The sequence below is a fragment of the Crocodylus siamensis genome, chromosome 7, assembly GCF_052110815.1.
Source record: "Crocodylus siamensis isolate JL-2025a chromosome 7, ASM5211081v1, whole genome shotgun sequence".
In the NCBI taxonomy this organism is placed as follows: Eukaryota; Metazoa; Chordata; order Crocodylia; family Crocodylidae; genus Crocodylus; species Crocodylus siamensis.
The window spans coordinates 39877716-40004724 of NC_143401.1; the positions used below are offsets into that span (position 1 = coordinate 39877716).

The 127009-nt window shown below is 44.7% G+C and overlaps 3 protein-coding genes across 3 annotated transcripts; all 3 read left to right on the forward strand.

Annotated features, from left to right (window-relative positions):
* The first annotated feature begins 37223 nt into the window (after nt 1-37223).
* On the forward strand, nt 37224-39044 carry SLC18A3 (solute carrier family 18 member A3). The gene has a single exon (XM_090057384.1). It carries the CDS (start codon nt 37370-37372, stop codon nt 38900-38902), a length of 1533 nt encoding a protein of 510 aa, XP_089913510.1. The 5' UTR covers nt 37224-37369; the 3' UTR covers nt 38903-39044.
* Nucleotides 39045-41245: 2201 nt separating this feature from the next.
* CHAT (choline O-acetyltransferase) lies at nt 41246-105113 on the forward strand. The gene is made up of 15 exons (XM_090058358.1): nt 41246-41336; nt 46252-46397; nt 52609-52800; nt 54538-54656; nt 58395-58448; nt 63078-63258; nt 64053-64230; nt 71382-71551; nt 73797-73897; nt 74570-74698; nt 80035-80157; nt 82304-82445; nt 91147-91209; nt 96913-97050; nt 100287-105113. Exons 2-15 carry the CDS (start codon nt 46335-46337, stop codon nt 100554-100556), a joined length of 1923 nt encoding a protein of 640 aa, XP_089914484.1. The 5' UTR covers nt 41246-41336; nt 46252-46334; the 3' UTR covers nt 100557-105113.
* A 497-nt stretch (nt 105114-105610) lies between these two features.
* On the forward strand, nt 105611-110423 carry C7H10orf53 (chromosome 7 C10orf53 homolog). The gene is made up of 3 exons (XM_090057803.1): nt 105611-106086; nt 107962-108081; nt 110070-110423. The coding sequence occupies exons 1-3, from the start codon at nt 105993-105995 to the stop codon at nt 110132-110134; spliced, it is 279 nt and encodes a 92-aa protein (XP_089913929.1). The 5' UTR covers nt 105611-105992; the 3' UTR covers nt 110135-110423.
* The last annotated feature ends 16586 nt before the right edge of the window (nt 110424-127009 follow it).

Sequence of the window (127009 nt, forward strand, 5' to 3'; positions counted from 1 at the left end):
CTCCAAAGCGCCTTCCAGGGAAGGAGATCTGGCTTTTGGAGAAATTGAAGGGGAGTGGAGCACAAACTCAGATTCCTCCTTGATCCCCAGAATTTCTTTTGTTAGGGTGCTCAGGTCCCCTGCTTCCAAATCCAGCTCCTCCTCTGGCACTGGAAGGCTCAGGCTGGGAGCTGAAATGGGGTGGAGGAGACTGTCATAATGCTGGTGCTGCTTGTTATACTGGTGGTACTGGGCATTGTTATTAAGGCTGGTATTATAGTGGGGGGTGCAGATGCAGGCACTGGTCCCACCTCCTTGATGCTACCAACACCAAAAGCCTCATGCCTGCTAGTGCTAGGGAAGAGGCTACATCTAAGTTTGGGGGTGGGCAGAGGGGGACTTATAGCTCTACCTCTGCCCCCTCTCCCTCCCTGGCCAGAAGACTTGTCCCTGCCTTTTCAGCACACTTCATATTTCACGTGCTGGAAAAAAATCTGTGTCTGTGTCTGTGTCTGTGTCTGTGTCTGTGTCTGTGTGAGTGTGTGTGTAATAAATGTATGTGTGTGTACTGAATGTTTTCCAGGCAAAGTACTGCTTTCTTTTTGTTTGGAGGGAGGGAAATAAAAAGAACAAATAACAGGATTTAGGGGGAAGGTGAGGCATGGATAAATAGGAAAGGGTTAATGGCAAATGGCTACAACTTGGTAGCAAAGCACTACAAAGCTGCAAGCCAAGATTACAGATGCTTCTGTCTGCTGCTGCTCCAGACACTCACAGATGCAGCTGCAAAATAGCATACAGCAGTTCACAAACAGCATTTTTATAGTGCTTATCTATCCCTCCCCCAGAGCACTGGAACTGGAAGGCACCTCAGGGACAGATCATTGTCACTGGCCAGCTACAGATGTCAATATCAAAGCAGTCCTTCCCCCCCCCCCCCCCCGACCACCACTCCTCCCTTTCCCTCTTTTCCTGCAAGCCCACCTGTGAAACAGCTTGAAACAGTTCAGAAACATGTGAAACTTTCTGGAACCATCTGAATCATTTTGAAAATTTTCTGAAATGTTTCAGATAGCCTGTTTTGTTTCAGAACTGTTTCAGAGCCCTGAATTTCATTTCGGATCTGGTGTTTTGACTGTCGAAACGTCTGAATCCAAAATGAAACAAATGGCCACTGAAATTTTGCACAGCCCTAAAAACTAGCATGTAGCTTGATACTGCATGTTGAAAGAAAACACAGAGACCTGGCTAAAAAAAATACGCAAAACTTTCTTTTGGAAACACCCATACAAACTGGCCATAGTCAGTGGTCTTCCCAGGAAATATAGCTCAGATTCTCTAAATATTTCAACTAAATCAAGTCATCCAGGTTTGGGGCTCAAGTATTTAAATTAATGTAAACACATGGGAAAAAGCATGATATTTATTTGGAAAAAAAACCCATTTTCTACACCTTTTATAAGCTGTCAAGTATTCTATAATTTTTTAATTTTATCAAATGGAGCTTGCATCCAAATATTCACATTTGGAAAATACTGGAAACCCTCACTATTATCGAACTCCAGGTTCATGGATTCAAATATTCACAGGGGAGGGCAGAGCCAGGAGGCAGGCAGAGACCAAGCACCGGGGACATGGAGGGAGGCAGCAGTGGCAGCGGCATCTTCTCCCCCAGAGGCAGCCATGGTGGCACTCAAGAGGGAAGGGGTCAGTCCCCAGGCACTGCAGAGGAGCAGGAGGTGGCTGTGGGGCCTGATGGGGTGCCCCATCAGTCTGACAGGGAGTCCATCAGTATTTGCAGATTTTGCCATTTACAGGGATCTCCAGAACATATCCCCCGTGAATGGCAAGGGTCTCCTGTACAGATCTGCTGTCCATAGGGGTTCATAATGGATAGTGAGGGTGTTAGCTTCTTTTGGCAGAGCCAGCCCATGCACAGCAAAGACCTGCATCATTGTATGTGTGGGCAGATTTGCAATTTTGAAAAGGGGGTGATAGCACATCATCACATCTAACACAACACATTTTTCTCCAGTTAAAGAGAAAATACAAGTTTTACTAATATGCTAGGTGGTTAGGATTATATTATCCAGTTTAAGATCAAAGAAAAAACAAATACAACTGTTTTCATGTCCACTAACTTGCTAGATTATATATTAAATTAAAAAAAACACAAGCAGCTAGGCAAAATATAGTCAAAAGATATTTTGTTATTAGTTCTGTAGTGATTATAGTTAAATGTGTCTTATTCAGATTCACAAAATCTAGCTTTCTTGGGCACATGCCATGTTTCAAAGCAAAAAATTGTTCCCTGTGCTGCATATTTGCAGTGTGGGCTCAAAATTTGATACCTGGATATCCAGGCATCAAAAAATAACCCACAAAAAAAAAAGTGGGGCAGGGAGGCAACTGGAAGCTTGGGTCCTCCAAAGAGATGCTCTGGTAGCCAGCCAGAGTGTCTTTATGCCTACCCCTTGCCGTAATGCTGCAGCACACTGCATAGTTTCATAGTAGGTAGGGTCGGAACAGACCTAAGCAGATCATCAAGTCCAACCCCCTGCTATGGGCAAGAAGGGATGCTGGGGTCAAACGACCCCAGCTAGGTGATTATCTAGCCTCCTTTTGAAGACCCCCAGGGCAGGATCGAACACCACTTCCCTTAGAAGTTGGTTCCAGATCCTAGCCTCCCTGACTGTGAAGTAGTACCTGATCTAGCCTGAATCTACTCTCAGTCAATTTATGGCCGTTATTCCCCACTACTCCCGGTTGTGCTCAGGGAAACAGGGACTCTCCCATAGCCTTCTGGTCCCCCTTGGCCAGTTTGTAGATGGCCACCAAATCCCCTCTCAGACTTCTCTTGTGGAGGCTGAACAGGTTCAGGTCCCTTAGCCTCCACTCATAGGGCCTGCCTTGAGGCCCCCTGATCATGCACGTGGCCCTCCTCTGGACCCCCTCAATGCTGTACACATCCCTCCTGAAATGCGGTGCCCAGAACTGGACGCACTATTCCAACTGCGGCCTGACCAGTGTCACATAGAGAGAAAGGATCACCTCCTTGGACCTGCTTGTGATGCATCTGTGGATGCATGACAAGGTGAGGTTAGCCTTCCTGACCACATCCCCACATTGGCGGCCCATGTTCATTTTGGAATCAATGCCATTGTGAGGTTTGGGGCTTCATGTGTCCTGCGGCCTGTCAGGTGAGTAGCCCTGCCCCTCGACTCACCTGCCACAACTTTGATGTTGATTAATAGAGAGAAGGGGGTTCAGTGTAGATCTTCCTGGGGCCTTCCAACAACAACAGTACTCACGTTTTTTCTGTGCGATGTTCCACGGGACTCCGCCTCCCCTACTCCCCATCCACTCGCCAACTGGCTGTGGTATCTGTCAGGTAAGGATTCCAGCCACCACGGGGTGGCCTGCAGATTGCCTCAGGTGGGGCCCCCCACCGGCACGGGTGTCAATGACTCTCCCCCCTCTGACTGCTCTGTACCGGCTGTCTTCTCTGGGGCTCTTGTGATTCCCCTTTTCTCTTTTTTTTTTTTTTCAAAAGAAATATTCCCCTGGGGAGAAGCGAGCTGTGGGGCTGCCTCCATGACCCCTGCTTCCTCCAGGGGGCTTGAATGCCTCCTCTGTCCTGCTCCCTCTAGGGACCTCAAGGGCTTCCCTTGACTTAGTTGCTATGGAGAGATGGGGGCTCAAAGGTTTCCCCTATATGGGAGGCAGGAGCCATACCAGCTGTGCCGTGCCTCTCCCACACTGGAGCCTCAGCAGTCCTGGTGTGCTGCGCGCCAGCGTCTCCTCCCTCCAGCTCCCCCTCTGTCCTGGTTCCAGCGGGGCTTTTCAACTTTCCCATGGCAGCCAGCACGGCTGCCCTGATTGGCCCAGCTGATTAAACAGCTGGCATAATGCCAGCTCGCGCAGCCGTGGCTGTGGTCCTGGCTTCTACTCCGGCTCTTGGTGGAGGGTAAGTTACCCCCACCGGGGGTCTGTTCCTGGAGTTTGGGGCCCACGGGGTTTCCCCTCTCCCCTTCAGGAGCCAGTGGCAGCATCTCACTGCCACAGACACCAAGATCATTTTCTGTCTCTGTGCTGTTGAGAAGGGAGGTCCCCAGCCTGTAGGTACACTGCTGGTTCTTCCTCCCCAGGTGCAGTACTTTGCACTTGTCAGTATTGAATCCCATCCTGTTCTCATCTGCCCACCCTTGTAACTGCAGCACATGTGGGGCAAGGAGAGATGGAAACTGCAGCAACCTGGACTCTGAGGGGTCTTGAGGGGGGAGGGAGGCGTAGTTTGGGAAGGGTGGGTCACCTGCCTGCCCCCCATAGGACTAACAGCCCCCCCACATGGCCCCAGACCCCACCCCCACACAGCCCACACCTCACTGGAGGCAGCAGCAGCTGTCAAGGTGCTCAGGTCCTCCTGGCATAGCCCCACCATGTAGTGCAGGGCAGTGTGGCTCAGCCCCGGCCATCTGGCACCCGGCACTGCCTGTACCATATTGTGTGGGCCCAGCCAGGTGTGGCACGGCACCATGCACTTCTGGGCAGCTCCAGGCCACTTGAGCTGTCACCCAGGGCTCATGCTGCTTGCAGGGACTGCCTGTCATTCTAGGCCAGGCCCTGCATGCACTGAAGCAGCCCAAGCTCAACAGTGCACAGGACCCATGCATGCAGGACCCAGGCCATCATGACAGACAGTCCCCATGAGTGGTGTGGGGCTCCAGGTGACAGCCCAAGCAGCCTGGAGCTGCCCAAAGGTGCATAGCACTGCACCAATCCAGGCCAGGCCCACACAATATGGCACAGGCAGCACAGCCAGGGCTGAGCCATGCTGCCCCATGCCAGGAGGCCCCGAGCACCCTGATGGCAGATACTGCTGCTCCTGGCATGACATGCAGTTCCTGCAAGCTGGGCTGGGCCCCGGGTGACACCCTGAGCAGCCCCAGTGCTGCCTGAAGCCACATGGCCCCACACCATGCAGCACCAAGTCGAGCCAGTCCCACAATGAGCAGCACAGTTGGCACCAGCTCTGAGTCTGGGGGCTCTGGCTGCAGAAAGCCCTGAGTGCCCCACAGCCACTGCTGCTGCAGGGAATGAGCTGTGGACTCTGTGTGGGGGCTGGGGTCCTGTGGAGGTACATGAGGGCCATGTGGGGGCACATGTGTGCATTGCATGGGGGGTACCCTGTGTAGGGGCTGTGGGGGGAACCTGTGAGCCCTGCAGTGGGGGTCAGTCCATGTACTGTCCGGGGGGGTGCACCCTGTGGGGAGCAGAGGACCCACCCCTCCTGAGCAGCACCTCCACACAGTCCCTCCACAATTCACCAACACCCACATCCCCAAGCCACCCCCACAAACCCCAAGTCCCTGAACAAACCTCATACCCTCCCAAACCTCACCCCAACAAACCCTACATCCACTCACAAAGTCCTCCAACCTTTCTCCCTCCAAATTGCTTTACACTTGTAAATATATCAATAAAACATTGCCCAACTGATGTCTCTATATATAGTGGCATTTCATTTTAACAGTGAAAAAAAACTATTTTGGGTGTTTTAATGACAGAATTTGGGTTTCTTATCAGAGTATTTGCAATTTGTAAACAGGGAACCCCAGGGTCTCTGCTGGCGTGACAAGTGGTGATATTCATGCAGACGAGCCTGACCAGGGCCAGCTGGAGGACAGATGACATGGCTGACCTCTTGGCCATCTGGGGCCAAGAGGACATGCTTTGACAGTTCAAAGCGGACCACCAAAAGGAGCACATCTTCTGGGAAATAGCCGCCCAGATGGCAGAGTGGGAGCACCCAATCCTGTTCTGGCAGGGGTATAGCCATGGGGCTGAAGGTCCAAAGAGGCAGATGCTGTCACAGGTTGCAGCAGGTCACACAGCCAGGCAGCATCCCCCACTGCCAGACTGCTGCAGTGGGTAGAGGGTGCAGAGGCTACTCCAGGTTAGGGCTGCTTCAGCAGTCCATCTGGCACAGGAAAAAAAACTGGGAGGGCTATGCTTTGAGAATGTGGGGAGGGGGAACACACAAACAAGGCTTGGGGATGGCTTACTCAGCCTCACAACAAACACCAGGGCAAGGGGAGTGGACCACAGGACTTAACACAAAAGGGCAAGAACACAAAGGAAGACTGCTGAGGCAGATGTAAAAGATGGCTGGAGCAGTGGAAGGGCTTTGTTTGTTGGAGATCTGTCTAGAAGCCCCTCAGGTCTCCAGCCAGGCACTCAGCAGCAGAGCAGTAGGCAGGAAGACAAAGCAGGATCAGATGCAAGGAGGTAGCTGTGGGGGAGGGCAGGAGCAGTCAGTCCACTTGGAAGTAATCCAGTACAAGTGTGGTATCAAATGGTGCAAGGAGGTACAGCAGGGAATCTCCCTCTCTCCTGAGAGGGAGCGACAGCAGAACAATGGCAGCATCAGCAGCAACAGCAATAGCAACAGCAACAGTGGTGGTAGTAGCCATCCAGTGCAGCCACTCAGGGTGTGCTTCAGGTGAAAGTGGAGGTGAAGGCAGGGGGTGGCCTGCCAAGGCAGCTGGGACAGACAAGGCAACTTTAGGTTCCAAAAGTGATAGAGAGGGAGAGGCTCACAGGCAGCGCAGGCTGCCTCCCCAGGTTGCCGCCCAACTGCAACGGCAGGCTGGGCAGCAGGCTGCAACAGGAACATAGAAGCTGGGGTGCGGTGCAGTATAGTGGGCCCCTCCCCAAGGGAGGGCAGCAGTGTGCAGCAGAGGACTCCCCCGGGGGGGGGCAGCAGCAGCAGCCCAAGGCAGGAAAGGGTGTGGCCAACTTACTCCCAGAAGCTCTGAGACCAAGCCAACACCTAGCAGTAACCAGAGGCAGGAAAGGGCCTGGCCATCTTCTCCCCAGAAGCTCCTGAGACCAAGCTTGCAGCAACCAGCAGCAGCAGCAGCAGCCTAGAACAGGACTTCCTCCCAGAGACTCCTCCCCAGAAGTTCCAGAGAGTGATTAGCCGTGAGCTAATCACCAAGGCAGGTTTTTACACTGCTGGGGCCAGCACAGGTGCTATCCCCAGGCTCTAGCTCTCCCTGGCTACAGATCCAGGAGGAGCTGGGCAGGGTTATTTTGCCCCAAGTGGCACACTTTGGCCCACACCAAAGTGCATGTCCAGGCATGTGAGCTGGGGCAGAAATCCCTGGCTCAAGTAGGTACCGCTCCTATTTGAGCTGCTGCAAACGCATGTGCCTGCATGTGTGGACGCACCCCTTAAGTGTTTTGACAGTGCCTCCAATACTTCGCTATCAGTCAGGTGTGACCTAATATTAACTCAGGTGTGATAATATTAACTACACCTGAGTTAATATTATCACACCTGAGTTAAGGTTATTAGCTAGAGCTAAAAACAGGCTGCAGGGCTGTGAAATAGAAGAGAGACAGAAGAGGAATGCTTATAAGAGACAGCAAAATGGCAGAATAAAGGATCATTTGAATTGTGGAACATCAAGACCATTAAAAAGGATAGAGGGCCATTAACACCATGGAGCAGAGAAAGATTAGCAGGAATCAAGAAGTTGATAGTGAGCCATGACATCATTTGATTCTCTTTGCACTGCTTGAATAGAAATGCTGCTGCTCCCCCAAGGCAGCTGGTTTTAATGTCTAAGTGGAGCAGGAATCAAAGGGGGAGTGCAACTGCACTGCTGCACCCCACTGTATGTGCCCCTGAGTATACACTATCTCATAAGCATTCACCACATTATCACAGACTCAGAATAACACTTAGCATTATACAGCACTGGTATAAAACTGGAAGACACAAACCAAAAGCATGAAACATACACCTACTGCAATTTACATCTGTTCTGTACATTGACATGAATTGCTCTGGAATCAGGATGAGAGAGACCTACAGCTTTCTGTGACAGCTCATACAGAAATCATCTATTACAGTGCCTCATCACAAGCCTGCAGGAAGGTAGGTAATAGCCTGTTTTCCATTAGCAAATAGCTAGTCCATGATGGAAATGGACAGACTAAACCTGCACTAATGTAACTCACATTGAGCATGTCTACACAAGATATTTACCGTGGAGCTACCTAATTAGCACAGTAAAGTCTCAGCATCTACGCCTGCAGTACTATTAGGAAGAAGTAAACTAATTACCTCCACCTAGGGTGGTACTTATAAAGTACTTTTAAAAATGGGCCTTTGTCGAACCCTACAAAATGGAAGCAACTTCAATTTTTTTAATTCACGACAACATATTCACACAAATGTAATGGGACACTTGAAGTTATCACACTGATGAAAACCCAGAACTGCAGTATTGCCAACTTTCATGATTTCTGGCATTGTTCTTAAAGTCTACACTTCAGAACAACACCAAAAATCTTGAGATTTAGCAACATTGCAACTGTAAATAAAAAAGTGGAGTTATTGCATATCAGCTCTATTATAAATGACAGCAGAAGTTTCCTCATTCACTAAAACTATATACAAAAAGCTCATTCTGGTGTGTACTTTGACGGAGCAGAAATATTTATATTTTTTACACTTTTTAAGAAACAATATGAAAAACACAAGTTGTTTTTCAGGATACTGCTAAACAAAACAATGAGGACCAAATGGTGCAAATGACATGCATGTTTATGAGGACACCAAGCAAGCAAACATTTTCAGTGCACTACTCTACAGAAGCCCACACACACTGAGCATGTACATGCAGCTATGGGGAATAATATTTAAAATACCATCCTATTGTTCCTAAGGGTACAGGGACAGAGAGATTTCCAAGAGCTTTATTCCCAAACTCTAGGAGGTAAAGCCTTTTACTACCCCATAGTTAAACTTATGGCAGAGAAAGGTTTTAACAGGCTGTGTGAAATGCCAAGTCTTCTTCAAGCAAAAAGGTGGTGGCAGTTAAGGCAGAAAATATTTTCAAGGTCTAAGACAATCTGATTGAGACAAAGAGGAACCCCTTGAGGAAAAGCGTATTTCATCAGGTACTGAGCAAGCCAATTATTATTCCAGCTTATTTTATAACCCAAGCTGGTGCACTTGATGTACGCTACATTACATAAGGGAAATTGTGGGTCAAAAGTTCAATGCCTATAGCTCTATCCTAAAGGTACCACATGAACAGAAGCATCTGCACTAAATAACCAGAACACTTAAAATTATTCAAAACCAAAGCATTGACTGGCCTTTATAATAGCCATATGCTTGCTAGGGTTTTCCAGCTGATGTGGATTACATTAAAGCATGCCAGAACACTCAGTTAAAATTCTCACTTCTGTCTGCAGAATATGCCCATGGTTCATTCCTTATTGACTTAATAGCTCATTGTTCTTGTGTTGGCAGTTAGCACATTAAAAAAGAGGCACAAAGCAGATCTTAAAACCTCATATAAAGGAAAAAAAGCCACAGTGCTCATTCTGACCTAGTAATCTCCCCCTCCACAAGCACATGCATTCCAACTACCTACAACAGCACACCACAGGAGAATGTAATATTGTGAATTACAGCAAATTCATCATTGCTTATGCTCTGATTTCTACATGCCTTTCCACAGTTTATTTCCTTGCACCAAGAGGGGATATCCTCCGCTCAAGTGTCTCTTGAACACATATTTTTAAAATGCAACACACACAAAGTTAACTGGTAACATCAGTCAATAATAATCCTGGTCAAGTGGTATTTTAATGCCATTTAAAATGGGGTCTATTAATGATGGCCTTTAACTCTGATGCTAAATATCTAATTGTATTTATGCTGAAATTTTTACTGATCTGTCTAGTGATTGTAGGAAAGGTCAAGAATTCAGGGCTCCACTCTACTTATGATGGTACAACCTTGAGCAAACCACAGAAAATAAAAGAACATTAAAGAATATTACTATTCATAAATGATTACTCAGTGGTCCAGTTTTCCTTTACAGATTATTTGTTGGTTTGTCCTTTTTAGTTTGTCCCTCACATGATGTTCACACTGTTCAGGAGTATCCGACCTGCTTTTGGCACTCGGGGCTCTAAATTGAGGCCTTAAGAATGAAAGAAAATGGATATTTGCTTGTGGATTAATCACGTTTTTGGAGTTGAGCCTTGTAATATTTAAACAGAAGAGTTCATACCAACCCTCCTGCAGAGGACGAAATAGTGAACACAATCACCTTTTCTCCCTTCTCCTGTAAATCTATTAGCAGCGTCTGTGAGAACTAGAAAATTTCCCAGGACCACTTACACCAACTCAGGGAATGTAGGACAAAGAAGAATTGACTGCTCTATCGCCTGTATTCCTGTTAGACTGTGGGAACAGAAGAGGATAGGGGCTCAATTGGATTTGCGTATGACTAGGAAGGCCTTAGTGGCATATTGGTCCCCCTGACTCTTGCATCTTTCTAGGGCAGTCCAGGAGAAGCATGAAAGAACAGAGAGCAACCACCAGGTGTGAATCTCTGACTCTTTGCTTTCTAATACAAAGTCTTCCAAATGCAGAAAGATATCCATAAGCTGCAGCTCTATTATATGACTAGGTTTAGGAAAACCATTAACAACCAAATAAACAACATTATAAGTCAATGTCCTTGTGTCAGTGATTAAGAAAAACTGTCTACCTGGAAAATATCAAATTATGAATGTACTACAGACCTATCACCTCTGCTCTGATTTGATTAGAAAGGAATATACGGTATTGTTTATTAAACAAATAGATCTGCAAACAAAAGCACACAGAGAAGCTCTATAGCAATAAAAATTAATAGCAAAAATAATTAAACCTTTGAAAGCCTTGAGTATTTTGGAAGACCCATGGTCCCACTGTCAGATCATTTTGAAAATAGAGCAGTTTCCACAGGAGAGAGATTTAGTTTTGTTCCCTGCTAGGATTGGCTGCCACAGCCATATAAGTGCACCTATCACAACAGTGACCAATAGCTCATACCATTGTGTTGACCTGCACTCCTCTGAGTTAATTATTTTAATTGTCCGCACATCTTTTCCCATTATGCTGATTTAATTTGTTTAAATATACATGGATTGATTTATGACAGAATTTTGGATGCTAATCAAATGCCTGGTTTCCAATTAATGCACTCTTTGTAAGAGATTCAAGACAAAAGTCTCTTACAGAAGGGTACAAAACTCTGATACTGAAAACAAAGGGAGAGCCCTATGGACACAGGAGAACACCAAAATTATGCAGGCCTAGACCAGAATTTTGCCATTGCAATGCATGCTAGAAAGATAGGATAGTCAACTCCTCTTAACTCTTAAGTTTCATCTTCAGACAGCACTGAAGATGTCTTTAAATATGGCTACAATCAGGATAAAAGAAAGGACTCATTAAGATCTTGCTCCTAGGGAGTGATGAAAAACCTATTGGATCCCATTAAAATCCTTCATCTCATCAAGCCTATCCATTAGTACATACATCCATTTGTCTTTGTTTAACAGGACAAATCCTTTACCCCATACATTCAGCATCAGTATTAAGCTCCCTGCAATATATTCAGTGCAATTCTCTTCTCTTCACTAAAGTGATGAGCACAATATAAAAACCTATATTTTAAAAGAGTCTTTCCTTCTTACATGTAATTATATCAAGGACAGAATAGAGGTATTAGGCTTCAGATCACTCAATACAGAAATACCATATTTACTCAAATAGATGACCCTGATTATAAGATAACACCCCCCCCCCCGCTCACAATAGTTAGATTCCATATATGGAAAAGTAATACATTTCTTTAAATTTTCTAGGTATAGAATCTAATGATTGGCAGTTTCCTTGAATTTGTTCCCCTCCCACTATTACAGCAGGGAAAATAAATCTGGGGGATGAGATAACTCTTTGCTCTCTGCTTCTCCCCAGTGTTTTCCCCTGACAGTCCTTTCCACCCTCCCCTTACTGTCAGATCCTGGTCTCCATGAGCACATGCAGGTGAGGAGTAAATATGAAAACAATAACTTTGAAACTAAACATGGCTGTAGTAATTTACCTACAGTACCCATAGACTCAGTTCATCCAGAATTGATGCATGTTATCGTTTTTTGAAACAGTAGCAAGTTTTAGCACAGGTGTTTCATAAACACACTTGAGCCGCAATTTGGCACCTACTTATATCTAGTAGAAACCTATACATATACTTATATATATATTCTATGATTATTTATAAATGTGTGTGTGTGTGTATAATCATAGAATCATAGAAAATTAGAGTTGGAAGGGACCTCAGGAGGTCATCTAGTCCAACCCCCTGCTCAAAGCAGGACCAGCCCTATCTAGATCATTCCAGCCAGGGGTTTGTCTATGCAGGTCTTAAAAACCACCATAGATGGAGATTCCACCACCTCTCCAGGTAACCCATTCCAGTGCTTCACCACCCTCCTAGTGAGAACGTTTTCCCTAATATCCGACCTAAACCTCCCTTGCTGCAAGTTCAGGTTATTGGTCCTTGTTCTGTAATCCACCATCACTGAGAACAGTCTAGTTCCATCCTATTTGGAACCTTTCAGGTAGTTAAAGGCTGCAGTCAAATTCCCCAGCAATCTTCTCTTCTCCAGACTAAATAAGCACAGTTTCCTCAGCCTTTTCTTATAAGTCATGTGCCCCAGCCCACAAACCATTTTGCTTGCCCTCCACTGGACTCTCTCCAACTTGTCCACATTCTTTCTATAGTGGTAGGCCCAAAACTGAACACAGTACTCCAGATGTAGCCTCACTAGTGCAGAATAGAGGAGAATAATTACTTCCCTCAATCTGCTACTAATGCAGCCCAGTATGCTGTTAGCCTTCTTGGAAACTAGAACACACTGTTGATTAATATCCAGCTTATTGTTCACTGTAACCCCCAGGTCTTTCTCTGCAATCCTGTTGCTTAGCCAGTTAGTCCCAGGCATGGGATTCCTATTATAAGTGCAGGACTTTGCACTTGTCCTTGTTGAACCTCATGATATTTCTTTTGGCACATTCCTCCAATTTGTCTAGGTCACTCTGAATCTTACCCCTGCCCTCCAGCCTATCTGTTACACCCCCAAGCTTGATGTCATCTGCAAAATTGCTGAGGGTGCACTCCATTCCATCTTCCAAAAAATGGTTGGAGAATTATGTTCCAAAAGTTATGTATGTCGAGAAGATAAGCAATAAATACAGTATATGGATGGGATCATGGAGATCTCAAGTGGTAATAATGGCAGATGAGAGGAGTCCTGGCAAGATAATGCACTTACTGTCAGTAGTAATCCAAGTAGAGCCACACAGAGGGTTTACAATGTATTTTGGACAGCTTAAACTCTGTAGCAAGTGTGGGCAAGAACAACACTTGGCCACATACTGCTGGTATATAATATGCTACAGATAAGGAGTGGAGAAGTACAATGGCAGTGATGGCTGATAACCAGGAGGTGGAAAGAGAAATGAAGAGCAGAAATGAAGGTCTGGAGACAGAGGGAGAGTAGATAAAGGTGAAAAAGTAGAAAGAAAAGAAGACAGGAAACATGAAGGCAAGAGCAACCACAGACACAGCAACAGAGGCAGTGGCCAAGAAAACAGCAGGGAGAGAGATGAGGCCAAAAGAACAATGGGAGCAGAGGAGAGTAAGAGACAGAGCTGAAGAAGGAGCACTGGGAGTGTGACAAGAAGATCAGTGGGAGCACGATGAAAGGTCAGCCCACCAGGAGTGGTACGGCAGAAAGATAGGGAGGAGACACCATGAGATGCCAGTCCAGAATGGGGATTATGGATAAAAGCAACACAGGGAGCAACATTAACCAGCAATAGGGTGCAGAAGGGATCAACAGTAAACAGATACAATTTTGTGTTCAAGATGTTGGAAACTTCCACCTCACCAACATGATTGCTTTCTCCAACTAAAAGATACAGCAACTGACTTATTGAAACAAAGAAAGATATGACAAATTTTGGGAGAAATCTAAAGAAGGGGAGAGGGAAGAATTAAAAGGGTTAAAGTTGTAGCAGCAGAACAGTCACGGGAAAGAGTGATTATTGTCTGAATCTATACAGATATATTAGAGGCAGAAGACATAGAAGGTGTCTAGAAAAATATGTGCAAAGAGTTCTGTGGGTAGAGAAAGTAAGAGACAAATACGGTACTTGAGCAGTGTTAAACCCAAAGGAGTGGAGTCCAGATGAGGTGTAGCACCTCCTGTTAGTGGTCCAGACAGGTCAGACTGTGGTTTTACAATATACCATGGGCAACTAAAGCAATGTAGCAGATGTGAGAAGGAAGGGCACTTGGCTGCACACTGTTCCCTCATAGTGTGTTACAGGTGTGAAGGGATGGGTCACACAGCAGCAGAGTGCCAGTTCATAAAATACAGTTGTGGGGGGGACACTTGTACCAGAGGTGCCCAATAGCTTTTTCAACCAAGGTCAGGAACCACAAGAATCAGAAAGGAACAGTAAGGAAGAAGAGTGGGGAGAGACTGAGATAGAAATAATACAAGAGACTTCTAGGGGAGAAATGGAAATGGACTGAAGCAGAATCTCTGTAAGAGAGGCTGCACAAGACAGAACTGGACACAAAATGGAAGTGAAGGAGGGAACAGCAAACAAAGAATCAAAAGGCATAAAGGGGGGGAGGAGGAAGAAGGAAGTAACCCAGAAGTTAACAGAAGTAGAGATGGAGCAAGGAAAACAGCCATAAAGCAAGCAGAAAAAAGGAAAAAAGAACAGGAACAGAAAGTCAGGAAAAAGAATCATGATAAAGAGGGAGGTGAGTCAGTTAGAGCCAGAGAGCAGCTTCCTGCCATTACCTCTCATGGGCTTTAGCCCAGAGTGGAAAGCAGAGAGCAAAACAGCAGGGAAGGGATAAAAGAAAGCTTTCCTAGCTACAAAAGCAATCAGGCAGCTTGCAAGAACAACGGGCATGCAAAGGGGAATGTGAGGGGGGAGATGACCAAGAGGAGCAGCAGCAAAGATGATCAGTGCCTTAAAGGGATGAGCAGCAGTGCCTTAAAAGGACAGGCTCACTCAGTTTAGCACAAGCTAAACTGCGCTGATTACAGCTTCAGTTCACATCAGAAGTGTCTTCCCATCAGAAAAAGATGGGATCAGGTCGAACCAATGTTAAATCAGGTAAAGGCAGACATAATCTGTCTACAAAATTATGGTATACCAGGGGAGAGGGATTATAAACATTTTTAGTAGAGGTGAAGATGGGAATTGTCTTCGTGGTCAGGGACAAGTGATAACAAAGTGGATGAAATAACAATACTGTTCAAGAATCCAGAGGTGAAAGCACAGTAGATGAAAGACACCATCAGTGACAGAGTGCAGGGAATGGGTATATCAGTCAGAGGAGCAGAATTAGAAGTTTTCAACATATATGCACCACCAGAGTGGGAGGGGAGAAAGGCTCTACTTAGAAAGCTAGCAGTTTATATGGTCAGAGGGAGGCTGCGGATAATACTGCAGGGCTTCAACTGCATAATAGAAGCAGGTGACAGAAAAGGAGGAGGAGATGGAACTTTAGACAGCTCGTCCAGATTATTAACAAATATAATTAAAGAAGGGTCACAAAGAGATGTGTGCAGAGGAAAAAGTTTTCATTTGAACTGACACCAGTGGAAAGAAACAATCAAGAATTTACTTTGTCTTTGTATCAAAAGAAGGATAAGAAAGAAAGAAAGCATATGTGTAGCATTTAGTGATCACCGGATGCTGAAGGCGGAACTGAGTCTTGATAAGAGCTCCATAGGGCACATCTACACATGAAAGCACATGTGCTTGTAGCAGCTCAGATAGAAGCAGTGCAAATTTGAACCGGGGCTTTTTGCCTTAGTGCACATGCCTGGACATGCACTTCATTGTGGAGCAAATTGTGACACTTGGGGCAAAATAACCCTGCCTGGCTCCTCCCAGATCTGCAGCTCCAGGGAGCTAGAGCCCAGGCCCAGCACCTGTGCTGGCCCCAGAAGTATAAAAAACCTGCCCTGGCCAGCAGGTCAGGGATACTTGCCATCAGGAACTTCTGGGGACCCTGGCACACATGACCTTCAAGTGTTCCTGGCTGCAGCCCCTCCAGCTCCACCTCCAAAACCTCCTCCTGAGGTTCTGGTTGAATTTTACCCCCCACCTTTTTGTTTTTGGTCACCCTATCTGCAGCCTCACCAAGTCCCAGGACCTCCTGGTCAACCTCATCCTGGCCTTGGCCAAGTGGGCCCTGTACTTGACCAGGAAGGAGGCACTGGCCGGAAAGTGCCCAGAGACTTCAGGACCACTTTCTTCTTACTTGTTCATACATGTTTCTGGGCATCCAGGGTCGGCCTACTGGCATTTCAATGCCAGTCTGCTGGAGGATGTGGGATTCAAGAAGGCCTTCCAGGAGTTGTGGCTGGCCTGGTAGGAGCAACAGACAGCTTTCCCCTTGGATCGGAGATGATGGGATATGGGGAAGGTGTGCATCCGGCTTTTCTGCTGAAGCTACACTCAGGGCATACCCAACGGAAGGACGTAGTCCAGGAGCAGCTCAAGCAGGAAGTGCTGGAGCTGGAAAGGCGCCTGGACACTGGCCAAACCAACCCGTCACTCTGTGGAGTGTTTCGGGAGAGGTGGGAAGACCTTCATGTTCTGGACAACCACTGCGCCTGTGGTGCATTTGTCCACTTGTGTCTCCAGCTCCTCTGAGAGATGGACCATGGGTCCTACTTCTGTGCCCTGAAGAGGAGGCAGAGGGCCAAGAAGTACATCACCTGCCTTCTGGTGGGTGACAGCACCTCCCTCATGGATCCAGGTGAGATGCGCTGGTGTGCGCGGGCCTTCTATGAAGAGCTCTTCTCTCTGGATCTAACCGATGCTGGAACCTGTCCCTGTAGGAGGGACTCCTGCAAGTCAGTGTGGGTGACCAGAACAAGCTGGAGGCTCCTCTCAACCTGGCTGAGTTTTCAGCTGCCCTCTACCTGATGCCTGGCAACAAGGCGCTAGGCATCGATGGGATGACCGCATAGTTCTACTGGGCCTTCTGGGATGTCCTCAGCCCAGACTTTGCCATGGTCTGGGCCAAATCTGAGGGAAGTGGGGAACTCCCCTGTCATGCCAGAGGGCCATGCTTACCCTCCTACCAAAGAAGGGGCATCCCCACAACCTGAGGAACTGGCATCCCATGTCCCTCCTGTGCATAGACTACAAGGTGGCAATGAAGGCCATCTTGCTGCACCTGCGGTCCGTGCTAATAGACATGATCCAACCTGACCAGACGTACATGGTGCCCAGATGTTCCATCTTCAACAACCTGTACCTGGTTTGGGACCTCCTGAAGCTAGCACGCTGGGAGGGCCTGTCTTTTGCCCTCCTGTTCCTGGACCGGGAGAAGGTGTTTGATAACGTGGATCATGGGTACCTCACAGGCACACTGAAGGCCCTTGGCTTCAGGTCCCGCTTCATGCAGGCTCTCCAGGTGCTGTACAGTTCTGCAGAGTGTTTGGTCAAGCTCAACTGCACCCCAATGGAGCCCATCCCATTCAGGAGAGGGGTGCACAAGGCTGCCTGCTGTCAGGCCAGTTGTACACCCTGGCCCTGGAGCCTTTCCTCATTCTCCTGCGGAGGCGGGTGGTGAGGTTGATGCCCCGGGAGCTGGCAGTGCGCCTAGTCCTGTCAGCATATGCTGACAATGTAGTCCCCATGGTCCAGAACTCAGGAGACCTGGCGCAGGTGGAGGCTGCCAGGCATTGTGTTCAGCAGCCTCCTCTGCCCAGGTCAACTGGGTCAAGAGCTTTGACCTAGTGACAGGTGGCAGGTGGACTCACTCCTACCAGCTCTCCATGGGATCTGCTGTAGTGTGGGCTTGCTGGTGTACTTGGGGGTCTACTTGTCCCCCACAGAGCTCTTCCCAGTGAAGAACTCTCATCAGTTGGAGGCAAGGGTGATGGAGTGGCTCTGGACATGGTCAGGGCTCCTGAGTTGTCCCTTCCTGTGTGGGAGAGTCCTGTTTCTGAACCAGCAGGTCCTGTCCATGCTCTGGCACCGCTTACACACCCTGCCTGTGCCCCATGAAGTCCTGGCAGGGCTCCAGAGATGGGCCCTGGAGTTTTTCTGGCTAGGACAACACTGGGTCACTGCAGAGGTCCTGAGCTTCCCCTTGCGAGAGGGCAGCCAGGGCCTAGTTTGCACAGCCAGATCCTGACGTTCTCCCTTCAGGCCCTGCAGCGACTGCTATATGGTGTTGGTAGCCACATGGCATGGGGCCACCTGGGGTGTGCCTTCCCCCACCATTTCTGGGGTCTCCAATATGACTGGCAGCTCCACAGCCTGTGGGTCTTCTCCCTGCAGGACCTGTGAGGGCTGCTGGAGTTCTACCAAGACCCCCTTCAGGCCTGGAGGCTGGTCTCCACCTCTAGGTCCCCTGCAACACTCAGCCAAGGTGCTGACCTGTTTGTTGAGCCCCTCCTCTGGAACTCCCAGCTCAAGGTGCTGGCAGCAGAGGTGCCCTGGTTGCAACAAAGCTTGATCCTGACTGGTGTCACCTGTATTGGATACCTCCTGGACTACGATAGGCAGGAGTGGATGGACCCCGCTGCACTGGTCCAACACATGGATCTCCCCACAACACGTTCAACCTGCCATCTGGTCCAGTAGGTGAAAACTGCCCTACCTCCCTATGCCCTTTCCCCTGTTGACAAGGTCCTGCATGGAGGTGGTTCCCACCCCCCACCCCCATATCCTCCAGCCCACCAGAGTTCATCATGGGGCCAGCACCTCGCCCAGCCTCACAGCGCTCCCTACTCCACCACCTAAGCCAGCTGCAGGACACCAGACCAGTCCACTTTTCCACTGTCCATTGCCACCACCTCTACACATTCATGTGGCACATAATTTATCATGCCACCCTCACGTCCCACCCAGACACCAAGTGGTGGGACCTGCTCGGTGAGGGCATGGCTGGGGCATCCCAGTGGCTAAGTCTGTACTCCACACTCATCCCACAAGCCACTGTGGACCTCAGCTGATGGCTCCTCCATGGAGCCATTGCCACAGGCATGTATGTGGTGAGCTTCATGAACACCCTGGTCTCCTTCCCCTTCTGCAGACAGAGGGAAACCCTGGCACACATGAACCTTGAGTCCACCAGGCTGCAGCTCCTCCACCTCTACCTCCAGAACCTCCTCCTGAGGTTCTGGTTGAATTTCACCCTCCACCTTTTTGCTTTTGGTCACCCCATCCACAGCCCCACCAAGTCCGGGGGACCTCCTAGTCAATCTCCTGGCCCTGGTCAAGTGGGCCCTGTACTTGACCAGGAAGGAGGCTCTGGCCAGGAAGGTGCCCAGAGACTGAGGAGCCACTTTCCTCTCCTTTGTCCGTGCATGCTTCCAGGCAGAGCACCAGTGGGCAGTGTCCACTAGCTCCTTGGATGCCTTTGAGGACCAGTGGGTGTGGCCGGGGGGGGGGGGGGGGCTCTGCTCAGTGTCCACCCCTCAAAGAATTTATTTTCAGATTTTGAACCTTTGACCCCCACATCACTCCTATCATGTTTTTGCTTTAGTTGTCCCAAGGAATTAGTTGTGCTATTCATTCAATGGCCCCACACCATAGGGGCCACTAATTAGTTGGGTGGGCCTTAGACCCATGGCATTTGATTAACACAAATAGACAGGAGCTTCTGAAACCCAGCCACTTGGTATCTGGGGATACTAGCCCTTTGTGTCAGCTAGACTGCTGAACCAGCACCCCAAAATCACTTTTTAAAATACCTCAAAATCCACATTCTTCCACAATTAAAACAAAAGAGAGCGAGAGGGATTGATCAGATGGACAATGTTTTATTTCTATATTTACAATGTTAAAGCAATTTGCAAGCCTACCAGTGTCTCTAGCACAGGGGCAGGCAATTATTTCGTGTGGAGGGTCGCTTACTGAGTTTTGGCAAGCCATTGAGGGTCACGTAACAGGCAGCCAGGGGCAGATAAATATTAATTTTCTTAATTTTGTAGGGGCCCTGCAGGCTGGATAGAATGGCTTGGTGGGCCACATCTGGCCCCTGAGCCGCATTTTGCCCAGCACTGCTCTACCATCATAATAAAATACATCCTAAATATCTATATGTTTTAATGTTTGCTTTTGGTTTCCTTATCTCATGGTGGGTGTATGATGGGGGGATGTGGGGTTTACAGGAAGGGGGTGGGAAACAGGATGGGGGGATGTGTGTGGGTGGGTTTGAAGGGATGTGGGAGGATGCAGATCAGTGTGTGGGTAGGTGTGGGGGGACTGTGGGTGTGGGAGCTGCTTAGGAGGGGTGGGTCTCCTGCCCCCCACAGGGCAGAGGCCCCACATACAGCATATAGACTACCCTGCCTGCAGGTTCCTAGCCCGCCTCCCCATGTGCTACAGCTCCCCGCCAGACTGCTGGTCTCCAGAGGCTGGAAATGAGCAGCAGAATGAGCAGGAAGCTGGAGACAGCAGGGGAAGTGTCCAGTTTATCTCCAGGGCTTGTCTCAAGGCTCCTGCTCCTTCCCCTGCTCATCTCCAGCCCCCTGCTCATTCCCCTGCTCTAGCCCCACACCCCGCTACTTACCTGGAATGGTCCAGGTCCCTGAAGCTTGCACCGCTGCCTGCCCCACACAGGCAGGCAGCATGCTTCAGCACCAGGGAAAGGGCCAACCACAGAGATGCTCTGGCAGGCTACCAGAGCATTTCTGTGGAGGACCAAGCCTCCAGTTGCATCAGGGCATCATCCAGGACCATGCTTTTCCCCACTTTTTTTCCTTGGGGTATTTCCAAATTTGCAGTATGGGGAAATTTTTTTGTTCCTGCACATGCCTCTTGTAGCATCTGAAAGGGCTTTAACATGCTGCAAGAGGCATATGCATGCTCATCTGGACACACCCATAAAGGGAAGGGGAGTGTGGAAGTTAAATGTGCAACTGTTACAAGATGAGGAGATAACATCAGGCATACATGAGACAGTATGAGGAGTGGAGAACATTGAAGAAATATTTTAAGAGTACCAGAGAATGGTGGATGAAGAGGATGGGAGAATTCTTCAGGAAGTAAGGCCAAAGAATCCTGGGGAAAAGAATAAAACTGCTGAGAGAGCAATAAAGAAAATGCAGGAGCTGCTAAGGGAAGCTGCAGAAGGAAGACAGGTATGAAAGGAACTAGAAGAAACAAGGCAAGAAAGATGAGAGAGAAAATATTTTGAACACAAGCACCCTAGGTGGGACAAAACAGAGAATGGTCCCAGTACTTTTTGGATAGAAAGATGATGGTAAAAGGAGAATTAAAATTAGTGCAGGAAGAAGGTAGTACGAATGGGGGAAAGCAGGACGAGGTATTGGAGGCAAAGAGAAGTTTTAATGAAGAGCCATATCAAAAGAAGGAAATAGAGAGAAAGAAGATGAAGAATTTGCTGGAAGAGACTGAAGAGAAAATAGAGGAGGGGAAACAAAAAAGATGGAAGAAGAGAAGAGCTTAAAGGAAGTGGAGGAGTGTTTAAAAGCCTTTCAAAGAGGGAAATCATCAGGAGCAGACAGACTGTATATGGAATTTTACGAGAAGTTTTGGGGGTGGGTAGGGAGGGATATAGTGGATGTTTTCGTGAAAATAGCAGAAATAGGGGAGGCAGGGAAATATTTTACAAGAGGCATTGTGATCTAACTCTTCAAGAAAGGGGAGAGGGAACTCCTGAAAAACTGGAGAGCAAGTATATTCCTTAATATGGACTATAAGTAATGGCCAAGACACTGGCTTTGAGGATAAGGAAAAACCTCCAGAAAACAATGCATGAATACTAAGTATGTGCATCACCAGGTAAAAGGATCTCCAAAGCAATCAGAGTGATCAGAGATACACTGTCCCACACCCAAGAGAGGAAAACACAGTTACAGCAAATCTTGATTTAGAAAAAACATATGACAGAGTGGATCATGATTATGCATTCAAGGTGCAAGGAAAAATGGGGTTCCCAGACAAATGTATATGTTGGATAAGGTTATTGTATAGCAAAGCAGAAAGTCAAGTCCAAATTAATAGGCATCTAAGCAGGGACTTTAAAATTCATACAGGAGTGAGGCAAGGTGTGCAGCATGAAACTGTTAGCACAAAGAATAAGAAAAGACAAAGAGATAAACAAAATAAAGATACCAGGAGGGGGAGAGGTAAAATGCATATTATATATGGATGATATAAATGTAGTAGTTAAAGACAGACTTTCAAAGGAATGGATGCTAAAGCATATATCAGACTATGATGAAGCAACAGGAGATAAACCAAATTCTATATATGGAAAGTGTATTCCCACTGACTTGGCGACAGATAACAGGAGTATGGAGGGAAATAAGTGAGTTCTTATGGAATGCCAAAAGAGAAATGTTGATTGGATCTAAACTGTACAAAGCAAGAGAGATGGGGGCTGCCAGACTTGGTTTTGTTTGTCTGTGTAAAATACAAAAGCACAGTTTGCAAGGCAGTAATGGAGTGAGAGAGGAAACCAGCACGTATCATCCAGTTTCACACAGCTGCAATTTTGAGGAAATAGGGAGTATACCAGACCTCTCTGAAGAGTCCATAGGTGTGGCAACCACCACTTCATTATATCAGGATAGAAAGTTTCATGCAGAGGTATAAAATAGGTCTGGAGGTCTTTAAGGATCATAAGAAACTGATGGAAGTGGTAAAGCAGAGAGATAGAAAGGCACCAGTGGGAAACTTCACAGAAGAACAAGTGAAGAAGGTGTGGGGAGCAGGCAGGTAAACAACTAAAAGGAGAACACACTAACCTAGCATGGATGGTTGTAAGAAATATCTTGCTGGTGAGAGCAGTGTAACACAGATGGGGCTTGACGAGTGCATCTGGCTTCCCAAGGGTGCAGGGAAGAAGATACAGTGGGACATGTGTTTTGGAAGTGTACATATTCCAGTAGAATTTAGTTTAGAGAATAGCAGCCTTCAACTACCTGAAGGGTGGTTCCAAAGATGATGGAGCTAGATCAGGGGTTTCAACCTTTTCTGTCTAAATACCCCCAGTGGCTGGACACCAAGTGGGGGAGAAGGGGCAGGGGGGTTGCACGTGGCCGAATGCTGAGTGGGGCGGGGGGGTTAGCACGCAACTGAACGCCGAGCGGGGGAGGGGGAGAGGTGGCACGCGGCCAGAAACAGAGCAGGGAAACTAGGACAGCACGCATGCAGGGAAGGACAGAGCACCGCTGCCTCCCAGGAGCAGGGCTGGAGTAGGGTGGAGAAGCTCACCAGGCTGGTGTGGGGTGGTGGCAGCAGCCACATGGAAGCTTCCCCACCCCACAGAGGGGCACCACTACCCTCCCCCCACCCCAGCCCAGCCCTGCTCCTGGGAGGTGGCAGTGCTCCATCCCCACCCACCCGCATGTCCCCCCGGTTAACAACCCCTGAGCTAGACTGTTCTCATTGGTAGCAGATGATGGAACAAGGAGCATGGTCTCAAGTTGCAGCAAGGGAAGTTTAGGTTAGATATTAGGAAATTTTTTCTCATTAGAAGGGTAGTAAAACACTGGAACAGATTACCCAAAGAAGTTGTGGAATCTCCATCTTTGGAGGTTTTTAAGATCTGGCTAGACAAAGCCTTGGTTGAGATGATCTAGTTGAGGATGCTCCTACTTGGGCAGGGGGTTAGACTAGATGACCTCCTGTGGTCCCTTCCAACCCTAATTTTCCATGATTCTGTGATATGTAAAGGGGGTATGGGAAAGGATCTGCCACTTTCTGAGTGTCACCAAAATAAACCTGTTGTTAGCATGGAAGATGGTACTGTATGGACTCATACCAAAGGGGCCAGAAGAAATGTTATTAAGGATTTTATTAGCATGTTTTAAAACTAGCTTATGGACAGTAAGAAAGGGTCAGCTTTTTAAGGGGTTAGCTTTCACAGAACTGAAATTCTACATCAATCAGGACAAGGAAGAGATCAGAAAAGAAGAGGCAGAGAAGATGTGGAGGAAAAAAGACTGGACATATTTGTTTCACTAAACCAACCAGGGCCGGCCCATCCTATCCTGTGAAACCTGCAGCCACAGGAGGCCCCACAGCCAAGGGGCCCCCTGCATCCATGAACCATAGGCGGCAGAAGTGGGGGGGCTAACAGGGCTCAGCCACCCCAAACGGAGGGCAACAGCAGGAATAGCTTTAGGGCAGCCCAGACAGGAAAGCTATAGTGGGGGGGAGGAGCACACACACTCGGATACCCTGCAGTCATAGCCAGCACCACAGCTAGCAGGTAAGTTTCTTTTAATCTTTCTCTATCACCCTGGGCTTCAGGGGTGGGGTCAAACTGAGACCTCCACAGTGCAGGAGAGAGTGGGGTACGGGCAGAGTGAATCATTCACCCCTGCCCACTCCCTGCTGCACTATGGGGATTGTCCCATGACCCGGCCTGGCCCCCATTCACCATGAATGGGGCCCCAGCCAGGCCGGGTCGTGGTACAATTGGAGCCCAGTGGCTAGTCCAGGGAGTGGGTGAGTGGGTCCTGCCACTGCGCGCACCACAGGGAGCCAAAGGGGTGGGAGAGGAAGAGTAGGAATTCCACTCAGCTCCCCCTTGCCGCACCCCTGGACAAGCCGCCAGGCTCTAATTGCCCCATGACCTGGCCCAACTGGGGGCCCATTCACAGTGAATTGAGCCCCGGCTGGGCTGAGCCGTGGGACAATTGGAGCCTGGTGGCTCCTCCAGACATGCAGCACTGGGCAGCCAAGGAGGAGGGGGATGGGGAGCATGTGACCCCCCCTCCAATCTTTGAATGGAGCAAAAGTGGGCCATAGCTGCAAGCTGTGCTCTGCTCCTTGCCTCTGCACCTCACTGCCACTCCTTCAAAAGTGGCGCAGCACAGTGCTATGTACTTCACTGCCCAGCCCGCCCATCAGCAGGACACACATTGTGGTGCCCACCACTTTTGAAGCAGCAGCAGCAGGGAAGCACGGAGGCAAGGAGCCCTCTAGCCCAGCAGCACAGCTGAGGCTGAGCCCTGCTCCAGCCCCTGGGCCAGGGTGGGGAGGCAGGGCAGCCGAGGCCAGGGCTAGTGCAGCCCCGCGGGGCCAGGAGGTAGCCAGGGTTGGTGCGGCAGCTGGGGCCGGAAGATGGCTCGGTCTGGTGGGGCCAGGAGGTGGCCAGGGATGGCAGGGCTGGAGCTGGGACCGGTGTGGCAACCAGGCCTGGTGCAGCTGGGGCCAGGAGGCAGCCGGGGCTGGTGCAATGCAGTGCAGTGCTGGGCAAAGCCACTCCCCACCATGACCCTTTCCCTTCCCCCCTGCAGACTTTCCCATGAGAGGGCATGTGCACACGCATGCTCAGCCCCCCCAATTTTTTTTCTTCCTTTGCCTATGCTGAACACTCCAGTGCCACCACTTCATGCTATTGCTGCCAACAGCTTCTGCAGCCACTTGTCACCCCCTGCCCCAAACAGCTTCTTCACATCAGGCCAGAGGCCCCAAAACTATATCTTGCAGTGGGTCCCAAAAAATGGTGGGCCAGCCCTGAAACCAACACAGAGGACTGATGGGAGGGGCAGAGAGTTTCAGGTGGTTACTGAAGTGCTAGTTTTTTCATGGCTTTCTGTATGAAGGAAAAGTGTTCTATATGGGGTTCTTTTGTGGGAAGTTGAGGTATGTTGTTTAAGGGTTTAATATATGTAGGTGTATGTTTTTGGATATTTAGTTGTTCTGTAATATGAAGTTTTCATAAAACAAGGATGCTCAATATGTGTAATTTTGTAAGTATAGGGTGATAAATGTATTTTAATACATTTTATTTTTTAAAAAAAGGTTCCCATCAGCATGTTTGCTCAATGTGGGCCATGTGTTTTATAGTCATGGTCAGTGTTGACTGCATTAAATCAACTTCATAGTTGATTTCCACTGCTGGGCACATACTGGTTTTGGCAGAAGTTTAATGATAGGCAATGTATTTAGTGAGATTTCCTTGTATGTAATTATAAGACAAGGGGCTTTTTGGAAAAAAACCTCATCTTAGAATCAAGTAAATATTGTACTATAATATAGCATGGCATAAGTATTAATAGAGATGTGACAGTCTCTTATAACATTGTTTTGTTAGAAAAAAATAAGATAACTTATATATGAAACCTATTTCTTATGCCTTATTTCAATAATTTTAATATATTCAAACTGTTTCTCCCAGCTCTTCCCATAAGCCCCAGTGACAATGTTGCATTATTCATCTAGGAGAGAGTAATATTTAGCTGCCATATTCCCATTGGCTAGCTAACATCCTTAGTCTAATTTTAAAAAAGCACTCATTGTACAGCTCAAAGTTATGCCACTCCAGGACAGCATTATCTCTTGATTTGCCTAACCCAGCTCCTGTTCCATTAAGGTATAGTTGCTCCCCATGTATATGCCACTCAGGTTGAAGGTGTGACTGCAAGCTAGCACCAAGCCAATCAACATTTGTGCAGCCCACAGTGTAACATGTAACAAGATCCAAGCACTCAGATTACGTAGCTGTCACGATGTTCACTTCAGTGTCATTCTGCTGCAGCTGGACAGTTCACATGCCTGGTATGCTGGCTGGAGACCTCAAGCAACTGCCCCATTGTCCATACCCTTCCAGTATGTAAAAACATATCTACTAACTTAAGAGCAGATAATGTTGCATGAAATAGGGGTGAAGAACAGGGGTGAAACGGATTGCTTCTCAGCTTTCAGAGAAAGCAGAACTACAGTTTACCCAGTGACATTCAAGGATAGCCCCTTGTAGAAGAGGAGGAGCACTCCATCAACAGTGTGGAAGCTGCTTTAGAAACACAAGTCATGCATTAGACACATCCAGCATTAGACACATCCAGCAGTTATAAAGTTATAATAAAAGAGGAGTCAAGAAGGAAAACTTGCACGTCACTACAATCAGATGGAAAATGGCACCTCAGGTTTCTGATGTGCGATGACAAGCCTAGTCAAGAATTCAAGAGTCTGCAAATTGCTAAGTTATGCGTGCTCAGTAAAATCAGCCTATTACTTCCTCCATTTCTACTACAATTCCCTCTTGTCTGGTTTTTGGTTCAGTCACCTTGTTGTCATCCAGCCCACTATGTAAAGCAGGCACTGAGAAAATAAAGACATTGCACTATCTGGGTCTGATGAAAACGAGTTAACGTGAAATGTTATCAGCATACTGATAACCACACTGTCCTTCCAAGCAGCTTTAGCTTCAGACACATGGGATAACATAAATGACAGAGCAGGACCCTGGGTCATCAGGGGATCCACCAATGGACAGTTGTGCAATCTCTACAAAATGTAGTTTGGGAAAAACAATGGAGCTAGTTCAGCATAACTCCACAGTCTCTATCAGACTCTGTCTACAGGTCAAAAAGCCCCATGTAGTTTTACCTAATAGTAAAATTGGACAATCATCTCAACACATAGTTCCAGGGGAAAAAAATTATTCAAATTAAAAAAAATTAATTAACTTTGGATGTTTTCATACCTTGTTTATGTTCAGTTTCTTGAACTATTCTAGCCTGCAAGTTCAGGATTCATCACTGAAACAACAGATTTTAAAAGATTTTAATATTAGAGAATATTTTGTAAAAGTGCTTTTTTTTTGTTTGTTTGTTTTACTTCCTAAATACCAGTCAGAAATCTGATTCTAGAATACTTCTCTTTCAGTCAGGGAACAGAAACAATAGGAGATGGACATCTAATTAAAACTGGCCAATGCAGCTCATATTTCAAAACTCAGATATTAATTATTTGTAGCAAATTAGTTGTTAACAATCTACAGGATGAAAATGCTTCACAACATTTTCAAATAATGAACATATTAGACAATTTAAATGTATTTTCAGATAATTCATGAACAGGGAAAAATAACATATTCATCTAATGTATTATTAATTCTGAATTATTCATTTAGCTCTATTCAACAATATCAAAGGCTGCTTTGATAGATCTAAAAGAACCAGTATGAATACTTGACCTTTCACTAGAAGGACTCATCAGCCAATAAGAACTGCACATTCTCTGTACCATATGCCAGGCTAAAGTTAGGTTGACAGAAAAGATTTAACCAAGACAATAAGAATTACGAAGTGAATATGGATCATCTTACTTTTTGTACATCAGTGAATGGTATGAGGAACTGGGAATTATTCAAGCAAACTGAAAGGAAGTTAATTAAGAACAAAGAGAAGGAAATAATTTTCCCACTCCACACTCAGGTTTTTCTGTCATAGGAGGTCATGGAGTCAAGCACCATAGCTGAATCTTTAAAAAAAAATAAAAAAAGAAAACTAACAACAGTTTTTCTGTGCAAGCTAAACTGAGAGACAACCAATCTCATGTTGTCAAGATGAAAGATGACCTAAATGGTCAAGAAAGAAAAAATTCCTCTTTGCATTGTAATCCATCTGCCCCATGGGCTGGACACTGTAGAGTCCTCACCTTCCTGCTCAGTGCATGGGAAACAGCTGGTGGAAAATGAGTGCTTGGATCATAGTCTCATCACTTGCTGATTCCATTCAGCTTTGTGTCTATCTTACTGGACAGAAACACTATGGGCATGTCCAGACATGCATGCACAAGTGGATCAAAAAGTTTTGAGGCACCGCAAATCTCACGCAGCCTGCATGCAAACATTTGCTGTGCTGCAAATTTTCAGTACAGCACCTAAATTTGACACCAGGAACTGCTGGTATCAAAAAAAAAAAAACCTGCTGCAAAAAAAAGCAGCATGGTGCATACTCCTTCAGCAGTTGGAAGTTGGGTCTTCTAGGGAGATGCTCTGGCTGCCCATTGTTTTAGGTGTGCCCTGGCTCCTCCAGCATGCCAGAGCCAGAAGGAGTGGGGAAATGACAGTTTCCCCAAACTGAGGCATTTTGCCCCACAACAAGCCCCACGCACAGGGGCATGCACAGCAGCAAAAAGCAGTGGCACAAATTAATTCCACAGCAAATGCATACCTCTGCATATCTCTGCATACCTCTGTATGTGGGGGAACTCCATATGACTTACCATCATACCTTGTGTCAGGCCAAGACTGCAGCTTAAAAGAGAATTAGCTAGTTAAAGCTTAACCTAGATAAGACAGAAGTAATATCAACTGGATGGGAAAAGCAAGTGAAGCAAAATGGTGAATGTCACTTCTTCCCAGTAGACATGGGAGTTTTTCCTGTCTTTGTCATTCTTGACCATTAATCTTACCAATCCAAATGAATTCTTAAACTCTTAAGCAGTTTAGATAGTAACAGTAACCAAGTATGCTATTCACCAGTTACACCTAGTTACAATTTTGTTACCATTCTCTGGATACTAACTTCCCATAGTTACCTATGCTTTACTGACCCCAAATAGGGTGGGAAAAGTGTTTTTTGGTGTAGTGTTTGAAAATCACTCCCAAACTCCAACATAAGTGCAGCTGTCACATTCAGTTAGAGAACAGAACATACTACATTTGTGTTCCATAAACTAAGATAGATTTCAGATTGTTTCCTGATGAAATTTAATATGATAGCTTAAATCTATAAAGCCTTCTGTGAGTTTGGGTTTAATGTGGCCTCTCTCATGGTTATCTTACACTTGAGCTCAGCTGTTGCACTCATACCACTGCACTTATACAACTGTAAATGTTAAATGTTTGATAATGTGTTTTCAATAATGGGAAAACCATTCTAAGATTCACTCACCTTTTTGGTCGAACAGAGGCTGTGTTTGTTGATTGATCTTCAGGCTCTTGTTTCAAAAGGCTTGCAAAATTTGGAGAATGGGGATAATTGTGTAAATTACTAATAAACATTTAGCTGTCAAAGAGAAGGGCTTGCTGTTACAACATAAGCAGCTACTGGCTGTTCAACAGGCACATTTAATACATAAGAAAAAGAAGTGAGTTGCAATTATTTGATCCACCTTTTAATGGCTAGATGATGCACTAAACTATAATGAGGGTTTACACCAGATAAAGCTGGTCCCAGCTATTTTGCTAGACTGCCTTCACAAATTTCTACAATGCCAATCCTAGCCTAAGACCACCAAACCCCTCCCTAACTGAAAGCTTCATATCCTTGAAGTGGCCCCCAATAGTTATCCAATCAAGTTTACTAAACCAAGCAATAATATGTGCTCAGATATAGTTATGCAGACATGTAACTGCTGGTTTGGGCACTTACATACTGTTTGCAGACCCATTTCACATGCAGTAAGGATGTGCAAATATACACATGGCTACCAAGCATGCTCAGCAGGCTGTGTTCTGACTGGGCAGGTGCACAGACCTAAATGCTCCCAAGTCCTGAAATCCTAGCTGGGCAAAAAGCATGACTAGACCCCAAAGGAAGATGAGGACACATCTTTTAGCCCAGTAGCCTAGTCATTTGGGTATTTGTCCAGGGAGGGGGAAACCCATGGGGGCCGACTCACCCACAGGAGGGGAAGGGGGCGGTGAACCTAGATCCCCTTGACTTCCCTGCATAGGGCTTTAACTATAAGGCTATTGGTAAGGCATTATTTGTGCTTCTCCCCAGCCCTTCACTTGATACTGAGCCACTAGACCTTGAATTAAATATTAACTGCCTAAAATTAATGGAGAACACTGAGGAAGTTTCTGCCCCACTGAGGGGATCCAGGCTAGAACCTAGGGGCCCCATGTCCTGCAGGACAGCAGCCACCTCACAGAGCCATGCACCCTCTCACTTGTCCTCTTACACCAAACCCCACACATCTCACTCTTGTCTGCCCAGGAAATGAGCTGGAGTGGAGACTGGATAATGCCTAACCCATTTTCTTGCCTGGCTACAATTTTGTGACTTACCTGCACCCAGCATATGTGATTAGAGCCATGTACCTTTCCTGCCAGACTACTAGCACTTGTAAACACTTGTGTGTCAACACTACATATGGTTTAGGATCTCAAACTATGCCTAAGTGCCAAAAATGGAAGCTATGTGGCTACATAACTGCCATTGGGCATGTAAAGTGAAATGTAATTCTGCCCTCAGTGTCCCCAGCCTCCATCCTACTGCTACCCACAAAACCTTCTCAATGTTCACATTAGTCCATGCAAACTGACTAATACTATATTTGGTCTAATGCTAGATTCCACTCTGATCTTAGACTAGGCCTACACTCGGACCTCAATTTTAAAATGACCCCAGACCTCCATCTAATCCAAAACCGCTAACTCCTAGTCCTTATGGGAGCCCATCAAATGCCACTGGTTTTATGCATAAAATATAAAATTTCCTCTACCACTCTGAAACATTTTATCTCAATTTTTTAATGCACAAAATAATAATTTGCAAACACAGAGATGAAAAATTTCAGCCCAAAGGTGAACATCTCAGAATTACAAATTAGCATGAAAAGGAGATATAAAAAATGAGTAGACAAAATTCAGTTTCTTCCACAGCTTTAGCTATACACAGGATACACACATACATTTCATATGTCTAAAGAAAATGAGAGGGGATTGCTTCAATTATTTCTTGACTATTTCAGTGTTCCTTGTGTTTTCTGACCTTTGAAGAGTTAGAAAAGGAAGCAGTTTCATGGCTTCCTAGGATGCAAGACCAGATTATATTGTTTATCCCACAGACACCTCTGCCCATCTGTTTGTAGTTTATCCATAATTATCTGTTTTATTGGAATTTTGTATCAGGCCAATACAAAAGCATTATGTATATGAGGCTTCTTAGCAAAAAAGGAGCATCCCTTCAATGGCATGAACAGGAACTGATTGATTGGTGACTCCACCAAACTAGAATACACTGCCTACAGTATATTCTACAAGCATTTTGTTCCTTTCCATTCCAGGAGACCTGCCTTTCATTTTGAAAAGGCAGAAATTCCATATCAGATTTCTTCTTCATTAAGCATTTTTTCTCATTTCATGATTATTTAGATAGCTTTTTGACAGCTTACTCAGCTTTTCTAATGTAGAATTACTTTCTAATGAGAATACCCAGCATGTTGAAAATCTAACATTCAGCCAGCAGCCAATCTGACTGTCAATGTGCTAAACAAAAATTTTAAGACAACAGAGAACACTGCTGGGCATGTGCATTGGTGTGTATGTGTAAAAAATGCCCTTCGATGTTTCTTATATTTGACAAGCCAAGTGAACTCATAAAAGCACAGAGTGAGGAAGAAAGTCCTACTGAAAAAAAATAGATGAGATAAAGAAAGGTGCAGAGATAAACAGTAATTAGTAGAGGTAAGGGTTAGGAAAAGTGCTTCCAAAACATCTGCACTCTCCCTGTTCGTTCGTTCTTAATAGTTTCTTCCTGAGGATGCATAGAACAAGAATAGATTCTGTGATTTTAGTATTGGAAGGCTGAAAAAGCTGTCTCAGTGAGATTGTTAATTTTAGATCTCTTTAATAGGCTTTTCTGTTAAAGTGCAGTGAAACTGGATAAGACATGGATAGTATTAGGGTTCAAATATAAAGGTAAGGATGAGTAAGATGAAGAGTTTACTGATTCCATGTCCAGTTCAAGGAAAGATGTGTCAGTGGGGCAAAAAACATAGTTTGTGCTTGCCAGAGCAAATATGTGATGGGTATAAATATACAAGAAGCTGAAAAGTGTGGTTTTGGTGGTACACAGAAGCAGAACTATGACCACTGAGATAAAACTGAGAAAAGAAAATTTAAGTTTGAATATTAATAGACCACTCAAGCAGTCAGCCTTATTCTTCCAAAGGAAACAGTAAAAGCTCCATGTCTTGAGCTGTTCAAAACTACAATGAACAAAACATTTCAGAATATATTTGAGGAGATAACCCTATGTTTGTAGATGGGTGAACAATATAAACCAGTACCTCTCCTTTCAACTAGATTTCTGTGATTCAATTATACACAAGGACCAACAGGATCATCAACCATCACTAAAAGCTAACACACACTCAGATATAAAGTTAATACACCTGCAGCCTTTGAATTACTTGCCTTCTCCTTCTCTTTGTCATCTATTTTTCTGGTTCTCTCAAAATGGTATTTGCAGAAGATTCAAGCAGCATGATAACAGTTTTCAAACTGTATGGCATATGCAATATAAATAAATTGATCATACTAGTGTGAACAATTAAGTAATGACAATCATTTTAGAAACTATACAAGTCAAACATGTTTGTGTGTGTGTGTAAATAGTAAATATGCCACAGCATAGAGTCCAAATCTCTAACAATCTATGTAATGCGTTTGATGTTTTAACAAAAAAATTAAGGTAGACAATTCCATAATGCATTCCAAAATGGCTGGATTGATATTGGCCCTATTGAAGCCAATGGCAAACCTACAATGAAACTGAATGAGATCACTAAGGCTATCTTAAACACAGCTGCCAATGATGCAAACAAATATATATATATATATATCTCAATAGATGAGGCAAAATATTTTCATTCAACCTTTAAAATCTGCACCCAAATGTAATATAAGAATCATACATAGTTCTATTTTTGGTATCATTTTTTGCCATTTGATACCACTTCAAAATTAAGTGAAAATGAACTTTATATTCTATTTTCTCCCTTTTATCTCTGTAAGAGATTATAGCAGTGCATTATCTACATAGGTAAATCCTTTCCATATAAATTTTTTCTTTTGTGCAAGAAAGATTCCTAAGAACCCTCTAATTATCTCGAATCCTTTCTTGACAGCAGAGCCATAGCAAGCCTGACTTCTTTCTGTCTATAAAATTACATTCATAGTACCTTTAAAGTAGCATTTTATCCAATGACTTGCCACTGAGTTACAAGTCAGTTTTTACAAAGAGAGGTGAAAGCAACTTGCACAAAGTCATTGTTTTTGTTTTGCAGCTGGGAAATTCTAGTACATTTCTCATTTTCATACAATTCTAATTTGAGGCTTTTAAAATTAAAATGTTGCAAACCTATGACTTACATTAGGAATCATTCTTCCCGTATTCTAATCCAATGTGTTTATTAATCCTAGCTTTTACATGATTATATAAATGTATTAAGTCTGTTTTCTCTCAAAATCTAATGATCCTGGACATCATTTCTACTAATGGTATTTGACACAAAATAAAATAAAATCTTTCCTTACAGGTCTAGGATTGGACTTCCCCAAAAGTGTACCAATGGTACTGATGTAATTTTTCAATTATGAATATCTAAAGGGAAACTGAAGAGCCCGCTAGGCCTGGGGGCTACTAGGGCAAGGAACCTCATTTGAGCTAAAGCACATACATGATGAAGTCAGTCTTTCCCAGCCTCATGCTACTGCTAGAACTGCTCATGATGCATATAATCACATGAAGATGAATATCCTGATTCTGCAAGCAAAAAGAGGGAGATTTTCTTCACTCCTTCAAAGGCAATCTGCCACTAACCTCCCAAAAAAAGACAGGATCCTCACTTGTATTCATCTACAAGCTTGAGAACAAAGGAGAAGGCAGCTAACCTACTCCAGTCAATGTTAATCAGTTTACAAATTTAACATTTTCTCACCATCCTTAATATGATGGGCATATTCCAAACTGTTAATACCCTGCAATGAGAAACAAAAGGACAGCAGAAGGACATCAGTTCCTTAGCATTTTTCCTTCAGACCAAAGTGGATGCAACCTCTAATAGTTTCTGGGCTTTAGGAGAATAGAACGGAAATAACAAAGTTCTTTTGCATCACCTCACTCTAAAATCCTATCTTAGTTTTCATTATGCATTTCTGAGCCAAAGTTGTTGGGTTGATTTTTAGCTGTGACTTGCTGTAGCTCTATTCATTTTGACCATGTTTGAAGGTACATTTTCTTCCCATTAACTCTGTCTACTCAAAGGATTTCACGTAGCAATGACGCATCTGTCGTCGATAAATGAATCAGCTGATTTGATTTACTAAGAAAGCTAAATTTATTATGCAACATTTTACAAGTATAATTCAGCTTCCCCTTGATGGTAATAAATTAGATATTGGCTCCCCTGAGATGAGAAAACTGCTCCCTGTATATTCCAGACGTGACCCCTAGCCAGATTCCATTTTAGAGACAGGAAATGGCCATATCTCTGATTAAAACAGAAACTTTAATCAAATAAAGTGCCTCATCAAACAAGAGCCAAGATTCCAATACTCTTGACTACAGCTCAGCAATAATCCAAAGTCATTTCTCCCCCCAACCTATTACCACTTAGTGAAAACGTGACTTCCATCCTAAACAGAGAAAATGTCCTTCACCATTCTGATCCTGAGATTCTTTTCTCCCTCCAGTTATATTCTCTATATACTCACAAAATGTTTTTCAACATGGTCCCTTTAGATGTATCTCCAGAAACTCCTACTTATTTGTCCATAAGACAGTGAGTTTAATTCCAATCAGAACAACAGAAATGAGCTGTGCATCCTGAAATAACTACAATGTCCTTTTAATTTAGATCCCAGCTAGTTTTCCATCCCCCTGGAAGTTTTCTTTCCATGCTGTGAGAAATAGTTCTTTGGGTCATTTGGAACAGGGTCTTTGTTAGGCTTTCACCTTGGAATTACTGTCTCCAGTGTTAGTAATATACTTCTATATTTAGTTCATGGAAAAAGAAGAGGACAGAGGGTATTATTCTATATGTCTTTTAATCCTCCACCTAAGTATATGCATAATCACATCTGTATGCCACTCAAGGGGGACACTTATCTTAAGAGACTTTCTAGTCATCTCGATAGTTTCATTTGAACAGTGAACGAAACAGCTCCTGACAAAATAAATGACTTTCCCTTAGGCCTCAAAAGTCCAGCAAAATGCTATGCAAGCAAAGTCCTGAATTTCACATCAATAAAGAAATCATTGCTCATTCAGTTGAGAGGTCTAATTATTTCATACAGCATTTTCAGAAATATTTTCTTAGTTGACATGTAATTCTGCTATACAGTATTATTATTTGCTATCAGTTGCGTGTCTCTAAGTCCCTGAGACATAATCAAGCAAGGTCCCTACCACCATGATCTTACACTTGAGGTAGCCATTGTGATAATATTTGTTTTAAAAACCTGCATATGAAATGTTGTTTCCATAGCTTTAACCGTTTCCCCAATATTTGTCAAATTGGTAATTACCATTCAAAAAATGATAGCATTCAAAAAATACTTAGCTGTATTAAAAATGAAAAGAATCATTTAAAAACATATTCTGTATCTATTCTGTTTATTAAGATTTGGCATTTCTTTCCTTTCAAGCAAGGAAAACAGGCCAGCCTGGTTTAATTCCAAGTTCTCTTTAAGCTAAAACAGTATTGCAGGGTTTCTGGGTGGCAAAGGTTTCAGATCCAAACGAAATCAGGGTATTTTGAAATGTTGATGAAAACATGTCCCTTGGTAGGAGTTTTCAGAAACCATCCTGTTCACAAAACTGAAACTTCTGGACTTGCCCTGCCTGTACCCCTTGAGGAGCTGGCTCCCAGAGCTGTGCAGAGTAAGCATGGGTTTTTTTCCTAGTCTTGCATGATCCATGTCAGCCTGCCTGACCCCTGAAGCAGGTTTGCGTTGCATTGGTTCACCCCTCAGTTTGTTTTTTTGCAATGCAATAGCTTAGTCGTGAGAGTTGTATCTGCACATAAACTATTTCTAGGATGTCAGTGCTGCTTGAGGGGCAGGAGAGGACATGCACAAAAGGGGCGGGGAGCAGGGTGCCAGAACCGTCCCTCTGATGATCACAGCAGGAACGGGATCGGTTCATACACCAGCACCCGCCGCTTCTGTAGGGAAACGGTTTTCTCTAAAGGGCTGGCGGCGCAAGTCCCCCAGGAGCCTCATTCGCTCCGGGGGCATCGGGACGGCTCCCACAGCCGGGCCCCGCGCGGGACGGGCGCTCACCGCGCCCGCACCCAGGCGGCAGCGACGACAGGCTGAGCCGCGGCCCCTCTGGGAGCTGCCGGCAAAACAGCGCTGGCGAGGCGCCCCGCCCAGGGTTCCCGCTCCCGCGCCGGTAATTGGCTGAGGCGCCGCCATGTGTCAAATTAGCATAGACACACGCAGCCTGCAGAGGAGCCACTCGGGGGCAGGGGCGAGCGGCGCGTCACGACCCGGCGCGGAGGGGCGGGCGCCGGGCTGCAGCAGCGGGACCGGCAGCCGGCAGCGGGCTCCGCGCCAAGGGCAACAAAAGCCGGCGGCGCCGCACGGGGCTGAGCGCAGAGCGCGCCGGGCCATGCAGCTCAGCACCGGCGGCCGCCAGCGCTCCCGGCCCCGCTGAGTGACGCGGAGCTGAGGGGCCGGCTCCCCCCGCGCCGGAGATGCGCGCTGCAGGCGGGGACTGAGCCCGAGGCCAGGCAGTCCGTGCAGCCGTTGCCCGCCCCGTCCGAAGCCGCCGGGGATGTGAGGAGCGGAAGCCGGACAAGCAGCAGCCAGGCGGGACCCGACGCAGCGGCGGCGGCGGCGCATCCCGCAGGGGACAGGACGGGACGGGACGGGACGGGACGGGCAGAGTTGGCGGGGAGCCCCCGCGCGCCGCCGGCCCCATGCGCTGGGAGTGAAGCCGCGGCCGGGCGGGCGGGATGGCGAGCGACGGCAGCGCGGGGCTGGCCAGGACGGCCGCGGAGAAGCTGTCGGACGCCGTGGGCGAGAAGACCAAGCAGCTGGGCGCGGCCATGCAGGGCGCGCGGCGGCAGCGGCGGCTGCTGCTGGTGATCGTGTGCGTGGCGCTGTTCCTGGACAACATGCTTTACATGGTGATCGTGCCCATCATCCCCGAATACATGAAGCGCTGGCGCCAAACCGCCGCCCCGCCCAACGAGTCCGACAGCGGCAGAGGCAACGCCAGCCGGCAGGCGCTGTGGCTCAGCTACCCGACCGAGAACGAGGACATCAAGGTGGGCGTGCTTTTCGCCTCCAAGGCCATCCTGCAGCTGCTGGTCAACCCGCTCAGCGGCACCTTCATCGACCGCGTGGGCTACGACCTGCCGCTGCTCATCGGCCTCACCGTTATGTTCCTCTCCACCGTCATCTTCGCCTTCGCCGAGAACTACGCCACGCTCTTCGTGGCGCGCAGCCTGCAGGGCCTGGGCTCGGCCTTCGCCGACACGTCGGGCATCGCCATGATCGCCGACAAGTACACGGAGGAGCCGGAGCGCAGCCGCGCGCTGGGCGTCGCCCTGGCCTTCATCTCCTTCGGCAGCCTGGTGGCGCCACCCTTCGGCGGCATCCTCTACCAGTTCGCGGGCCAGAGCGTGCCCTTCCTGGTGCTGGCCGGCGTGTCGCTGCTGGACGGGCTGCTGCTGCTCGCCGCCCTGCGGCCCCTGGGCGACCGCACCAGGGACAACATGCTCGTGGGCACGCCCATCCACCGCCTCATGGCCGACCCCTACATCGCCGTGGTGGCCGGCGCGCTCACCACCTGCAACATCCCGCTCGCCTTCCTGGAGCCCACCATCGCCACGTGGATGAAGAAGAGCATGCACGCGACGGAGTGGCAGATGGGCCTCACGTGGCTGCCCGCCTTCTTCCCGCACGTGCTGGGCGTGTACGTGACGGTGCGGCTGGCGGCGCGGTACCCGCACCTCCAGTGGTTCTACGGCGCGCTGGGCCTGGCCATCATCGGCGCCAGCTCCTGCACGCTGCCGGCCTGCCGCACCTTCTGGCAGCTAGTCGTGCCGCTCTGCGGCATCTGCTTCGGCATCGCGCTGGTGGACACGGCGCTGCTGCCCACGCTGGCCTTGCTGGTGGACTTGCGCCACACCTCGGTCTACGGCAGCGTCTACGCCATCGCGGACATCTCCTACTCCGTGGCCTACGCGCTAGGGCCCATCGTGGCCAGCCAGATCGTGCACTCGCTGGGCTTCGTGCAGCTCAACCTGGGCATGGGGCTGGCCAACGTGCTGTACGCACCCGTGCTGCTGCTGCTCCGCAACGTGTGCCAGATGAAGCCGTCCCGCTCCGAGAGGGACGTGCTGCTGGACGAGGAGCCCAAGGGACTCTACGACACCATCAAAATGGAGCAGCGCGGGGGCAAGGGCAGCGGCGCGGACTCCTGCCACCGGGGCCTGCCAGCCGCGTCCGAGGACGACTCCTCGGACTACGAGTACAGCTAGGCTGCCCCGAGGGCAGGGCAGGGCGGGCATTCAACCCGGCTCTTGCTGTAGCTCCCGATGTCCTCACTCCCTCCCTCCAGACCTGGTTGCACCCGCTGTCCCCGCGGACTGGAGGGAGAGAGCCCAAGTACCCGGGAAGACCGAAGCGAGCTGCTCCCTCGCAACACCTGTGCTGGGAGCTGATCTGCACGTTTCCTTGGGTTTCTTCCCTCCCCAAACTCGAGCTGAACCTCTGTGTGTGCCATGCTGTAAGGCTCTGTAAAAAAATTAAGCAAAAAAATACCTACCCCAACAGCAGATGCAGGGACATTTCGGTGTGTGCCCACATGTCCTGAGACTTTTAGTTGGTTTCCGATTTCAGATCCCCGGTGTTATCTGTTGGGGAGTAAACGGAAACGTCGCATCTCTGTGTCTGTTGTACTGCTCCGGTAACGCACTGTGTTGTGTCATGTTTCAATCCCAAACCACCAGGATAATATAATCTGAATAAAGGAAATTGGAAGGATTTACTGTCTTTGTTCCTTGTTTTGCTTCTGAGATCTAGGATGTTACCACGCGTGGCAGTAGCTCTCTATCAGCCCTCCGGTTATTTCTAAAAACGATTAAAAACACGCCCAGGACAAGACCCTAAATGCTACCCTACTACCCTCTCACCCCCCATATCCCTTTGAACTCTGACAAAGTCCAGACAAACATGTGTCCCGCACTTCAAACACGGGCTCCCACCAGTGGGGCTGCTTACTAAGTGCTTCAAACACATTTAAAAATTTACATTTAGCAGTTCACATGTTCCTACGCTTCAGAAACGTCCAGTCCCAGCGAGAGAAAGGGGGATTTTTTAAAGTGACCCAGTCTGTGCCACAAAACAAGAACCTGAGGGATTGAGTGATGTTACGGAAAAGGGACGTATTGCGGGGATCCCACAGCAAAGGTGAAACCCAAGTCGCGCTTTGTCTCTCTCGTACGTGCCTCTTGTTTGTAAGTCCCTAGAAATGCAGCCTCGTTTGTTTAAAACTCCATTGATTAGAAAATAAGTTGTTTTCTTAAAAGAAATAAATCAAGAATCCCCACATAGCAGATTACTTTCCGTCGGCTTCCTTTAAAAGAGACAAGAACCCCGCAAGGCGAAACGCAGCAAAGGACAGATCAAGTCTACTTGATCTTCCGACCGCTCTGCCTGACGCCGAGCCCGAGCCCGAGCCCGAGCCCGCTGCGGGGAAGCGCCGGTAACGAAAACGATGCTGCGCGATGCGGGTCGGATCTGGGTCACAAGGGGCTGCGACAGGGGGCGCGGAAGCAAGTCCAGTCCGCTTTTATCAAATACAGAGCTGCAGACAAGTGCCGGGAATGAGGCGGTTTCATGTCGCCACAGTTCCTTGCGGAATCAGACACTTAGATTTGCCTTCGCAGGATTTCGCGGCGGTAGGGGCGATGGGGGCAGTTTCTGTAGGACTTGGAGCAAGGGATGCCGGGCGCTTTCCTGCGCTTCAGTGCGGCCTCACTCGAACTATCGTTTTCATGCGTGTCTGTGCTTATATGTGTGCACGCGTGTGTGTCTGTGTTCCGTGTGTGTGCTTCTGTGTGCGCGTGTGTGGGGGTGTGCGCATATGCGTGATGTGTGTGTGTGTTCTGTGTGTGTGTGTGCGTGCCTGGCTCTGTGAGTTTACAGGCGCCTCTGTGTGTGCTTCTCTGTGTTCTGTGTGTGTGTGTGCAAATGTGCGTGCCTCTGTGTACAAGGTCAGCACCCCCGGCAATACTTAGACACCCAGGGAGATCGCCTGCAAGTTTAACATCCAAATTGGGGGTTCATTTTAAACTATCCGGAAAAGCCTTCCTTCACCTTACTTAGGAAAGAACCCATTTAAAAGCTCAGCTTGAGCCCGGCTGCACCGCCCAGCTGTGACTCGGGGCTCGGCCCAATTCTTTACAGGTCTTTTGTGTCTAAAAACCTTTGTTTAACCGTTTTCATCAAGGCTGGGTGGGGGCGGGGGACCTACTAAACCAGGAATAGGCAACCCCCGGCTCGCGAGGGGCACGTGGAGACATTTTCCCCGGCAGACCAGGAGTGTGCAGAGGAATTTGTTTGGGTTTTTTTTAATTAAGTTGCTGCTCCGGGCTCTTTCAAGAGACTCAGAAGCAAAAGCTGCGTCAAGAGCCCTCGGGAGGAGCTGTCACTGGCAGGGGAGAAGCCCCTTGTGCAGCGGTGGCTGTACGGGCACGCTTCCCGCCCTCCTTCCTGCCCGCCGGCGGCTGCTGCAGCAGCTCCGCCAGGCCTGCCCCGACGCATCCTCCTGGGCTGCCGGGAGAGCGAAGAGCTGGGGGAGGAGGGCTCTGGGGTCAGCGGGAACACCAGCCCCGCCGAGGCTGCTGGGCAGGGAGCAGCAGCAGAGGCATCCGGCTCCCGCTGCCGCCGCATCGGCGAGGAGAGCCCGAGGTGAGAGCAGCGGGGCCGGGATTGTGTTGTCCACGGCTCCGGCGGGCAGCACAGGGGCTGCGACCCAGCAGCCGGCCGCTTGCGTATGTGCGTGGTTGTGTGTGCGCGTGCAAGTGCGTTTGTGTGTCTAGGTCTGTGTGCTTCTGTTTGCATGCGGTTCTGTGTGGGCACACGTGTGCCTGGTTCTGGGCGTATGTGCATGTCTGGTTCTCTTGTTTGCGCGTGCGTGGTTCTGTGTGTGCATTTGCATGTGTGTTACGTTCCGTGTAAGTCTGCATGTGTGCACGTGCGTCTGGTTCTCTGTGCTTGTCTGCATGGGTGTGTCTAGTTCTGTGTGTGCAGGCGTGCACAGGTTTCTGTTTTGTGCGTGTTGTGTGTGTAGGTCTGGCTCTCTGTGTTTGTACATGTGTGGTTTGTGTGTGTCTGGTTCTCTGCCTCTTCTCTCCTTTCTATTTTTCTCTTTTCTTTCTCTTTTTTTCTCTCTCATCACATGATTAACAAAAAAAGAATACACAACAACAAAGGCAGTACACGTGAAGTTGTATTTATTGTCGCCAGGTTTAGAATTTTTAGAAAGCCTGGCATTTACTGTAAAAATAAGCAACATTTATGATTATTAACTATATTCATATGCAGGGCGGCCTGCCATGTACTCCCACCGCCCGGATTGTGTTTTTCTGGCATGCCGGCACTCTGGTACCTTACCAGGTAGGCACTGCCGGCGCTTTGGCACTCCGGCCACAAACGTTGCCTACCTCTTTTCCAAGTTCATATCCAAGGGTCCCGTGCTGCCTTAAGGCTGGCGATGTATTCATCCTGGCAACAAACCGGAGCTGGGGACCTTCTGCTCCCGCTGCGGAGAGGGGGACAGAGCTAACAGCCACCGGGCCCGGGCGGAGAATAAGCGGGGATGGGTTTTCCCTTGGAGTCGAAGCTGGTTGCTCTTTCCCCGTAACCCCGTTAATCACCGAAGGAAGGTGGTTGTGCGGTGAGGGGGACCATAAATTAAAACCTGAGCCAAAGGATCGCTCGGGCCCCGGCGGCAGAGAGGGGCGGCGTCCCCTACCCGCACCGGGGCGGCTGCTGAGCGCCGGCCTCCCCACGGGGGTTGCTGGCAGGCACCGAGGCAGCGCAGCAGTCGGGCGCTTCCCGCTGCGCCTCGCCCTGCCTGGAGGGACCGGGCTGGGCCGCGCCGCGCCGTCCCCCCGCGGGGCTGCACAAATGGGAGGGCAAGGGCGGAGCCAGGCGGGGGGCGGGGGGCGGGCTCCGCGCCCCGCGTGGCCAGACAGCACTTGGCACCGCGCAGGCCGGCAGGTACCTCGGACAGAGCCCGGGCAGCAGCACTGCCCGGCCTGCCCAGCCCCGCCGGGATCCCCGAAGGACTGGACTGGACGGGCCTCCGCCCCCTCGCAGGTGAGGCGCTCGCGCTGCTCCGGGTGCCAGGGCCGGGGGCTCTCCCCTGTGCCCCGGGGCAGAGAGCAGCGACGCTCGGAGCTGGGACGTGCGAGGGCAGCCGCGCCCCGCTGCTGCCTCTGGCCTGTGCCCCGCCCGGCCCGGCCCGGCCCGCGACGCTCAGCTGCCCCCGAGCTGCGGAGCTGGGCTGGATCCCGCCCCGGCCCGAGCGCCGCCCGCGGGTCCCGGCCCCCCGCACCCCTGGCGGCGGCGGCGCTGCGAGCGGGAGCTGCCCGCCCCGAAGGCTGCTCGGCCTCTCGCTGCCCCTCAAGATCCCCTCAGGCTGGGCTGGGAGCGGAGGGGCAGGGCGCCCCGGAGCGGGGAAAAGCCCGGGCTAGGGGGCTGGCTGGGGCAGAGCTGAGGTGAATTGCTTGCCAGGACACCAGCTCCATGCCCCAGCTCTGACTCCTGCCACCCTTCCTGCTTGAAACCCCTCAGCCTGGAGAGCTTTGGCCACCCGCTTCCTCCTTCCCAGCCAGCTCCTGTAAAGGTCATGGGATTTACTGGAGAAAGGCTAGGGCCTTTGAGGGGAGACAGCCAGCCCCTCACCATATCAAATCCTGTGTGGGCGCTGAAGGCCTGGGCATCCACTTTTTTTTGCCATCTCTAGCCCCCCAATCTGTGGGTAACTCTCAGCCATGGATTGTACTGGTGTTCTCCCCACCCCAGCACAAGGGTGTGTCCCAGTCCTGCTCAGGTTATAGGAGTGCTGGGGGATCCTTTGCAAGGAAAGGCACTAAGACAAGAGGTTTGATGTGGGTCTCTTCTTAGTAGTTCTCAGCCTATCTGTCTGTTCAAGGGACCTTTCCCCAAGACTCTGCAGACACTGGAGGTGTTCATTTCCTTTGCCCTGTCACTGGCTGGGCACATCATGGGATGCCTCTATGTCTACCTGCAAATGCAGTTCTTCTGCAAAGTCAACAGGAGTTGGAGGAACAGGACACCTTAGCATGGAGAGAGATAGGCCCTGCCATTACACAGTCAAGAAAATGTAAAAGACCCAGTAGGTCACCTCGTTTATCTTCCCAGGTAATACAGGTTGTTCCCTGAATTATCTTCCTCCCTTGCAATGTTGTTCAAAATGGCTTGGGTGACTTCACTGTGCTAAAGCTGTACCAAAATTTTCTCCTTCATAATTTCCTCTCAGTACTTACATTCCCCTGCATTACATGAAAAAAATGAAGAAATTCCAATAGGAAAAAAAGATCATGAAGCTTTGCTGAAATGCTCTCCATAGGTCACATGTAGTAGACAAGGACATGCAACTAACAGATAACTAAATTAGGTATTAAGTGTCTCTGGCTATAGTTCTTCCTACATAAATAGCCATAAAACTATACAGTTTAAGCGTAAATTCTTGACAGCAGCAAGAGAATGAGCCTGACACATTGTGGGATCTTTGCATAAAACTACAGTTCCAGTAATAATTGGAAGAGGTCATTTTAACTGATATGACTTAGCTCTCTAGTTAATCCAATAATAAGTTGGAAATTTAAAAAGCAAATCAGTTTATTAGCCCTATCTGTCCACGTCTCTAATTTACCTAAAGAACAAATTAATCTGTTGCAGATTTTTCACTGTTACTTTGAAGTATGGCAAACACTGCAGGATTCCAGTAAAGGTCAGTATCCTGCTACTCGCAGACGCAGTTAACTAGAGAAGTAGCATGAGAACGTTTGTCTGCCACAATCAAAAAACAGGATTAGTTTTTGTTTTAAAAACCTTGCCAATGTCCCTTTCAGTCACCTGAGTAACACTGAAATCATTTTATATTCTCTAAGATTTTCCATCACTGGTGGTAATTTTTGCCTTGGGCAATGTTATGCAAGTTATGGGAGTTTAACAGTGTTTCCTACTGAAACAAGTCTCCAACTATACACATATCATAAAAAAGACAAGCAAAAACAGTATTCTCTCACATGCTGTTTCTTCATATTGATTTTACTAACTTCAGATGCTTTATCTTTGGTTTATTTTTCCATGGGCAAGAGCTAATACATACTTAGAGTTTAGATGGCAATTACTGCAGAATAGAAGAAACAACAGAAAAAGAAAAAGAGTCACGTCTCATTGAAAAGCACATGAAATGTGTTTCCTCTGAGCAATCTACAGCAGTTCCAAAGAAACTACATTTGAACCTAGTATATTGATATTTAGCATACACAGGAAATTAGGGTCTGATGTATCACAGCTATGTATTCCATAAATTTCAATGGATATTATGATGGGAAAATAGTTATATATTAATATAAAAGTATGAAGTATAAAGGTTCTCAGTCATTTGGTAAGATCTTCGTAGTACTCCAGAGAAAACTGAATCTTGCTTTGGGTTAATGCAGCTCTTCACCAGGGGAAATAGGTATTATTAAATGAAGAACTAAAATCCTAAAAAGATAACAAATCAAAATAGAGTTTTGTGACTTTTACTCCAGTACCCTGTGGACTTCTACCTATGTTATAAAATCTACTTCAAAGCACAGCGCAATTGACCATATGCTCAGCAAATATTCAGAACTGGAATGAGAAAAGGATGAGAAAAGGATGTGCAAATTATGACATGTTGGTGGAACTGTACAGAGGCCAAAGGCAGGAATAGCAAAGATGAGACACCTATGTGAGGGTGATAATGCACAATACTTTCCATACCATTCCAAGCTCTTAACCTTCATACACCATAAATTCTTGTCCAAATTATCTTTAAAAAGTCACTGTAGCAGTAGTACCATTACTTTACAAGACAGTCACTTATACAGTTAAAACAGCGTGCCTGCCTGGTCTGGACAGTTAAAAGGGTATAAATCCTTACATAGGTATCATTTAGGAAGGAGAATCAGGAATACCAACATAATGCATCTTTGTAAGTAATAGCTATAATCCTACAGTCAGGGCACTCACCAGACCAGAGGCTCCTTTCTCTGCCACAGACTTCTTTTGTCATGTTGGGCAAGTTACTTAGTGACTGCCATATTTTCCTCCCCTATAAAATAGAGATTATATTATTTTCTTACCTCTCAAGAATGCTGTGAAAATAAATACATTAAGAATTCTGAAGGGCTCAGGTAAAAGGGTAATAGGGCCATATACTGCACCTAGACAGATAATTATTGCATCTGCCTAAGGAGTTTTACTGATGTAACTATATCAGTAGTAAATCTTACATATACAGATAGTATACAGACTGTGTGCAGAAATGAGACACACTGAGGTAAACTAAACTGACAAAATAAACTGTGTTAAAAGACCTTTTTATGTTCACTAGGACTTTTCTAGGTATGCAACAGATTGAATGCCAAAGTATTATCCACAGGATTCAATTCACATTGCTTGAGATGTTATACTTTTACTTTTCTTCAGTTTTACATTCTGAAGCTCCAATGTATGCTTGCATAGGGAATATTATTTGTATGTATTTTCATTATAAATAATGGTTACTGACTTGACTTTAAATCTTTTCTATTTCCAGAACTGAAGCATGCAGCTTGGTAAATGCCCCCAAGTGGCTTGAATTTCTGTCCTCAATAAAAAAAAATCAAAAGAAATGCAAGGATGCCTGTCCTAGAAAAACCCACCCAGAAGATAGCGAAAGATGCATGCAGCAAAGATGAGACTGTAAGTGACTGATTCTAGACCAAAATAGGGAAAACTTGATTGCATATAGGAGTACTATAAATGAAATTCACTGGTAAATACAAGCACTACTCCAGAACTCATTTCTTTGTGGGGAAGCATTGGTATCCAGCAACAATCTAGCATCAGGAACTTTGATGTATTATCAGTACTTTTCATATTCAAAGTACAAACATTAATTCTTCCTCACACACCCCTGAGAGGATTAATAGTTAGTTAAATATTACAATCTCCATTCTACACTGGAGAAGCTGAGACACAAAGGTTCATGATAACTGAGTATTCATTCTTTTTTGTACAGGTCTATCAAAACATTCACACACAACCCATTTGCAAGAGAGCTGGGTAAAAATGTTAAAATAATTGATTAATTGCATTGGGAAATTTAAGCTAAAAATGTGTTAATTAGATGCATGCTATTGTGTTTAGATGTGCTAGTATGATATCCGTCCAGTTAATGTTTCAGTAAAGCAATGGAATTAACAGCAATACACCTTAGAAAAAATGCAGTCAAACCAGAGGTAAAACTTTATCAATAAGAGATAAAGTTTTGCATACTCATCACAACTGACCTACTAAATTTGTACAGGAAGAGGTATGCCCATGTTGTGCATGAAACAGACAAAACCTTTTGACATCTATACACATGCTCTGTGGGGGAGCAGGGTGCTTTAATTACAGTGGCTCTCAGAGCCACTCTAATTGAAGGGCCCACAGCATCCCATGTATTCAAAGTCCTGTTCTTCAAAATGGCAACAGGGGTGCTTTAACTAAAGTTCATTCAATGAGCTTTAGTTAAAGTGCCCCCATCACCATTTTGAAATGCAGGGACACGGAATATATGTGATGCAGGGGCTGCTGGAGAGTGCGAATTAGCATACTTCCACAGACTTAATTAATCAAGTCTGCTCTGACGTGTGCTAATTAGCATGCATTGGAGCAGACTTCCATCACATGTATAGATGCCCATAAAGAACATTTTATTACTGTTTAATATATGATACACTCAATGCCTTCCAGGCTAAGCTAGCCCTTAAAATCATAGATTCATAGAAAATTAGGGTTGGAAAGGACCTCAGGAGGTAATCTAGCCCAACCTCCTGCTCAAAGCAGGACTATCCCCCAACTAGATCATCACAGCCAAGGCTTTGTCTAGCTGGATCTTATAATCCTCCAAGGATGGAGATTTCATAACTTTTCTGGGTAACCTGTTCCAGTGCTTTACTACCCTCCTAGTGAGAAAGTTTTTCCTAATATCTAACCTAAACTTCCCTTGCTACAACTTGAGACCATGCTCCTTCTTCTGTCACCTGCCACCACAGTCTAGGTCTATCCTCTTAGGAATCATCATTAATGTCAAACAATTAATTTCATTAGACTCCTAATAGGAAACTATTATCAATGTTTTACAAAGGGGAAACTAAAGCAAAACGATGATCCTTACTTGGTGACTTTGACTATTATTGGAGTTTAGATATCCTTGGCTCCCACCCCTCTGCTAATGAAACAAGCTTGCTATAAAGGAATTTGTAGTATACTGAATGGGGGAAAAATCTGAAGTTTGCATGTTAATAAAACAAAATAAATAAATACCTATTAAAAAAAGCAGGACCTCACAGACATTGCACCATATAATAAATACTAATAGATGCATATAAGGAGCTCTGATGCAGATATATCCCTTTCTAAAAATGCACTTTGGATTTTCAGTAGATCAGAATCCCTCACAGTTTTTCTTTTTTCCATTGATCCTTGTATATCTTTCCTACCAGCCTTTCTTCCCTTTTTTATTTTTAAATGGAAGATGGTATTCGTTGCAATTAATTCTACATTATAAAATAAAGAGATGCACAATAGGGCTGTGGGAATAGCAGCATTCTGCTTTGACATCTGTTTCGATGGAACAGTGTTTCATTTTCATTTTTGTTTTGTTTCAAAAACCCTGTTCCGTTCCGTTTCATCGAAACGGTTTTGCTGTTTCAACGCTGTTTCGTTTCTGTCAAGCTGGGGAAGGGAACTCAGCCCAACTCAATTCCCCTCCCCATCACTGTGACGGGAATGGGGAAGGGAATTCAGCTCAGCTGGGTTTCCCTCCCCAGCACTGGGATTGGGCTGAAGAAGGGAACTCAGCCCAGCTCATTTTCCCTCCCCAGTGCTGCAATGGAGCTGGGGAAGAGAACTGAGCCCAGGTGAGTTCCCCTCCTTAGCGCTCTGATTGGGTTTCAGGTGGCTGGGAACTTGAAGCGGTCGGGCTTCAAGCGGCTGCACTGGGCTTTAAGAGGCTGGGAACCCAGCTTGATGCAGGTGGGCGTGGTGCAGCCCCTGGACAGGGTTCCCAGCTGCTTGAAGCCCAGGGGCTGCACCAGGCTGGGTACACTTTTAGCCCCGTGGAACTCAGCCCGGTTCTGCCTGCCTCCTGCCACTCGGCTGAGCTCCATGGGGCTGCTGGAGCCAACTGGAGTGCAGCCCGGCATCAGGAGGCAGGCAGAGCCAGCACTGCTCTCCAATTGGCTCCACCAGCCTCAAGGAGCACAGCCCAGTGGCGGGAGGGAGGGAGAGCCAGGGCTGTGCTCTTCCCTGGGCTGAGCCACATGGGGCTGCGCAGAGCTGCTGTGAGTGCAGCCCTCCCCTCCCCTGCTCACCACCTAGCTGGGCTGCTGGCTTTGAAACTTTTGAAACATTTCGACTGGCCTCACTTCATTTCAAACCTGTTTTGAAGCCTTCTGTTTCACTTCAATTTCACTGTTTCAAGCTCAAAACAAATTGAAGCAGTGTCAAAATGAAACAGCAAGCGAAATTTCGCACAGCCCTACTGCTCAATCCCCAAATTATGACAACAAAAGTAATATTGTTGGGAGCTGCCACTGATATATTATGGCATAGCACAGCAGTGCTCAACATTTTGGCACCACAAGCCATACAAAAGGCATGGGACAGTCTGCAGGCCAGATCAGACCCCATGCACCAGGACTGGACTCCAAGGGATCCATATGGGTCCTGCACACTGGGATCAAGCCCTGCACTGCCCTGCAGACCCAACCCAGTATACAGGGCCCCGCAGGCTGGATGACATGGGGCTAGATTGGGCCTGTGAGCCAGGAGAGCACCCCTGGCATAGCCAACTAACTATGCTCCTCAATAGATAGCTTCCACCCCATCAGATTACATCAAAACCATCTGTAGCAGGACCTGGCCCCAGGAGTAGCCATGATACCTCCCAGTGGCCAACCTACTCCTGCCCCACTTCAGTTCCTCAGGTTACTCTCCCTTTTCTACCTCACCTGCCATGCCTCCATTGATGTTATAGTTAGGGACTTACCAACATTGCGGCAGAAGTGAGCTACACAATGGCTCCTTTAATCTTGTAGTTTCCCCCACACACCCTCTCACTGCCATTGATTGGTGAAGAAGCCTCACTGCTCACTCCAGATTGGCATGGAAGCAAAAACCATGGTGTTACATACAGCACGGTTTTTGCCTTCCACTGCTGATTGGTTGAGAGGCTCCAGCGGCCCCATTGCTTGCTGATGACTGGCTGAGAAGCAAAAGTCACAACATATTTTAAAACCGCGGCTTTTGCCTCACCACCAATCAGGTGAAAGCTGTGAGGCCCCTCTACCAATCAGTGGCAGGGGAAAAGGGTGTGTGCACAGGGGAAACTGTAGGATTAAAGGAGTCACCACACAGCCCACTTTCACCACAATTTCAGTAGGTCCCTAGTTATAGTACTTAGGGAGACTGCCTCCTTAACTCTCTCAGGTAGTTTAGGTGCCTGCCAGTCTTTTTCCTACAGCCCCTCTCCTTAGGAGTTTCTTTCCCTGCAGCAAGCTAGACCAGATTTCCTGCTTTGTCTCTGGCACTCTGTTTATGTGCCCCAAAGCACCACCCCTTCTGATCATGTTGCTTCCCAGCCACACACAGGGGTGGTGGCCAGCCTGCCCTCTGCCACAGGCTAATCCAACTGCTTACAGCCTTCACCTGCTGGCTGCCTGGAAGTAATCCTGCCCCTTAGCTGCTAATTGCAGTGCAGCTAGCTGCAAGGTAATCCCTCCCTAATGGTAGTGCCTATCCTTGCTGTTCCTAGTCTGTTCACTTTCAAGCAGCTGGCCTTGGCCAGCAGCTTGCTTACACAGCAAACCTAGCCTACTGCACCCTTTAAAGTAACAGGAGCTTCTGATTCCATTACACCATCCCTGAAGCAGCTCCTTTCAAGTGACACATTACAGTGACTCCCTGTTTAAGCACCACAGTGACAAAAGCAGTGCTAGTTAGAGATATATACACTTGGCAGGATTCAATTTTTATCGCTAAACAACTATAAATGGCAATTTCACCTCACACCTACAGACAGATGAAAAATAAAGTATTTCCATGGGTAATAATCAACATTTATAGAAAGGGAACTCTAAGAAGAAATCTTTATCCCAGTTACTGAACAGTGAAGAAAGAGATGGAGGGACAGAGGCCAGAGGCATTAAAGAGTAAAGCAATGGGCGGCCTAATAACTCATCAATTATGCAATTAGCTGCTGCCTTACAGGTGCAGGAAGTAGGCTGGAGGGAGATAGGCTACTTAAAAAAAAAATCCTTTCCAAAGCCCAGAGGGGGAAAGAGGGTAGAGCAGGGACGGGCAATTATTTCAAGTGGAGGGCTGCTTACTGAGTTTTCGCAAGCCATTGAGGGCCGCATGACAGGCAGCCAGGGGCAGATAAATATTAATTTTCTAAATTTTTTAGGGGCTCTGCGGGCCGGATAGAATGGCCCGGAGGGCCACATCTGACCTGCGGGCTGCATTTTTCCCACCACAGCAGTTGTTCCCAATCTGTGGTATGCAAAGCACCAGTGGTATGCAGACAACCTGTCAGTGGTACGTGGCAGTGGCAAGAGGGGGAACTTGTGCCTGGTGCATGTGCCCAGCGGGGCATGGCTTCGACCACTGCAGCAGTCCCCACATGCATGTGCAGCGAGCAGTCCCCACACGCACTCACCATGCACAGGAGGGAAGCTGTGCAAATCTGCAGGGCGGGGAAGGCAGCCAGCTCCAGCAGGCAGGGCTTCCCTCCCATGCCCACCAAGTGTGGAGAATGCTAGCAATAGATTGCCCGGCGGAGGATGAGCCCCTCGCTGCAATGTGCAGTGCTGGCCATAGCTGCGTCCCGCCAGGTGCCCTGAGCACCCCTGCCTGCTGTGCCATGGGGGAGGGAGTGCAGGGGGTCCCCACACCCCACACCCTCCATCACACCCTATAACCCCCCACATATACACAACCCCCCAACATACCCTATGCTTCCCCACACTCACAGCCCCCCACACACCCTACCATACACCCCCCACACCACCCACCTGGTGGTACTTAAGGTTATATCATTTAAAATTGGTGGTGCACAATCTGTCAGAGTTTGGGAACCACTGGCATAGAGTATTTGAGGCTCCAGCCTGGTGACAATGGAGTCCTGCCTAGGCCAGACCAGGCCAGCTAAGCACAAGGGGCTGAGGGCAGCTGCTGCCTCTCCCAGTGCTTCCAGAGCTCTAGGAGTGTCATTACTCTCCTCTTCTGGTCCCTACCTGCCTGACTCTTTCCTGATGAATGAATAGAATGATTTAAAGCAGGTATGATTTATGGATATTTACTTTTTATTTTTTGATATGTGCTTTTATAAAGCTTTTAACAATATACTGTCATTACTAAGATTGTCTGCCCCCCACACTCATAATTTCATGCAATCCTGAAATTTTAAATTGACAGAAATTGAAAAATCCCCAATATTGTGCAATCCTGAAAAAATTAATCAATAAAATCTTAATAAATACTTAAAAATAAACATAAAATTTTGGCAGTCAAAATTATTTAAAAAATAAAAATCAAATTCTGTGAAGCCTAGAAATATACCAGTAACCTGTTAGAACTCACTTATGCCACCCTAATTTGTTCAGATAAAGAAACTTCCAAAAGGAAAGCTTCCCAATGAAACTGAAACCTTTTCTGAAGGAAAAGGCAAAGCGGGGGTGGGGGGAGGGGGACAAATTGAATTGTACACCAGTTCTCAGGTTTAATGTCTCAATGCCAAGACCCATCCTGAATTCATATATTCCTCCAGAATATTTACATTATCTCTTGTATTTACACAAAAGCCAAAGACACTTTACAAATGTATAAAGTTACCATAGTTACCATTCTGTCTTTTTATCATTAGACATTGCCCAAGCTTCCTGTCCCTCCACTGCACCAGACCCTACACATGTACTTAAAGTGCAATAAACACTTGGTGCCAGAGGGGCAATTTAGGAAGACTGAGGCCATAGTGGAACAATTTGGAGGTGCAGAAGGCTTAGGAGAATTGTTACAGCAAAAACTTCTAGAAAGAAGAGAGAAGTCTGGAAACTGGGTAAGCAAAATAAGGATTTGAAAGAGAGTGTCTTGTGTTAAGCATGATTGTTTAAGAATGATTTTTAAAGTTCTGCACATGATCATCGATTTATATGAAAAATGTTACTGTCAGGTCACAGTCTGGAATCAAGTCCTGGGGTCAAATGTGAGAAAAGGTGCTGTGTGTTCTTATTTAGCTTTTACCACCTAGACCAGATGGGTGGGATTTTTTCCAAAATGCTAGCAATATTTTTTTTAAGTATTAATGTTCATGTTATTGTTAGGTTTCCAGGTCAACACTTCATTAAGTAAAAAGCGAATGTGGTTGAGATATGAGATATTTGGTTTTAGAGTATCTGCAGACTATGGCAGACAATAGAATTTTGCATCCCTATGTGGAAGCTATTCATTACAAGCAGAAGGGCTTTTTAAGGGAAATTTTTAGGGAAATTTGGGCGGGGGTTCACTTTTCAAAGTTTAAGCGTCATTGTTTTGTTTCTGAAGTTACCATGGGTATAATTTAAATCCTGATCTTGCAACTCCTTAGGTGTGTCTACATGTGCATTATATCATGGAGCTGCACAGGCAACAGGCTCCCCATCCCCTGCCAGCACAGAGCTCCCAGCCCCAACCCTGCAACTGGGGAGCAGGGAGTGAGAGTTCCTTATCTCCCAGCCCAAGCCTGATTCACGGGCCTTGGCCTGGGAGATAAGAGTCTCTGAGTGCTGGCCTCATATCGTGGAGCCGGTGCTGAGAGATAAGGATCTCCCAGCACCCTGCTTCCCAATTATGATGGCAAAGTGGGGGCTGGAAGATAAGGATCTCGCAGCCCACTGTCCACCCCTCCCAATCATGATCTCGGAGCAGGGGGATGAGAGCTCCCTGCTGCCGGGACAGGTAGATATAGTCCATACCCGGGCTCTGGTGGCAGAGCCTGCCCCAGTGGCAGGTCCCAGGGGCAGGGAGCAATCTCCTGCCCCCTGCTGGCCAGCTGACCGGGAGCAGTAACTGATCACAAGTAAATTTGCTACTTGCATTTGCAGGTAGCAAATTTACTTGTGATTAAAGCAATTCACTACACAGTAAGCATGTGCACATGTAGACTCAAATGGTTACTGTACAGTAAACTGCTCTACTGAGTCTTGTGTAGATGAACCCCTTGTGCACTAGTGAACTGAAAGGATTCCACCACTCACAAATATTAGGCAAGTCTGTACAAGCTCAGTATTCTATCTACATGCCATTAGCCATAGAAATAGAGCCTTAGACTACAAGTTCTTTGGGGATATTTCTTCTGTGTACTGCATCATAGAAAGCATATTGATAGTGATCAATAGATGATAATAAAAATGGCATCTCAGCAATATCAGCCAATTTCTCCATAAGGAAAGTCTATACTGGTTAAATTCTGCCCATCTGCTGAAAATACAGTAAACATCATTCAGAACTAATCACATCTTATGGTGTATTCAGAGAATACTTTTTCATGGAAGAAATAAATAGAAAATATGGGAAATACCACAATATGATACTTGTTTAATTTTTAATGGCATGCACTGTTAATTGCCATTGATCGAATGATAAAAGTATGGATTTGTGGCTGATTTAGACTGAAGTGAGGTCACTGACTCCAGACTGAAAGTGATCAATGGCTCCATTAAACAGATGTGATGCAATGCCACCAACCTAACATACAACAGACACATACTGCTTCTTATACTCAGCAACACATAGATATGTTGTCCTCTTTTGCTAGGTGTTTGACTACTGGTTGGATGACATGTATCTCAACAATCGGTTGGCTCTCCCAGTAAATTCCAGTCCAGCAATTATCTTTCCTCATCAGTATTTCAAGGATGTAAATGACCAACTAAGGTAATGTCTTAAAAACTCTGAAGCTTTTGGTAATGAAAGAATACTTTAAAACTGCTACTCTGACAAAGAGACTATTAGCTTGTAAAATGAAATGATAGTTTTGATCATCAAACTATTCTCCAACAACCTTTAGTGTAACTTACACAAAAATACGAAGTCCAAATTATGATTTTCACAGAAAAAATTGCCATTACATTTCTCATTTTGGGGATAAATAAAAATACAAAATAAAGTTGAGGAACTTTTAAAACAAGGAATATTTGTGAATCATCATAAACTGCTTATTAGGTACTTCCCCTAAGCCTTAATGTACTTGATGGAAAATGTACTAGATAGTGCTTAAAGTGAAACAGTGTCTAACTTGCTACACTTACAGGTCAGTGGGTGCATCTACGCAAGATAGAACATCACTGAAGCATCTAAAAATAACCGTGAGCCACCATGACTTTGCACTACCAGTGGGTACTGCGTAGTTATTTAGTACTTGCTAAAGCACTAAAGCAAGTACTAAATGACTGTGCAGCAGTACCATGTGATCAATCAAGGGCACATGTAGACATGTTCAGGGAGCTGTAGCAAAAACCTGTATATCAGCCAGGTTAGTCTGAGGTCTCCGTGCCATTTCAGAAGAAAAAATGTGTTCAATTTAGTCTCCTGGACACTGATAAGTAGGGAAAAATGGAAATGCAAAAGTTAGTATGCTGCCCGATCTCCCATCTTTCCCAAGAACCCTAAAGCTACACCAGCATGAAGAAAGGTTATTAAGGTTGCTAATATTTAATCAATCTGAAACCAACTGGAAAGGATTAGTATCAACGTACTGCAACAATATAATTATAAACCACTGTTTTGGGGCCATTGATGAAGATAATATGCTCCCCACTACCCATATGCTGGCAGGGCAGGCCATTGTGTACTTAAGTCATTGCTCCCTGAATGGCCAGCATTCAGGTTATATTAGGATGTAGGGAGTCTGTAGCAGGAGTTGAATGGAAGTGGTGCAGGAGAGGGGCAATTCACCCATGAGTATCAGGGGCAATGGGGACTGTATTTACACCCCTCACTGCCAGATTGGCTAAGGCCATATTGTTTTTGTTGCTTTCCCCTCCAGAATGTCAGGAACCATACTGAGTGGGTTGGGAGGTTAGAATCATGTCATTTCAAATTCAGTAGGTATCCACTACAGTTACTCATTGTATATGAGGTCTGATTCTCTAAAAGTAAGTGTTTAATTTAGAATCAAGGGCAAGACCCTAAGAAAGCTGGAAACAGCTGAAATGGCACATGACAATGCCATTTCATATGCGCTTGACCCAGAAATTCCCAAAGGGTGTGCTATGGCATGCTAGAGTGCCAGGAGAGTGATGGAAATGAACTGCAAGATCCACTGTGAGAGAAAGTAAATGCTCTCCTACCACAACCAGTACTTTGAGCCAGCCATAGCTACTCCAAAAGCACCTGCAGCTGCTCCTTTTGAGGACTGCCACTGCTGCTGGCACCTTGTCCTGCCCTTCACAGCCCCCAGGCAGCCTCTGCATCACCCCTCTGCCCCCAAGAACATTCCTAGTACCATGCTTTGCTGTAAGCAGGTGGGTGGACACACCAACAGAGCTAAACTTTGCAGCCTAACTCATCCCTTCCACTCTTTCTATGCTCCCAAGGTTGGCAGGAGGGGCGCCAAGGGGTGGCTGTCAGCATGAGAGACCCAGCAGAAGCAGCCTCAGCACCAGCTATATCAGTGGTTCTCCATTTTCTTAGCTTCAAGGCCCCCCTCCGTATCTTTTCTGAATTTATATCCCACTCAATGATTTCTTTCAAATGGGGTGCTGTGAAATTCAGAAAAGATGCAGAGGTGTTTTTTTAAACAGTAGGTCTCAATACAGATATAATTTCTTCTAGCAGGGGAATTGAACGCATTATGCGTGCGTGCACACACACACACACACACGCACGCACGCACAGACACACCCCACCACCAATTTTAATGCAGACAAAAATGTGGCTCAGGTATAAAAAATTCAGGAATCACTGTTTTAACCCTGCAGGGAAGGCAGTGCCTACATAACCATCATACGAGGGAAGGCCGTTTTGTGAAGAGAAAAGAATGACAGTGGCTGTCCCAAAGAGTTGGAAATTAGGATGGAACAATGGCCTGCACAGTGCAGTTTCTTCCCAGCTAGTGTTCCCAGATGAGTTAATATATTTGAGGTCTAATTAATAAAGACTTTGCATATGGTCTTTCTCTATCTGGAATCAGGACCATGGACTAATGTAGAAGAATGCTGTAAAGTGTACAAAATAGAATTTGAAATTCAGTTTTATAATGCAAGACATTTGTGAGTCTCATGCAGAATGACTCTATGCATAACCAGCAGAGTTTACTTAGAATCAAATCATAAGGGAAAGAGGGTTCATTAGCCAACAGTGGCTGCATCTACACGAATGGCAGACTGCACAGTTGTTACTGCACAGTCATTTAGTACTTGCTTATGCAAGTCCCAGCCATGCATTTTTGCACAGTAGTGTACCCACATGTTTTTTTTTCAGGTGCTACTATGCAGTGGTAATGAGCTACTGTGCAGTAGCTCATTACTACTGTGCAGTAGTGTCACATCATGGTTAGTGCCTACCAATGCTAGTCCGCAGTAGTGTCTTGTGTAGAAACGCCCAGTGTTTGCAAAAACCTTAACCAGAAGAAATGCAATTACATTTTGATAATTTCTTTGACCAAATATATAAACAATGTATACAAGCTCTCTAGAGACCTATTGCTTGAAATAGCATCCTTATTCAACCACCATTTTTTTTAGTTGACCATATTCCTGCGTGGAGATATGAGAAGTTAAATTTATTTTAAAAAGTAAAAACTAAGCCAAATACATAATATACAGCCCCAGACACTATTAAAAAAAGTTCAATTTTTCAACCTTTGCTAAACCTTTACTTTTAAATCGCAAAAGCAGAGCCAGTCTGTCTTTGAATATTGTAGTTTTCTTCTTTGCTTTTAGCACTCTCCAGCTGCTCATTACTAAAATAATTAACTGCGTATGGATTTATACTATTATAGTTTTAAAAAAACAACCAGAACCTTGAAGCTGATGGGTACTATTTAATGTTTTGCCTTGACAACACGCCATGTCTTTTTAAATTCTATTTCTATTTTAAACATTATCATAAATGCCTCTTCTCATAACTGAATAGATTTATTGTGCACATTGTTTTCTTTGAAACTCTGCTTTGCATTTTTCTAATGCACATACTGTAACAAACAAAACAGTTTTCACATAGAGGATCCTATTCAGGAGCATAGTAAATGGAAAGCATCAGGAAGTGATGTACCCACCCTACAACTCTTGAAAAAGAATATCTTTTTCAGAACAGCAGGGACTCAAACAAACTATATGCTTTTATAATGAAGCCAGTGTTAAGTACCTTATCAAATATACAGCCACTTTTCTCATTCTGGAAACAACAACTTTCAAGTATCCTCATATAGTATCCAATCCAGATAATTTTGATTAAATCTTAAGTAATCTTTAGTCGACAAATGCCTATGCTTGGAAGTGTGTAATTAGTCAAGTTAGAAGACTTATTTATCTCATCAAAACAGAGACACTCATTCTCCAGAGTGTAACTGTTCTTTTGGAGCCTTTTCAGTTTCATACTGAAAACTCTAAGGAGTAGTAGAGAGTTAATTCATGTCAGAAAAGTGATGTAATTTCCATCTCTTATTTACAGGTTTGCAGCCAATCTCATTTCTGGAGTGCTTGATTATAAAGCTTTATTGGATTCGTAAGTAGTTTGGAAATAGAATTACTGTCTGAAGAAAAGCACAAAGAGCTCTTATTCTAGCAGGCTTTGAGGTGTTCAAAATCAACTACATTGGGCTGTTCTAATGTCTGGAACTGATGTAATTAATGAATGGTAGCTCTGACAACTTTTTACATACTTTTGCTTTATTATTACACTATGACGTGTCAGAGAGAGGGAAGGATTCTTCTTAAGGCATGCCAGTTATCTTTTTTAAGATATAAAGTTCAATCTACAGTGCAACACAAATCTGATTAAAGTAACTGTTCCAGACCTATGCAAACAAGTCCATGCCTTCCAACAATAGATCAATGTACAGCAGTAGAGCAGCAGTTTGCCAGTCCTCCTGCATATTATTTTAAAATGTCTAGTTTGAGAGACTTGCTCAGAATTACCAAATCATTCCCTGTATGTCAGATCTTTGTTTCTCTCCTATGGTTAACTCTTAGGAGACATCTTTATAGTCTTATAATAAATTCCATCAGAAAAGATTCCCTCACAGACCCCCCACTCCCCCTCAAGGTTCAACCACTAGTATTAAATTAAAAAATATTACTCCACTTTTTCTATTGTATGTAGAAGATACAGCCTTGTAAAAAAAAATTCCATAATTCCTTGATAAGTGTTCCATTAATAACAGTATTGTGCCACATATATACATACATATGGCATGTTTTACTGTAAACAACATTTCAAAAGTACCACTGAAATGCACCCATCAAAGAAATTGATTTAGCAGATTTGTCATGTATATTGGCTTTTGTTGTGTGGGGGGAGACAGAACATTTTAGTTGCTGGTCAGGAAGAACTCTTACATCATGCCAGCATTATTTGCCTGGAGAAGACAAAGCTAAGTCCTCAATACTTGTGAACTGGATACAAGAAAATACACTGGAAAGAGCGTATGAATTTTCACTTCAAAGGAGTTTGACAGCTCTTCATAAACCTCCACCAGAGCTCAAGATCATGTGCTATTGTCATATTATGCCTGAATATTTAAAAATACAAGCATTGACAAGTTATAATTTTGCATATTAATATAGTTCACTACATCTTTACATGACAGCATGGCATTCATCTGAGACAAGCTAGGAATGCACATTGCATTAGCAAGGGGTAACATTTTTTCTTTCATATTTTGACTCCTGATCTAAAAAAGATTTATCTCAGTATTTGCTGCCTCAGATGAATAATAATTCTTTAGTCTTTTATCTATTATTGTCTACTATTGCTATCATCCTTTGGTTAACAAATACAATATTTCCTCATAATTATCATCCTTCCACTATCATGCAGTTATAACAGCATGATAGTCAGTGCGTTACTACCTTATTTTGGAACACCACACAAGTGAATGCAACATAGAAAACTGGCATGCAAAAAGAGTTCATAACTTCACAAAGTATGTGGTTTCATACAATTGCTAAAGACAAAAGGAGACAAAAACAAACAAAAAACCTCTCACCAAAGTATTATAAATAAATTCTTAGCTTAACACAGGGGTGGGCAAAATACAGCCCATGGGCCAAATCCAGCCCTCCAGGCCATTCTCTCCAGCCTGCAGGGCTCATGGAAAATTTAGAAAATTAATTATTATCTTCCTATGGCTGCCTATTAAAGATGATAAGGCAACAGCAGCAGCAGGACCCAGGAGGAGCTGGTAGTAGCGGCAACAGCAAGGCCCGCCACCCCACCTCACCCCCAGCCCCCAACCAGAAGCTTCTGCTTAGAGGTTTCTGGCCTGGCAACCATGGGGCTGTCCCTCTGCCATCCCTCCATTCAGGAATAGAAACTCAGATAAAAACAGGTAGAGGGAGGTGGGGAGGGAGGATCGCCAGCACAACAGGAGCCTGGCCTGGTCCGGCTCGGTGCCCATGGTTCCTGGATGGCTTCTGCTACACCATGTGGTACCAGCCTTGCAGCTGGGAACTGTGGCAGCATGGCCGGGCCAGGTCAGGCCAGGCTGGCTCCTGCTGCATCCTGCAGTCCTGGCCATGCAGCCAGGAACTGCGTGCTATGGAGGAGCAGGTGGGCTGGTGGTGGGAGGGAGTGGTGGCAGCAGGTGGGGAAGGAAGGGAAGTGGCAGGGGAAGGGCAGTGGTGGCGGGGGGTGGGGGAAGTGGCAGGGAGTGGGCAGATAGGACCACAGAGTCCCAGGGCCAGGGCCAGCAGCAGCTAGCTGGGAACCACAGGAACCAGGCCTAGCTCCTGCTGTGTTCTGTGGTCCCAGCCATGCAGCTGGGAACTGTGTGCTGCTGGGAGGTGCCCAGCTGGGCTGGCCAGCTCTGTGCCATGCCATACAGGTCCTGGCTGCATGGCACAGCATGGAGCTGGCCCAGCCCAGCCCAGTGGCATGCAGTTCCTGGCTGCAGTGGTGGGAACCATGTAGAGCAGCACAGAGCCAGCTGGCTTGGCTCAGCAGCGCTCAATTCCTGAGCCATCAGGCTGGGACAGGATGGGCCAGGTTGGTTGTGCAGGTCCTGATGTTGCAGCAGGGAACTGTGCGCTGCAGGGCCAGGCCTGGCCAGCTCCATGCAGGTCCCAGCATTGCAGCCAAGACCCACGTGGTGTGGCATGGAGCCAGAGGCTGGCCCTGTGCCACATGGTTCCCGGCTGTAACACAAGGACCCGCATGGAGCCAGCCTGGCCTGAGAGCACGGCAGTGCCAGGAGCTGTGGAGAGTCCCGCACCATCAGGCTGGGCGATCTCCGTGCCTCCACACAGGGTTTCTGGCACCCTAGCTGTGAGCCCTACATGAAGGCACAGGGCCAGAGTCCTGTAAGTCTCACAATGCAGCTGGAAACCACGTGGTGCCCTTCCCCACACTTGCACACACGGACACACACAGGCCCCCACCATACCCAAACACATACCCACAGCCCACATACACACACATCCACACATATACACCCACACCAACCCAAAAAAACCCCATACCCACACACCCATACTCTGCCACGTCCCTCCACATGACCCCACAGCCCCCCCACAATGTACAAGAGCAAGACTTCATTTTAAGCTATTATGCAATCACCTCTACATACAAAACAAAACACACACAAATCAGGACAAAAATATTTTTTGAAATAAAATTAGAATATGTTATTGTAGATGTCTGATTTTTAGTATATACATTAGGTTTTTTTGATTCCAAGATGGTAGTTCTCCCCCTGTTCCAAAAGGAGTACTTCTAGGGCAAAGGGACAGATTTCCAGTGGCAAAGGTTAGGAGTTAAGGATGGAACTTCTGGTCCCAAGATAGCAACCAGGGAACGGGAGGGGTAGGGCTACCCTTGCGGCCCTCGATAGCTCACCAAAACTCATTAAACAGCCCTCCAGCCAAAATAATTGTCTGCCTTGGCTTAAAATCTACTAAATCTGCACAAGTTTTCTATTAGATCAATGTAGTTGACTGTCCTGTACCCGAGATGATCACACACATGCACCCTCGTATCACAACCCATCATATTACTCTACTATCTCCTCTCATTATTATTGTTATTTACTATTTCTGAAATACTGTTCCTAAATTGGGAATCTGCTGTGCTATGCTTTGTTCTAGAACATGGGACAGCCTCTGTCCCAAAGAGCTACAACTTCAATAACAAGAGATGGAAGGGAAATATTATTAATGATGAAGAACTTAGAATTTACCCAAGGAAGTAAATAACACAGAAATTCTGTAGCAAAGTTAGGAATTGAGCCCGAGTCTTAGTCTAGAGATCCAACCACAAAACCATGCATCGTGCATTCTTGTTCCTACCGCTAACCCATTATTGCCTACTATGCCACCAGTACAATATTCTATAAACTAAAATCAAAAAAGGAAAGAAGTAGAGTAACCAGCTTTTTTCAGGTCACTAAGAAGGCACTTTTAGCATACATTGTTGTCACATACCTATAATAGTAAAGGGATGGAGCTAGCTGCTTAACTTAATTTTCCCACGCGTCATAAAAAGGACTAAAAAGTGGAGTTGGTTGGAAGATTAGTTGACTCCCTTATAATCTAGATTTCCCTCTATCTTACTAGTTCCGAGAGATGAGGACAGACAATTCTGACCTAGGTTTCCAGTACCCATCATTTTCTTCTAGCTTATATATCTGTTTCAGTTGGTCTGCTGGCTTTCATGCCAAATTTTTTTTCAAGTCCCTTCAAAAAAAGCTCCCAACTCTCACCCCAGAGTCCTTAAAGTTTTTGGAGAAAAGGAACAGGCATTCTTCTGGAGAGGCAGCGGCTACATACTAAAAGATTACAAAATAGATGAGGAAAAGTGCAAGTGTTCTGTATATTCATAGTATGTTTCAGTCATTGTTTTGCATGCCCTGCTATTGTTTCCATCTGCAGCACAATATCCACTGATGTAAATGTAGTTGCTTGATGAATATGCATGAATCTGCCAGGAATTATGCATTTAATTTTGGTATGGGAATTCATCCATTTTCTTCATACTGTAATCTTGTTTTATTATTCAATTTGTGTTGTACCTGATCTAATGGTAACAGAACAAAGGACAGATTAGATTTCTTTTCCTTTCTGTCTCTCTCTCTCTCTCCCTCTTCTCGTTCTCCCACTTTCTCTGGCTTGTCCTCCCTACCACCCCCTCTCTCTCCAGCCATGCTTTACCTGTTGATTTTGCTCGTGGACAACTGTCTGGTCAGCCTCTCTGTATGAAGCAATACTATGGACTCTTTTCTTCCTATCGTCTTCCAGGACATACCAAAGACACTCTTGTGGCCCAGAAAAGTAGTGTAATGCCAGAACCAGAGCACATCATTGTTGCTTGTAATAATCAGGTGAGTGGCATTTTGTATGTATATCACTTCATAATTCCTTCATAAATCTGTTAAGCTTTATTGTTCAGTAACAAATCAAGGAACTCAGTGAAAATACACAGATAATTGCACTGGCATCAGTCCTGAAACCCAGGCACTCCCTTTGCCCCCCTTCCTCTACCTCCACACAGTGCACTGACAGTATTTCAACAAAATATTTCCACTGTTAGCCTCCTTTACTGACATTATACTCAGAGTACGCAGATGCAATAAGAAAGGACATTTCACTTGTATACTTTTAAAGTTAGGAGGAAGAGAAGAGCCCATGCAACACTGATTTAAAGTCACTGACATTAATGTAATATGGTTCACGCCAACAACAAAGATTTGCTTTTTTTCAAGTGTTACAATGAATAACACTGGTCAAAATGTGGTAGAATTACTGTGGGAAATTCCTTAGGCTGTTTTTAAGAGCTGAGACCTAGGATATCATTAACATGCTTCCTGGTTTAAAATTGTCAGGTGTTTTAAATGTTATTCAAATAATCTGTACCTTATTTGACTCTCACATCAAATGTATACCAGGAATAACGCCACAGAAATGAATGAGGTCGCTCCTGGAGTAAAATCCCCAAAGCAGTAAACATACTATCAAGTCCCATTGTTTTATGACTCCACTTCCCTTTGCTGTGTTATTCCCACTGTGCAAAACTACTGCACTTCCAAGGAATCCCAAATTAAGTAAGATTTTTATTCATTAATGAGTTCAGTATAACTTTCGTGTAACCTTCCTGACTTTTATAATTTCCCTCCAGTTCTTTGTTTTGGATGTTGTCATTAATTTCCGCCGTCTTAGTGAGGGAGATCTGTTCACTCAGTTACGAAAGATAGTAAAAATGGCAGAGAATGAAGAAGAGAGGCTGCCTCCTATTGGTCTACTGACAACAGATGGAAGAACAGAATGGGCAGAAGCCAGGACAATCCTAATGAAAGGTTAGCAGCAGCAATCCCAACCTTCTCCTCATCTTCCTCCTAACCACTTCTTTTAGAGTGATCCACACAGCAAATACTTGTATATAATCTCAAGCTCTATTGTTGAATTCTTTTAGCAAAAGAAAGCTCAGTTCTTGTAAACGTTCAGATATTTTTTCATATGGTCAAGCAACAAATATGATTCTGAATCTTCTGCAGTATTCTAGGGGATGCATCATGTAAGTCTCTATCATTACATACTACATCGTTATCTGATAAATTTTGAACATTTCATCAGGTTTTGTGATTTGTCTCTTTCTTCATGTTCAAAGTGTAATGATGAGTATAGTATTACCTTCTAAGTTTAGAAAGTATTAGCTATTTTAACATTTGAAGCTTGAAAGAGTTCAACTTAAGCAAGGTGAAGAAAATTTCGCTGTTCATCTTGCTATCTGGACAGTCCTAAATGTTAAGTCTTCACATTATGTCTGTTCAGAGATACTACAAAGAACATACAGTATAACTTCACAAATAAGTTTTACAAAATTCCAGAATTCTCAAAAGTCCAGCACTTTTTAAAAATACACTACATTGGGGTTTTCAACCTTTTTTAAGCAGTGTACTCCAGGCAGCTATTCGCAGAATGGGGAGAGGGGAGTAGCAGTGGCCGCATGTGAAGCGGTGACATGGGGTGGTGGATGGCGGTGGCAGCTGCTGTGTGCAAGATTTCCCCACCCACCCCTCACCCCGTGTACAGCCAGCCAGGCAGCACGAAGCTATGCACTTTTCTTATGTTTCAAAAATCCAGAATTTTCAAATTTCCAGCAGGTGCTAGGTCCCAAGGATGCCAGATTTATGAAGTTATGCTGTATTTATTTTACTTTACAAATGCATCGAATTCACAAAATGTATAGTTTCAACATATTCCCCTGAGAAGGATATTCTCTCTTTCTCTCTCCTCTCCCTCCTCTCTTTCTGTCTCTGCTCTCCAGAGCTATCCCTAGGGGTGTGTGGGGCCTGGGGCATATCAGCCTGTGTGGGAGTGGTGAGCAGCCGGAGCACAGTGCAGCAGGGAGGGGGAAGGATAGTAAGTGGCCAGAGCGCGGAGCGGGGGTGTGGGGGTGGCAAGCAGCCAGAGTGCAGAGTCTGTACGGCACTGTCCACAGGGCCCCCCAAAGCATGGGGCCTGGGGTGGTTCCCCTGATTCACCCCTCATCCCCCAGGATGGCCCTGCTCCGCTCCCTCCTCTCTCTCTCCATAACCCTTTTCTTACAACAGCTTTTCAGATACATATACACAACCCACTCTCCTCATCACAACCAAGTTAAAGAAATGGAATTTAATCATTATCTTTCCTGTATGAGTGCATTATAACTTATGAGCAGGTAGTAACTTTTTGCTAATTCATGATAATATCAAGGATTGGAACATTCTCTGCATTTTTCAAGTCTTGTTGAAGAATTACTGAGCTCCTTTTTAGTAGCAATTTCCTCACTATGACTGAGAACTTCAACATGTGTAAATTAGAGTAGGTCCAGTGACTTCAAAAGAAAATCAAGTAAATTACACCAGCTTCTGGTTCTAGCCAAGAATACTAGTATTTTGGATATTTCAGTGCTCTGGCAAGGTACAAACAAAGTAATATTTGCATGAGACATCATCATTCCTGAACTCAAGTAAATTTTAGTGCTGATACATTCTGGTGCATTGAATTTTTATCCACTTAGGATCCCCCAGGGACATGATCTTAAAGAGAATTGTCACTGAGGAATACTGAAACCTAACTTCTCCTTGAGCATCTGTCATGTGAACATAGAACTGAAATATGCAGGAATTGTCAATCTACCACCATTCACAAACACTATCATTCACTTATATTTAGGACCAGTGTCTGTTGCAAACTGTACTGGGTTAGCACTTGCCAGCTTGCTGGAATGCCCATCTTGGTTCCAGTTTGATTCCCTGGGACTCTGATCATCCATTCCAGTCCATTAATATTACTGAGTCAATCTCTTGACTAAGAATTTAGCACTTTTCTTTGCTGAAATTGCTTATTTGCAGAGTTCTCTTTCATACTCTGCTTCTTCATTCCTCTAAAATTTTTGACTGGCCCACCAAGGTTTTTATGATATGTCTGTAAATAAATTACTGCATAAACATAGAAACTCCAAGGGATTTAAAAGGAAATTCTCCATTCTAGTTAGTAGCAAAGAAGGGGTCTCTAGAAAATAGGGAAAGGCAGGTGCAAGGGGGAGAGGAGAATGAATGTGAAACATTTTATTTACGGGCCAGTTTTTAAAATGATTTTATGATGATATCCATCACTTTATCCAAGTGTTGGAACCTGGAGTGTCCCCGACAAAAAAAAAAAATCAGCCTCTGTGCCTGGGCATGCAATTTTATTCTTGCCAACTTTTTCAAGTGTTTTCACCTGCATGTTCAGGTAATAGATTCCAGCATCTGCATGTGGAGGAATTGGAACAGAGATGCAAACCCATTTGGGCAAACAGGATTTTCACAGGTAAAGCCATCTAGTGATACATGCAAGTGTTAGTCCATGTCATGCCGTCAAAGACAGAAAGTATGAGTCTTAGAATCTGTCCTCAGAAGTCAAAATCACCTCTTTTACTTTTCCATGTTGAATTTTACTGTCAGTTGTTGAATTAGTACTGCCATAGGTTTCACTGAAGGAAAATATATGGTGTAGTTCAAGATACTACAGTATTTTTAGTATTCAAAATGTATGGAATTCTATAGATACAATATGGAAATAAATCTTATCTATAAATTACTAATTGTGTTTGGAGCAGCCAACCTCATTTCAAAATTATTTAAAAAAATACTCCCTGCTTAAAGTTCACTAAAATTCTAGGCTCTGTTTCCTTCTATATGGGTATGTCTACACATAATGCTATGTTGTCACAACACTGTGCTGTGGTGACATAGTGTCTATGGATGTCTACATGTGACCAGCAGCTACTTTGCCATAGCAGCATTCCTTCATTATAGCACACCAGTACAGCGAATTAGCTGCTAAAAATAACTGTGCCACACACGGTACAGTATGGGTGGTTATTGTGCTGTGCTTTAGTACTTCCAAAAGAAAGTACTAAAGCATGGTGCAGTAATAACATCACCATAGGACAGTATGTAGAAGCACCCTATATGTTTAAAATTTATAGATAATTCTATGGTATCTAATAAGACACTGGAAAGAAGGAAATATAGGTACCTGCATCTCACTGAGAGGACAGTTAATTACTCTCAATTAAATGCAGAATTACTCTAATCAAATACTCAGCTTTTCATATTTTGTTTCCCATTCTACAGATCACTGAAATCCATGCAAACACTCAGCCTGCTGAACACAAGAGTTTTCCCCCATTGTATACAACAAATAGTGAAAATTTTTACATATAACTACAACCTCTGACAGAAACAAAGTATTTCCTTTGGAATGTCACCTCCTTTTGTTTGATTGTTCATAGTTTCTTCCACATTTGTTTTTTTTTTTCCTTTCTGGTTTGCAAATGTTCTCCTCCAGAGTCTCTGCTTACAATATAATATGAACCTATGCTAGAAGGGCATACCCATTTTACATTGCAACTTATGCAAATTATACTATTTCATCCAAATGTATTTCTTCCTAATCACTTCCCAAACTGTCCTTTGATTATAATTTATGAAGGATACACAGTACTGGAAAGTGAATTCAACAGGTCACATCCAACATAAAAATTGTCAACATTTTCTTTCCCATGACACTGTGCCATTAACCAATGCCAAACCATTACCAGTGACACCAAGGTAAAAAAAAAAAATTTAAAAAAATATATTACTAAATCTGAATGGGTCAATTTCATAGATCTCAATATTCCAAAAAACAAAACAAAAAAATCAAATTATATTTTTATCAATATGCTAGACTCAGAAATTTTTTTTAACCAGAAGAATAATGATACTGCTTCAGATATAGCAGCATTCAAACTTTCTTCAGGACTCATTTCAGACACGTCCTAGTTTTATTGCTCCTTTGAGAACTGCAGTTACATAGACGGTTGAAGAGAAAAGAATTGAAGAAACATGCTGATCAAAAAAACATAACTACCAAATTGGCAAATTTAAGCAAAAAGAGGAAAGAAACCCCCATTCAGCTAAATTGGCATTAACATTTGCATGAAGAGCTGATAAAGCTGAACCTATTTTTCTATTGGTCTGAGTTTTTAGAAGACAGTGCAGGAAGACTGCCAATCTCAACAACTTAGAATTCATACAACAAACCTTAAGAAATGACAAGATGGTCTTAAAATCATGAGATTTGGAATATAAAATCCTTCTTGCCTTCGGTGCCTAAGCCTCCAGGATACATCAACAACATGATCTCGATCTTTTTTCTGCCCTGATGATGGCAGAAATATTTTAATTTTAATGAATGTTACCTTCTCATCCTTTTGCATAACTTGAGCTTTAAGTAAAACAGCAAATATTGTAAAACTTAGAGTTAAAGTCACAAGAGTTGGTTATATTAGGGTCATTCCATTGGAAAGGAAGAAAAGCGAGGGAGAACTGCTGAAGCTCATTCTGCCATTTCCTGAATATTTACTAAGATCATCTCTGAAAACACCATTAATACCCCTATTTTCAAACGAATTGCTTTCCATTATATGACCTCACACAATATCAGAATAATTTAGAGCAGAAAAATTGCTTCTATATCAGTGAAGGACGTAAGGAGACTTTTTGAATCTAGTCATCTCCCTCCCTATACAGTAATTAATTGTGAGTTCATATTGCAGATCTAATCACATGCATAAATCCAAACTGAGATCTGGTGTAAGCAAGTAAAACTCTGCTGAAGCCTCACATGCACATTATTTAAGTTTGGTCCATCACTCCCTTCCTACCATTTCCTTTTAAAAAAGGCTTTTTAAGAAGTTTGACTTCCTATATTAAATGTAAACCAGCATATTTGGTAAGGGGGTAACAAGACAAATTGTTCTTGTTTTCCTCTGCTAGTCCTTTATTTTCATTACTTCTTGAAATATTTTCCTTCCCTAGTCTCAGTACACAATTTCTTTTCAGTTCATTTTCTGCTTTACATGATAAACTTGTCAGTGTTTGACTGATTGCCTCTCTGGATGTGTTCTGGTTCATTTGCAAGGGCAGTTTCCCATTGCTTCTCCTTTTCTAACATAGGAGCCTCATTTTACTTCATCTAAACCTAAGCAATAGGAACCCTGAATCCATATGTCAGAGTAAAAGTTGCATATTAGGTGATGGTGGGTAGGCAGCAGCCATGCTGAAATATATATGCCTGTCAAGGTCATATAAGCAAAACACTGAACTGTAAGAAAACGTGGAAGGCAATTTTGTAATTAATTCTTCAGCCAGTTTTTGCTTCTAAAGTACTAGGTGGCTTCTGTATACAAAAATAACATCAGACATTTATGTAGCACCTCCTTCTTGAAAGATCCTAGTGCACTTAATACTGCACACAAAGCAGTACAATACAGGGTCTTCTGACATAACTCAGAATGATGCACAGTGGGGAAAGAAGAGATTTATTACTCAAGACACAGCAGCAAGATCTATTCTTATTAAAAAAATGTCATGATGCTTTTAAGAGACAACAAACAGCAACCAAGACCTCAGTGTTTACTGTGTGCCATACATTTTACTGAGGAATTAAATTTAACAGAAGACCTGGCTTGAAAATTAAGATATAGAAATGGGTTCCTAACATGCATTTTACGTATACATACCATCACTTACAACTACTCAACTAAAGTCTCTTTAGGAACTTACAGGGATTTGAAGGTCCAGATTTTAAACAACTTGTTGATATTGGCAAGCCTTGGATCTTTTCCTAAAGCTACCTGTAGGTAACTAAAACCAGTGAGATTACTCTTGAGAGTAATAGCTAACCAGGGCAAGCAAATAGTGCACAAGACTATTTGGTAGTTTCAGCCAATGGATTCTAGCTGTTTCTTGTTGGAGCTGCCCTGTGGAATGGGCCAATGAAGCACCTCCTCATTCAATATCCCAGAATATTTCTTGGCCTCCATTTTCTTCCTGGTCTTTTTGGATAGCCTTCTTTCTCTTCACTACATGCTGACTGGAGAGCTAGCACAAAGCCAGCATAACTAGTGCTGTGCAAATAAGTGATTAATGTGTTCTCAAACAGAAATGGTTCTGGTTTTCCTGATGAAACAAAAATTTAGCAGAAAAATGGTATTTGTAATGTGTTTTGTTGTTGCTTGTTGTTTTCTTTAGATTTATAAAATTAAATATTAATGAATTTTGAAATGAAATATAACTTCAAAATTAAAACCAGAAATGTTTTACTGTTTCTATTGAGTAGCTGATGTTTTCCTTCTTGATAAGTTTGTTCAGCCATAACTATCTGGCAAAAACAGCAGGGATTTGCAGAAGTTTTGGTAAACCCAATCTGCATTTTTCAGTGAACCACATATCTGACAAAAAATATTGTTCAGCTCTACCAGTAGCATTGCATGAAGCAAGAGTGAGAGCTGAGCTCTTACAAGGAAATGGAAGTTGAAGTCATTATCTGAAATTTTTGGAGGGGTTGTTTGATTGTGTTAATAGTAATTTAATATCAATTAATGAATAACATGACTTCAAATGCAAATAGTCTTGTTAAAAATTCTACACCTTTAAACCAGCTATTCAGGGCTTAAGAGATCAAAATAAATATCCTGTACCTCAAACAAGCTTTCCAAAGAAGGCAAGCCTCTATGTTCCTATTACTTCCGAGTTAAAATCTGATAAAATGTGAAATAACTCATTCTTGTATTTATGCATTATAAAGAAGGTAAAAGGTCACAGCCCAATTTAAAAAAACACAAACAAACCAATATAAGCGCACTGTGTTCAAATATTTCCTAATGGGATGGGAGTACAATTAACTGATATATCTACACTATGCAAAAAATAAGATCATAAAAAACCCACAATGTAATGAAATGGACCCCATTTTCAGGGTGGATAATTTTTGGAGGTTGATACTACTGTAAGTTATTTGGCAAAATAAGCACAAGAGACTGAATTCCTAGGGGAAGAAAATGTCCTGCATCTGATATCTGTGATTGCACTGTGCAGCCTTCCAGCTACAGTAGTACAGAGTTGTAAACATTTTAATGTTGTATCCACAGACTCTACCAATCGAGATTCTCTTGACATGATTGAACGCTGTATGTGCCTGGTATGCCTGGACAGCCCAAGTAGGATGCAAATCAATGACACAAACATGGCTTTGCAACTCCTACATGGCGGAGGCGATGATAAAAATGGTGCCAATCGCTGGTATGACAAACCCATGCAGGTAAGTCCTTGCTGCATGCTAACACATACTTACTATTATGCATGTTAAAGACTCAAGCCCTACATATCAGGGTGGTCATCACAGGAGTTAAGATGATGGACATTCCATCTTTGAGCAGTCCACTTTGAAGAGGGCTTTCATTTCCTTTGGAGTTTTAGGCATAGACCACTAGTAAAGGCAGGATACTCATACCAGAAATTAACAGACTGGAAGGAGTACCGTATTAAGGAAAACGCTGGGAAGAACTGGTTTTGAAACTTAGAATGACTCCATACCAACAGGAAAGCAAGATTGTTGATCTCCCTGGGGAATGAAAGGTGTAGGTGTTGGAGTACATCCTTTATCATTTCTAACACATGCAGTTTTATAATTCGTTAAGTTACCATTTAACCAGGCACCTGAAAAAATACGCATCTCCTTCAGAGTCCAGCATGCAGAAATACATTTATACCAGACAAAATGAAAGAAAAAGGTTAAATTAGGAACCTGAAAAGAAGATGAACATCCAACTTTTCCTCATCTTACACAATTCTTCTGGCGTATAAAAACAATAACATTATAGTGTAGCTTTTTTTACTAAACCAGGTATTGAGCCTTCAGTTACGGATCATTTATTTGTAAAATGACATTTTGGAAGAGTTCTTCTTGGAAGTGTGGATTTTTCAAATCCTTTTCACCACCATGGTTTGACTGTCATATTTTAAAACATCACACTATTATTTGTACATTTTGTGATAGGATCCAGTGTGCAGTCATGTATCACATACTTATCAGGCTGATAGAACTGCTGATGTCTCATGAAAAACTCCAGTAAAAATGGCATAGTTTTATGCCATTATAATAATTATATAACTTTGTAGTACATCATTTCATGTTTGTGATGCCTGTTGCTCTTTCCTTAAAATACTAAACGTATTTACATTAAAACAGGGCACATTATTCTGATTTTACCCAAACCAGTTTTAGACTAGTGTAATTCTATTTCAGTAGTCATTCCTGATTTGGGCCAGTAGAAATGGGATCAGCAGCAGACACACAGTTTTAATAATGAATCATCTCCTTTCTGATCATAGTCCCTTGTTGCTTCCACAGCCACTAATTAATGTCATAAATGAAGGATAATGACTTGATTTTGCCCCCATTAACATCATCAAATTCACTAATAAAAACTGAGAGTAAAAAGGAGAGCTGAATTTATTTAATGTAAGGAATAAGACACAGAGGAAACCCTAAGAAACACAGATACTATTTTAATTCCTGAAAGCGTACAAAGTATACAAAGCCTTTCACACAATAGGATTTTTTTCTAAATTTTTATAAGTTTTTCAATGAGGCATCAATAAATTTTAAATGCCCCTATATTCGTATATTGACTTTTTATCACATATGATCTGTCTTCTTTCAAAACGGGATAGTAACCATTAGAAATTAAGTAGCTTATGTAGACATTCATATTTGATGTAATAAAAAGTTTTTTGAGTTTGGGTAGATATTTTTTACAAGACAGAAATGTACAGCATGAATGGGTTGAAAGATGTCCAAACAAAATATGTTCCTCAAAAGGGTCACCAGCAATTGGTGGGAAAATCAGTTTGGTGTGAAGTGTCTGTTGTTGGTTGATTGCAAAGAGAATATAAAGTAAAGAGGAAAGCAGCAGGCCAATCATATCCCGTTATGTCAATCTGTATGAGATTAAATGTTAGAATAAAAGGGGATGGAGAATATAACATATAGAAAGAAGAAAAGTAATATGAGAAAGGAGCTGAAGGAAAGAGGATAGAGATACCAATTAAAAGACCACTGGGTGGTGTGATGCAAATGAATACCAACAGTAAAATAAGACTATAAAGGGGCTTTTGTAGCACAAACCTGCCTGGGGGCATGTCCAGAAACTGAGAAATGAGGGCCATTTTCCTCCTCTTTAGGAGATGATTTACTCTGTCATGAGGGCAAGCACTAATTCCATTTTCCACTGAGATCAATAAAAGTTGCTAATTTCAAGAACTTTCCAAAACTGATTCCAAAACAATATAATGACTGAAAGCCATGTCTTTTAGTGTAACCTGAAGTTTTCCCAACACTCTGATTCTAGTAGACCTCTAGATGACAGCAGGTTCCAGATGCGTTCCAATAACAAAACAGGGCAAAACAATCCCTGTCATTATGTTGCCAGTGTATATTGCTTTGTTTGTATCACTAAATGATCCTATTCATGTCATATATGTAATGGTATTTCCCTCATCAGTTTGTAGTGGGAAGAGATGGAGTGTGTGGTACTGTGTGCGAACACTCTCCTTTTGACGGGATCGTCCTGGTACAATGCACCGAACATTTGCTCAAGCACATGTGAGTCCTTCCTCATTATTACCACAGATATATTACCAGATATATTTTTACTCATAAACCTTTATTTGGCCTTCTGAATGTTTGAAAGAAATTCAGGTACCCAAAAAAAAAAGGAATCAGAAGCTCCTCCAAATATCCTGAAATTCCCACTCGGTAAAAACCAGCCCTGTGCATGAGAATAGATGAAGGCCAAAGTGCACTTCACCCTCATTTGCAAACCAGTATTGAAGTACCATCTCCATACAGTGGCTATGCATGCTTCACTATGGTTCATAACAACTGGAAATGCAGGTTATAATTCAGAGCATTTCTTTTCTTTCACTTCTTTTTAATGAACCAAATTCTAGTTGCCTAAATATCAATGGGAGTTTTTGCCCTTCAAATTACCAGGTTTTGGCTCAGTAAAGGAGTGAATAACCCAAATTAAGATCATAGATTTTGAAAACACCCAAACTGGTTTCTTTGGGATTACTCTTGATTTATACTACTATAATATCAGAATTGGGCCTACTGAATTTGTATATTTGACCCTGCAAAACAAAGAGAGATCATTTTGATTTTTCTCTGACAGGATAAGAAGTAATTATTTACCAAGAACATGCTAAGAGCACCTTCCATAATAGGCAGGTTGTCACACAGGTTGTTAATGTCTATTCTGTCACATATTTGCAGGAAGGAAAGATGTAAGAAGTTAGTCAGAGCTGATTCTGTGAGTGAGCTTCCTGCTCCGAGGCGATTAAGATGGAAATGTTCTCCAGAAGTTCACGGACACCTAGCTTCAGCAGCAGAAAAACTTCAAAGGTATTGCAAATTTCAATGGCTTTAATGACCCACTGTTACAAGTGTGGAGCCTTAGGAGTAGTAATGCATTTCAGCACTTAATCCAAAGTAGTACTGATTACCCTCAAATCCCACACAAGCTGAAGATGCTCAACATTTACCAGGATTTGTAGCTTATATAGAGAGAGAGATATAAATATAGTAACAACAAATATCAAAGGAAATAAATCTAGTAAGGCAGTTATTATTTGCATAGATTGCAAACAGTGGCCTCTGTTTTTAAAGCTGCATGAGAAAAGTGGGGGAATGTATATAAGAAAGTGGTAAACAACTGGCTTGATTAGACAATTTAAATTAAAGAATGTCCTCCTGCTCAGTGCAAAGAATTATGTCGTCATTGGGATAACGGAGACCTGGTGGGACTCCACCCATGACTGGATCACGGGTATAGAGGGCTATACCCTGTACAGGAGCGATCGTGTTGACAAAAGGGGCGGGGGTGTAGCTCTCTATGTGAAGGAAAGCTACATGTCCCTGCAAGCTAATGTTGGCGACCGGCATGGACAGCTAGAGACCCTCTGGGTAAAAATTTGTGGGAAAAACGGCACAGGGGACACAACGGTGGGAGTCTACTACAGACCTCCCACTCAAAGTCCTGAGCTTGACCAGGAGTTTGCCCGGGAACTGACTGAGGCCGCTTGCTCCAGGACCCTGGTTGTCATAGGTGACTTCAATTACCCGGACATCTCCTGGGAAGATCACTCGGCAAAATCCGAGCAGTCGCAAAGCTTTCTCTCGTGCGTGGATGACCTCTACCTGACTTAAGAAGTCTATGGGCCAATGAGAGGCAAAGTGCTGCTCGACCTGGTACTGGCTACGGGGGACGACCTAATCGGCGACCTAGTAATCGATGGGAAGCTGGGTGACAGCGACCACGAGCTGATCACCTTCACCATCCTCCGTAAAGCTGGCAAGTCAGTCAGCAATGCAGAAGTCCTTGACTTCAGAAAAGCCAACTTTGACAAGCTCAAGAGGCTTGTCGGTCAGGCCCTCAGGGACCGTGACCCCAGGGAGATGGGAGTTCAAGAAGAGTGGTTGCTTCTCAAGGAAGCGATCCTCAATGCACAAGCTAAATCTATTCCAACACGGAGGAAAGGCAGCAAGAAGGCACAGCAGCCCTCCTGGCTCTCTAGGGACCTAGCGGACCTCCTGCAGCTAAAAAGGAAAGCCTACAAAGGATGGAGGACGGGATTCACCTCCAAGGAGGATTATTCTGCACTGGTCCGGTCCTGCAGGGAGCAAACGAGGAAAGCCAAGGCTCCAACTGAACTCCAACTAGCTTCAAGCATCAAGGACAACAAAAAGTCCTTTTTCAGATATGTGGGGAGCCGGAGGGAAAGCAAGGGCGATGTTGGACCCCTGCTAAACCAGATGGGGCAACTGACAACTGACGCCCAGGAAAAAGCCAACCTATTAAATAGGTATTTTGCGTCAGTCTTTCATCAGTCCCATGGGACGCCCATGCCTGCTATGGGACAGGGAGATCCGGGTGATGGGGATCCCCTACCCTCCATAAATGCTGACCTCGTGAAGGAAGACATTGAGAAGCTGGATACCTTCAAGTCAGCCGGCCCTGACAATCTGCACCCCAGGGTACTCAAGGAGCTGGCAAGTGTCATAGCGCAGCCCCTGGCATGGATCTTTGAAAACTCCTGGTGCTCTGGTGTAGTGCCCAAAGACTGGAAGATGGCCAATGTGGTGCCGATCTTCAAGAAAGGGAGGAGAGTGGATCCGGCTAACTACAGGCCCATTAGCCTGACTTCTATCCTGGGGAAGATCTTAGAAAAGTTTATTAAGGAGGCCATCCTTGAGGGACTGGCCCAGGCTAACATTCTAAGGGATAGCCAGCACGGGTTTGTTGCGGGTAGGTCTTGTTTGACCAATCTCATTTCCTTCTATGACCAGGTGACCTATCACCTGGACAAGGGAGAAGAGATTGATGTCATATATCTTGACTTCAAAAAAGCCTTTGATCTGGTATCCCACGATCACCTCTTGGCCAAACTGGCCAGTTGTGGCCTTGGCTCCACCACGATCCGCTGGCTGGGAAACTGGCTCCGTGGTCTGACCCAGATTGTTGTAATCTATGGCAGTCACTCATCGTGGTGCCCTGTGACCAGTGGGGTCCCTCAAGGCTCTGTCCTGGGACCCATCCTGTTCAACATCTTCATTAATGATGTGGACATTGGAGTCAGGAGTGGACTAGCCAAGTTCGCCGATGACACCAAACTTTGGGGCAAAGCATTCACACCTGAAGACAGGAGGGTGATCCAGGCTGACCTGGACAAGCTCAGCAAATGGGCGGACGAGAACCTGATGGTGTTTAACACCGAAAAATGCAAGGTTCTCCACCTTGGGAGGAAAAACCTGCAGCATCCTTATAGGCTCGGCAGTGCTACGTTGGATAGCACTACAGAAGAAAGAGACTAATGTGGGGCCCCTGCAGGACATGATGGGCAACTTAGTCATCACGCCAGATGATAAAGCTAACATATTTAACGATTTCTTTGCCTCTGTCTTCCTAAGTAGGGACCAGTTCAGCCACCTCCCTGCTGGGCCCCCCTCGGGCCCCGGGAGAGACACGCCTGGGCCAGGGGTTAGCGAGGAGTTAGTTAGGGTACTTCTGGAGAGGCTGGACGTGTTCAAGTCCGCTGGTCCGTACGATCTTCACCCTAGGGTTCTACAGGAACTGGCCAAGGTCATTGCGGGACCCCTGGCGCGGCTCTATGAGCACTCGTGGTGCTCTGGCGAGGTGCCGGAGGACTGGAAGAGGGCCAATGTGGTCCCTATCTTCAAAAAGGGAAAAAAAGAGGACCCGGGAAATTACAGGCCAGTTAGTCTTACCTCAATCCCGGGTAAGCTCTTTGAAAAAATTATCCTGGCACACATCCAGGAGGGCCTTGCGGGGGAATGCATGCTCAGGGGCAACCAACATGGGTTCATCAGTGGCAGGTCTTGTCAGACCAACCTGGTGGCCTTTTACGATCAGGTCACCAAATCATTAGACGCAGGGGTTGCTGTGGATGTAGTCTTTCTGGACTTCCGGAAGGCTTTCGACACTGTCTCTCACCCTGTCCTCATCAAAAAGCTGGGAGACTGTGGTGTCGATGCCCACACGGTCAACTGGTTGGAGGGCCGCACCCAGAGGGTGGTAGTGGATGGGTTCTTCTCGACCTGGAAGGACGTGGGCAGTGGGGTTCCGCAGGGCTCGGTCCTCGGGCCCGCACTGTTCAACATCTTCATCAGTGACTTGGATGAGGGGGTAGAAAGCACCCTGTTCAAGTTTGCTGATGACACTAAGATGTGGGGGGATGTGGGTGCACTAGAAGGGTGCAATAGGCTACAAGCTGACCTTGACAGGTTGCAACGGTGGGCGGATGAGAATAGGATGGGGTTTAACACTGATAAGTGCAAGGTGTTGCACATGGGGAGGAAGAACCGGCACCACACTTACAGGTTGGGGAACTCCCCTCTTGCCAGCACGGAGACGGAAAAGGATCTTGGAGTCGTCATTGACTCCACGATGAACATGGGCCGGCAGTGTGGGGAGGCAGTCAAGAAGGCCAACCGTACCCTGTCATGCATCCACAGATGCATCTCGAGCAGGTCCAGGGAGGTGATCCTCCCCCTCTATGCGGCACTGGTCAGGCCGCAGCTGGAGTACTGCGTCCAGTTCTGGGCGCCACACTTCAAGAGGGACGTGGACGATATGGAAAGAGTTCAGAGGAGGGCCACTCGTATGATCAAGGGTCAGCAGGGCAGGCCTTATGAGGAGAGGCTACGGGACCTGAACCTGTTTAGCCTCCACAAGAGAAGGTTAAGGGGGGACCTTGTGGCCTGCTACAAACTGGTCAGGGGGGATCAGCAGGTATTGGGGGAGTCCCTGTTCCCCCGTGCGCTGCCAGGAGTGACCAGGAATAACGGTCACAAGCTGGCGGAGGGTAAGTTTAGATTAGATATTAGGAGGCGCTACTTCACAGTCAGGGCGGCTAGGGCCTGGAACCAGCTTCCAGGGGAAGTGGTGCAGGCTCCTAGCCTGGGGATTTTTAAAAGGAAGTTAGATGAGCACCTTGCCGGGGTCATCTGACCCCGGTGCTCTTTCCTGCCAAGGCAGGGGGTCGGACTAGATGATCTACCTAGGTCCCTTCCGACTCTAGCTACTATGAAACTATGAAACTATGAAACTTGGGCGTCATCATTGACCACAAGATGAACATGAGCCTCCAATGTGATGCTGCGGCTAGTAAAGCGACCAAAACACTGGCTTGCATCCATAGATGCTTCTCGAGCAAATCCCGGGACGTCATTCTCCCCTTGTACTCGGCCTTGGTGAGGCCGCAGCTGGAGTACTGCGTCCAGTTTTGGGCTCCACAATTCAAAAAGGATGTGGAGAAGCTTGAGAGAGTCCAGAGGAGAGCCACGCGCATGATCAGAGGTCAGGAAAACAGATCTTACGATGACAGGCTGAGAGCCATGGGACTCTTTAGCCTGGAAAAGCGCAGGCTCAGGGGTGATCTGATGGCCACCTATAAGTTTATCAGGGGTGACCACCAGGATCTGGGGGAACGTTTGTTCACCAGAGCGCCCCAAGGGATGACGAGGTCGAACGGTCACAAACTCCTGCAAGACCGTTTCAGGCTGGACATAAGGAAGAATTTCTTTACTGTCCGAGCCCCCAAGGTCTGGAACAGCCTGCCAGCGGAGGTGGTTCAAGCACCTACATTGAACACCTTCAAGAGTAAATTGTATGCTTATCTTGCTGGGATCCTATGACCCCAGCTGACTTCCTGCCCTTTGAGCAGGGGGCTGGACTCGATGATCTCCCGAGGTCCCTTCCAGCCCTAATGTCTATGAAATCTATGAAATCTATGTAATTTGCATGTACCCATGCTAGCTCTTCTGGGGTGGATTTTCAGGACTACACCTGAATTCTACAACAAGATTAAATGGTGGTTTTTAAGATTCAACCTATTTTCTGACTTTCACTAGAAAATGAATATAGACATGCAGATAGTCAAATTTATGTTTTTGCCCATGCAATCACATTAGATGGTGCTAACATATATGTGTCAGGTATTAAACCATTCCAGATACCAAAGGACTAGTTTTATTTCTAAATAAACAAAGGGTGCCATTTCTTTAAAATGGAAGTCCATAATAAGTTATGGTGTGCATTTGATAGTCTAGCCATTATTTAAACATTGCAAACTTTGAAATACAAAAATGTTTTCTAAAGGTTCTCTAAAATTGTATCTCATAAACTTCTGCTGCAATAAAGCAACATTTTTTTTTTTTAGGATAATAAAGAATCTAGATTTTATTGCTTATAACTTTGAATACTATGGAAAAGAGTTTATCAAGAAACAAAAGATTAGCCCAGATGCCTACATTCAAGTAGCACTTCAGCTAGCCTTTTACAGGTATGTTAATTTTCTTAATAGGAAAAAGTTACCACAAGAACAAATCTGCAATAACTCAGTTGTCCAAAAGGCCCAATCCTACATTGTGCACATAAATACACTTTCTTTAGCGTGAAAGCAAGTTATGTCTGCCTCAAGGCTGCATATCTGGACCCTTTAAAATCAGGATAGAAATCCATCCTGTCTTAACCCACAATAGAAGCCACTTTGTTTTGACAAGTAGCATCCCACTTATTTGGAATGTTTGTTTCTCAACTGAAATGAAAACATTTGTATTAACCCGAAGAGTAAGCGATACATATATTCTGGTAGTAATCATAAAGCTACAACACATTAAAAAACCTGAAGAGAAGCAAGTTCTTATAGCAGATAAAGATGATAAAAATTGCATATCTAATTTTTCTAGTATAAGCCAAGTTATAACTCAAATTCAGCACAGTGTCATGAAATGAGACCCAGTTCTGTGCCTCACTCATAATTACGCATAATTAGAGGGCACAAATGAAAGTTTTAACTGAGTAAGAGCAGGACTGAGCAGAACGTTTAGTTTAAGGAAAGTCCTGGGGAAAGAATACTGGCATCTAAATGGATACAGTCAAGCTGCAGATGCTAACACATACACAAATTATTCTGATCCAGTCTGCCACGTCTCTTCATATATAGGCTGGGTCCAAGGAATTTATGCAGTTTACACTAGTATGGTTTCTAATTTCTTGGTATGTGTATGAAGTCAGTGATTGTCTGAGCAAAACATACAACCCATGTACACAATCTCTCTCCCTTCCATCATCTGCCTTATCTTTTTCTACAACTCCCGCCCTCCTAATTCACCCAACAGCCCACATTCATGATTCCACCACTCACACTCCATTTTCTGGTCTCACCCCCTTTCAATCTCCTTTTCATTTTGCCTGCCACTCTCTTCCATACCCCAACACCTGTACCTTCACCATCACTGTATGTGAAGGGAATGATGGGCTCTCACCTCATTCATGATACTCTAAGGTGTCAAGAGAACGAGTCTGAAGCCACCAATTAAGAGGGTTTCAGCAAGAACTTGTCCATGTTGTCAGCCAGCACTCTGGAAGGAAACTCTGCCACAGACAATGATCTGGATATCCCTTCACAATGCCCTCACCTCTCCTCCAATAGACAGCAACTGTGATTTTATCAAAGTATCTCTACAGTACATAGTATTTCTGCAGAGCATTATGGATGGTACATCTGACAAATTGGTCTTGGACTTTCCCTGGACACTGTAAGCTTTGAAATTAAGAGTTACCCAGGGCTTTTCCCGCTGTTAAAGCCTTCATTATTCATAGCTTAATAGGGCAATTAAAATTCCAGGCTAACCCAGTTGTGTGGTTTTTTGCAGTGCGGGTTATTATACCAACAATTCCCAGTCTCATCTAATTAAATCCTGGAATGGTCTTCTACCTTATCATAGTCAGCAGATGTCATACTTGTTTGTAGCTAAAATCTCAGTGGAGTTTCTAGGTTTGAGTTTGGTTACGGTTCCAGGACAATTGTGCTATAACCAGGAGCCCTGATTCAATTGCAGTCTGAATAAGTCAAAGTGATTTGTAAAATTCCTTCAGTGGAGCACAGCAGTTACACACCTAGTTGGAAAGGCAGAAGAGTAGAAATACATAGTACCACTTCTGTTTTCACCTTTGAATCTAAATATGAAATGGCATTCTTCTCCCATTTTAATTTCTGTCAGACACATACACACACATGCTCCATGCCATGCATACTTTCTTGTTTCAATAAAACATGTTCTAGTCCTGTAAGTAAATGATTAATCACAGAATTATTTTATTGTGCCATGCCAATAGAACAGCTGTTGATATCTTTCAGTAAATTCTAGTTTCATTAGCTTTGTTTTTGCACAAACAAATATTTCTTTTAGTAGCACTATATAACTAAAATATACCCAATTGCTTACAGCTCATTGTATTAGAAGGGAGCTAGCATCCATCTTTTTTGAAATTTTCTTATAGAATTATATTATCATTAAAATGAAATACTACATAAAAATAAAATCAAGGTTGTAAAAATAAAACCTACTGAGCCTCTATATCATTTTGCCTTTATGATTCTCTGACAACAATGATTCCTTGGTTTTCTTATTTCATTTTCTCAGATGCCATGGGAGACTTGTTCCCACCTATGAAAGTGCTTCTATAAGGCGATTTGAAGAGGGGAGAGTTGACAATATTAGGTCTGCTACTTCAGAAGCTTTAGCTTTTGTAAAAGCAATGATTGAAGAAAAGTCTTCTCTATCGGTATGTTAATCCCATTTTTCTGGTAAACTAAAAATAAAACTGTTTTTCTGTCTCATGGGTGTTATGAATTAGTTGTTGAACAAAATCATAAAAATATAGCTAACAAACTGTAGGCTTTATAGACTATGTTGAGGCTGGTGGGAGGGCTATTTCTGTGAGTACAACATTTTTATGCTAAAGATAGTAATCATTTTCTTAAGTACCCAAAACATAATGCTTACACAGAACATTATTTCATGAAAAACAAATAATTCTTTTGTAATATATGCTTCGAGACAGATTCTTTGAAGAATTCTACATTGAACATGAAAGTTCAGGGCCATATATGGCACAATTGACATGCCTTGGAAATCCCATTTGTAGATATACTGTGTATAACTCTACTGCAGGTTGCAGTACATCACTGTGGTGCATCACTGTGGTGCTCAACCTTCTGGCCCTGCAGGCTGGATGAGTGGTGTGGGGTTAGTCTGTGTGTTAAATCTGGCTCATATGGTTGGCCTGTGGGTCAGATCTAGCACAGAGTCAGCACAGGTGCATGAGTGTGACCCAGTGTGCCAGCCCAGCCCTGTGCGGTGAATCTGACCACAGTGCTAACCTGATTCTGCATGCCATCTTTATCCATGCACCAGCCCCAGATGCAGTGTGTGGAGCCATGTCATTCAGCCCATGGGATTCCCCATGGAATCTCAAATTTAGCAGCAGGGGAGCTATGACAGCATTACTTAACATGGTTCTGAGAGCTACAGCAATTAACACTGTCACTGCTCCCCCACTGCTACAGGTGGGATCCTGCCACCATTCCCCCTGCTGCCCAATTCCAGGATCTGTGGGGAGTTGTACAGGCCAGATGGCATGGCCTTGCAGGCCAGATCTGCTCCATGAGCTACAGGTTGAGCACCACTGCACTACCTTGATTTTGGTAGTTCTGTGTTAGCTGATCAGACACACACTTCTGCCAAACACATACCTAGTACTAATATAGAATGCCTAATGAGGATGAAACTTCATGAGAACAAGCAGTGAAGTCTTGATCTGCTAAGGAAACAGCTTTCCAAAATATACTGGAAAACAATTTCTGGAAATGCTGTATTTATCTGCCTGCTGTGCAGAGTTCTTCCACACATGCTCCTATCTGCCTGCCAAAAGTAAGAGTAATTTGCCCTGTGAGATGGGTGGGTGACATTAGGGCTGTGTAAGTCTTCAGATAGAGCTTCAGATCCGGAGAAACTTTGGACACTTTGGCATCCAAAGCACCACGTCTGGATCGAAGCGCTGGCCTCATTAGGCTTCCTGAAGTGGTTCAGAGCTTCCAAAGCGCTTCGGAGCCACCTCATAGATCCAGCCATAGGGTATAATGGGGAAACAATAAAATATCTATAACTTTGTTGTTTTTTGTCCAATTCGGATGAAATTTTCAGGGATGGTAGACTCTACAGGGAGCGTGAAGCCAAGTTTCAAGAAGATCAGTGTAGGGGTTTGGGGGGAACTGAAACTCATATTCTTGAAAGAAAAACTTATGTCATGTCTAGGCATTACAACATAGGGGGGTGAAAACTGCAGGGATGGTAGCCTCTGATGAGGCCACCAAGCCTGCCAAGTTTCAAGAAAATCAGTGTCGGGGTTTGGGGGGAACTGTAGCCCAAATCCTTGAAAGCAAAACTCCTGTCACATGTATGTGTTACACCACGGCGAGTCAAAACTGCTTGTAGCTGGGCTGGTAGCTCTTACCAAGGCCACAATGCCTGCCAAGTTTCAAGAAGATCGGTGCAGGGGTTTAGGAGAAACTGCACCTTAAGCTACGGACAAGCAGAACTCTTGACATGGGTGACACTCTGTGTGTTAAGGTGCAGCAGAGTGACGGCTGCAGGGATAGTAGCCCCTACTGCGGCCACAAAGCCTGCCAGCTGTCAAGGAGATCAGTGCACAGGGGTTCTGGAGCCCTGCACCCCTAGCTGCTGACAGACAAAACTCGTGTCATGGGTGCTTGTGCAACTGTATCTGTCTCTGCCTTGGTGCAGGGGAGACACTACTGCAGGCCTGGCTGCTAAACTACTGTGTTACCAATTACCAATCAGTCATGATTCATTCAGGGACCAGCTCAATACACAGGTCCTAGCTAATATAGCCTGTTAATTACTATCAATTAACACCTACAAAACCAGATTAGGAAAGGAAATAATCAATACAGACAATCAACTTCCCTGAGACAGTCCCACAAGCACCCATGTCACAAGTTTTGTCTGTCAGCAGCTGGGGTGCAGGGCCCCAGAACCAATCTCCTTGACAGCTGGTAGGCTTCGTGGCTGCAGCAGGGGCTACCATCCCTGCATCTGTCACCCCACTGAGCCTTAACACACACAGGGTCACCCATGGCATGAGTTTTTCTTGTCCGCAGCTTGGGGTGCAATTCCCCGCAAGCCCCTACACCAATCTTCTTGACACTTGGCAAACTTTGTGGCCTCAGTAAGAGCTACCACCCCTGCAGTTTTGACCCCCCCTGTGGTGTAACACATACACGTGACATGAGTTTGGCTTTCAAGAATTTAGAGTACATTTCACCCCAAACTCCTGCACTGATCTTCTTGAAGCTTGGCAAGCTTCATGCTCTCAGCAGAGGCTACCATCCCTGCAAGTTTCCTCCAAATTGGACAGAAAATAACAAAGTTATAGATATTTCATTGATTATCCATTATAACCTATGGCCAGATCTCTGAAGCGGCTCTGAAGCTTCTGAGCCTCTTCAGCTGATCAAGGAGGAAACCTGGTCCAGAGCTCCGGATCGGATCGCTGCCATCCAAAGCGGCCGAATCTGAAGCCAGATCAGATTGCTGCCGACTCACATAGGCCTAGGTGACATGGTACAGCTGACAAGTTAATGAGTATTTTTAGGCAAACAGGCAGGCCATAATCCCTGCAAATTGCAGGCTTCACGTTGCCCCCCTTCTTACTCTCTCTAGGCCCCTGGCCTCTGCTGTATAACAGGAAGGGATGTCTGAATATCTTTCCAGATAATGTGGAAGATACTTCCACCCTGCATGTTCCCTGACGTTCACAGATACTTCTAGTGGATGATACTTTCCCAGAATCTGGACTTCTTTGTACTGATCCCAGTCCAGCTACAATAGCCACCATAGCTCTCTGAAGCATTTATCATAAACTGTAATAAAAATACCGAGCGGCAATAAGGAATTATTCTCTGAGCAGGTATATTGTGGTGGCCATATTCAAAATTCCGGAGGATGAGTAAGAATTATATTTTCATAGTTTGTAGGGTCGGACAGGACCTGAGAAGATCATCAAGTCTGACCCCCTGCCATGGCAGGAAAGGATGGCAGGTCAAACGACCCCAGTTAGGTGTCTATCTAGCCTCCTTTTGAAGACCCCCAAGGTAGGAGTGAGCACCACTTCCCTTGGAAGTTGGTTCCAGATCCTAGCTGCCCTGACTGTGAAGTAGTGCCTCCTGATGTCTAGCCTGAATCTACTCTCCATCAACTTATGACCGTTGTTCCTTGTTACCCCCAGTAGTGCTCGGGGAAACAAGGACTCTCCCATTGCCTGCTGGTCCCCCTTGGTCAGTTTGAAGGTGGCCAGCAGATCCCCTTTCAACCTTCACTTGCGAAGGCTGAACAGGTTCAGGTCCCATAGTCTCCCCTCGTAGGGCCTGCCTTGCTGCCCCCTGATCACAGGAGTGGCCCTTCCCTGGATCATCTCGATGCTGTCCTAAAGTGCAGCGCCCAGAACTGGATGCAGTATTCCAACTGCGGCCTAAACAATGTCACATGGAGGGGGAGGATCACCTCCTTGGACCCACTCGTGATGCATCTATAGATGCATGACAAGATGCAGTTCACCTTCCTGACCACATCCCCACATTGGTGGCCCATGTTCATCTTGGAATCAATAGTGACTCCAAGATCCTTTTCTGCCTCTGTGCTGAGGAAAAGGGAGTTCCCCAGCTTGTAGGTATGCTGCTGGTTCTTCCTCCCCAGGTATAATACCTTGCACTTGTCAGTATTGAAACCCATCCTATTGTCATCCGCCCACCCCTGTAACCTGTCCAGGTCTGGTTGTAGCCTGTCCCTCTCTTCTAGCGTGTCCACTTCTCCACACATCTTAGTGTCATCTGCAAATTTGAACAAGGTGCTTTTCACCCCCTCATCCAAGTCACTGGTGAAGATGTTGAACAGTGTGGGCCGGAGGACCAAGCCCTGGGGTACCCCACTTGCCACATCCCTCCAGGTTGAAAAAGACCCATCCACCACCACTCTCTAGGTGCAGCCCTCCTGCCAATTAGTGATCCATCTGACCATGTAGACAACGACACCACAGTTGCCTAATTTTTTAATGAGAATAGGGTGAGAGACAGTGTCAAAGGCCTTCCTAAAGTCCAGAAAGACTACGTCCACCGCAACACCTGCATCCAAGGATTTTGTGACCTGGTCATAAAAGGCCACCAGGTTGGTCTGACAGGACCTGCCTCTACTGAACCCATGTTGGTTGCCCCTAAGCATAATCTCCCCTGCAAATATGAACCTGGATAATTTTCTCAAAGAGCTTCCCCAGGACCGAGGTAAGACCTATAGTAGGTAAGGGCCTATAGGTTCCTGGGTCCTCCTTCCTCACTTTTTTCAAAATGGGGATCACATTGGCCCTTTTCTAGTCCTCTGGCACCTCGCCAGAGCACCGTGAGTGCTCGTAAAGTTGTGCCAAGGGTCCTGCAATAACCTCTGCTAATTCCCTAAGCATCCTAGGGTGGAGATTGTGAGGACCTGCTGATTTGAACACATCTAGTCCCACCAGAAGTTCCCTGACTAGGTCCTCCCTGACCCTGGCCCTGGCTGTGCCTTCCCTGGGACCATCAGGGATCCTGGTGGAGGGTATGACCTGGTCCCTGCTCAGAAAAATGCAATCAAAGAAATTGTTAAAGAGATTAGCTTCATCATCTGGTGCAACCACCAGATTTACTAGCATGTCCTGCAGGGGCCCCATGTTACCCTGTACCTTCTGTTTACCCCCTATGTATTTAAAAAAGGACTTCTTGTTAGCCTTGATCTGGGTTGCTAGTCCCAGTTCCATCTCCACCATAGCCTTCCTAACATCCCCCATACAATCTCGAGCCAAGGAGAAATAATATTCCCTGGCGATGGCTCCTCCCTTGCATTGGATGTATGCCTCCTTTTTAGCTTTGAGACATTCCTGGATGCTTTTGGTGAGCCATGTTTGCTTTTGAGCACTCTTGCCCCCCTTGATCCATGTTGGGATTGTCCCCCTTTGGGCTTGGAGGATCATCTCCTTAAGGAACGACCACTCTTCCTGGATTCCCAACTCCCCTCCCTTCCAGGACCTCAGAGCCTCCCCAACTAGTCTCCTTACCTCATTGAAATCCACCTTCCTCAAGTTCCAGGGCTGCTGCCTTGCTGCAGGCCTTTGACACCCTGCGCTGGGTGGTGAATTCCAGTAGGCGATGATCGCTATCGCCCAGGTGGTCGAGCACCCGCAGTCCCCTCACCAGGTCATCACCTGTGGCCAGGACCAGATACAACAAAGCATTTCCCCTGGTGGGACTGTGCACCTCCTGGGTTAGATGGAGGTCCTGTAACTCGGCTAGGAATCTATGTGAGCAGTCAGATCTGGCTGACTGCTCTTCCCAGCAGATGTCCAGATAGCTTAGGACACCCATGATCACCATGTCCTTTGACTTAACTGCCTCCACAAGCTGACCTGAGAATTCTCGGTCCAGCTCCTCTCCCTGGTTGGATGGCCTGTAGTAGACACCCACCATTAAGTCCCTTTTCCCCCAACTCCCTTGTATTCTGACCTAGAGCACTTCAGTCTGCCCCTCCTCTGACCCAGTGTTGTTTGTTGAGGATGTGTATTGCTCTTTGACATAGAGCACCACACCCCCCTTTCCTCCCTGTTCTATCCCTCCTGTACAGCCTATAGCCTTGATGTTCACTGCCTAGTCATGCTTTGGATCCCACCAAGTTTCAGTGAGCCCCACTATGCCTGGGTTTGTGTTAACTAGCAGGAGGGCAAGTTCCTCCTGCTTGCTCCCCATACTATGAGCATTGGTGTCTTGGATGGGCTGGTCTTGTGGGTGACTCTTGGTTCAGTGTTCCATGACTCCCTCCATCCTCATCCTCCCCTTCCCCTAACAAGCCTAGTTTAAAGCCCACCAGGGAGGTGACAGTTTCCATTCCCCCATAATATCTTCTAACATCATAAGCTTGCTCAGTCCACACTTTATCTTCTGCTGAGCAAGGCTTAAAGATGTTTCATATTAAAAATTGCTGACAACATAAAAAAGAAGTTGAATTGATTCCTGAATTGGAAATAACTGTGTAGTAACTCTAGGCAAATGATGACTTCTTAATGGTGACCAATGTTCTTTGGCCTGAACTCTCCTCCAGTCTGGCCAACACTCCCCACACAGGACTCACAGTCATTCTGGCAGTGACCAACACTTGTTAATGCCATATCTGTTATACGGTTCTCTGGTGAGTAATGCAGCTTGTCAAAGAAGAAGTTTTTCTGGAACAGGCAAACTCTTCAGTGGTTCTCTAGTAGCAGTCCCTCCTCTGTAATTTAGCTCCCCAAACACTCAGTGCCTGGGAACCACCCCAGTGCTTTCTCTCTCTCAGACCCTCTGCCGGAAAAAAGATGATACCCTTGTCAGCTCCTGCTGTCACATTCTCTTGCCAGATTTCTTTAGCTATTTGCCTTGCCCCATCCTGTGTACTTACCCCTAACTGATTTCTTCAATGCTCCAAAGCTACACCATCTCCTAGTCAGTGCTTTACTGCCCCATCTCCAACCATGCACACATCAGTGACCTCTTTAACTTCATTGTATCATGCAGGTGAGAAATAATATATAAAATATGATCCACCTTTTCCTAAAATCAGTTCTATCTGTCCTAATTTCACCTGATCTAACATTTAAAATCTCTGTCTTCCCCAACTGGCTGTGCTAAGCATGGAGAATAATACCTTTACTCCATACAGGAATCCGATAAACACAATGCAGTTCTGTACAACGAAGTTGTGACTTTCCTCCCTGCCATAAATTATTAATATTCTCTTAGAATACCGGATGAGGAATATAAAGACCATTTGAATTGTTCTGTGGCTATTTTGCCTGTAATTTTGGGGGCACAAAAATATTTCAGTTTTTTACAATCTTTTCCAATCAAAAATATATGCATTGTAGTTACCAAAAAAGAAAAAAACCATAGTATTCTCTTAAGAGAAATTCTCTTTGCTTTGTGAATTTTTCAGACCCATTCTCTGCCTGTGGAAGTGAAAAGGTTAATTCTGTTTTTGGACTAACAGACATTTGCCTTCTGATTTAAGTAGCCTTGAACCCTCTGAAATATTGCTTGTTAGTAGACATTAGTCCAAATCAAAGAAGAAAATATCTCTGTGTCTGATACCACAGAAAGTGATCTTCAAATGATAGTTTGAACAGTCACCAAAGATTGATTCTTAGATTGATTATCTAACTCAGGAGATATATCTCATGTACTCAACACCATCCGTAGAGGAAGGAGCATCTGACATTGCAGAGATTGCTTGAGTAACTGTAAATTTATCAGATTTACAGACTGCATTCTATAATTTAATCTATATAAAGGACCTGGGGCCTGGCTAGTCTTATAAAGAGAGATCAGGCTCTGTGCTGTGAAGGTCTCTGATGGTGGCCTTGGCTTGTTTATAAAATGAATGCTTGTTTCAGTAGATCATTCATCGTCCATGCAAGCCGAACCTTCCCTGTTCATTAAGAACTACACACACACACACATACACCCCTAGTAACTCTTTGCTGTTTCAGGGTCTCTCTAAGCTACAACATCTGGCTTGATATACAGCAGAGCAGCTAGGATTGATCCCACAGCTTAAGTCTGACATTTGGCAGGAGCTGAAATTTACAATTCTGTAATCTGAGATGTGAAATAACTGTAAAGGTTAAAGCAGCCTTGGAAATTTTTAGTTGCCATTTCACTCAGGGGAGCAATTTTCTTGACCAGATAGTAAAATATAAATAGAGTTTTTCATTAACATCACTACTGTTGTCATGATAAAGGATGCTAAAGGAGATTTAATGTTTGATCTGATAAAGTTTCCAAGATGGTTTTGTAGGCTGGGTTAAATTATGCTATTATTTTGCCTTTTAAAAATGGAAAAGCAATCCACATCTCCACCTACTGAAAACTTACTAACTATACCACTAGTTACCACTAATTTGAGTACACATACTTGGGCTTTTTTCACTTAATTTCTCCCAGTTATGTTCTAGACTTGAGAAACTTGTTCTATTCCCTAAAAGCTTTCAGTGGTAAAGATTATTCTGCTTTTAATTTTTTCTACGTGTGCTGGCACTTTTATAGAAGTATGGCTAAAGAACTTAGACCCATCAGGTCAGATGTTATGTTAGCTATTCAGCTGATAAAAACCATGGAAGTCAATAAAAAAAATCTCTTCTTGGTTTCCATAGGTTTTGGATCAGCTTTTATACTTAGTAATTCTGAACTACAGTACCCTTCTATTCATTCAGAGTGTTCACAGTCATATAGGTATTTAGGGATTGCCAGGGGAATTTGAGTGTACTTACTATTTGGTTGTTGGCTCATTACCAGTAGATGCTCCTTCATAGAGAGATTTTTCAATATTACCAATTTATGGTTCTTCTCTACTAACAGGATTCTGAGAAGATACAGCGATTTAAAGATGCAATCACAGCTCAAACTAATTACACTATTTTGGTGAGTAAATTGTTGGTCTGCCTAACTAAGAATTAGCTAGTTTTAAAACAAAAAACACACATGTAAGTACATAATTTTCAAAACTTCAGATGTCTCTGAATACGGAGGTATCAGTGTCAGACTTAAGATAGGTTTTTTTTACTATCTAATCTATCCTCCAAAAAGACATCTGGTTCCATCTTCTAGTATTTCCCTTCAATAAATACTTACCAGGATATAATATGGCGTAAGACTAGACAGTACTTCATAAGATAATGTTCTTTAGTTTACATTACATCATGACTTTTGGGTATTGTCACAGAAAACGGTATTGTGTATCTGAAATAAATCACAGACAAACTGTGATACTGAGTGGCATTTATAATATAGTAGCACCTGGAAACCCTAGTCATGGATAACAGAAAAACCAGCCCTGCCTCAAGGAGCTTAAATAGAAGGACTCAGGTAGAGAGACAGATAGAACAGGGAAGTAATGAAACAACCATCTGTTTCATTTCTTTTATTCAGCACAACATTCATTCATTCATTCATTCAAACCACTGCAAACCAGAACAGTAGCGATATCACCTGCCTTTATTAATTGCTGTTTGTTATCCACCACAAACATTAACCATGCTGACAACCAAGAGAGAAGGAAATGGGGCACTCTAAGATAATGGGCCAAGTAAATTTTAAGGGGTGTTGCAGGAAAGAAAAATGACCATTCATAAAGGTAATAGGTCTTGCCTTTCTGTAACTTCACACACACACACACACAGAGCTGGAACCAGAGGTGCAAAATGCAGCTCACTCCAAAGTTCATGGGCATCTACATTCCAAGTTTGTGTTCATGTAAGTCTAACACACTGATAATAACTCTTCTAAAATTGGCTACTGGCATATATCCTTCATGGGAATTATGCAGCCTCCTCATCATGTGACATAACTAGATGGAGTAGCATTGGCCTCAGTGTTGTTGCATCCATGTTTCCCCTTAGGAATCTGTCCTTGATGGTGGAATGTATTCCAAAAGCTGATTGAAAATATATATGTTAAATAGTTATTAACAGCAAATAATGATTACCTGATTGTCCATCTTAATTATTGTTGTACAGTATGTGCTATACTATACAATAAAGAAGGAGATCCCCCAGTGAAGAAATCAATTTACTAGGAAAACAGTTTCTGTTGATTATAAGTGAAGCAGCTCAGCTTTGGTAATAGTCCACCTCCCACGTGTCAAGACAAAGAACTGACTTACGATACTAACAACTTACTCAAATCACTTATGAAATTAATCACTAATAACAAGTGGCTTTGATACAAAATTTACCACCCTTGGTTTTGCCTCAGTTTATTACAAATTTAATGTAAACTCTTGGCCATAATCACTGCTGATTACTACTTAACAATTCACCATTAATGGTTTTCCCAAAATTAAAATCAGTCTGAGGATGATGAAAGGCAGTATGTGAGCAAGAAAGTATTCTTAAGTCTGGTGAATGGAGAGAGGGACAAGGAAGTATAGTTTTGTGGTTAAGACATTGTACTGTGATACAAGAAACAGGGGATCACCTTCATCCTAAACAATCTGCATGTTTTACCTCAAAGTAACTACACATAAGCTATGTCAAAGTTAAATCACAGGCAAAGAAGGATACTTTAAGTGTACTGCAAGGTAATCTGCCATGGTCAAAGTCATACCCACCTTAGTATAGCTTGCACTAAACTGTGCCTAGTCTTTAGCTTAGACATGGCTTTTTAAACCTCTCAATAAAAAACAAAACAGCTTTTTAGCAGTGAAGACAAGTCACTAATACATAATCCTGTTATTAGTTCTGTATCATAGTTCTCCAGCTGTAAAAAAGGCATATAAATACTTCTTTCCCTCAACCAAGAGTCTGTCAATCTTCGTTTAGTTGAAAAATTTTCAGAACAGAAACTGTTTCTCATTGTATGCACGCACACAGAGCAATCTATGTCAGTAGGGCCTCCAAACACTACCTCAGCACATATAAATAATGCCCCCCCCCAAATTATCAAAACATGTTCAATAACTCATTTTGAGTCCCACAAAATTTTATGAAATTTAGGCCATAACTAAAGTTGCTTTGGAAATGTTATTTCTGGCATCCCAGACTTTTATGGAATTTTAATTTCAGCCTCAACATTTACCATACTTAAAAAATGAGGAAGGATTAATGTTGATACATTCTTAAAGATATTCTGGAATTTAACTTCAGATGTAAAAGAATTGTAATCACATTTCTATCACTTAGAATTTCCTTTTTCATATGAACATTTAACTAATGTGCCTTTAAACTTTGGAAAAATCAGAGTGAATATTTACTGATTAAACTGTATATGTAGTAGAAATATAACAGCCCTGAAAAAAACCAAGAACCCTACCTCATAAAACAGTTTAGTGATTTTGTTTTCCCTTGCTAGGGCTTACCAGCAGCATTGCTATCTTAAATGTGGAGCCCTAAAATTCAATTTAGCACAGTTTTTTCTTGTGTGTTGACTCACAGTTTATTTCGTTAGCCTGTCTGGGTTGCTCTTCAGACACGACATTGATCTATGTTGCAAAAATGTCATTGCTAACAGCCTTATAAATCTTATGTGATTGCAAAATATTTCCTTTGATCACCAAGTCAACTTCCCTCGATAGGAAAAACCAGGTAACCAGTACTGTTCTGTATGCCCCTTTTCCCTCCATCTCTGACCTGTGCACCCTGATGCACATATAGACCCCCTTACCAAAGGGTATGCTTTTCCTTATGACAAACAGGGTTTTGTACTCCCCGGCCCTTGCATCATTCACCCACTCATATGTTACGACACTACTTCCCTTAAAAAGGAAAAAAAAAAAATCTCATCTTTAAGTCCTGCCACTTTGCATTCTTCCCGATTTCCTAGACTTTCCAATCCTTGTGGCATCTGTACCTCTTTGGCCATCAATTCTGATTGAAATGTTCTGCTTCTAAATAATATATCCTTCCTATAGTACTTCAGATAGTCCATGTGACAAGCAGGGGTCCTGGTTTTCTCTGATTAAAAATTGCAAATTCTCTGATTAAAACCCCAAAATCCGTGATCAGAAATAAAGGCCCCCCCAAACCACCCCACCCACAGCTGCTGGTGCCCTGCATTCCCCCCCACAGTCTCAACAACCCTCCTAATGCCCCTTACAACAGCCCCCCAGACCCACAGACATGCAGACACATACACTGACACCCACCCCAGCTGATAAGTGTGTCTAGGGGAAGGGGCAGGGTAGGGCAGGGGAAAGGGAAGGTGCTCGGGGGCAGGCTCTGCCACTGTGCCCACTCCCAGGAGCAGGGCCAGGGGGTGAGGGCAGAGGTGCCACTCTGTGGGCCACACACATGCCAGCCGGCCTGACAGGAGATTCGCACACAGAGGCTGCCACCACAACTCTGTCACTGCGCCCTGCGCTACCATCCCTTGGCCACCTGCATGGCTTTGTAGGTAAGTGGAGCAGAGCGCAGCAGCAACAGTGCGGTGGCAACCACCGTGTGCGGGCCACATACATGCCACCCGGCTGGGGGGTGAAATGGGGGGCTTGCATGCAGAGGCATGCAGAGGCTGCACGGTTCCATGGTGGTGTGGGGTGGTGGCAACCGCTGCCACCATGGAGCCATGCCCTTCACCCCTGGATCCTGGAGGTAAGAGGGGCTTGGGGGTTGTGGGGCAGGGATGGGGAAGATGGTTGGGGGCTGACAGAGTGGAGGGTGCTGCCATTGCAGCTGGAAGCAGGGCCAGGGGGTGAAGGCAGGGGTCATCGCTGGCACAGGCAGCCCCACAGGTATGTGGCAGCCGCTGCCCATAATGGCGGTGATGGCCGCTGCCTCCATGGAGCCATGCCCGGAGCTGTTCAGCTGGCGGCGGCAGCGCAGGGTGGTGGTGGGGATGCCTGTGTGCCACCTAGCCACCACCATGTTGCCATGGCTGCCCAGCGGCTCACTACACAGCTCTGGGCATGGCTCCATGGCGGAAGCGGGAGGCTTTGTAGGCAGTGGCCGTCACCAGCATCACAGCCGTCCAGGTAAGCAGCAACAGCTGCCACCTGCAAGCCCAAGCCCCCACCCCCACACCTCCATTCCTTGCCGTGGCTGCAAGCTGGCCATGAAGCTGTGCTCCGGCTACATGCCAGCCTTCCTCTCCCCCTCCCCAGGGCATGCAGCCGGACGGCACCTATGCAGCCCGCACATGGCAGGCACCACCACACTGCGCCCCACATCGCTTGCCCACAAAGCCCCTCCCCGCAGAAGGGCACCCCTGTCTTCACTCCCTGGCCCTGCTCCCAGCTGTGATGTACTGTCTGGAGCCGGCAGCACCCTCCACTCCATCAGCCTCCATCTTCCCCAGCCCTGCCCCACAGGCCCACTTACCTCCATGCTCCAGAGGCAAAGGGCGAGTCTGAGCCTGAGCCCAGCCTTGGCTGCTTCAGAAGCTGAGACCCCACCTCCCCCCTCTCCCTCCCACTCCAGCCAAGGCAGGAGGTTTCCCACGCTTTTTGCAATTGGCTCTTCAGGCTGGAGCTGTGCCAGCCTGCAAGATCTCTTTGCAAAAGTGGAGAATCTGCGGATTTCTCTGCTAAAAGAGAAATCTGTGTTTTCTCCAATAAAAACAGGGAATCCATGGTTTTCTCCATTTTTTTTGTGGGAAATGGAAAACCCGGATCCCTGGTGATAAGTAATAGCAGTAGTGTAACTAGGGTGAGGCAAGCAGGGCACCAGCCCTGGATGCCAACTATGAGGGACGCTACAATTGTCCCCTCATGTGTTTTTGCCACAGCTGGAGTAATCCTGCGCTGTCTCTGCCTGATCGTAGGAGCCAGGCAGGGTACCATCATATGCCAAGCAGTATATCTTGGGGGGCAGGTGGCAAATGGGGAGACCAGAATGGTATCCCCCTAACCCAGGGAGCATTTGCCAGAGCAGAAGCAGCCTGTATGTATTAGAGGCGTGAGGGAGGAGTGAACTAGGCAACAGGGTCAGCTCCCAGCGCCAGAGTGGAGCTGAAGCTGCTCCAGCAACAGCAGCAGTAGCTGAGGAAGGTAATCTTTCCTTTCCCCTCACCCATGTCTACTCCCTCATCCCATCTACAATGGCTGGCAAACCCCCGTGCTTCCAACCCTCTCCTGCCCCTGGTGCTCAGTGAGCCTCTGTGCCTCTGAGTAACAGGGTTCTGGTTCCACATTAAGTCTACACATTTACCACCATTGGATAGGATTCCAAAGCATTTTTTGATGGTGTGGCTTGTTTGGATCACTACCTGGGCACTTGTTCCCGGGGGATACGATACACATTACATACAGAACGGTTGAAAAGTGTGTTTGTTATGGTACTGTAGAGTTAACATTTTGGATGTGTGATTAGAACCTTAGCAAAACCAAATTGCTGGCCCTAACAGAATCCAACCAAGACTTACAGTATGCTGCAGAGTGGTGGCCAGAGGCATAGGAAGACAGCTCTGTGCCAGGGCAACTACAATGCATGAGCAGCAGGGATGGCAGGGGCCAATTGCTGCGCTGCAGTCAGCTGTCACTGTGGTGGCGGCAGCTATATTCTGAGTGATTTTAAAATACCTTCAGGACATTATTCTACACAAACCAAGGTTCTTTTCTCTAACCAAGGGAAATCATAGCAACAGCTGAGCACATTGTCAGTTTAAACTTGTTTTCTGTTCTATTGTGCATAGGCTATTACTGGAATGGCAATAGACAATCACTTGTTAGGGCTAAGAGAGATGGCACGGGAACACTTCAAGGAACTGCCAGAGATATTTACAGATGAGACATATTTGACAAGCAATCGATTTATCCTTTCAACCAGCCAGGTAAGTGTTACAAATTCACTAATCTTGCTATACCAAGACTCCCTGTTAGAGAGCTAATTCATTTATAGTCAGCTGATTTTATAGTTCACAATGGAAATGGCAGCTTTGAAACAACTTGAGGGTGGTATGAATAGCTGTGAAACATTTTCATTACCTGATTTTCATTACCAAATATTTTTCCATAACCAAATTTACATAACAAAAAATGGCTGAATTTTCGCTTCTCTCTATCCCAAAGCTTTCCCTGACTGAAGCCTAATACTGAACACAAGAGCAAAAAAAAGTACATAAGAGCCTTGTGCTTCCATTCCTTCCACACTAGGTACTCCCTTATGACATGCCCTTTTAAAGGCATCAGCTCCACTGAGAATTTTTTCTTCCACTGACAACGCTGGCACCAAGCAAGATATACTACCACTGTGAAGGAAGAAAAGCCAGGAAGCATGGGCAAATAATAGCAGCTGCATTTGAAATATTGGGGTCAGGGCCAGCAGAAGTTTCACAAGGCTTTATAAACTCTACGAATATGTATGAAACCCTGTTTAATCTTTCCTCATCTAAAAATGTTCCTACTTCCACACTCTTAAGCCAGCACTAGCTGGCTGTTAAATGACTGGGACATTCCCTGTATACCTGTTTATGAAGAGTTAATTTATAATCCCCAATAGAGATCAAATGGGCAATTCCACCAAATAGTAAATAATGAAAAAGGCAGCAGTACAGAATCATATTCAAGAGCTTTAATTAGAAATTGAGAGGAAAACTGGGCAAGATAGCCACTAGAAATAATAATGAGGCTATTATAACTGTTGGATACATATGTAAAGGAACCATGCAACCACACAGCTAATGTAGGCCAAGGCCACCATTGGCTCTGTCTGTCCACAGTATATGAGCTACATAAACAAGAACAGATTATGAAGCGTATACATCCTTCAGCTGTAGACTGTAAGTGTCAGACATGCAAGTTCTGATCTGCAAGTCAGCACTTATATTTACAGACAGCACACAGCATAATGAAATGATCAACAGTCACTAGTTCCTAGGCTGACCATTTTGAACAATATAGCTATCCATACAGGAGTCAACATAAATTGAAAATTAAATATTTCACCACGTATAGTATCAGCTTTAATTAAATTAGAAAAAAATTCCTAACAATTAATTTACTGAAATGCTACTTCAACCTTATAGATCTGTGAGTGTGCAATAAAAAGGTCTGATAATATTGTGCTGTAGCATAAAACCTCAATAAGTAATTTGATCTTGTCCTAATGTTTGTGGGCTTTCAGACATGAGTGAATGTAACAAGAATACCACTGCATAAATTCTCCAAGAAACCATCCATGAGCAAAGAATGCTTCTGAATAGCTGTATGGCCTTCGGCTGTTGCACAGCAAATTTATCTGACAATTCTATGACTCTATTAGCAGGACTCTAATGGCTTGTTCTACACCATTAAAAAGCCAAATGTCATTTCTGAAGGCCCATGTACACAAAATCTGAAATATATAAATCTCAAACAAATCTTAAATTTTCTTCTGTAGAAATGTCATAATTATATTGAAATTGTAATAGAAACTCAGTTTCAACTAATAGCTGAATGCATTAAAATGCAGCTTTTTTGTGAACTCTCAATATTAAAAGTTAAGAACTGTGCAAATATTATATTATATAGCTGATTAAACACTTAATATTACAAGTTTAAATTAACCATGAGGTAAGGAATTGAATGCAGTCCTAATAACTAATAGCCACTGGGGCTTCATTACAGTTAGAAATTTGGGGGGTTAGGTCAGGTTAAAAATGGCCTCCTGATTTAAGTTAGTACTTAGATAGATGCCGAGATCCTGATATAAGGTAAGTCTGGGCAAGGGGAAGGACAGGCAGGATTGGGGCGGCGTGGAGGGTGTGGGGAAGTCCATAGGGGAGTTGGTGCAATGGGAGATGCTCTCCATTCCTGCCAAAATCTCTCTGCCCACCCCCACCCCCGCCCCATCACCACCTGATGCTCCCAGTCCCACAGACCACTCCCAGGGCAAAGTCTACCAGTATTCACCAGTGTCGGGAGCCTAATGAAAATAAGGCAACATGGGGGGAGGGGCAGGCAGATGGGAGGGGTTGGTAGGATCTCTCTCCTCCCAACCACAAGCTATTTTTGGACCTCCAACCCCAGACAAATGGCAACTCCCAGCCAACCAACTACCCCTGATCTTTTCCCCCATACTTACTATGATCAGCTCCCCACACCAGTCCCTTGAACCAGTCCCAACGAGCCCCACCCCAGACTCAGGAGGCGCCAGTCACTCCTGGGAGGGAGGGAGGTTCTGGGGTTTCCCCAGGTGCCCGTGGGGGGTGGATTGGAACACCCCCAAAGTGGGCCCAAAGTGAAGGGCTCCAATCCACCTGCTCAAAAGCTGGGGAGCATCAGCCAGCATGATTTTCCTCTGCTCCCTTCTCCCCCTTCCATTCTGAAAACAGTGCCGGGGGCAGGGCTGGACTATGTCAGTCTAAACCTATTCCCAGCACACACAGACAAGTTAATGAAGGTGGTCTCCTTTGGAATGCCTTCATCTGAACCCTCCTGTAATGAGGATTCAGATTGTCACAGAATTGGGCCCCTTTAAAATGCTCCACAGTTGTGCACTTGTCATGGCGGTAGAGCACTTTGAGGGCCACATCAGGCAAAAATTGTCACTTCTGTCTGCTCATTTAGTGTACCTCCATGGTAGGGGTTAATTAGATCAGTTCAGCCATTTTTGACCATTCTAACCTACCTGGAACTTCTGCACAGTTCATACTTAGATCAACCTAGCTAGGGATGTTAGTGTAAGACTCACACATGGGCAAACTAAGTTAGATTGGGTGGAAATTTTTAACATGATTTAACCTCCCCCTAACCTCCCTTAACATCTGTACCTACCTTAAAGGTCTGCGTAAAATAAGAGAATAAATGAAATTGCAGTCTCATATTGAACCCAATTTTCAAACAGAGCAAATCACATCCAATTTGTGCATGGAAATTAATATACAGAATCTTATAGACATAACTGGTTTATCTGCCAAAACGCCAGTTTTTGTCTCCAGCTCTAGGATCTGGACTTCCCTTTCAAACAGTATTTGGTAAGGGAATCTGCTGTTTAAAGTATTTGTGGCTTTTTCACATTTTTCTTTACTATCAGCTAAATTACTTCAAGGGCAATTATGAATTTTTTCCCCTCTCTCTCCACAACCAGGTTCCAACCACAATGGAAACGTTCTGCTGTTATGGGCCTGTAGTTCCCAATGGTTATGGTGCATGTTATAACCCACAGCCAGAGCATATATTATTCTGCATCTCAAGTTTTAAAGGCTGTAGAGAGACCTCCTCAGTCACATTTGCTAAAGCTGTGGAAGAAAGTCTCATCGAAATAAGAGATCTGTGCAACAAGAGCAACTCTGCTGCAGCAAAACCACTGATTAAACAAGAAACTGCTGCAAAATGTCATAATGACCATAAGCGCTAACCGTCCATGTGACCTGAACTGTTTCCTTTGTCCTGCCCTGCAATTATTTATTGCCCTGCTATTACCAGAAACATTTCATTGGAGAAGAAAAACATGTTTTATTTTGGGTATGGATGCTGCCAACATTTATCTAGAAAATAAGCTAGAAAAGCACTGAAGTTTCCAGTTTTTGCCCAATAATCAGCAATAAGGTTTGGTTTGATTAGCTTAACAGAAGATAACAATAATATGGATACATGCTGGACCATCACTTCTTTTCTATCAAATGAATTTAACTGTTTTAGTATAGGACATGAATTAAGCATCAAAATTGTGACGCCAAGACACTCTGAAGGGTAGTATTTCTTAGCAGATCTAACAGGTTCATGCATAGTCTTGCAGGTTTTGCATATAAGCAAAAACAAGTTCCTGTATGTTTTTTCACCACCGAGTGCTACATGCAATATGCTATTGAGTGAGTGCTGTTAAACCTTTAAAATTTTGCTTTTTGCTAAGTACTTAACATTACCAAGGTATTCTCTATGTACAGGGAATATCATTAGCCGTGGTAATGTTGCCTGCTTCCAAAAGCAAAATGGTATGGGTTTTTTTTAATGGCGACTGATGTTTAGTTTTATAAACACCCACAAATTTGAAGTAAATTCTGAAATCAAACAACTGTTACTAGTAAAAGCCAAAGTAGTAACTGACATTTGCATTGAGTTCTACACTAAGAGTAGAATATCTTTTGCCCTAAATTAATTTCCTCCATTATATCCTTCTATAATTAGGTGACATTCAGCCTTTTGTGCCCAGCATAAGGCCTGCATATCTTTTATTTCTACCTTTTTCTCTACACAGGTATGATTCACTGTGACTAGCAAGAGTCATATACAAACTTAAGAAATTAGAGTGCTGCAAAAAAAACAAACATTTAGAGGTGCTGTGCAAGATGAGGTAGTCCCCATTATATGAACTTCAGACATGCTCAAAGTTTGAGAGTACATATCAGTCATTGCAGCTTCTGATCATCCCATGTTTTCTTTTCTTATTTTATTTACCATTAAGGTTATCATATTTCCAGTTCCCAAAAAGAGGCCACCTGTTGGGGGGATACCTCACTCCCAACCAGCAGCCCTCCATCCCTGTTGCTGCCCCTCACTCCCGAACCACCCACAGACCCCTGGCCCTGCCAGTGCCCCTCACTCCTAACCTACAATTCCCTGTCCCTCCAGGCCATGCTGGTGCCACTCACTCCTGATGCACAGCCCCCTGCTCCCTGCAACCCTGAGAAACTGCACCCTTCCCAACCAGGCCAGAGCAGGGTGACTCTGATTCATGTGGGTAGCAGCAGGAGAGAAGAGGAGGGGAAGCCTGCGACACCCCCTGCCCTGGGGTGGGGCTCTCACACTATGCTTGGCAGCCTGGCCACGCCTGCCCCTCCCACCTGGGCAGCATCTCCTGGCCGCTCTACCTCTGCAAGCACGGGTACCAGCCCTGGTGCTACAAGCCGAGACACAGAGCTCCCCACTGCCCCCGCTAGCCGAACAGGCAGGCACATCCCCTCCTCCCTTCTACCCTGCTGCAACCCCAGTGCTGCCAGGCTCTGCTCCCCCATCCCCCAACCCCTCTACACCCCCCCCCCACACAAACCCCTCAGGCAGCCCCCATGCCCCAGCTCACCAACCCCTGCCCCAGCTCACCAACCCCTGCCCCCCACAGACTTTCTATCAATTTGGCTTGGCAGCAGCCGTACTCATCCCTCTCTATTTGCTTTTCTCCCTACCTTCCTTCTAAGTTTCATTATTCTTCTTTCTGACTGAAAGATACAGCTGTGTCTGGAAACATTTGATCCTGAATGTTAGGACCTAATCCAGCTCCCATAGGAGTCAATTGCACAGCACAGGTGTAATTAGGCAGCAGGGTCATTTTCCAGGTTTTGCTTAGTTCAGAGGTTGACAGTGGTAAGTGTAGACATTTTGGGGCTTTTTGCAGAAGAAAAATGGCTCTTCTTCAAGTTACGCTGGTTATCAATGCACATGTAGGCATTCAAAACCTGTTAGGCACCCTATTGATAGCCTGCCCCCTTACCAGGCAAGGGAGAGGACAGGCTGTCAGGTAATAGGCTCCTCTAAGGGCAAGGATGGCTCAGGAAGAAGCTCTCTAGTCTCCCTTGGCTGGAGAGCTCACCTGTGTACTGGACCAATAGAAATGAACCTCCACCTGCTTGGTATTCAGACCAGATAAAAATTACCACATAATAGTCCTTTACTTCAAGTCACAGACAGAATAAAATAATTTCATAGATTTCATAGAAATTTGGGCTGGAAGGGACCCTGGACGATCACTGAGTCCAGCCCCCTGCTCCAGGGTTAGGAATTCATCAGGGATCAGAGGATCCCAGCAAGATAAGCATCAAAATGTGTTTTGAAGGCATTCAAAGTGGGCGCTTGAGCAGCCTCAGGTGGCAGTCTGTTCCAACCCTTGGGGACTTGGACAGTGAAGAAGTTCTTTCTTATGTCTAGCCTGAACCAGTCACAGTGGAGTTTGTGACTGTTCGATCTTGTCATCCCTTGGGGGGCTCTAGAGAAAAGTCATTCCCCCAGATCCTAATGAGCACCCTGATAAGCTTATAGGTGGCCACCAGATCACCCCTGAGCCTGTGCTTTTCCAGGCTGAATAGCCCCATTGCTCTCAGCCTCTCATCATAAGGTCTGTTTTCCTGACCTCTGATCATGCGCGTGGCTCTCCTCTGCACCCTCTCAAGCTTCTTCACATCCTTTTTGAATTGTGGAGCCCAAAACTGGATGCAGTACTCCAGCTGCAGCCTCACCAAGGTCAAGTACAGTGGGAGAATGACGTCTCAGGATATGCTTGAGAAGCATCTATGGATGCAAGCCAGTGTTTTGCTCACTTTACTAGCCGCAGCATCACACTGAAGGCTCATGTTCATCTTGTGCTCAACCATGACCCCCAAGTCCCTTTCATCTGTAGTGCTAACCAGTGTAGCACTGCTGAGCCTATAAGCATGGTGCAGGTTTTTCCTCCCAAGGTAGAGAACCTTGCATTTTTTGGTGTTGAACACCATCAGGTTCTCATCTGCCCATTTCATGAGCCTGTCCAGATCTGCCTGGATCACCCTCCTGTCCTCAGGTGTGGATGCTTAAATAGCAAAATAGCTAATAAATAGCAAAAGAGTTCATCACTTGCCTACTGATGCAAGGTAACAGGTGTTTTTCAATTTTTTTCTTACTGTAAATTGACAAATTACAAAAAATGTAGTCAGGATTCTTTCAATTGACAGAAATCACAACTACCAATCCTTGCTGATTAAAGATCATTATTGTAGGTTTAATGTTTTTACTGATGATTTTTAACATCACAAGTTTGTAATGTGACATTTTCACATGCTGAATGGACTTGATCCTTGTGTAGCAGGGCACTTACCCTTATCTTCACACGTGCTTAGTTACTGAAGTGCTAAGTACCTTGCAGTGCGCAGGAAATGCAGAATAAGCCCAGATGTGGTTGAATTTGAGATTATACTCAATATAAACAAGAATAAAATCAGAGCAACTATAACAGTTTTTCAACTATCAGTTCCAAAATATATTTTCTGTTCAGCCTCTCAGTTAACAGAATCATGCATCTCCATGTTAAATTATGTGTGGCGATGGAATATTTTAAGGATTTCAGGAAATAGTACGTTTCTGATGCTTAAAAAAACTGTTGAGACTCATAGAATAAGGTCTTGTTCCACAGCTTTGAAATACATAATCTCAGCATATGCGTATATGTGAAGTGAACGGAAATCTATTAAATATCGTTTACCTACAAAGCTCTGGAATTGATTGCTTGCATTGCTTTGAGAATTGTCATTGGCAGAATTAATAAAATTACATGAATATAGTAAAAAGCAAGGATTTACTGCAAATATATTGAAATCCACGTATTCACTGGAAGATGTAAAGTTTAACACAGTATGGACATGCAAACACACACATACAAATAATCATAAGGAGCTGTTTTATTTTATGCACACACACAGCTCAGCTCAAAAGCTTGTAGGAAGGCATGTCTTATTTAAATGGAAAATACTCATGAATCTCAATATCCAAAATGGACAGAACTGAAAGAAGTCTTATTTCAGCATGGTGATGTATACTGATGATATATATGACTGGCCTTTGACAGCACTGACAGGAAAAGTACAACGAGACACAAATGAATCCTTTATGGTGTGTTATTAGAATATAAAGTGAATATTTTAGTGATGTTTATTTTTTTAAAACAATAGAAATTTATGGCAAATGAAAATGTACATATCTCGTGTCCCAATTTTGCTTTAGTTGTACATTTTATGCTGTAAGGAAACAGAACTGAATCTCTCTAGGCAGGTACATAATTGAACTGTGCATGGGCATTATAATGCCAGAATATCTCAAGAAAAATCCTTGACCAATAAAAAGCATTCCCAAGAAAAGACCTGCTTGTGCTTGTTTCAATCACAGACACCCTTTGTTTCAGTCTCTTCAGAGATAAGCAAAAGTGGTCAGAACCTGGAAGCTGCCAAGGGAGCATGGGTAGTGTGGCACAACATCACACACAATACAACATGCATTTTGCTCCAGGGAGAGAGAAACTACAAGTGTTAGGCCCTTGCTACATGTAACATATATTACACAATTCACTGGGGACTCATGCAATAAATGTAAACCAGGCACACATGCAAAGTTATCCTCACAGGATAAAAATGGCACTCCTGCTAGGAAGAGATGTTTGGGTAGATGCAATCGCTTTTATTAGACCAACTAAACAGTTGCAAAAACCATTCTTTGCAAGGTGTGGGGCACAAATACCCTTCTTCAGGCAGAGGGAGAGTCTGCTGGGGTGTGTAACCTCTCCTGGGTGGAACAGAAGCCAAATTTGCGGGGGGCGGGGGGAATAAATACATTTTCCTACTATTTAGTTGGACTAATAAGAGAGATCGCATCTACCCAGAGAACCTTATCTTCCTGTGTCCTTAGACCAACACGGCTACAACCAGCTCCCTGGAAGTGTGAACACCCCTCTAGCCGGTTCCCCGCCGCTTCCATCCGAGCGCTCACCGGGGCCCCAGCGCCGTCGCCCCCCGCTCTGGTCCACTGAGGAGCGCGGCAGGGGCGCGAGCGGGCCTCGGCTCGGCGCTCGCTGCTGAGAATCCAGTTTAAAAAAACAAAACCTACAACAAACCAGACCAAAAAAAAAAGTCTAGTCTAAACAGTCCGACGCCGCTGGCCCCACAGGCGGGCCCGGCCCGCGCAGGGCAGGGCTCCCTCAGCACCAGACGAAGAGGCCGCGCAGCGCTGCAGACGGGCAGCCTCCCGTGGGCGCCGCCTCAAGGCCAGGCCCGAGCAGAGGCCCCGCTTCGCCGTCCTGCCCCCGGCGCTGGGGCTCCTCCCCCAGCCTGGCCTTGCCATGCCCCCGGGCGCGCTCGTGTTGCTGCGCTTCGGCCTGTCCCGGCGCTGCGGACAGCTGGCACACTGGACCGGCCGCCTGCGGGGCCTGCGAGGTGCGTGCGGCCGGGGGCTGCAGGGCCCCGCTCCGCTCTTGGCCCCTGCGGGGCACGAGGTGGAGTCCCGGCGGCCTCTCCCGCCCCCGGGCGTGGGCACGCGGTCTGTGTCCAAAAGAAGAGGGGAAGAAGAGGTGGGGAAGAGCCCTTTAAGAAAGGCCCGGACCCACACTAAAAGAACAGACCCAAAAAACTAGCAACGGGGCCCAAGAATTTGTCATAATTCTCAGAGGAGGGGAGCACCTCTGTCTGCAGTCCTGTCAACCCACCTGTCTCCAAGCTGCTGGCAGTGGCTCCCTGCCCCTTTCCCCAAATGGGTTCCAAGCAGCCGCTGCCCAGCAAAGAGCCAGGATCCCCTGGGCCAGAGTCCTCTCCTGCAGCATCTTCAGCGGTTAAGTTATGGTGCTGCAATCATGGTGGGCACAGTCAGCTTCAGTTATGCTAACTAAATTAAACACAGAGCAATTATTAAAGGGATTAGAGATGAGAAGGTGGCATTTCTGTCTACTTTTCCTGAAAGGAAGAGTAACTAGAGCATAGACAAGGAAAAGACCCAATCCACATTAAAAGAATGTATTCTACCAGAGGTTTACTGTAGGCCTGCACTCCCTCGGCAAGGCCTTCACTGAACAAAATAGTTAGAAATTAGCTTTAATTTTTTTTAGTTGATGAGCAACTGATGCTAGAATTTTATCGTGGTGCATTTCCAGTGCCAGGAAATATACTCAGAATAAGATGAAAAAAAGGCAATTTACAAAATACATGAAAATCCAAACCAATCCATCATGTTGTTTGAATTGTATTACTTAAATTCAGCAAGACTGCAGGACGGCTGGTTAAGACAGCACTGTGTAATGTGCATTAACACGCCAGGATACTCTATTGTGGGAAACCAAATAGACCAGGGGTGCTCAACCTCCTGCCCACCAGCCAAATGCAGCCCATGGGGCCTTGGAATCCAGCTTGCAGGGCTTTCCCCAGGTCAGAAAATTTGGAGGTGGAGGAATAGTAGTCATTAGTATGGCAACACTCCCCCTGCCAAACTGCCAGACCTCAAGAGGGTTGTGCCCCTGTCCACCCCATGCACCCCCTCCCTGCCGTGCGCCCCCCCCCCCCCATTGGGCTATGTCCTCTTTTCCCCTGCAGGGGTGGGCTACTCCGTCTTCTCCATGCAGGCTCTATCCAGCCACTGCTCCTTCCCTGGGCAATGGATTAGGACCACCAGCTGGATCCAGCCTGTGAACAGAGACAGCACTGCCCGTCTGGACTACGGTGGTGGGCGGGGAGGGGTGGGAAAGTTGGGACCATTGCAACACAGCATAAAGATTTTTAAAATAATAATTTTTTGGCTTAAACGGAGATTTGGAAAGATAAGCAGAGACCATGTTTCATCCTAATTCTCAGACAAATTTAGAAAAATCTCAGAAAAATCATGTTGAGAAAATCACAGGATGCACTGTACACGCCACACAAATACAGTTGCCTGCTCAGTTCTCCAACTGTACAGTAGTATCCTTTTAACATTTATTGGATACTTTTCTTTCAAAATTGTAGATACTAGAGTGAAAAATTAATTCAGTGTGCTCCTTATGACTGCTATACCAGCCAATAGCATATTTAAGTGCATAGTAAATGTCTTGCCTTTTAAAATGAGATTAGAACAAAGAAAGGATGGAGTAGTTCATTCAAAGGTGACCCACTAATGTAGTAATCATGAAACTACAAAATTACAACCACAATTTGTAGGGAATTTTGCACAGAGCTTTCCTGCATTGGACATTATTTTTTCATGCTTGTCATCATGAGCAGTTACATTTAGAAATACCAAAAGTTTATGACAAACCAAAAGAAGGCTGGTTTTCTGGTCTTTTGTAGCTGTGCTGGAAGCAGATGGACATCAAGTTATCCTCGAAGAGATACCAGACTGGAATGTTGTAGAACTCATAGTGAATGGCGAAACTGTGTTCCAGTGCAATATTAAAGACCTCAACTTTGGTAAGTACCAGACTTTCTTTGCTGTACCCTTCATTAGATATTACTTCATTCTGAAATTAATGTCAAATGTTCTGTCTTCTAAATTGTCACTTTAATTAATGTTAACATTAATGCCTATCAGTTCTTCAGTTCTTTATACATAAGCCATCATAAAGTGCACATAAGAGAAAAGATTGTCCATTGGTTAGGGCACTGCTTGGGAAATTTGGGTTAAGTTTCCTCCCTTTGCAGTATTGAGCAAAACACTTAGGTTTACATTCAAAATTTATTTAGGTGCCCAACTTCCATTGAAACCAATGCAACAATACCTTTTTGTTCTAAGTCTTAGTCTCTGTGCCTGGGGTCTTAAATAAGGATAACAGTATTTAGCTACTGCAGAGAGGCATTGTAAAGATTGTGAGGCACTCAGATACTACAGGAGCGGGGAATATAATATATTTTCTTAGATACTATAGCCTCCTTAAAATAATAGGAAGGTGGTACAGTTATACATAAAGACATTTCATTATAGATTTAATGAAGCCACATTTAGGTTGGGACAAAAGAGTTTCAAAAATCTGCAGCAATTTAAAACAGGAAGCATAGCAGAATGTTCCAAGTGAAGCTGCAGAATACTGTTACTGGATCCAGTAACCTGTGTTAGAGTTTGGCCAGAACGTGGAAATTTGTTTTATTTTCAGCCTCCTCAGCTCCACTCAGAGACTGCAGGGCAGGAAGAGTGACCAAGAAGTGACCAGGAATACTACCAGGAGTGACCAGGAATAACAGTCACAAGCTGGCAGAGGGTAGATTTAGGCTAGATACCAGGAGGCGCTACTTCACAATCAGGGCGGCTAGGATCTGGAACCAACTTCCAAGAGAAGTGGTGCTGGCTCCTACCCTGGGGGATCTTTAAGAGGAGGCTGGATGAACACCTTGTTGAGGTTGTTTGACCCCAGTACTCTTTCCTGCCATGGCAGGGGGTCAGACTCGATGATCTACTCAGGTCCCTTCCGACCCTAGAAACTATGAAGAGAAGCAGAGAACTGGAGTGCTCAGCTTTCCCATCTACTTTGCAGCCAGGATGTGCGAGGAAAGAGAGAGGCAGGGAAGTCAAGTGCCCCAGCTCTTTGCTTCCACCTGCTAAACCACCTGCTAAACCACCACTGAGGCTGGAGTAGGGTAGAGAGCAAAGTAGGAGGTGGAGCCCCCCCACTCAGCATCCAGTAGCCCATGAAAGACACCTGTCATTCCCACTTTCTTCCTCAGGAATAAAACTGAAATCAAAAAGGTGCTTTTGGGTTGGGCAGCCAGGAAGCAAAAAGATTCCATTTCAGTCCAAAAGCAGAATTCTTCTGGAAGTTCTTTCCAACAAACAATTTGTGTTTTTTTTCTTTTTAACTTTGTTCCAGTTCAGAATGAATTCCCCTCACCTCCAAAACATGAAAGTTTTACAGTAATTTCCATTTTCTAGCCATCCCTGTCTCAGTGTAGTAACACAATGGACATTGCTAATGACTACCTATGGCAAGGACTTCCACTTTTTTTTTTTAATCTGAAAAGATGTCACTTTCAGTACTCTCTAATTTCATTTTGGGCATTGATTAAATACCGTCTCCTCAGGAGGAGTGCCTTCTAGCTAATGAATTACCGACAGTCTGCAGCATGCATTTCCTGTAATATTTCTGTATTTTGTGACATTCTTCAGTGCAAGTACTTCTCAGTCTCAGATTATGCAGTTAAACAAGATCAGTCCTGCTTATTTTTTGGACAAAATTAATGGAAAATATTAATTCTTCCATTAAATCCAGGTTTATTTTGGTTTATTAGTATAGCCACACTTTTAGGGAATCCAACCTATCACACAAGAGGTAGATTTAAACTAGGTTCAGGTACCTAGTTTAAAGGTAGATTTAAAATGGGTTGGATGAGAGAATTAAAAAAAATATGATATGAAACTAGGAGTAGAATTCTACAAATATTTTATAAGTGTTATTTTTTTCCTTTAGGAGGTGATGGCAAGTTGGATCCACTTTGTGAAGAAGCCAGAGTAGCAGTGCTGAATGCCTGTTGATTATCAGGCACATTTCCTCTCTGTCCCTGGATTATATAGACTAATTGTAATAATCTTACAAGGTATCAGATGTCAGACTACATGTAGTTCTATATATTTTCATATCTCGTAGCAGGTTTCTATGTAACTGCATTGAATATCGCCATGTGTGAAACAAGAATACTATCTTCTTACAGAACTAACTATATACTTACTTAATTTTAATGATTCCCACAAGTTTCTAATACATTTATGTACATCAAAAAAGTATTCTAGCTTCTTTTCTATAACCCTTAGATGGCTAATATGTGTTGTTTTACAGAAATCATGAGAACCCACTTCCTAAATTAAGACTAATTTAGAATTAAGGCTAAATTTAACTACACTGTCATGTAGTCAACTGGCTGGATTTATTTTTAGAATCATAGAATCAATAAGTCAGAAGGGACCTAGACAGATCATCGAGTCCGACCCCCTGCCACGGGCAGGAAGGAGCCCTGGGGGTGGGCAGGGTCATAAGACCCCAGCCAGGTGCCTATCCAGTCTCCTATTGAAGATTTCCAGGGAAGGTGAGAGCACCACCTCTCTGGGAAGCCTATTCCAGGCTCTGGCCACCCTTACAGTGAAGTAGTTTTTCCTAATATCTAACCTAAACCTATCCTCCCTCAGCTTGTGGCCATTGTTCCTGGTGACTCGAAGGGGGGCCCTGCTGAACAGACTTTCCCCGAGTCCCTGCTGCTGGCCCCTGATAAGGTTGTAGGCAGCCACAAGATCCCCCCGCAGTCTCCTCTTGCGGAGACTGAAGAGATTTGGGTCCCTCAGCCTCTTCTCATAGGGCTGGTGACGGAGGCCCCCAACGATATGAGTGGCCCTCCTCTGGACCCTCTCCAGGTTCTCCACGTCCCTCCCAAAGTGCGGCACCCAGAACTGGACACAGTACTCCAGCTGTGGCCTGACCAGCGCCACAGAGAGGGGAAGCAAGACCTCTCTGGACCTGTTAGTGATGCCCCTGTTGATGTATGATAGGGTGCGGTTGGCTCTGCCTATGGCTTCGTTGCATTGTCAACTCATATTCATCCTCGAGTCAATCCTGACTCCAAGATCTCTCTCTGCCTCTGTGCTGCCGAGAGGGTCAGCCCCTAACCTATAACCATAATGCTGGTTCCCTCTCCCCAGGTACAGCACCCTGCACTTGTCCTTGTTGAACCGCATTCTGTTCAGATCTGCCCACTTCTCTAACCTATCCAGGTCTGCCTGGATGCAGTCATCAAAATGATAAATCTGGCCCTTCGTGCTGCCCTATGAAAACCAGAATCTTTTCACTATCATTGGCCACCCATAACAAACAGATTAATTTAATCACTGACCACAGATTTGGAGTTCCTTACTCAAACATATAGAGGTTGTATCAGCTCCACCCTTCTTAATAGCTAGAAACATTTTGTAGAGAAAAATATACTTTTAATTTTGTATCTACCATTAAGATTCAATGGTCTATCAGTTTTTCTTGGGTCATTAGACACCAACGTAGGGAAGGAAGATGAGAGAATAACATTATTATAAACTCAGGTTAAGGTTGCTTAGATGACCATAACTGAATATTAATCTACTTCTGAAGTTTGTGGCACAACAGTTCATTGGTAACTCAGATTTTCTGATTCTCTAATTTTTGTTAATTCTAATACATGTTTTCAACCTCAACTTCACTTTACAATTTTTGGCTCAGGTTAATGCAGTTGTTTGCCAGTAGTTCTTTGCTAGGACGCTGGTGTTCTTGAAAGGTTGTTTAGTTCATGTCAACAAACAAAGCATATTTCTTTCCTCTGGAATAAGAACTCCTTGGATCAGCATTTGCATCATCGTGCAACCATTTCAACAAAATGTACATGATATTAGACATCCTTAGGTATTAGTAGATAGCACAACTGTAGTTTCTAAGAACATAGCTATGATGAAACAGTGGCTGGCCATTATAGAGCTAGAGAAAAAGCCTGTAACTCACAATACCTCCTACCAACTTTGGTCTGCAGGGCGAGGCCTTAATTACAGGTAACCAAACTGCATTCACTACAGCGTGGATCTGAAGCAAAATCATGAAACACCGTCAAAATACCACCACTATGCCCTACTGTGTTCCCTTACTAATAACTCAAGGATGCCAGAGGCACTGAATAACCTATTCTTCAATAAGTGGTACGAACTAAACATACCAGTCATTAAATTGTGAGAAGCAGGAACTTTTTTTTCAGTCTTCCAAAGGAACAATAAAGACAGCTCTTTTGCTTTCTATACATTTGAGACTTTATTTAAACTCAGAATAAGCACAGTAGAAACCCACTAGTAGCTGTACAAAGTTATATACAGAAAGCTATTAATAATGAGACAAATGACAGATGTGCTGTACTTAACAATGATCACTACAAAAATCTGAGTCTTACATTTTTGTTCTCCCATCTGACCAGCACTTGCTAGGAGCAATATAAAAGCCCTATAGAGTTCCCCCAGCATAGGACATATGGAAGGTACAAGTTGTCTTTACAGGACCTTCTTGTAAATTCTAGCAGGCATGCAAGGTTAAAGCAGTAGCAACATGGAAAGCTGGCTAAGTTTCACTGGGAGTCATTCCATCTCCTGGAGCAGCCCAGAATTAGGAGGGCACAATGGTGCCTTAAAACTACCTACCCATGTCTTCTGGTCAGCAAATTCTGCACTGCACCTCTTAGCCTGATTAAACTAATTGTTTAACCACAAAATAATCCTTTACAGAATAGAAGCCAGATCCCACAAGCACACCTGGAACATCTGTTGGGCTCAGTAGAGTTTAGGCATATAGACTAGGGACAGAAATTACACATAAACTGATATAAGTGATAGGAAACTAGTTTAAATCTGTAACAACAGAAGAAATTCAGTGCACATGAGCTGCTTTCAAAATAGTTGAAACTGGTTTAAGATAAACGAGGATGGATGTAGTATCAGACTTAACCAACTTAGATTAAATTGGTTTATTGAATTACTGTCCCAGATTCCCTCCAGATTCAAGTTAACTCACAGTCCCCCAGTATGCCAGGATGCTTTGTACCTTCCTAGCAAACCTCTCTTCACAGGAATAGGCAGGCTAGCCTTGGCCCAAGCTGTGCTTCAGTTGAGCAGGAAGGCATGCTCTAGTCGCCCCCTCCTCTAGCTTCCTGCCTGGGCCACTGCAGGCATGTGGCTGCATTTCCAGAATAAGAAGTGAATGTCTGTTAACTTGCTAATTGGTTCAATCTACACAGCTTAGACGAAACTGTGAAGATTGAATCAATTCGGTCTTGGGTTTTTTGACTGTTGGTACTTAGCCATAGAGGGCACCTATACATATGCTGGATGTCTGCTCCGATGCATGCTAATTAGCATGTGTCAGAACAGAATCAAGTTTACTGGAGCGTGTTAATTAACACACTCCAGCAGCCTTCATGACACATCTATATAGCATTCTTGTGCTTCAAAATGGCACCGGGGGCACTTTAACTAAAGCCCACTTTAACTAAAGATCATAGGATCCCAGCAAGATAAACATCCAGATGTCTCTGAACACCTTCAAGAGACATATGGATGTTTATCTTGCTGGGATCCTATGATCCCTGCAGAATTCCTGCCCCTGGGGCAGGGGGCTGGACTTGATGATCTTCCAAGGTCCCTTCCAGCCCTAATGTCTATGAAATCTATGAAATCATTGAACAAGGTTTAATTCAAGCACCTCCACTGCCATTTTGAAGTGCAGAATGCTGAATACATGAGACGCAGAGCCACTCTAATTAAAGCCCCCTGCCCCTCCACCCTGCTCTGAGAGCCGCTCTTGGAGCCACTCTAATTAAAGCACCCTCCCCCACCTTGGAGTATGTGTATAGATGCCCAAAGATTCTGCCAGAGTGGGCCCCATTTATCAGTGGGCTTAAAATGTTCTACTGTATATAGTAGATAAAGAGGGAAGTGCCAAAGAATGCATCAGACTACATACAAGTAAAGACATTTTGAAATATTGTACTAAATTCAGAGTTGATATGTTCTTTTGCTGTACTATGGTATGCATAAAAATGCATATGGTATAGTGTGAGGGAAACTTATAAGGATCTGCAGAAACCCCATAATTGGTTACTAAGCAAATCCTTAGGAGCCATATTTTCAGCTAAAACTTAGTAGTGGTTGGCTTCACAAAAAGCAACTGTATAGCACCATCCTGAAAATCTGATTCTTCATTCCTTGCGCATCCAACCAGTCACTGATGCCACACGGGTAACTATTGTTGATAAATTGATCACAAATTGATGACATTAGTGGAAGTTGAGCCCCCTTTGACAGAATGGGATTTGGGGTATGAAAGGATTCTGGGATAGAAAAGAGCTGTGATCAGTTTACCAGAGATAAAAGGTAAATCTGGTAGAAGGCATTGCACATTAAGAGAATCCATAGATTTCTCCAACTCAAAAGGGATTGCAGTAACATCATCCCACAAAATGATTTGCTAGTAGCAGAAGCTGATGCACTAGTTCCCTCTACAGCAAGACCAAAATAAATCAAATCTGACTAAGAGTTTGATGGATTTAGAACTTGTAAGAACTTAAACCCTGTTTTTGAGTGTTTTTTGCAGCATGTAGGAGATCTTCTGTTCCATTACAAACGGAAAAATAAGGTGCCACTTCATTGTTTTGGAGTAAGGGGTTCAAATGCTCAAAAGTATTACTTAATTGCCATGGTCTCTATGAATCCCTGGATATTCTGTGCTTATAGAGATAGGTATTTAGCACAGAAATTTAACTTTTGAAAAAAAGATTTGAAAACAAAGTAATTATTTTGAAGTCACCTTCATTTTTGAAGTGCCCCACAGATAATAAGAGCCATTTGAGAATGATTACACAAGAAAATCTTGCTTTTAGATCCTCTCCACAGTAACTTTCACAATCTATTGTAAAAGTCAAATCAGGAGGAGGGACACAGCAGCAGTAAATTGTGCCAGTAGTAGCCCAACTAAATTGCTATGCAGCCTTTGTGTCTTGACTAATTGTCTCATTAAGACACATTTCTGATCCCTGAAATGGATCTCAAGTATTCTTAATCACTGAAAAAATTGTACCATTAAGGGCCTCTCCCTCCTGTCCTCAATACTATTTACAATGGAAAATATACAAAGATCCTTGTTGATTGCAGCCCCGCTGTTGCGCTGTTGGCAGTCAAGTGGTGCTAATGGCACAATAACACAATATAACTAAAATAGTTACCCTTTTAGAGTAATAATCTTATATAACATGATTATGCTATATTGCATGATTTTCCTCGTGTTTTGCAAATGCTTCCAAAAAATCTGACAGTTTTCCAGTAATTTCTCTAAATGGAAAGGTTGGGGGGAAGGAAGTGAGTTAACAACTGAATTGTCAGTTTTCCCATACTTGACAATTCTGAAAACTGGGAAAGAAAGTGTTGTTAAAATTTTTAGCATTTGTTGAATAAATCATTAAAACAACTTTAGCAAGCATCGGTAACAAGCCTACTCCAGTCACTTCTTTCACAGAACTGAATATAGAGGCTTTTGGTTTGCTGGGAGTTTGAGGTTTTTGATTGGGAAGCAATGGAAATAATCTGCTTATTAATTCCTGTTAATGTATAACCTGTTCATGATGAACAGTGTTGCAAATGATGGGCACCAGCTTATGTAAGCATGCCAATTTTGGCCACCATCTGCGGTTGCACAAACTCCTGCAGTTGCACAGCCATTTGAGAATGATTGCACGAGGGAATCTTGCTTTTAGATCCTCTTCACAGTGACTATTAATGCAACACTCTCCTTTTGATATTCTTTTGATTATTATGCATCATTTTTCATGGTTCTATTACAGATTTCTTGTGTGATCTTGGGAAAGTAATGTAACCTGTATCAATTTTCTTGTGCAAAATGTTAATAATGTCCTTCTACGTCATATGCTGTTGCGTTCATATGTTGATGCAACACATTTTCCTCCCCCCATACACCCAAGATTTAAAACCACAAGTAGTTTTAGCACTGATTTCACAGAATTAAAGGAGCACAGACATATAGTCATTGAATTTCATCAAGCAATGAATTCCCAAGCTATTCCAGTCATGACCAAAAAACCCCCAGAACCCCCCAAACTACCCTGCCAATGTCAATGAGGATGATTTCATGGAATTTACCTCCCCCCAGGGTGCATCTATATGTGCAATTAATGAGTCTGAATTTCCTGCACAGTAGATTCAGGTGCAATAAACTACATCCAGGCACACGTCTATACATGTGCCCAGGTTGAAAGTAAGTTGAGCCTAGCAAGAGCAGTGCAGTGCAGTCCAGGGCTGCTCCTGCCCTGCTCTGCCCCCTGCAGCAGCCAGGGGGAATTTGGGGTCCAGCTTTGGGCTGGCAGGGGGAATGGGCAGGGTTGGGGAGGATCGGCCTGGGCTCCAAGGGATGAAAGGGCACTGTCCCTAGCTCTGGGGGCCACTCCGAGCCATGTCAGCATGACTCAAAGCTCCCCCCAGAGCCATGGACAGCTCCCTGCCTGCCCCTCAGAGCTCAGGGCTAACTCCAAGCTCTGTGAGGCTTGGAGCTGCCCCTGGAGCTGGGACCAACTCTTCCCTGCCCCCTGGAACTCAGGGGTTAGCTTCGAGCTCCATGCAGCTCAGAGCTGCCCCCAGAGCTGGGGACAGCTACCCCTCCACCCCTGGAGCTCAGGGTTAAGCCAAGCAGCTGTTGCAGCTCCCTGCTGCCAAGGCTAACCAGGAGCAATGTGCTCCCAGGTCAGTGTCTAGATGTGTGCTTTGGTGCATTAGTTTAAAGTGCTGTTTTCTGGTACTTGTATCTGTCTTAGTAATTGCTGTGCACATGTAGATGGTGATGTTTTACTGCATATGTTAGATTAGTCTAATGTGCAGTAAACTTCACATGTAGACTTGGCCACAAAGGACTGGCAAAGGCACAGAGACCATTTGAAATGGAAATGATATATAAACTTTGTGACTGAGGTGCTTTCAGTTCATGTAAGTAACTCAGGGGAAGCCTACAGGAACAGATTGTTTACTCAGACATCTCTTCTGTTTATTTTGTCCATTAAAGTTACAGTATACCTCACAATAATCACTATCACTCATGAGTCCCATTGTTAGTTATTTACTTGGAAAAACAGAAGAAAGATATCTGATGTTGGCACAGTTCTGGGGTAGTGTATAATCAATTAAAGGGACATTGTTGGAATGTGGTGTTTTTTAAATGATCTGTTATCATCATCATCCTCTGTTATTTAAAGTCCAAGCAGGAAGCCTATTTTGCTTTCCATATATGTTAGAACGTTACTTTTTGTGCTGCACTCAAGTAGAAACAAGTCAGGGATGTTTTTTTCTTTTCATTATCATGCATTATGTTTTCCTGGTTCCGTTACAGATTTCTTGTGTGATCTTGAGAAAGTCACATAACCTCTATCCATTTCCTTGTGTGAAACGTTGATAACACTCCTCTACATCACACACTGCTGTGTTCATTAAAATGCTTTTCAGTTCTCTGAAGAAAGGCATTTTGTAAACACTTATTTACACTGAAGTGCTGCAGTAATTGGGGTGCAAATACTACAGGAAAATACTTAGCACAAAAAGCCTCCTTCATTTCATTACATGGGAAAAAAATCACACCTTTTTAAAAAGATGAACAAGCCTACATTCTTGTGCTTTTGTCAATGCTATTTAACAGTCCTTTAACTACTAAAGTTTTTGGGTTCTTCTAAGACATTATGTTAGACTCTTGAGAACATTCCCTACCCAATCACATCTTTGTTCTGGAAGTAACCTAGAAGAACAAACATGCGATTCACAATTCTTCTGTTTTGGCTAGGAATACATGGCTTATCATAGAACAGGCCTATTTACACAAGGACTGTTTACTCATGCAAGTGCATGAGTGTGTGTAACACTAGATGTAAGGTTTATTGGAAAACCGGTCATCTTCCCACTGAATATAAAAGTGCTTACTTCTATTATTTCTTGCAAAACAGTTTGTTAAAACAAAGAACATACATACATGAATGAACTGTGTACATGTCCACCTAATCTAAATATGAAGTTAGTCATGAGATTAACTCCAGGGAACAGATTATGACAAAAAGGCTACGTATCATCTCTCAGGTGTCATAACAAAGATAGAAGTTATAACAATAATACATTTTCTGAATAGATACATTTATTTTGGTCAGTTTCTAGTACAGGGTTCACTAAAGACACGAGTTTGGTACTGTTTGTGCTAATGAGGAATCTGAATGGTTTGAGACAATATCTAAAAATAAAATCACTGGGGTTTAGAATTCCCAATTCCATTTTTCTCATGCAGATAATTATCACATACCTAAGAGAAGATGGGGATAAGCTCCACTGTTTTTGGTGACAGTCTCTGTAGTGACTGACAGAGAAACCATATCCTAAAGTCCAGACTCAGAAAAGTCTTTCACTGAAGCCATTTTGAGTTTTACATGAACAAAAACTTCAGAATTACCTCCACACACAAAATAGCACTTTTTCTAACATGAAAATTCAATGCAACTTAGTATAAACATTATTATAGAAAATTTTAAAGAAGGATTGATTGTCACCAATGACATTTTAAAAGAAGCATGATCCACATTGTAAACTAAATTAATTATTCAAATGCTACTGGTAGGAAACATTGGAAATTCAGACAGTTTATAGACTAATAAAAAGGAGATGATGCAAGTTTTTAGTGAATTGCCCATCAAGAATGATGGGGGGATGGGGACAGAGTGCCGCCACCCACCACCCAGCACTGCTGCCGCCTCCCAGAAGCAGGAGGGGGAGGAGAAAGCTTGACCCTCCGTCCCCCTCCACCAGCGCCCCATGCTGCCGCTGCCTCCAGCACTGCTGTCCTCCCTCCAGCTCTGCTCCTTGGTGGTGGCAGAGTGCTGCCATGACAATGGGGGTGGAAGCGGGGGCTCCGTCCCCTCCATCCCTGCCACCAAGGTGGCACTTCACACTCTGATTGGTTGTTTCACTAACCAGAGTGATCCAAGAGTGTTACAGACAGACAAACGGACTAAGCCCTTTAAGAATGCTGTTATCAAAGCAGTGGGCAGAGAGAGAGAGAGAGAGTTGCCCTCTCACATACAGCGTTAGCCCTGATTTCTGTCCAAGACATTAGGATCAGATCCATCTCAAATTCTAAACTATTTTGGCAACAAAAGAATTTTTCCACAAAGTAACTTAGAAGAGTTTGCATAAAAATACTGACATAAAATGCCATTTGAGAAGTAAAACTGTAAAAAATTTGCGACTACTTTGGTACTAACCTACACAGAGAAAGGAAATACCCTTGTGCTATATATTTCATATGTGAACTCTGACATGTTGCACTAGATACACAAAGGTTTCCCCCAGATTATTGTTAGTATCAGAGATCATCCCATGTATAATATGAAGCTCAGTCATATTAATAAGGTCTTTGAACCAATTCTGCTTCAGTCAAGATGCCAAACTGCTGACGTGGTGCCTGTGCTTGTACCATAAAACTCTCCAGAGGAGCTGTCAGATATTCAGTGTTCAACACCCTGGAATTAACACTGCAAATAATTTTACTTAAAATTGTTCTGAACTTAGTTTACATTTTGGTACCAAGAACAAAAAATGGTTGCAGCACAAACATTCAAAAAATATTCACTTTACCTCTTAAGTTATTAAAATACAGCTTAAAATCCTTATAATATTACCAGACATTAGTTACCTACAAAATGACTCCTGGGAGCTTTTGTTAAGCATATATTTTGATTCTTTGAGGTTATATACTATTATATATTCATTTTATTAGGTTATTTTATTTCATTCCTCTCAAATACCCACAGCAGTAAATCTATTCATTTGAAGAATTAATATAATTAGGAAATTAATGATTGAAATTAGTATTATACCAATTGAATTTATCCTTGTACAGTTGTATTGGCTAGAATTCTGTAATGTACTTGTAAGTCATGGAACTGACTTACCTATAAGTATGGTGTCAGATATTTTATTCTAGACGGAAATCCAGGGGAGATTATACTATGTCACTGCAAAAATTATCTTCCTGATCTTAACAGGAAAGAAATTTGTATCTGAACATTCATGCCAAATCTCTAAGTTACATATGAGTGATCGATATTGATCTGTTTACACAAGTACCGCTCAACCTATGGCCTACAGGCTACATCCAGCCTGCAGAGCCCTGCCTCTTGGCCTGCAGAGCTCCCCATGGATCCATAAATCCGGAACCAAGAAAGCAATGGCTCTGGCCCTTTAAGAAAAAAAAAAAAATGGAGAAAACCCCTGGACTCACCACTCCTGCCAGCAGGGAGCCATCCCCACTGCCCCACACCACATGGGGGGGGGCTCTGCATGATCCCCCCCAAAGCCCTGAGACTGCTGCAGGAGTGGAGAGTCCTGGGGCTTTTCTCAGTTTTTTTTTTTGAAGAGCTGGAGCTGGCCCAGACAGGGCACCTGTGGAGGTGCTGGGGAAGTGAGGGAGGAAGGTCGGGGAGCTCGTGCAGAGCCCCCCATGCAGCGTGGGGCAGTGGGGGCAGCAGGGATCACCACCCTCCCAGCAGCACCTAGTAAGCACCGGGGCTTTCTTTAAAGTACCAAGCTGGGGCAGGCAGGGGTAGCCATGGAGGGGCTGGGGGAGCAGGCAGGGGTAGAAGGGGCTGGCAAATTGATTTGGAGAGCTTTCAGTTGATTCATACCTTTAAATTGGTCCGCTAATTCAATTCAGATTCGGAGATAGGGCCACTGAATTGAGCTGAATCTCCTCCAAATCAAATCACCACCTGAAGCTTCGCACAACCCTGCTGTCTGGGACAAACCATGATTACCCTACAAATACATAACTGAGTAAGTCTGAACTCTGAGCAAAAGACCCCTCAATGATGCTTCAAGTCCAGTGCACAAAGTGCTGTAGGAACCATTTGCAAAATTTGTTAATTTTAACTCTGTAAATTTAATATTTAATTAAAATAAAGGTTTAAATAAATATACATTCATATATATATATGAATGTATGTTTATATGATTTATATATATTTATATATAAATCACCTGTGCTGAGATTACAATATAAAAAACCTAAGGATGGTGCCAAGGATGCTTACATCCAAATCTTTACAGAACTTATATCCAAACCTGTGCACTTAATAGGCAATCTGATTACAAGTGTATATATGTATTATACAGGATGAGCTTTGAAAACCATTTTTCTTATCTCTCTTTGTAAAGCAGACATTGACAAAAATCATTCACTCAAAACCAGATTCTCTTTAAACAGAAGGTTTAACTTAAGCTATTATAAAATTCCTCAAGTGTTAATAGGCCTCTAATCAATTTTAACTACCTACACATATCACCTTCCTGGAGTACCAGAAATGTATATTAGAAGCATATCAATTTAAGGCACTAAAAAAACCCTAAAATCTCTGCTCTTTCTTGTACTTTACATTCAGTTGGCAAAGTGAGGTAAAGCAGAGGTAGAGCGTGAACCCTAGTTTGGCAGTATGTCAAACTCACTAACTGGGGGGTAGGCAAGATCTGGCCCACCAACTGATTGGATCTGTGGCTGCCCCCACAGCATTCTGCATGGGACAGAGCCACATCCACTCCCACCTGCACCATGCTCCCATCCACACCTTCTGACAGCCCCAGCCCTGGCCAGCACACAGCTTCCCAGTGATGCTGCTTCCAGGGCAGCCCCAGCCACCCAGGTACTGCTTGGCTCCCCCCACCTCCAGCAGGTCCTCCTCCTTCTGCCCCTGCTGCACTGCTCCAGGCAGCAGGTAGCATGGGGAAGCAATGACAGCCATGGGAATACGTGCTGGCCACCATACACCCAGCTGGCTGGAAGAGAAGCTGCAGCTAGGCAGCTCCTGCCCCCACACATGGGGCTTCAGTTCTACTTCCAGCTCCTGGCCACCTTCCACCCACTCCACTACAGCCACAGTTCCTTCCCCCCACCACTTGGCTGGGCACATAGTGCCCGACGTGTCCCCACAGCTGTCGCTATTCCCTGTGCTGGAGGCAGGGGGAGCCAAGCAGTACCCAGGTGGCTGCAGCAGCACCAGGAGCAGCCTTGCTGGAAGCTAAGGATGCTGGCCAGGGCCATCAGCGGGTGGGAATGCAGTGCGGACCACCCCAGGCAGGAGCAGGTGGAGCTGTGCCCCATGTGGAGCACCATGGGGGGCAGTTGTGGGCCAAATGGGACTGGGGTGAACCACCCCTGCACCACACTGTCCAGGTGAGCTGAGATGAACATGCTTCCTGCCTCCCAGCCAGCTCCTTGGACCTAGCACATTTGTCTGTTTTGTTCTGTTCTCCTGGAGCTGAACCCTTTTTTGGTTCCAGCAAAGTATCTTAACATATTATTAAATTGTTACACAAGTGAGAACGTGCTTTAGGACTCTATAAGAGACAGCTAGTTAAATTCACACTGACAAAGATGACAGCAACAAAATCCCTGCAGTGATTCAGAATACTGCATATCAATAAGCCAACAATGTGTACTGAACTCTTCAAAAGATCAGGATTTGTTGAACTGAGGGAATTGCCCATGAAAGGGATTATAGGACACAATGGCCCAAAACAGCAGGGAACTGGACCCAGGAGGTCCTTACAATCCTTTGCACATTACAGCAATACCTGTGTTCTCCTTTAGACTGAAAATCTCCCTAAGCCAGTGGCAGCAGCCTGTAAGCACAGGACAAGCCAGCTCCATGATAATACATACCCATGCCTTTAGAGTGACACAACCATCTGCAGTAACCGAATACTGTTGCTCACTTTGTATTTTAACTGCTTCAGGATAAACAAGGGAGACAATTTGTGTTTCATAGATAGGAGCACCTTCCCCCACAGGGCACCATAGCAGGATGGTGTATTGGCCTAAGAGCCAATAGGTTGAGGGATTTAAGCTCAACTTATATGAAATGTTTGCAAAGTGTACTCATTTCTACCTTAGAAAGATGGGAAGTATTCTTTCCTTTCCCTGCAACTCTCTTGTTTTTTAAAACACATACTAATAGGTAGCATAAGGTGATTTCTGGCAGTACTAGTTTTGTTTCAGGACACCACAGTAGCACAGCAGAGTTTCAGAACATCCTCAGAAAGTGTAAGTTTTATGTACTCATAAGCAGTGTTCTAACCACTAGCCCACAATTCCCTGTCTGAGCCAGAACATTGGAAAATTACCTTAGTACTGCAGGGGAAAAGATTGCAAATCTGCTTGGACAAAAGTTGGTGTATCACAGTTATCTCCACTCCTAAAGTTGAGTACAGAATATCAAGAGACTTACAGGCCTTCTGATAATAAGCACCAGCATTGGCAGGAACCTTGCAACAGAGGTTCTATTTCAGTGTTTCAATTCAGAGAGTATCTTCAGTTTTAATTAAAATTGCCACCCCCCCCCCAAAAAAAAAGAAAGATCTTAATTGACCATTAATGACTACCTCACTTCAGAATCTTACAAAGCCACTGACTGATGAACTTTATTAATAATTAAACAGTTCAAGAAATCTACAAAATATTTTCAATTAACAGGAGGAACAAAACCCAAACACTTTCTTTTTCCCTACAGATTTTTCCTCCTGTTCTTTCTCCCTTCCATAATGCACCACGTTTTAAAATAACAGAATAAGAATGAAAGCATAATCTGAAAATGTCAGAATGACATTAAAAAATAAAAAATGTAAAAATAGGAAAAATGGGAAAATAAAGGATGGAAAATTTATGCAGAAGTATCACTATTAGGGAAGACATGCACACACACACTTTTCTCACACACACACTTTTCTCACTGCTGACAAACTATCTTCCATTTATATGTTAGTTTGCAAGAAATTTCCTAATATCGTACATTTTTCCCCAATGACTAGGGAAATATAACTACTTAGCCTATGTCCTTGATTTCATAGCATTACCCTGTTTCTTAGCCTGAGGGAAAACTTCAAATAATCTTGAGCTGACCACTGGACTCCATCAAATCAAGGCTCCCATTGTAACAAAACCCTACTTTCCTGAAATACTAAATGAGTGAGGAGGAACAGAAACAAAACAAACACTAAGCATTTTTTATTGAAATAAGAGAAATCTCAGGTGCTTTAGGCTTTGTGGTTTAAGATTTTTTTTTTAACCAAACACTTGTAATTTCTCTACTGAACTGACATTTGCTACCACAAAAATTAAAGAACAATGGAAATCAAGAGATATGTGGTGCTGCCTAAGCTGCAGAGATACGACATTCTGGTTTTTAGTGAATGTTGTACTCAAGAAAAAGAGCTTCAACATAAGGCCCAACCCTGCAATCTTCTGTATCCAAAAAAATGTCTCTGCAGCAGAGAGAGACTGAACAGACAATCCTGCACTATAAACATGCCTGGTATATAGGGCTGTGTGGGGCTTCGGACAGAGCTTCAGATCCGGAGAAGCTTCGGAGGGTCCGAAGCAGCATGTCTGGGTTGAAGTGCTGCCTCGTTTGGCTTCCCGAAGAGCTCCGGAGCCGCCTCGGGGATCCAGCCATAGGGTATAATGGGGAAACAATAAAATATCTATAAAAGCAAAACTTGAAAGCAAAACTCATGTCACGTCTAAGTGTTGCAACATAGCGGGGTGAAAATTGCAGGGATGGTAGCCCGGGTCAGGGCCACCAGTTCAGCAAGTTGAGCAGATGTTCCGGCGGGCAAACCCTTGGCCTCAACAACATCATAGAGGGTCACAACAGCATAACCTGCCCTCCTTTGCCCTTCTACAACAATGCTACTGCCATCAGTGTACCGCTCACAATCAGCATTCAGAAGTGGCTGATCCTGTAGGTCTGGACGGCTGGAGTATGGTGCATCTATGCCTAAACAATCATGCTCTTGTTCTTCCGTTTCAGGTAAGAGAGTAGCCAGGTTGAGGGAGGGGCAGGTTTGCAGAGTCACTTCAGGGTTCTCCAACAGCTTAGCTTGGTACCGAGCCACTCGAGCCTGGGTGAGCCAGAGACCCCGCTTCGCGTCTAGCAGAGCCTGGACCATATGAGGGGTGTACACCTGCACGACTCCTCCCAGTGTTAACTTTTCAGCTTCCTCAAGTACTAGGGCAGTTGCCGCAACTGCTCGTAAACACGCTGGCCATCCCTTGGCAACTGGATCAAGCTGTTTGGAGAAATAAGCAACGGGACGTTTCCACGCCCCCAACAATTGAGTAAGCACTCCCAGAGCCATCCCTTTTCGTTCATGCACATACAGTTGGAAAGGTTTAGAAATGTCCAGTAACCCCAGGGCGGGGGCTTCCATTAGTTTCCTTTTTAGTATTTTAAATGCCTTGTTGGCTTCTGGAGTCCAATAAAAGGGGTCATGGTCTACCCCTTTTACACAGTCATATAGTGGTTTTGCTCATAGTCCAAATTCAGGGATCCATATTCTGCAAAAACCTGCCATGCCGAGAAACACCCTGAGCTGCTTACGGTTGCTTGGGGTGGGAACCTGCCATATAGCCTCCTTTCGCTCACTTGAAAGCTGGCGCTCCCCCTGTCTTATGTGAAATCCCAGGTATCGTACTTCGGGGAGAGCAATTTGAGCTTTATTTCGAGCCACCTGATATCCTCGAAGTCCAATGAAGTTCAGGAGGCTTACAGTGGCGTTAAGGCAAGAGATTAAATCTACAGCAGCAATTAATAAATCTTCCACATATTGTAACAAGAGAACTTCACGCTCATTATTCCACTCCTCCAAGTCTTTAGCTAAGGACTGGCTGAAAAGGGTGGGAGAGTTCTTAAATCCCTGGGCTGATACTGTCCAACAAAGTTGTTTCTTAACCCTTTTTTAGTCCTCCCATTCAAAAGAGAATATCTCCTGAGAGGGGGGGTCAACTGGAATCGTAAAGAAAGCATCTTTCAAATCAAGAACTGAGAAATGAGTATACTGCCCCCCTATGGCGGCCAGCAAGGTATACGGGTTTGGGACGAGGGGATGAATAGTTTTAACCTGTTCATTAACCGCCCTTAGGTCCTGCACCAGTCGATATGTGCCATCAGGCTTTAGTACAGGCAGGATAGGAGTGTTCCAGGCTGACTGACACTCTCGCAGTATGCCGTACTTTAGGAAACGGTCTATAGTCTCCTGCAGTCCCTCTCTGGCTTCCTTTTTGATTGGGTACTGCTTGATTCGTACTGGACCTTTTCCCGGCAGTAGTTGGATATTAATGGGGGTTTGATGTGTAGCCTTTCCGGGGACCCCCCTTGCCCACACCAAAGGGTATACCTGGTCTTCCTACTGGTTCCACTCCGGGGGTTCATAGCCGAGGGCTCAACCGTGAGGGTCATCATCCATGCATTTTCAGGGGGCAATGTGAGGGTTATTTCATCCTGGGTAAAATGCAGTGATGCACCTAATCGACAAAGCAGGTCTCGTCCTAGCAGGGGTGTTGGGCAATCTGGAAGGTAGACCAATTTGTGAGAAAGAGCCCGGTATCCCAGAGCACATTCTGCAGGAGCATATACTGGGCACTGAGTCTTTTTTCCCCTGGCACTTACCACGGTGAGAGAGTCCGCTACGGGAAGTTGAAGAGGTTGATTTACAGCGGTCCGTGCCGCCCCGGAGTCTACCAAAAAATCAATTTCTGAATTCCCCACCCACATTTTTACTCGGGGTTCCGGGGGTGGGGAGGTCTGTTTCCCCTGACACCCCTACTCCTGTCCTTCCGCTGCTATTACAGGAGTACAGTCTCTCCCTTTCTCTGGGCATTCATCCTTCCAGTGTCCCTCTTGCCGGCATAAGGCACACTGGTTCCGTCCCAGGCATCTTTCTTGTGGGCCAGGGCGCCCGCGCCCACAACCCCTTATACCTCTGCCTCTCCCACCT

What these genes read in the sequence shown, in the direction of transcription:
- CHAT (XM_090058358.1), top strand. Translation starts at nt 46,335, where the DNA reads ATGCCTGTCCTAGAAAAACCCACCCAGAAGATAGCGAAAGATGCATGC. An exon ending in AAGAAAAGTCTTCTCTATCG is followed by an intron (nt 82,446 to 91,146) that starts GTATGTTAATCC and finishes CTCTACTAACAG; the next exon opens with GATTCTGAGAAGATACAGCG. An exon ending in TTATCCTTTCAACCAGCCAG is followed by an intron (nt 97,051 to 100,286) that starts GTAAGTGTTACA and finishes CTCCACAACCAG; the next exon opens with GTTCCAACCACAATGGAAAC.
- SLC18A3 (XM_090057384.1), top strand. Translation starts at nt 37,370, where the DNA reads ATGGCGAGCGACGGCAGCGCGGGGCTGGCCAGGACGGCCGCGGAGAAG.
- C7H10orf53 (XM_090057803.1), top strand. Translation starts at nt 105,993, where the DNA reads ATGCCCCCGGGCGCGCTCGTGTTGCTGCGCTTCGGCCTGTCCCGGCGC. An exon ending in CCGCCTGCGGGGCCTGCGAG is followed by an intron (nt 106,087 to 107,961) that starts GTGCGTGCGGCC and finishes GGTCTTTTGTAG; the next exon opens with CTGTGCTGGAAGCAGATGGA. An exon ending in TATTAAAGACCTCAACTTTG is followed by an intron (nt 108,082 to 110,069) that starts GTAAGTACCAGA and finishes TTTTTCCTTTAG; the next exon opens with GAGGTGATGGCAAGTTGGAT.